This window comes from Carassius gibelio, chromosome A20 (assembly GCF_023724105.1).
Source record: "Carassius gibelio isolate Cgi1373 ecotype wild population from Czech Republic chromosome A20, carGib1.2-hapl.c, whole genome shotgun sequence".
NCBI classification, from domain to species: Eukaryota; Metazoa; Chordata; class Actinopteri; order Cypriniformes; family Cyprinidae; genus Carassius; species Carassius gibelio.
In genome coordinates, this window is record NC_068390.1 from 16,606,703 (window position 1) to 16,750,881 (window position 144,179).

General features: G+C 37.0%; 8 protein-coding genes and 2 long non-coding RNA genes across 13 annotated transcripts in view; 3 read left to right on the forward strand and 7 right to left on the reverse strand.

The window, feature by feature from the left end:
* Nucleotides 1-24,553: 24,553 nt before the first annotated feature.
* Nucleotides 24,554-26,126, forward strand: LOC127938913 (uncharacterized). Its single transcript, XR_008148840.1, has 4 exons — nucleotides 24,554-25,451; nucleotides 25,538-25,634; nucleotides 25,768-25,832; nucleotides 25,926-26,126. It is a non-coding gene; the product is annotated as an uncharacterized LOC127938913 (long non-coding RNA).
* Nucleotides 26,127-28,958: 2,832 nt separating this feature from the next.
* Nucleotides 28,959-32,330, reverse strand: LOC127938142 (uncharacterized). 4 transcript variants are annotated; one of them, XR_008148634.1, is made up of 4 exons: nucleotides 32,107-32,330; nucleotides 30,470-30,691; nucleotides 30,261-30,344; nucleotides 28,959-29,613 (listed from the first exon to the last, which is right to left on the reverse strand). It is a non-coding gene; the product is annotated as an uncharacterized LOC127938142 (long non-coding RNA). The 4 variants fall into 4 exon arrangements; XR_008148635.1 differs by having other exon boundaries at nucleotides 32,097-32,330; XR_008148636.1 differs by having other exon boundaries at nucleotides 30,470-30,566; nucleotides 32,107-32,322.
* Nucleotides 32,331-39,800: 7,470 nt separating this feature from the next.
* On the reverse strand, nucleotides 39,801-44,002 carry LOC127938073 (vertnin). Its single transcript, XM_052534467.1, has 2 exons — nucleotides 43,828-44,002; nucleotides 39,801-42,790 (listed from the first exon to the last, which is right to left on the reverse strand). Exon 2 carries the CDS (start codon nucleotides 42,786-42,788, stop codon nucleotides 40,743-40,745), a length of 2,046 nt encoding a protein of 681 aa, XP_052390427.1. The 5' UTR covers nucleotides 42,789-42,790; nucleotides 43,828-44,002; the 3' UTR covers nucleotides 39,801-40,742.
* A 2,972-nt stretch (nucleotides 44,003-46,974) lies between these two features.
* Nucleotides 46,975-48,937, reverse strand: LOC127938719 (uncharacterized). Its single transcript, XM_052535540.1, has 6 exons — nucleotides 48,821-48,937; nucleotides 48,374-48,697; nucleotides 48,117-48,161; nucleotides 47,643-47,738; nucleotides 47,454-47,524; nucleotides 46,975-47,356 (listed from the first exon to the last, which is right to left on the reverse strand). The coding sequence occupies exons 1-6, from the start codon at nucleotides 48,879-48,881 to the stop codon at nucleotides 47,237-47,239; spliced, it is 717 nt and encodes a 238-aa protein (XP_052391500.1). The 5' UTR covers nucleotides 48,882-48,937; the 3' UTR covers nucleotides 46,975-47,236.
* Nucleotides 48,938-50,630: 1,693 nt separating this feature from the next.
* Nucleotides 50,631-52,783, forward strand: LOC127938095 (uncharacterized). The gene has a single exon (XM_052534504.1). The coding sequence runs from the start codon at nucleotides 50,991-50,993 to the stop codon at nucleotides 51,723-51,725; it is 735 nt and encodes a 244-aa protein (XP_052390464.1). The 5' UTR covers nucleotides 50,631-50,990; the 3' UTR covers nucleotides 51,726-52,783.
* An 8,490-nt stretch (nucleotides 52,784-61,273) lies between these two features.
* LOC127938947 (zinc finger and BTB domain-containing protein 1) lies at nucleotides 61,274-68,092 on the reverse strand. Its single transcript, XM_052535877.1, has 2 exons — nucleotides 67,842-68,092; nucleotides 61,274-65,382 (listed from the first exon to the last, which is right to left on the reverse strand). The coding sequence occupies exon 2, from the start codon at nucleotides 65,376-65,378 to the stop codon at nucleotides 63,351-63,353; it is 2,028 nt and encodes a 675-aa protein (XP_052391837.1). The 5' UTR covers nucleotides 65,379-65,382; nucleotides 67,842-68,092; the 3' UTR covers nucleotides 61,274-63,350.
* An 840-nt stretch (nucleotides 68,093-68,932) lies between these two features.
* Nucleotides 68,933-73,833, forward strand: LOC127938150 (zinc finger and BTB domain-containing protein 25-like). Its single transcript, XM_052534577.1, has 3 exons — nucleotides 68,933-69,338; nucleotides 70,390-70,568; nucleotides 70,765-73,833. Exons 2-3 carry the CDS (start codon nucleotides 70,396-70,398, stop codon nucleotides 71,888-71,890), a joined length of 1,299 nt encoding a protein of 432 aa, XP_052390537.1. The 5' UTR covers nucleotides 68,933-69,338; nucleotides 70,390-70,395; the 3' UTR covers nucleotides 71,891-73,833.
* A 69-nt stretch (nucleotides 73,834-73,902) lies between these two features.
* Nucleotides 73,903-77,129, reverse strand: LOC127938149 (uncharacterized). Its single transcript, XM_052534576.1, has 2 exons — nucleotides 77,038-77,129; nucleotides 73,903-76,451 (listed from the first exon to the last, which is right to left on the reverse strand). Exon 2 carries the CDS (start codon nucleotides 76,335-76,337, stop codon nucleotides 74,892-74,894), a length of 1,446 nt encoding a protein of 481 aa, XP_052390536.1. The 5' UTR covers nucleotides 76,338-76,451; nucleotides 77,038-77,129; the 3' UTR covers nucleotides 73,903-74,891.
* A 1,241-nt stretch (nucleotides 77,130-78,370) lies between these two features.
* Nucleotides 78,371-93,412, reverse strand: LOC127938889 (C-1-tetrahydrofolate synthase, cytoplasmic). Its single transcript, XM_052535795.1, has 27 exons — nucleotides 93,127-93,412; nucleotides 92,919-93,028; nucleotides 91,975-92,059; nucleotides 90,868-90,927; nucleotides 90,735-90,788; nucleotides 90,454-90,590; nucleotides 88,498-88,598; nucleotides 87,282-87,418; nucleotides 86,936-87,047; nucleotides 86,714-86,841; nucleotides 86,117-86,214; nucleotides 85,815-85,988; nucleotides 85,471-85,607; nucleotides 84,854-84,900; nucleotides 84,661-84,768; nucleotides 84,514-84,588; nucleotides 84,331-84,417; nucleotides 84,103-84,237; nucleotides 83,962-84,030; nucleotides 83,698-83,809; nucleotides 82,888-83,027; nucleotides 82,721-82,762; nucleotides 82,451-82,551; nucleotides 82,007-82,184; nucleotides 81,456-81,563; nucleotides 80,543-80,695; nucleotides 78,371-79,556 (listed from the first exon to the last, which is right to left on the reverse strand). The coding sequence occupies exons 2-27, from the start codon at nucleotides 93,017-93,019 to the stop codon at nucleotides 79,485-79,487; spliced, it is 2,751 nt and encodes a 916-aa protein (XP_052391755.1). The 5' UTR covers nucleotides 93,020-93,028; nucleotides 93,127-93,412; the 3' UTR covers nucleotides 78,371-79,484.
* A 38,991-nt stretch (nucleotides 93,413-132,403) lies between these two features.
* LOC127938794 (kinesin-like protein KIF26A) overlaps nucleotides 132,404-144,179 on the reverse strand; it is a 21,432-nt gene continuing 9,656 nt past the window's right edge. Inside the window, exons 7-12 of the mRNA XM_052535665.1 lie at nucleotides 142,939-143,098; nucleotides 142,222-142,384; nucleotides 138,289-141,328; nucleotides 137,474-137,664; nucleotides 136,032-136,182; nucleotides 132,404-133,947 (exon numbers count right to left, since the gene is read on the reverse strand). Of these exons, the coding sequence (XP_052391625.1) occupies nucleotides 133,766-133,947; nucleotides 136,032-136,182; nucleotides 137,474-137,664; nucleotides 138,289-141,328; nucleotides 142,222-142,384; nucleotides 142,939-143,098 (3,887 nt within the window). The 3' untranslated portion in view covers nucleotides 132,404-133,765. The remainder of the gene's footprint in view (nucleotides 133,948-136,031; nucleotides 136,183-137,473; nucleotides 137,665-138,288; nucleotides 141,329-142,221; nucleotides 142,385-142,938; nucleotides 143,099-144,179) is intronic.

Consider the following 144,179-nt stretch of genomic DNA (forward strand, 5'->3'; position numbering starts at 1 on the left):
GTTATTTTAGTATCCCTCATCAACATACTGAGCAAACTCAGAAATGTCTGCTTCAAGTAAAACAAAATGAAAGAGAGACAGAGTAAAGTGTTTACAAAGAATGTCAGTGTTTTCTTTGTATTGTCATACTTTGAGTTCTCATTCATGAACAGAATGTGCTTGTGAGACGGTGACAATGTAAATACTGCAAAGAAAATACGCAGGAGTATAAAATAAATAATTTGACGCAAAAATGACCATGTATCTATAATGCAAAGGTTGGATCAGTTTACGCCTTTTGGGAAAATATGAGACATGTGGTCCTGATACGGTGTGAATCTCTCTTGTCAGGAACAAAACGCTAGTGAGACTTAACAGATGGATGAGTCATATTCAAGCATAGCAGAGGTGTGTATAGAGGTGTGAGTATGAAGCTTCATGCACCCCCCCCCCCCTCAATAATATATATATTTGTTGCATTTGCACTTTGATTAGTTAAATAAGTATTAATCACTAAAATCAGTTGTAATAATTGTATAACCAGAAAGCCATTCTTACACAAAAGCTATATGTTTTTTTTCTGAATCACTTGTGGTTTTGCAGGCAACTGTTGGATGAATTGATGATTAAATAAATCACTGGCCTCAAGGGTTGTATCATCTACAGAACACATGCAGGGATGCATTTCAGTATTTGATTACAAATGCAATCAGCCAAACAGGAAGTGTTATGAGAAATGGGATTTCTTTAAAGCATTCATAATAAGATGTTGCTGGAGCGAAACTATTTTTGCAGACATTCTTCAATACACTTTTCATTTTTCATATATTACATTTAATATGTTGGAAGTGAAAGCAATGGTTCACAAAATCAGTGTTACTGATCTACCTCATTAGTTCTCAAATCTGGCACTGCAGCCCTAACAAAACTACACCAGATGTCTTTTGTATCCTATTCACACCTGATATTAACATCTATCTGGAATAGAGCCTGGCACAACTCGGCTTACATGCACTCTGTTCTCTTCTACCTGAAACATCACATGCATCTTCTGAGGTGTAACTGAGGCAATATGTGGAAATATACTTTTTTTTACTTTATGATTTATATTGTTTTGTAGGTGGTAGGAGTGCTTTCATTGCCTGAGGTGAAAATTGCAGCAGTTATAAGATGCAGCTCCTTTATGTCCAGAGATGCCATTTGGAGAGCATGAGCACCTGTGGAGGTAGTCGGACTCTGCAGACACTTTATTGATTGATTGATTTATATAGTTTAAAGCTAAAAATAGGGCTGTTAGCAAATTGCACTTAAAATAATTGCCCACAATGTCTGCATTATTAATTTCTAAGTAAAAAAAATGTGTGTAATATGTGTAAAGGTAAAATGTATGAATCTGCCCTCTTTTCTTTAAGAGGAATCAATAAAATGTGCAACCTGTAGTAAAAATGTCATTTGTCCATCCTGACCAGCACTGATAAAACTAACATGTTACACAAGGCCAAGTCGATCAGAATTTGACTATATGCAAACAAGACTGGACAACTTAGGTATTACTACCACATTAAAAAAATACTGCTTTTTTTCCAGTGCTATTCAATTTTCAGACTTTACAGAAAAACCACCATCCATCTTCGGTTTGCCTTCACAAGACACCAAAAAAATCAGCTACAGGTCAGTTGCATTGCAAGGTAGCCTAATCATTAATGAGTGAATTCTGTTGCAATAATCACAATACTTGACCTATAAATATAAACTGTATTGTTTCTTGATTTTTGTTTGCCATATAATGAGGAACACAAGTTTGCGAACAGCCCCTTGTCGCTACAGCAGAGATTAGGCTTGTTCGAGATGCATCGGCGCTACGCAGACCGATCTGCATATGACATCGAAATACAACAAGAGCAATTGGAGAGCAGACTCTTTATTCTTTTGAATTGTTCTCACGGTACTTTGATGTCATATGCCAATTGGTCTGCACAGCACCGCATGTGCATCAGACAGACCTATTGCTTTGACTACAGTGATCGCTGGATGCCTTTATCCTTATTAGGTTTTTCTTGGCATGTAATACATTACGATGAGTCCCTCCAATGATTAAATGGTGGTGTATTCAAGCAGGTGTAGTTGTGTTGGTCTATTTTGATAACAGACACATTTTAGGCTAAGCCCAATTTTCTGTGGGCCTACCCACATTATGATTCCTGGCTATGCTAGTGGTAATAAGCCCTCCAGGGTTGAGACTGAGATCCTGGTCTATGAATGATCAATGGTGCGTTCCATCATGCCTTTGGACTTGAGGAAACAATTTAGAAACAATTAAGCCTTTTTACTGCCAGACTGTTACTTTTCTGCAGAGATAAGCATGCCATCTAACATCTGTCTAATCGTGTTCATATCTAAGTATCAATTTACCCATTTTGCTGATTCGAACTCACTACAACAGGTGGATGCATGACAGGAATAGCTTATTGTGCCAGGAGAATATTGGGCGGAGGTAAAAGGCAGATGGGTTTCAAAGCAGATACGCCTCTCGAACGGCATTTTCAGAGACACCTTCAGGGCTCCTCCCAGCAATCTCGCAAAGCGGCTGAAGTTGATGAGAAAATCTGAAACATGAGCAGTGTGGGTACAGGAGAGCATCTCTTCCACTCCTACTCAGGTCAATCTGCAACACAGTAGTTCATTTCTGCTCTATATAAAACTATGCAAATCACTGTGCATATTTCCCTAAAGCACCGGTTTCAGTGTAATACCTCTTCTGATTATGTGCATATATTGGGATTGTTTCACTGCTTTGCACCAACATTTGTTTTTCAACTTCTATGGTGGGATAATAACTGCAAGTTTGGTTTTGTGCTTAAAGTGGGAAGTGGGACTGCACACATGCTATTCAGCCTGGCTTTGTGAATGGCAAGTCCTCATGAAATTATAATCAGAGATGGAGTTTGGAAATCAATGAGTGTAATTTTCATGGATGAAACATTAACCGCTCAGTTTAAACAAATGCCGGTCCTATGGGAATGTCAGACCCAGGGCCCTATTTTAAAGATATAAGCGCATGGGCTAAAGTGCATGACGCAAGTGCACTCAGGTTTGTCCAAACCTACTTTTGCTAGTTTAATGGCGCACCAGGCACATGGTCCTAAAGGGTTGTACCCATTCTCTTAATGAGTCATGGGTGTGTTTTGGGCATAATGTGCAATAAACCAATCAAAGTCTCATCTCCCATTCCATTTAAAGGCCAGTTGCGCTAATGCAATGGTAGATTCGCTATTCGCAAAGACTGAATGCTTCTCCAGAGAAGGAAGGTTCTGCTTGTTGGTGAGGTTAAAGCACACAAGCAAACCATCTACAGGGCATAATAATATTCTTTTACATTGTAATCCTTTCTTTTTTAATATTTGGCATGTTTACGGCTGCTGCGCATTCTTGTGTGTGAAATAAGCAGAGTGTAAGCACCTTGTTTACCCACCTGTAGGCACATATTACTAACGCGTTCTTTAATTAACAGATATATACATTTTATATATATATAGCCATTTAGTTACAGACCAGGTTACAGTTAGTCAGTGGTGCAGTCTATTTAATTTGCCTCAAAATAGCAATGTGCCAACAATGCACCTTAACACACCTCTTTTTTTAGACCAGCTCACCAATGTGCACACAAATGGGTGCAAATGCATTTGCTATTTAAACAATATGGTGCAGGTACTCAAAATGTTAACTGTCAAGCTAAAACTAGCAAAAAACACATTGCGCCGGGAGTATGATAGTGCCACCAAAGTCACACAGGTGAGTGAATCCTCTGGGAGTGAGATGTCTGCCACTCACAGTTCTGCTTGGATAGTTGTTGTAAGTGTATGTACTTCCATAGACAGCCCTTATAACCTTATAAAATGATGAGAGTGGTCCCTCAGGCACTCAAAGGTTATGGAACCAGTCAGCTGACATGCAATGCTTTTTAAAAGTGTGAAAACACTGCTAAGTTTTAAACAATATCGGCATAAAACTTTATACAAATTTTTCAGTATAATGCATTAAAATAACTTGCAATTATGACTGAATGGTTAGCTGTTAGCTGGTCTCCCAGCCTGAAAAGTGACCAAAATCTCTCTAAAACCAACCAGCAGACCAGCCAAGACCAGCTTAGGATAGTAAAAAAAAATAAAATAAATTGTTTTAAAATTATGTTTTGTACTTTGTGTAGCCCCTCGTCATTGTAAAAGCAGGAGGAAGCAGCATGTATGTTGATATTGTCCAAAAGTACACTTGCCAACATTGTCGACAAACAGAGGGCACTGTATCATGAAAAGCTGAAGAAGAAAAAAAAAGAAACTTGGCAACTTCATTTATTGGTAGAACAGAAATTATTTTTAAAAACGTTATAATTACCCTTTACATTATTTAGAATGTCACTGCAATGTACTGTAACAGTTATTTTGAAGATTCATAATTGCATCTTGATTTGATTGTTTAAAAGACAACAACCTAGAAAATTAAAGTAAATATTAAATTAAAGCTCCTACATTGTTGTGTTTCTTTAAATCCGGATAAGGATGAGTGTGGTAGACAAATAAGACTTAAGGATACTTAAGCAACATTTTTTTCATCTCTTCCTGGGGTGAATGGCTCTGAAGAACTGTCCTTGTCTCATTGTTTACACCGAAAAATGCAAAATAAATAAATAAATAAATAATAAAACAGCACAGAGACACCAGAAGCTTTTGTTCTCACACCTTTTTTTCTTCAGCCTTTTCTTCACTCTGGAATGCACATTTTCTGAGAGAGACAGCAATGAAAGACAGATTTATATCTCCTAAATCCTCAACTGCAGCCCTGCTATATCTATGAGGATTCTGGATTGACTTTAAATTGTATGAAAAGGGAAGAGCAAAACTGGAAGAAACAGAAAGTTACACCACACATCTCTTGGTACACAAGAACACTTATAATGTGACTAGAATGCAAAATGGCACCTTTTGGAAAATGAAATACTGGCTTTTTTAGTGCGTTGAGTTGAGCAGGGGAAAATATTTCCTTGTCAATTAGGCAGAAATTAGCCTGAAGCAAAACACATTTGACATCAATAATGGCATTATAGAATTATGTATTTTGAACAAAAAATAGCAACCAATCAATAATTATCTGCCCATACACACCCTTCTTAATTTATACCCCAAATTAGCAAATCTCATGACTCAAACTCTAAACAATGAGTCATCTGGCTCATATGGATCAGCAAAGATTGAACTGCAATACACACAAAACCGCTCAGATCACAGCTCACCCTCAATAACACAATCTTTCCTGTTTTTATAGTTGGATTTGCCTTTCAAATGTGTATAGCACTTGTGTAAATGCATAATCTGTCAAATCGACTCATCAGCGGCATATGTAGAATAAATAAAAGATGAGTGAGATGAAATCTAAAAAAGTACAGTCAATATCTTACTCAAGAAATGTCAGGCATTACAACAGTATAAAATCTCTGCATTGATGAAGCATCTGCCACACTCTGGTAATATCCACATCTTCCAACGGAGGTCAAGTCAAAGCAAATGTATGAGTATTTCCGCAAGCTATGCCACAGTGTAAGCACCAAAGACAAACAAGATTTCTCATTCACAAGAGCGCACTTAGAATGCTGATTACTGAGAAAATGCCTAAAACAGAGCTAATGTATAGTCCTTTCTTCAAAACATTGTTTCTGGAAAATATTGCCTCTGTTTTGCCAGGGTGCAAAATTAATTATATTCTTTTCCCCACAAGCTATAGCGTTTTTAGATAGAAAGATAAGACATAAATGAAAAAAAAAAATCATTAATATCAATAATACTTCAATCAACTCTAGTAGCTCACAGAGCTCACTTTCCTCTCAGTCCTCAACCTAATAGCTTTCTCCAGACCAAAAATCGTGTCGACTGGTCATTAAAAAGAGCACCCTTACCTATGTCCTTTCTAGTGGCACAATTGCGAGGTAGCTTCCTAGACACTCTAATGAGGCTGTGCTTCTCTTCTACTTTCTCATGTAATGATATATCTATCTTTGGCCCTTTCTATCCGTCAATTTCATTATTTTTGTAACAACACCAATGTTCCCTCAAACACCGATTGCAAGGGCAATGTTTTTGGCTTTAAAGAGTAGTCCATATAAATATTTCTGTCATCATTTACTGACTTGCATGTCTTTTCAAACCTGCATGGCTTCGGAAATGTATGTTTTTGTTCATAAAATGAGCAAATGGGGTCAAATGTTGTTTTGGGACTCCATTGACACATTCTTCATGTCTTCTTTTGTGTTCCACACAGGATAGAAGAGTGTGTAAATGATGACAGGTTGTAATTTGGGGAACTGTGCTCTAAACCTTTTTTTTCTTCTTTGTTATGCTTTTACAGATTGGGTCTATGTTTATATTCTGAAAAACAATATAAATGTGAAACAGTGTGAATGTAGGGGATGACTGGCACATTTAAGAGGTAATAGACCTATGAGCTGACAGGATTAGTAATTAAATCTGGCACATTCCTTGATTAAACAGGTGACGAGAGCACCTCCCCATAATCCAGCAAAGTAATTAACCTTCGGAGAAGTGTCTGAACCAAACAACTGGTATTATTTCCAGGCCAGAGAAAAAGATAGAGTAGCTGAGCTGTGACATTTTGCCACCAAAACTGACTTTAATAACAAAGGTCCGAGAAGGACAGATCCTGGTTTGTCATCCACCTCTCAGATGTTTGTGGAGTATTTGAGTTTACAGTAGACAGTCAATTACCACCATGACAGCAAATTCCAATGGTGTGGCGAGCTTTCTGAAAGCTTTCTTGTTACCTCTGTAGAGGAGCCAGCTTTATGGCATGTCCACTAGCAACAAACCAATCTCACCCGTAACTTCTCTCTCAAAAAGTTCAAAATAGAAAACTGGATAAGAACGATGAAAGAATGCAGACTAGAATCAAAGTCAGACGATTTGGTGACAACAGAGGGACAGGTCTATGATTGCGGTGTATTGATCAGATGGAAGCTGTTTTTGTAGTCATGAATGACCACTTAGGTCTCATCACTGAGGTCTCACCTCTTATTTGGCACTGTTTTTTTAATCATTCCTACCCTCACTGAATATGGTTTTCTAAAGACTAAATGACTCAAGTGGGGATCGATCCAAAGAGGCCCTGTGAGGCATTCACAGGCTGAGCATTTCTTAATTATTCAGGACCAGCCAGCTGTCAGGGTGTTTCAAGAAAAACACTTCCCATGAAGTCAGAAGGTGATGTTGTGACAACAAGAGTTGCAACAGAAGCAAGACTGACATTGAAATGAGTTTCATAGAAATTTCTTGTGTTTGCAGGTCAATGCGGTCTGTTAATTTTGTTTGAACAATAGTTTCATCAGTTCTCTATCAGGTATTTTTTTAATCAGCATATTTGTGATGTTTTCCTTAAATTGATTGTTGTTACAATTATTAACTTTATGAAGGACAATATTTCCTAACCTGATTAAATGTACGTGTCACCATTTACAACAAATTCTTAAATTTGATCAATACTGCAAATACTTTTCACTGCAAAGGAAACAAAAGAAGCTGCATCGAAAGTGCCATTTAAATGCATTTACTCAAAATGGCAAATGCATAAATAATGTTATTAGAATAATGTTTTACTTTTTTGACATACACATTTGAAATGATGGAAAAATACAGCGATACTTTTAAAGGTGCTGTAGGGAACTTTTGTAAAAAAATATTTTTAACATATTTGTTAAACCTGTCATTATGTCCTGACAGTAGAATATGAGACAGATCATCTGTGAAAAAATCAAGCTCCTCTGGCTCCTCCCAGTGGTCCTATTGCCATTTGCAGAAAGTCATGCGCTCCCGGTAAAAAACAACCAATCAGAGCTGCGGTCCGTAACTTTGTTTGTGTTCACAATGTAGAAAAATGAACATAATAAGCGAGTACACCATGAATCCATTTTCCAAACCATTTTTTTAGCTTCTCCTGAATCACTAGGGTACACCTATAATAAGTGTTTATATTCAGACTATTTTAGATTGCTTCGGGGGTACCGCGGCGGAGTAACCCAGTACCTTTGTGATTCTTCATAGACATAAACAGAGAGAAGTAGCTCCGGCTACAATGTTCTTCCGCAAGACGTAAGCAGTTCTGTTTATTAACCGCTAGAGCGTCAAAAGTTCCCTACTGCAGCTTTAAATATGAAATAAACCACCAGTAGGTCTTAAAGGGGGGGTGAAATGCTATTTCATGCATACTGAGTTTTTTACACTGTTAAAGAGTTGGATTCCCATGCTAAACATGGACAAAGTTTCATAAATTAAGTTGTACATTTGAAGGAGTATTTTTGTTCCAAAAAAACCTCTTCCAGTTTGTCACAAGTTTCGGAAAGTTTTTTTCGAGTATGGCTCTGTGTGACGTTAGATGGAGCGGAATTTCCTTATATGGGTCCTAAGTGCGCGCTCTTCTGCCGGAAGAGTGCGCGCTCCCGTATAGCAGCGCACTGAGAGGCTGAGCACAGCCTAATCAGAACAAGGGCGTCGCGAAAAGTCACAAAAGAAGTGTGTTTTTGGTTGCCAGGGCAAGACAACCCTGCACAGATTACCAAAAGAGAAACAGCATTAAGGGACCAGTGGATGGAGTTTATTTTTACAGAGCATCAACGGAGTTGTGCAAGTGTTTTTGTTTGTTTGTTTGTTCGGTCCTGCATTTCGATTGCACATCGTTTATTTCTTAAGGATAATGCAGTCCCAACGGAAAAGGGTCACGATCGTGTGTTGGAACCACATGCGGTGAGTAAAACTGCTTCAAATACCTCTGTGTTGTTAACTTAGCTATCAGTGTGTAAGCACATCAAGTAAACAACATGCGATGTTGTCATCAAACTGCACTTTCCACATGTACAGCTTAAAAAAAAAAAAAAAAAAGACGACATAAAGTGGAACTTAGTCATTTTCCAAAACCGCTAAGCAAATATATACAGTTTCAGTACATACCACATAGCATACCGCCTTTGCTGATGCTGCTCCTGTTCAATTTCAGCCTCTGGATCTGTGTCACAGCTTCCACATGCTCTCAACTCAAAAGCCTACTGGCGCTCGTGATTCTTTAGCTCCACCCACACGTCACGCCTCTAGGCGCTCATGTTTTTCCGGGAAAAATCGGTACAGACTATCTTTCTCTTATAAATATAATAAAACTAAAGACTTTTTGGAGTTATGAAGGATGCAGTACTACTCTATAGGTACTCAAGATTAACAGGATATTGAGTGAAAACGAGCATTTCACCCCCCCTTTAATAAGTGAATCACTGATTCAACCGATTCATTCAAATGACTGATTCATTCAATAAATTAAGCAATTTAATGTCTGTCAATGACTCGATCAAAAATGCTTAATTATTAAGTAATGAAAAGACTGTTGTGTGTTGCTCATAGATGCGTGACTGTTCTTCTGTGGCTTTGCTTATAACTAATTTCATTAGAGAAAGGGAGAAAAAACGATCAATAATGTATTTAAGTCAGTTAATATTTCGTTTATTGAACTAAAGTTGTATAAAATCAATATCACACCGTGCTGAAAGTCAGGAAAACATTACTCTTGGTCGTGTGATGTTGCAGATATTATATAGAATTTTTTTGTTTTATAGTTGGCTTATGTTTGTTTCTTTTTGTGTCCTGTTGTGCTTATAGTTTTGATTTCTCCGTTAGTCAGACAGGCTGCATGAGCTACAACTGACGCGACCTTGATACTGTCAATACATTATCCGTTATTAGTCACTGTTTACACTGAAAGTAATGAAATCAGAATTATTCTAGCCAAAGTTTCGGTGCTGCCTTAGTTATTGTTGGTTATTAAAATTTAATTAGGTTACTTGTCCAGTCAGGCAGAGGTAAAAGGTTAAATTCTCTTTCACATGCCCCTTTACAAAATCGACTTGTCCCGGACAAACAGACAAGCGTTAATGTCGAGCCCTGAACTATACTGCGTTCTTTGAAGATGAAGAAAGCCAGTGAAGAAAAGTAATATTGTATGAGTAATTATCGCATTGGTTTTATTTCTGACCACTGCTGTATGACAAGAGTATAATGCAAAACAACTTTAAACGTTAACTAAATCAACCTTCTCACTAGGCAGAACAATACATTAAGCCTTCCTCAACTTTGATTCTTTGTGCCATGAGGAATAGGGTTGTAATTGTTTCTTCTCTTATCACTGTCTTGCTTTCATGGATAACTCCAAACTAATTAATCAGGCCATGAGAATGATGGAAACGGTCACTGTACACTCCTCCCTTGTCTTTTTTTCTGAACGTCCCTTACAGTGCTGACAAAGGCCTTTTGAAAAACACTGTGCAGATGTTTATGAGCAGATAAATTCTAGGGGAAAAAATGTGAAATTTTCCACAACCTCAAATACAAAGATTTTGCCTCGCACTGATTTTGTTTTTATATTATCTCATCCAGACCCCAAGCTGGGGCATATTCAAGTACATTTTCAAAGTGTTTGAATTTCTTATTAAAAAAATGTAAATACATGAATAAATAAATGTGGCTAATTTCGCACATCAAATGCGCATTAGATGTTTTATATGTAAATTCCAAGCACTATGAATCTAATTTCTCACATTATGCAGTGCAAATGCAGGAAAATAAAAAATAATGATGTTTTCTCTCTAAATTAAATCACCTTAAGAGGTTTGCTCTCCTCAGATAATTGCTGTTAAGACATGTTTGATCCAAGTGATTCAGATGTTAAAGGGTTAGTTCACCCAAATATTGACTCACCCTCACGTCGTTCCAAACCCGTAAGACCTCTGTTCATCTTCTGAACACATTTTAAGATATTTTAGATTTAGTCCAAGAGCTTCCTGTCCCTCCATTGAAAGTGTATGCATGGTATACTGCCCATGTCCAGAAAGGTAATAAAAACATCTTCAAAGTAGTCTATGTGACATCAGAGGGTCAGTTAGAATTTGTTGAAGCATCAAAAATACATTTTGGTCTAAAAATAACAAAAATAACAACTTTATTTAGCATTGTCTTCTCTTCCTTGTGAATTGATCAAACTTTCAAACTCAAGATGAGTTACAGTTTTGAATCGGTCTGAAATGCCGTCCAGTGTAATTTACAGCATTAAAAGATAGAGAATATATTTTAGATGTTGAATATATTATAATAGAATTATATGTTATCAAATCAAATCACAAGCTGTCGAATCAATTCAGGAAATCTCTATTAGTACTCAAAATGCATCCAGGCTTTTGGGCATAATATTGCATGTCTTTAACGAATAAACCTAATATGTAAGTCCATTACACAACTATAACATGACAAATTTACAAATTCAAATGTTACTGTCAACGTTAACGCAAATGTTATTTTGAATGAAACATCTTAACATACTATATAAACCAAATAAAACAGAGAATTCTTCATAAAATAAGATTTGAAATACCATCTCAATTTTAAACTGAGAAAACTAAAAGCATTAGTTCTCAAGAATTATAGAAGACATTCTGACTTCTCTGATCTGAGTTTATGGTGCTCTCTTAAATGTGGCCTCCTGCTTGCTGTCAAACTCTTAAGTAGATCTATGTGGGCTAACATCAACAATTTAAAAATCCCAGAAAAAAGTTGTCATTATCACAGCATAAATCTCTCAGTTGATGCACTCACAGCAGGTTTTGAGGCATAATGACTGCTGCTTGATTTAAAGGCACTGCATGCTGCCACTGTAAAGTGGCTTAACTGCTGGCTGCTTTTATGGCCCCAGTGCTTTATTTTAGCAGGACGTTAAGGTAGCAAGGAAGGCACACAGGTCTAAAGCAATAACTTCAAGTTTATAGCAGTATACCATAACCACATAACCCACCAAAAACTAGGAGAGGTCTTCCACAAATCCACTGAGGAAAGATAGGTCCGTTTTTGTATCCTCTATGTTATTGAGTTCTCCTATTCGTTTTACAAAGCGGGGATGCTGACTAAAATAGAACAGCGAATCATTATATAAATGATACTTAGGGAAATGAAGAGGAAAATCATGAGAATAGACGTAACATTCATATACAACTAGGACAAATAAGATGTTCATCTGCAAATCAATCTCTGCTAACTCTCTGAGAGAGCATCTGTGAGAACAAACCCATTTGTTATGTGTTCTGAAATAACCAGAAGGTAAGTTGTAACCTGTAACAGACTGTATGTGATGGCAGCCTTATCTAATCAGGCAGAACTAATCAGGAAGGCTCGTCTTGCTTAATCTTTGAACTGCCTCTCGACTGCTTCTGGTTCAGTGGTCTTAGAAGCTTCTATTTCCCAAAACAATAAAAGCCCAATGGAATAGGCAATGCCAACAAACACATGTCAGCATGAGAATAATTTCAAACTCCTTATTTATATAGGCATAGAATTGGCGATGTATCCTCAATTTAACCCTGTCTTCAGGATACAGCCTTTGCGTTTCGATGAGAAACATAAAAAAAACCTAAATTTTGAGATCACGCTTCCACTATGAAATCTACAGGCAAATTATCCCAGGGGTCTCATTAGTTTGGTTTTATTGAGAGCTGAAAATCTGGAAAGGTCTGTGCTTTGTTATCATCTGTGTCAGTTATCATTGAGTCTCACGGAAATTGAGGTCAGAGCCTGTGAGACCAAAGGAAATGTTTTTTATTAGAGTGCTTAAGCATGCTTGCAATTGCAAAAGTCCTAACAGTTTACAATGGCAAATCCTTACATCCCAAAATATGACTAAGCATGTGTGCATTTAGATGCTCTCTATAAAACATTTCCTTCTCAATTTAGTCCCTTTTGTTCATCTGTGATTCCTCTGGCCAAACCGTGGGGGCAATTAGTGCTAGGCTAACATTAAAACGTAAATATCACGGCAATAAATTATGATTAACCGCATGGCTGTCACATTCTCAGTGGACACGCTGCGATCTCAGAGTGGTGCTGGAGGTACACACTCATCCCCCAGGGGCTTCAGTCAGCAGTTCAGAGGGCTCAAAAGCTCTGAACAGCATTCATCCAACATCAGCCAACCACTTCTTTCTTCCGACACTAAGTGATCTAAGTTTATTGTTTGTGAAAAGGACTGTAAAGTTGTACCCTGGCAGTAGGGCACCAGGAGCATGCCATATTTTTGATCATTTTTTTTTTTACAGCGTTCTGCTGAACTAACTTGATCAACTGCATATGTTAGGCCTGGTTAATTATTTTAATTATTATTTTCATAATGAACCAAATCAGAAGGTTCCCTGTATCAGTGTATCTGCTGAATATGTTGTTACTGCCATGTCCACAAAATAATAAAAATAAATCTTTGTGTTGGACGCAAAACAAACATACAACTTGACAAATGTAATACAAATTATGAATAAATGACTCTTACGGGTAAATTATTTTCAGTGATTCAACAACATACAGTGCCACCAGTGTAGCCTGATTCTTCAAAAATGAACAAGCCAACCAAACATACTGTATGAAGAAGCATCCAGCAAATGTCTTCAATGGATATTTGGTTTCAGACTAGTCACACCTAATAGAATCCATCTTCTTGTCTGTTTTTTCTACTCATTAGAAACAAAAGACCCAGCAGTAGCTAAAGCAACAAGCTACCCCTTTTATTCAAAGGTGTATTGACACTCTCCCAGACTAGCAGGTCTGCCTGATGGCTACCCACAACCACAGACATGTAGTCCAGACTGCCTTCCTCCCAACAGAAATTACTCCCGCTTAAACGCGTCATTCATCCTAAAGAATCAGATCCTGTGTCGCCTGCCAGTGCTGCTAGCCATTGAAGCTCAACTGCAAAGCTCCAAATGAAGATGTGAAAAGTCAATCTATGTTCCAGCAGGAAGTAATTTTCTCTTCACGCCTCTCTATTGATCTCAGCATGGCTGATTCAGAGACCGCCTGCTTTCTGGGCACAGGAAGTAGAGAGAAATGTCCTCACTGGGAAGACAAGAATAACAATTGAAAAGAGACATTTTTTTTGTCTCACCTTCATTGCATATTTAAAATTCCATAGAGGAAAAACAAGCCATGATAGACACCAGATTGTGAAGAATCCGCTGTATTTTTGCACTTCCCCTGACTGAGACACCACCTCATTGGGCATCATACTACAACATAAATGGCTTCTTGTTTCAGAGAATATCCTTGGTTGCTCTCTCTAAGGCAGGTACAAAAGTTGTTACACAAAGCATAATGCATGAGTTTACACATCCTTATGGGAAGTCATTTCACTGCTACACTAGTAGTTTCTGACTTTATTCTGTGCCGAATTCTCAAACATAATGTAGGGGAAAAAGCAAGGCAGGAGAATTAAATAGTTTTTCAAGTTTCAAAAATAGCTACTACTTTCTTACCTTAGAAGACTGGAAGCACACCAACTGTCATCACATATCAGTGTGTAGCAGTAAATCTTCAGCTCACTGCCCAGGGGAAACTGCACCTTACCTTGGTGACAGATGTGCTGCTGAATAACTTTGGTAAAATGAGGAGTAAACAACCAATGGGCTCATCAAATATTAGAGACAGATTATGCTGCAGGGAAATTCATTTTTCAAGAGATCTTGTTGATCCAGCCATGAGGGGTCAGTCTACATGCTTGAGATTAAAATCTAGAATCTAGAATTTAGTTATTATCACACAAACAGGGCTAGGCGAATTGGCTTTCGTTTATCATTGGGACAGCCACCCTGGAACAACGCAGGGTAAAGTGCTTTGCTCAAAGGCACAGGGTTGATGGTAATTAATGCAGCAATCTTCCAGTTACCAGCCTTGAGCCTTAAGGATGAAGTAGTGTGTCATTTCTGAGCCACTTGTTTAACCAAACAGAATTTCAAAATAATGTATTTTCAAACAGGTTCTCTAAACATTCGTTTTTAAACATTAAAGATTAACTTAATCTTAATAATGACAAAAGTATTATGAAAGGCTCTCTATTGTCAACAATATTATTCAAAGGCCCCATGAGGTTTGTGTGTGTGTGATTTACTAGATAACAATATAATAATACAATATAATAATAGACAATATTTTTTTTTTCACAATTTCTACCCGATAAAATCAAAAGTAAATATTTTTAAAGATCTTGGCATTATATATATATACTAATATACATGATTTATTTTAGGTCTAGATATCATGCTTTTAGACAAAAACATTATCACAATATAACAAAGTTAGGTGACATCATCCATTCAGTCTATCAAGAGAGTTAAAGAAAAATAGTTATTGGATGAGTTAAATTAAAAACCATCCTGATTTTTAGTTGTTCAGGCTTATTTTAAAGCTTGTTTTGTCATTGTCATCATTGGACGTTTGCTGGGGCATAGAATAAAAAGAGGACTTATTCTGAAAAACATATTCTTAGCTCAAGCAAACAGCTTCAATCAAGTACTGTACTGGAGTACACAGATATTTGACAGACACTGTAGTACTCTGCCATCCCACTCACTCTCTATAAGAATAAATGTGTTGAAGAGGGCATATGTGTACATGATGCATTAAATTATACAAAATGCCCCCCATCGAGCCAGGCAAAGTTAAGATTTGTATATCACCACCTGAGGGTCGAATGCACTGATGGAGGTGAGGAAAGGGGTTGTTTTGTCACCTGGGGAACTGCGAGATAGACTGGACTCATTTGCAGCTACTCTTCAGTGACCACTGTCGACTGCATGCCAAGTGGAGCTGTGCACCGGAGGTGTCGATGTTAGCTCCCATATGGTGACAGGCCTCTCTCTACTCCTTTCTCTCTGTCGTGCCTCACATATTCAGAAACTTTCCAAACCTGCGCTAAAGGAGCAAGTGTCAAACAATGAAGCATGACCAACTGTGAAATTGGAACAGCTCATATTGATCTGAGAGATGAGAGTGACCCAAAATTGTGCAAGGCTCGGTGCTGACACTTAGTCTTTCAATCTGCTTTTTTAAAGACGGGAGAGGATCTGGAAAGGTCCTCAAGCCAGGAATCAAACTCGGGACACCCAAAGTGCAACATCACTGCATGCTGCCTATGAAGCTATTGCCACCAAACCTGCACTTTTACGTTTAAATATTCAGTGCTTACAAATACACCTGTACAGTGCTTGTTGATATTTAAACTTGACTTTTTCCAAAGTGTAACCACCTCACTGTAAGAGCTTAAGGAACTCAACCCACAAAAATCTCTGTTACTACTGATGGAAAAGAAAACTTTTGGCAATGATAGCAGAGAGGAGTAACAACGTGAATCATTATGAAAATGTAATTTAATTAAAACGAAAATGTAACCAATATATTTGACAGGCACAAAAAAAAAAAAGGAATGCATGGCCGTGGACTGAAATTATCTACATCTGTATTCGGTGTAAATGTTGTAATACATTTAAATTTTGTATGTATCTGATTGATCTCATAAAAATCATCTTAATCAGAAATAATATAAAACATATTAATATAATATAAAAAAAATATTCAAAAAGGAAATCAGCAATAAAGGCTCATCTTGATATCACTGTGACCCTTTCGCTGCACTCAGTATTTTTTAAGATACAGTTCTATATCCTCCCACATCCCCTGCTTCCTCAGGCTAGCAGCACATAGATAGGAAAGGTTGTAGAAGTTTATTAAAAAGCCGTAAACCCAGGGTGACTGCACTGTGAACCCTAGAGATCAAACATGGCAAATTGAAAGGTGATAAACTCCAGCAGAGCCCCTCTACAATAAGCAGCAATGGAAAAAAGAGGGTCAGCAGTTATGATGGTGCCTGAAGAGGAATTATTTCAAAGTCTGGGTGGGTATTTATAGAGGCATGCGCATGAGATGCAACAGTTCACCTTATGTCTGCCACTGAAAATGGATTCTGTTAGACCCAGATTCCAGTGGCCCGTTGACTGTCGGTTTTACAATCAGCGGAATGAGAACTGAAATAAGAAACTCTGATATAATGGGTGATAATTCATTTCAATTCAAATTAAACAGCCTCAGTGGAATCAGTCAGTACTAAAATGATGGGTATAAATAAAGCCCCAGAATGGAATTCAACAGAGAACCTATGACGATAACTTGAGAACATAGGTGGAGGGAGTCAATGGGGACTGAGGTGAGACCCTTGAGCAAGGCACCGCAGCACATGGCTGCCCACTGCTCCAGGTGTGTGTTCACAGTGTGTGTGTGTGTGTGTGTGTGTGTGTGTGTGTGTGTGTGTGTGTGTGTGTGCGCACGCGCATGTGCACTTGGATGGGTTAAATGCAGAGCACAGCACACATTCCTAGTATGGGCCACCATACATGGCCACACGTCAGTTCACTTTTTCTTCAATTTCTTTCTAACAATACATGGCATCACTTTGGTATCCAATTTTACCCTTCAACTGAAAAAAAAAAAAGTTACACGACTTCAAGAAGGCTGTTTAATTCCCTTGACAGAAAGTACAAGCACACTGAGTGCCAATTAGTCTAGCATCAAACTGATTCAACATGCAGCTGTACACTATGAAAGATAACAGGTGGAAAGGAAAGTGACAAGGTAATAATTCACCAAGGACATGGGGCAAACCTGTATTTACCGTATGCTCACTGCAAAATCTAATCAGAGTTTTTCCTAGTTCACCACACTGCATATTACACTGCATGCTAAAGGCACAGTATGAGAGTGTCAAATGCATAGTGTGAGGCTAATGAACAATTGAGACTTAAATTACTCCTTCTATAACTGAAGAAAAAAAAAAAAGTTTCACATTTGCTGGGTCTTAATGTGACTGTGGCCTTAATCATTACCATAGCTACCAGCTAAAAATATATATTTAATAGTCATTTCAAATCACCATTGGTGATTCCCAGTCATGTGTAGAGCTGAAATTTAGTAGCATGTCACACCTAAGCCCACACAACATATTATAGCATCAAGAATTAAAAGCTTCAAGATTAACCAAATGAGAGTTTAACATGGTGTTCTTAAGGGATTATGGCATTTGAACCAATTTTTGTTTTTATTTTATTCACTCCCTCCAGCCTCTCTCTTCAGATTCACCATCGAAGAACATCCTATCCATCAGTCTCAGTGTACAAAAATTACACTAATACATAATTTATTTAAACATGGGATTGTCCTTGTATACATAACTTTTGGCTCTCAGGTCATTGAAGATGTGCCAACATTGAGAAATACCTGCCAGCAAAACACTGACCCTTTTCTTAGTGCTTACCAGGTTTGCTCTCCTTGGAGCAAAGGACTGATCCGAAAACATTCAGAGTTAATTATAAATCAACCAGCAGACAATGACAGGGATACTGACAAAAAGCACCCACTATAGAGCGCAGTCAGAAATGTTGCTCAAAACATACAACAACTCTACAGAAATTTACCCTGTTCAGAACCAAGAAAATTAGCAGAAGGGGTCATATGATGTGATTTCAAGTTTTCCTTTCTCTTTGGAGTGTTACAAGCTGTTTGTGAATATATAGATCCATAGAGTTACTAAAGTCTCAAACCCAAAGAGATATTCTTTTTTAAATGTTAAGGCTTGACCACGCCTTCCTAAAACACCTGGTTTAAACACGCCCCAAGTCTACGTCACTGTGTGGGAAGATTTACATCACGCCGCCCAAATGTTCATCCAAAAGATGGAAATGTAACGTCTCTGTTACGTATGGTAACCCTAGTTCCCTGAAGGTGACCGACGCAAAATGGGATATCGCTTCGATAGACCAATCTACTTTGAGTGTAAACTAAATGAGCCAATGCACATTGTCATGCAATTATTGCATCCAGCTGCAACTGATCACTGCGTGAGTATAAGAAGGCAGCAGGTGCAATGCATACCAGGTTTTCGCTGAGGACTAACGAGAGTTACCGTACGTAACCGAGATGTTCCATTTCAATCGGTAACTCTTGACGCCACGTCGTTGACCGACACAAAATGGGATACCTACCTAAGCGCCATGGGTGCTGCCCCTTCCAGTGCCCTGTGCGAGCTGCCTGCGCCCCCATTAGGTGTAGGCCAGGGCTCGGAACAAGTAGTTCCACTGACCATTGTCAAAGCACTACCTCACTGGGTGAGATTGGATAACACTGGGAAAATGTACCCGTTCTGCTTGGAAAAAGGGACGCTTCCCGAAGAAATCAGTGGTTTAGTTGTATTTACAACACTGTTCCAGAACAGTTCAACCAAAATATAATTTGTGCAGCACATTTTACAGAGGACTGTTTACTGAACCTGGGTGATTAGCCAACAGAGCTGGCTGTTCTGACTTACAGCCTGTAAGTACTGCAGCCACTGAGGATTCAAATACGAGTTTTGAGCAGTGTAGAGTAGAGCTTGTTGTTTGTAGTATATTACAATTACAACTGCAGACATGGTTTTATGTTTACATGGTGCAGCGCAACGTGTAAAAAGACAGTAAAAATCATTATAATCAGTTATTATGCCCCCACTGGATGCAACAAATGCCTCGTTTTTATTGTTTTTGTTTCGTTGTACTGGGATATAGCATTACAATTAGGGATGGGCATTTTGGGAAATTTCTCATTTCAATCATCGATAGGTTTCACAAACGATTAATCGATTAATCGGGGGTGGGGCTTAATAAGGGGGGCGGGGCATGGCCATAATGTATATAATGAAAAAATCTAAAGATTGTTATGAAAATGAAAAAATGAAAAAATAAAAATCTCACATGAAAATGTGTCTATGAAAACATGAACACATGATTAGGACAGGTTAGATTATGATTATGATCAAGCAATGTTATTAATAAAGGAGCAAGAAATATCTGCCTCAGGGGAAGAGTGTACCAATAAACGGAAGCTAATTCTATCTATGACACATCCTATAAATCAGATAACTGAGATACATATCAAACGTAACATAACAACTTGTATCAGCACAATAGGATGCTAAGTTATGCGTTAGACAGAGAGAGAGAGAGAGAGAGAGAGAGAGAAAGCGCGCGTGCTCCCTTTGATGCGTTTTCATGACAGCGCACTGAAAGATGGGCAAGGACAGATTTTACTATAGATTCCTATAAAGTTCTCATTATAAATGTATGGCAGATTTTTTTTTTTTTTGCTACTTTATTCAAGTGCATTTTTTTTTTAACAAAACATTGTCTTCCAGTATAACTTTAGCAGCATATTTTGATCCAGCGGTGAAACGTAGTTTTTAAAAGATAAGAAAAAGGTTCACCAAGTTTAACCAACTATTATAAGGTATAAAACAGAGGCCAAATAGCCTAGATATTTTAACTATATGGCTAAAGCTCAAAACTGAAATAATAATATTATTTAAAAAATGGATATTATATTTACCACGACCGGTGAAACATTCAAATGTCTATTCAGGTCTACGCGCTCAGATGAGAGCCGGGTGCGCAACCTGTCCACATTTAGTGGAATAAATTCGCTCCGCTCGAACAGATTTTGCAGGAACTGCCAGGTACTGGACAAGTAAACCTGCTCTGTCCCTGAAACTAATGCAGCAAATCTTTCACCACCATTTCAGCGAATAGCTTTGTTGTCTTCTCGGTTCTGCCTGCGTTGCATTTAGGTCTTCGGGCAAGTGATTCAATGCTTGTCTGAGTTGCCGCTCTTTTATCGCCAGATATTTTATGTACACATTTTAGATGATAGCGCATTGTATTTGTTGTAGATTTGTGTGACATCTTAGCGCTGCACAGCTTACCCTGAACTGTATTTTCATCGTTCTTCTCAAAGGGAAACCAGCCATCACTATGTGACTTTGAGGCCATTATTATCTGTCTTCTTACGTCTTTTGAGGCATCAAGTGGGAAGCTAACCAATCAAAGATCAGGGCGCCGCCCAACGTGCTGCCATAACCAATGAAAAAAAAAAAAGTAAAATAATTTCGATCATCGTTTACTTGATCGATCATCGCTGTCGAGTACTTGATTACTTGATCACTGTTGCCCATCCCTAATTACAATATGGTAAGGGGCGTAAAATTTCTGTCACACGCTTGAGGTATTCAGCCAATCACAATGCACTGGATAGCTCACCAATCAGAGCACATCTCACTTTTCATAACGTTGAGCTTTGTAAAAATCGACCTCACATATCTCACATACCTTTAAAATAAATAAAACAATATTGACCATTCAAAGCTGAATTAAAGGGCTAAAAATACCTTAGGTAGACAATGACACTTTAAAAAGCAGAAAGATGACTGAATTCTCAAATCACCACCATAGAGAAGGTGACCTTCACAAGCTTCTCTTGTTGAGACTATACATTGCAGTATAATACTAGTAATAAAAGAAAAGCTGCACAGTGATTATAATTATAGGCTACAGAAAACTCTTGAGAGATCAAAAAAAAAAAAAAAAAAACTTACTGATGTTAACAAAACAAAAACTTCACATCAGCCAGTTAGATAATGTTACAGAGCTGCAAAGTTTAAAACATTTAGGGCTTCTAGCAGAATTCACAACCAAATATCACAAAAACAAAAACAAAAAAAAGTTTCAGTATATACGACATAAAAATGCATGTACTATCAAAAAAAACAAAAACAAAGGTATAGTGCTGGTCCAATTGTATTTATAATAACTATGCATTTGCATTGCAGGTTTACTTTATGCGCTAATGTTCTCTTGCTAATATTGCTTAAACAAAACCATAATTGGCCTTTGTCCCTCTCTTTCACCTCCTCTAAGGCAGACAAAAGTCGACATGGCTTCTGTCTGAGGATTTTTGCCTCCTAATCACAGGGAAAAGAAGCCATTAGGGAGGTACAGCGGTGAGCAGGATTCCACAATGGAAGTCATTTGGTCATTATCAGGGATGAGGTTAAATGAGAGAGTTGGGATTACTAATGAGGTTGTGTTATTACAGAAGAGTCACGAGGCATTAGCATGCAATGGATGGTACTGATGTCTCTTTCTTTCTTTCCATCACAGGTTTATCCTGCCAAGACCATTCATGTAGCCCCAAAGCAATCTCAGAGGGGTGCCATCATATTTCTCTGATGGAAACATCCTTTCCATGCCATAAAACATTATATTTGTGATATTTACCACTCTGCACAGAAGGCAAACAATTATTGCAATGGTAAATGAATGGTAAATTCATCTGCAGTGCTGTGTTAGATTATATCACCATAAGTGCCTCTGAATGGCATGAATGACATCTGAGTACAAACTGACTTTCAAATGAGTTAATTAGACACCTCAGTCATGAAAAATAATGAGCGCAGAAATTAGACAAATTTGTGCAAAAAGTTTGTCTGTCAGGGTTTTCTCACATATTGTGAGGAATACAACAAATTATTCAAAATGAGCAGGAGCAAAGCACAATGTTTTATCTAGCAAAAGTGTGGTACAATTAGTCAGAGCTCACTGATCACCCAAGACAAATGAATCCATTGTATTACACACTGTTAACACAATCTCCAGTCCTTCTGTTTGAATGCAAAGACAAAATATGAGTCCAACTGATCTTAAGTCTTGATAAATGGACCTATGACCATGTCAGGATGTAGTGTTACCAATAATCTATAAACTGAAACGTCTGAAGACTCATCTTTTTCGCCTGCACTTAACCTACTAACACCAGTACTTTTCATTTTCTTGTCTTTGTTCATTGAATTAAAAAAAAAAAAAAAAAAAAAAAATCCTGGCTATGCGTTCTATACTAGACAAACTGAGACTTGTCATGGCACTTGTATACTGTTGTTGTTCTCCTGTTGACCTGACTGCTTCTATTGTTCTCATTTGTAAGTCGCTTTGGATAAAAGCGTCTGCTCAACCCGTTCTCATCAGTCTGCGTATAAATAACACGACTTTACACTTTCTATTTGCGTGTAATGCATACGCCAAATGCCATTTTTGCGTGCATATGATACGCCAATCCTTCCCATTAATTTCGGTGGAGAGCAGATGCGTCCAAATAACACGCATCATCTTCAGCGGCAGTGACGTCACTAGCGAGGCTCGTTCAGTTCACCTGATGCGCGTACACCTTCAAACAGGTAAGCAAGGGTAAATATATTTTTTTTATTCTTCTTTTTGTAATGATATCACGTGGTTAAGCGTATTGTTTTAATTATTTCAGTATTTCTGCATCACGTTAGACAGGGCCGTGTTTTTAAAGGGCAGTTTATGCTTCAATTATGGGTCAGTGGGCTGCTCAGCTAGCCTACCATTGTCATTAGCCTAAGCTAACCTGTACTGTTTATAGACCTGTTGCAGTTTAAAATAAATTTATGATGTGACATATGGGTCTTCAGCTTTTAGACATGACTAATACAAGCACAACAAAGCACCCAACCCAATATCGCGTGATAATCGTGATCGTGTAAAAAGTCCACACATTTAGCATATTTTTACAATACTAGCCTAACTTTTGCTTGACCACGTCATGTGTAGCCAATACACACACAGTAACTACAGCATATTTACCATGCTTCTCCTACTGTAACCGTAGTTTTACTCTGGACTTTGTAACGCACATAACCACGACATTTACTATGGGTTTACCATAGTAACCATAGTTTTACTCTGGTATTTGTAGTTACTAACACACAATAACCACAACATTTACTATGGGTTTACCATAGTAACCATAGTTTTACTCTGGTATTTGTAGTTACTAACACACAATAACCACAACATTTACTATGGGTTTACCATAGTAACCATAGTTTTACTCTGTATTTACTAACACACAATAACCACGACATTTACTATGGGTTTACCATAGTAACCATAGTTTTACTCTGGTATTTGTAGTTACTAACACACAATAACCACTACATTTACTATGGGTTTACCATAGTAACCATAGTTTTACTCTGGTATTTGTATTTACTAACACACAATAACCACGACATTTACTATGGGTTTACCATAGTAACCATAGTTTTACTCTGTATTTACTAACACACAATAACCACTACATTTACTATGGGTTTACCATAGTAACCATAGTTTTACTCTGGTATTTGTATTTACTAACACACAATAACCACAACATTTACTATGGGTTTACCATAGTAACCATAGTTTTACTCTGGTATTTGTATTTACTAACACACAATAACCACTACATTTACTATGGGTTTACCATAGTAACCATAGTTTTACTCTGGTATTTGTATTTACTAACACACAATAACCACAACACTTACCAGGATTTTACCACAGTAACTGTGTTTTTACTCTACACTGTTTGTAAAGCACAGTAACCACTAAGTTTGCCATGCCTTTAATATCTTTTTGTGATGTAATTGTAATTCAGTGTTTTTTCTGTCTTGCAGTTACGTCGGATTACATACTCCACAACAACCTGTAATCCAGCAGATCTTTAAAGAAGCCATCTCTTGTAAAATCTCTCTCTCTCTCTCTCTCTCTCTCTCTCTCTCTCGCTCTGCTAGAATTAACAGGGAACTTCAACTCCACGCTCCCAATGCTGATATTGAAGAAGCTGTCAAGGGGGCTGAACAAGTCCTTCAAAGGATCAACCCTTCGCAGGTAATGTTGAAGACTCTTAGTTATAACTGATTTGCTTTAATGAACGCATTCTTATATTATGTGTTAATCAAATATTTTGGTCACAGATCATTTTAACACACTGTCTCAACATGTTTATATTTCAGGAAGGCCTGTCATGAGATTTGAATTTGACCATCTTGTGCATTTATGAAGAAGACCAAAAGCTGCAAAGGCAAACACTTCCAATGGTACGTCAGATACATTTTTCTCAGCATTTGATGTTTCTTAAATTTTGGTTCACTTAGCCCATCAGGAAGAACACTCAACAAAGAGCATGTTGTAGTAGTAATAATTCATCCAATAATCATATTATATTGCACAAGCGTACTTGTACAAAATTCTACAACTTTTACTCCTACTGCTGTTATTGGCCATTACCACAGCTCCCATCAGATTGTGCCCATTGTAAGAGTGTTTATATCATGAAGTTTAAATGAAGTCCATTGTATTCTTTATTAATCTTTACAAATTGGTGCCGCCTCTTCCTGTTTCAACAGTACATGATATCTGTCCACACCTCATAGTCTGCCTTTCTTTCTATGGTGATGTTACTGAACACATCTGTCTTAGAAGCAAGAGAATGGAAATCCTAGTTTAACTTTTCAAGTGCTACAAATCAGATCTTCAATGAATTTGGGCAATCAGATCACTTAAAGTTGTTCACACAAAGACCAATAACTATAATGAGAAGTATTTTAGCATCCACACCAACAGACAATACTGTTCTCTTAAATCTCTTAAATGTTCCCCTCATTCTGTTAAATTTATACACAAAATTCTGCCTTTCTCTGCCTTTTTCACTTCATCTTCATGCTGTACTCCCTCACTCACACATTCTTTTATGCTCTGTTGTAAGGCAGAAACTGAGAGTTTGCATGATGGCATTTTCTCAGACGTTGAATCTGATGTGTACAGATGAACTCAGGAGCCTACTAGAGTTGCCAAGGAACTTGTGCTTGAAGTATATAATGATATCTGCTTTATTTATATTTTTAAACAACAATAATGATTAAACATGGGGTCAATAAATATTTTCTTGTTTTACAGCTGAAGACCAGAAACGCAAAGAAAATCAGTCAAACCAGTCCTAAAGAAATGAGGAATGAACATGGACTTCTTGTGCCCAAAAAGAAAAGACAGAAAGGTGAAAAGTTTCACATTTCAATTTGTATGTCTGAATCCAATGCAGTTATGTGTGGTACAACATTGATGTTGATCTCTCAAAAGACTTTTCAAGTCCGCAGTTATAGTTTTTCACATATACATCTTTTTTATAGCTCCTAAAATGAGCAAATAAGCTGTGCATCATCTCTGTGATTTGGGAAGGAAATGACTGAATATGGTGAGTACTGACACCTGCAACTGTATTCACCAACACTATTACTCTAGAATGGTTATTGCTGACTTATTGTTTTGTCTGTTTGTTTGAATTAAGATGAAGCCAATTGATGAAGATATCAATTGAATGGCCACCGAGTGCATCACTGCTACCTGAACCCATCAGTTATCTGCTGTGAAGACTGCATTCACAAACCGCTCTACTGCGACAGCTCAGATGTTACGGCCTGTAAAAGTAAACATCACAGCTAAACAACGAGAGCTAGTTTTGGTGGGATTCTTTTGGCCAATATCCCCAACAAGAATCAATGTTAAGTCCAGTGCAACAATTATAAATAAAAATACTATATATTGTTTATTGATTTACCATAACCTACATGTTTTGGCCCTCCAGGACATCTAGACCAGGTGGAGTGTGAGGAGGACCGTCAGAGACTCCAGCCAGCCGAGCCATGGATTGCTCTCACTGTTACCATCAGGCATGCATTATCACAGAACCTACACCAGCAGACAGTGAGACAAGTTCCTTTCACAGGCAATCAGACTGAACTGAACTTATACCAGTAAAACCATACACACCCCACCAACCTCATATGCCCTGCACTCTTATCAGTTATGCTGACTGGACTCAATATTATTATGCACCCTGACATTCTGTTTGCACTAATTCATACCGTGCTTTACTGCAGAGATGTATGTGTACTGTGATTATTATTGTTTTCAATTCATGCTCTTTGTATAGCATAATTTTTAACATATATTGTTCTCTACCTGAATTGAGTCCCTTATATATGTGTGTTGCATATATATATATATTCAGAATTTGTATTTCATATATATTCATGAATTAATTCATTTGTCATCCATACTGTCATGCTGCAGTCTGCACCCAAGACTTTCATCACCTGTATACTTGTGTTCATTGTATTGTGACAATAAAGATATTTGATTTAAATTAGTTACATGTCTTTTGTTCATCAGTTGTGCTGTAGGGTGCTGCATAACAACTGCAAAAAAAAATGTATGACATGGAAGATTATGATATGTCCAGGACATGGACAAGCAAGAAGAGGAAGAAAAGCAGGAGAGCTCTAAAAACTTGATGTGATTCTTTGGGGCTCAAGACATTTCACCATGCATGCATTTGCATGGTTTCATCTGATTAGAAAAACATGGTTTTAACATAACCCATTTTTAATATTGTTAAAAATTGTATATCATTTGTCTTAATACACTACTTTAGTTGTCTTTATGTTGTATCCTCCAGTAAAGTACTGCACATGGTGTTGGATAATAAAGTAGGGTGAATATTCTATATTAAGAATGGTGTTTGGTAAATACACCATTTAATTTTGTAAACAATAGATAAATGTGTTTTAATTAAGAAATGAACATTTGGTTACATTAATGACATTCAGTTAGATGAAGGGCAGGCTGAAAGCTGCATTAGAAGATACTGCATGGACTATAATGCTGCAGGAATTTCATGTACAACTGAAGGTGATGGACAAGGGAAAGATCAACATGAATCCAGTACTGTATAATAAGCAAGATGAGCATGCACATTACTGATGTTTAGTACCCGAGGAGGACAAATATGAGGAGTATTTTACACAGAGACACAAATTAGCTCTTAATATTATGATTCTTTGCATTGCATGAATTGTATGGCTTTGCACTATAAACTACACACTCTCTGTACCTTGTCTTACTGAATGACACATTGACACTGTGAAAGTACAATGAAGTGTCACAGTATGTATTGGTTGTTTAAATTGGTGTCTTTGTTTACTTTCAATACTGTATCCTTGCACCTGATATAATTCAATATTTGGAGCCTATTCCAAATAGGCACTGATGTATATTTTTATGGTTCTATTCTTATTCTAAGATAAACATGACTTACAACTTACATATTGGCAATTTTTTGAAAAGAAAAACTTAAAAATTATGACTCAGCACAGTCTGTTGTCCATGATGAGAAAAGGTATGTGTATGTTTTACTGCCCTTCCATCTTCAAGGGCCCAGTAGAGTCCCCTAGAAGAGCAAAAAAATGTAAATTTCAAATGGCTGTAAATCAAAGTCTGATTATAGTGTCAAAGAAAAAATTGGCAGGACAACTACTTATGCTATGCTAATTAAATAATGTTGGACAGAGTTTTCAATCATATATGGAAAGGTGGTATAAAGGTGTTTAAAAAAGTGCACTTAGTAAAATATCGAATTTCAGCCTGCGTCTTAAATATGTCATTAATGTTTACACAATGAACATGTTTAGATTACCCTTTGTTAAACAAGATTGCATTTTCCCATTTTTTTAATTATTAAACATTTTAAACTACATTACCCATAAGCCTCTGCCATTCTATCGTTTGAACGCGAGTAATATTAGCGCTGGTATTTGGAGTTTATTGGAGTTGTGCTTAGGGTTAGGGTTACGATTTCGGTAAAGAGGTAATTTCTCACGACATAGCAACACTGCATTGTTAACTGAAGGTGTTACTGACGTAATAATTACAGTCAAACGGACTTTGCAACATTAAGCGGTTTATAATTTGGGTTAAAAGATAGTCCAATCACAGCGAGTTCTGCGAGAGCCAAGGGAACGTCAAAGCCAATGGCAACCCAGTTGAGCAGAGGCGTCACACTAACTTATATGGTCATTTATGCCGGGAGCTTCCGGGTTCCTGTAGTGAATGGACAGAAGCTGCAGTTACCCTGATGCAGCATGAAATACGTTGATTAAAGGTGTTTTTTTTGTTTTGTGTTTTAACGAAGGTATAATGATTCCCATTGTATTGATTAGGCTACATTGTTTACACTAATATTAGTGTACAGTACTTAAACTCAAAAGTTTGCATATACTGTGTGAAAAATAAATGTCAAAATGTTTCATTTGCTTAAAAAAACACCTCTGAAGATTATTTAAACACAATATTTTTCTACTACTCAATTTTCCTTCTTTAATATTTACAATGTATTTATAATGTATTAAAGGTAAACCATTTATCACATCTACGTTTCATGGAAATGGACCCTAAAAACTTGCCATTCTTAGATCCACCAGTTGAACTATAGGAATAGAAAACAAACAAACAAACATCATGACATCAATCACTCATTGTCTAGTCATTTTACAGTGTTTATTGATATGTCAAACTTTTCGCAGATAAACATAGTGCCCAGAACAGTCTCTCTCCAGTTTATTCCACTATGAAAAAAAAAGAAAAGTTGATAAAAAAAAAATGCATAGAGGTAACTAAGTGAAAACAAACAAACAAAATTGCAACAGAAACTCCCTTCAAAAAACATAAGTTTAATATTCAAAAATAAAAAGGGAATTTGTTTACAGAAATCCTGACAAAAGATGCCAAAGAATAATCAAGGCTACAGTTGAAAATATATTGTTTTCTTCCCTTTATCAACCAAATAGGCAAAAATGATTAAGAACAATGCTCCAATATTTTACAATTATCACCTTTATAAACATATATCCTGTAATCATTGTTTGCTTCTATTGTGAATAAATGCAAAACAAATAAATGGTTAATAATAATAATTATTATTATGTGTATATATATATATATACAGGAGTGCTTATAGTAGAGATTGGAGTGATGAATGTAGAGGAAAAATGAATACAAGCAGAAATGCTAAGACTGGAGGTTGGCAGTAAAGGACTGAGAGCAGATGTGTCACACAAGAGAGGAAGATCTGGAAGCTTTTGAATGGGCTGATATTGTGAAGAGCTGATGAAGAATGATTAAGTAATCTGTGAGAAATCCTGCAAGAAGAAACAAAGATAATTTATCACATTATGAACAACAAAAACACTGACAACAACAAATGGCAGAATACAACATACTGTAACTGCAGTGTGCATAGCAGTAATTGTACAGTATTGTCTGTTGGTGTGGATGCTAAAATACTTCTCATTATAGTTATTGGTCTTTGTGTGAACAACTTTAAGTGATCTGATTGCCCAAATTCTTTGAAGATCTGATTTGTAGCACTTGAAAAGTTAAACTAGGATTTCCATTCTCTTGCTTCTAAGACAGATGTGTTCAGTAACATCACCATAGAAAGAAAGGCAGACTATGAGGTGTGGACAGATATCATGTACTGTTGAAACAGGAAGAGGCGGCACCAATTTGTAAAGATTAATAAAGAATACAATGGACTTCATTTAAACTTCATGATATAAACACTCTTACAATGGGCACAATCTGATGGGAGCTGTGGTAATGGCCAATAACAGCAGTAGGAGTAAAAGTTGTAGAATTTTGTACAAGTACGCTTGTGCAATATAATATGATTATTGGATGAATTATTACTACTACAACATGCTCTTTGTTGAGTGTTCTTCCTGATGGGCTAAGTGAACCAAAATTTAAGAAACATCAAATGCTGAGAAAAATGTATCTGACGTACCATTGGAAGTGTTTGCCTTTGCAGCTTTTGGTCTTCTTCATAAATGCACAAGATGGTCAAATTCAAATCTCATGACAGGCCTTCCTGAAATATAAACATGTTGAGACAGTGTGTTAAAATGATCTGTGACCAAAATATTTGATTAACACATAATATAAGAATGCGTTCATTAAAGCAAATCAGTTATAACTAAGAGTCTTCAACATTACCTGTGAAGGGTTGATCCTTTGAAGGACTTGTTCAGCCCCCTTGACAGCTTCTTCAATATCAGCATTGGGAGCGTGGAGTTGAAGTTCCCTGTTAATTCTAGCAGAGCGAGAGAGAGAGAGAGAGAGAGAGAGAGAGAGAGAGAGAGAGAGATTTTACAAGAGATGGCTTCTTTAAAGATCTGCTGGATTACAGGTTGTTGTGGAGTATGTAATCCGACGTAACTGCAAGACAGAAAAAACACTGAATTACAATTACATCACAAAAAGATATTAAAGGCATGGCAAACTTAGTGGTTACTGTGCTTTACAAACAGTGTAGAGTAAAAACACAGTTACTGTGGTAAAATCCTGGTAAGTGTTGTGGTTATTGTGTGTTAGTAAATACAAATACCAGAGTAAAACTATGGTTACTATGGTAAACCCATAGTAAATGTAGTGGTTATTGTGTGTTAGTAAATACAAATACCAGAGTAAAACTATGGTTACTATGGTAAACCCATAGTAAATGTCGTGGTTATTGTGTGTTAGTAAATACAGAGTAAAACTATGGTTACTATGGTAAACCCATAGTAAATGTTGTGGTTATTGTGTGTTAGTAAATACAGAGTAAAACTATGGTTACTATGGTAAACCCATAGTAAATGTTGTGGTTATTGTGTGTTAGTAAATACAAATACCAGAGTAAAACTATGGTTACTATGGTAAACCCATAGTAAATGTTGTGGTTATTGTGTGTTAGTAACTACAAATACCAGAGTAAAACTATGGTTACTATGGTAAACCCATAGTAAATGTCGTGGTTATTGTGTGTTAGTAAATACAGAGTAAAACTATGGTTACTATGGTAAACCCATAGTAAATGTTGTGGTTATTGTGTGTTAGTAAATACAAATACCAGAGTAAAACTATGGTTACTATGGTAAACCCATAGTAAATGTTGTGGTTATTGTGTGTTAGTAACTACAAATACCAGAGTAAAACTATGGTTACTATGGTAAACCCATAGTAAATGTTGTGGTTATTGTGTGTTAGTAAATACAGAGTAAAACTATGGTTACTATGGTAAACCCATAGTAAATGTTGTGGTTATTGTGTGTTAGTAAATACAGAGTAAAACTATGGTTACTATGGTAAACCCATAGTAAATGTCGTGGTTATGTGCGTTACAAAGTCCAGAGTAAAACTACGGTTACAGTAGGAGAAGCATGGTAAATATGCTGTAGTTACTGTGTGTGTATTGGCTACACATGACGTGGTCAAGCAAAAGTTAGGCTAGTATTGTAAAAATATGCTAAATGTGTGGACTTTTTACACGATCACGATTATCACGCGATATTGGGTTGGGTGCTTTGTTGTGCTTGTATTAGTCATGTCTAAAAGCTGAAGACCCATATGTCACATCATAAATTTATTTTAAACTGCAACAGGTCTATAAACAGTACAGGTTAGCTTAGGCTAATGACAATGGTAGGCTAGCTGAGCAGCCCACTGACCCATAATTGAAGCATAAACTGCCCTTTAAAAACACGGCCCTGTCTAATGGATGCAGAAATACTGAAATAATTAAAACAATACGCTTAACCACGTGATATCATTACAAAAAGAAGAATAAAAAAAATATATTTACCCTTGCTTACCTGTTTGAAGGTGTACGCGCATCAGGTGAACTGAACGAGCCTCGCTAGTGACGTCACTGCCGCTGAAGATGATGCGTGTTATTTGGACGCATCTGCTCTCCACCGAAATTAATGGGAAGGATTGGCGTATCATATGCACGCAAAAATGGCATTTGGCGTATGCATTACACGCAAATAGAAAGTGTAAAGTCGTGTTATTTATACGCAGACTGATGAGAACGGGTTGGTCTGCTAAATGATTAAATGTAAATGTAATGTAAATGATATCAATGGTTCATAATCTGTCCATACCCTTCTCAATTTCACCAGTTTTTTTTACTCCCAGTTCCTATTTTGACTCTGCATTTTGTGAAGCTTCCAACTATAACATTTATTTTTTTAAGGTATTCAGTATGTTTTATTGATTATTGATTAGTTGGTCCTTAATGATCTCAGTGGTGCCAGTGGTTGTATAAACAAGGCCCAAGTTGAAGCTGGATTTGCACATCTTTTGCTATTAAAACATGGAGCCGTCCTTGTGATAAAAGACCCCATTCATGTAAGTACAATTTCATCAGATTTCTGTATTTTTTTTTTGGAAATGCACACAAGTGAATGTATGTTAATGGAAACAACACAAAACATCAGTGTTATAGCTCCGACTATGGCACTCCTCCAGGAGCTCGGCTTTTTCCGGAAAGAATCGGAAAGCTGTATTTTTCTATTACAAATATGATAAAACTTAAGACTTTTTGGATATATGAAGGATGCAGTACTACTCTATAAATGGGTTTAGGTGAAACTGTATGTTATGTACCCTTTAAGCACTCAACTAATTCACAACAAAGCCACTGCAAGGCTAGTTTCATGTAGCCAGATCTTCAGGTTGAAGAAGGTCTGGAATTCATGGCAGCTTTCATCAGCCACGGCCCACCTATGAGGCAGTTTGACATGTCCAACAACCAATCACACTTCGTTTCTAGGGCTGGGTATCGATTCAGATTTTCAAGATCGATTCGATTTCGATTCACAAGCTCTCAAATCGATTCGATTCGATTTCGATTCGATTTCGATTTCGATTCTCGATTCGATTTTCGATTCGATTTTCTGTTAGAGCTGTAATCGGGTCTTAAAAGTTAAGCCCAACATGTCCTGAGCCCGACAGATTTCGGCCCGAACCCGACACGTACATTTTGATTGACAGCTTTGTAAAAGCCCGAACCCATTTACAACCCGACATTATTCAAATGTACGCAGCACACAGCTCTTTTGCCTTTTGTCAGGAATGAATCATTTATACATGGTTTAACATAATTTATACATGACTAACGTAATAGGCCACTTGGAAGTTTGAACAAAGAAATAAAATAAGTCCTCTGTAATATCGTAATATCTAAGCACTCTATAAATAGCCCGGTATAGGCTCGTTTAGCATATAAATAGGCCAACGCACCAATAAAAACAAGTCTTTCTTAAAAAAATGTATTAAGATAAATTCTAAATTAAGATGGGTATTTGGCAATAACGAAATGAATTAAGATAAAGGTTCTGCCGGATTTGCTTCGCCATAGCAGCTGATATAATAAAATAATAATGCCAACATTAGCTTATATAGCCTACTCTGTCTACATTATGCATTTAAGAACTCAAATAATATTTAGTTATTATTTGAAAAACATTTACTCACCAAGATTAGGCAAGGCCTACCTGTTTTTGTGGAGGAAAATGATTGAATCCACTGTAGATGTCTTCAGCGCGCTCCTGCGCTCACTGATGGTGCGTCATTATTCACTCATTATTCTCATTATAAACAAGGTCAAAACTTTTACAAACCTCAGACTTTGCTTTAGTTGCTGGTGCTACCAAAACGTCAGTAATCGTCAGAAGCAAGCCTCCGTTTCAACTAGACTCAGCATACATTTTCGCATCTTTCTCGCGCACATTACATGACTGCTCATTTACCGCACAAGCCCGAGCCCGGCCCAATTGGTTCGATTGGCAATAGGCTTCTTCATAGTGCCTGAACATGTGCAAATGGGCTATTGAAGAGTACTGACCACGCGCACCTGTCCGCGCGGTTGTCTGCTCAGAGCCTCGGTACACACACTCCGATGGCGATGTTTACATCATGCCTGCATAGCGGTCTTTAGCGGACTCGCGGACGCAGAAAGTATAAGAGGCTTTAAGATGCAGTCTATAAGACGCGAACGGGAGCATGACCTGACTCGCAACATTGCAGAAAATGTGCGTTCACAAATGTAGCCTGTGTTGATCCAAATATGGAAAGCACTTTCGAATTTAATAATATGAGGTTCTCTCCAGAGATGTTTTTGCCACATTTCTTTCAATTAAGGATGATTGCTGCGTAGTATATGGTGTTTCCATTTGCTTTATCTTCTTCAAGTGAGTTGCAAAAGTTTTGTGTGTGTGTGTGTTCAGCAAATGGTGGGCGCAATTGAATTCGTGACGGGCCGCGGGTTGAGAACCACTGCTTTAAACTGAATGAATGAATGACAGGTTCGTTGGTAACATCGCACAAGGCACATAAGAGGGTGACATCTAGTGGAGAAGATTTGTAATTAGATTAACGCTAATCTTACGTTCAATGTCTATGGAAATAAATATGGAAAAAAAATCGATTCATGGCCTTTGAGAATCGATTTTGAATCGACCACATTTTAAAAAACGATTAATCGAAAAATCTATTTTTTTTTACCCAGCCCTATTCGTTTCATTCATCATCACTTTTTGAAGCGTGGAAAATTCGCCACACTAATAAACCAGTGTGTAAAACTCTCTGACATATTTTAAAGATTCTATGCTGTGAACTTTAAATATTTCACATACTTTTGAAAATCCAGTGTTAAGTTGTTCCTGATGAGTGCTTGTCATCACAGTTAACAATTTCCACAGAAATTTAAAGAAAACTAGATATTAAAGTTTGTGGTCAAACTTTAAGTTGGCTTGAAAAAGCCTAGCCAGAAAGTTTGAATCTAACGTGTAACTAGCATCTTCCCAGCATGTCATTAGCATGATTAGCAAGTGACTAGCATGTCTGTAGCATGTTGTTAGCATGATTAGCAAGTGAATCAACCAGGAGCGTGCCTGACGCGGCGCTGGCACGCTGCTGCTGCTGTAGGGAGACCGCCGACAGAACAGGCTCTTGTCTTCATGACAACAATATCAATTTTTTTTTTACACACTTACTCCTACGCCTACTGATAAAGGACACCGTCAACAGTATTGACGTCAAAATAGACTATGTTTGACAGGTGCGATATTTGTTAATCGATAATTATTTATTTATTTTTTAAATTACATTTATTTCTGAATTTATGTCAACCTATAGACTTTAAAATTTCAAAATGTCATGAATTAATATGTATTTGTGTACAAAAAGACATATAAACATATTTTACTATTATATTTTGCCTGGAAACGCTTCCAACACTTGCACGTGTCACGTAAAAAATAGGCGTCGGTTCTATTTCTAGCATGCACACGTTTTCAGCGCGTCTCACGCAGGCAGTCTGCAAGCTCTAACCTGTTAACATGGGAGCCAAATTAAAAACGCCACGCAGCTGAGACGCTTGCGCCACGACTCCAGTGTGTCGCCGGCCTTATGCGTGTGTGTGCGCCGCGCTCGTTCTTGTTGTGTGTGACTGACAGACAGCCTCCGCGGCGCGCATGAGAGATCTCGCAGAAATGTTTGGTAACATAAAATGTGCACGATAACATTATAAAGCAAATCTCTTCGCCATCGTCACTCTTTATTATTAAGTGGGAGTTTTCAATTTTAATACCGGGTTTCGGCACCCATCCCTAGTCTTAAGGTCTGACCTGAGTTTGGTGGTTCTAGCTTAAAAGCTCTAGGAGGAGATACATTTTACAATTTAGTATCAGAAGAAGAAGAAGAAGAAGTAGTTGTTTAAATAGTATTTCAGTAAGTTGGCTTTTTCAAGCCAACTTAATAATTACCTTACTCACTTCTTGAGGAAAGCGTCTTCAGCAGTATCTTCCCATTTGCCCTAATTTTTGCACTCAGTAGACGGCACACCAAAACGGCACAGGTGATGTCCAAGTAAAGGTCCCACTAATGTCTCTAAAACAAAGAAAATGTAAGAAAAATATTCATAATGTTCAATGATTATTTCTCTAAATATGAAGGGATTACGCCTAGTTGAAGCAAATACTTTTATGAGCTGTAGTTACCTTTTTTAAATTCAACAAAGATAAGATAGAAACTAGTCAATGCCATAATGACTACATTTAACTATTTAATGGTTTAAGTTTGGATTCAGTTTATGAATTGACTAACCTCTTTTCATTTTCCTTTTTGATTTTCTAAAAACTATATATGACATTATTTTATTAACATTAATTTGTTTTAAAAAATAAACTACATGGGGAATCTCAGCAAGCCATTGCATAAAGGATGGCCCAGCAGCCCTAAAAAAAAAGATGCTCCTAAAGACAGCCCGCCACTGCCATCTAGTGCATTTATATCCAAATACTTTTTCATGACCTGAAACAACTTCTATAAAAAAATAAAATAAAAAAAAATAAAAAAAATACAAACACACATCTCACAGGTGCATTCTTGGTTTATTTACTTGATTTTTGGAGCCACCCGAGACACTGCGTGTGGACACAAGCTCTGCTTCCATGCACAGTAAAGCCCCTTTCACACTGCACGTCGGACCCGCAATATTCCCGTAGCATTGCCTGGTCGCCTTCTGTGTGAAAGCAACCACGTCCCGGAATTGATTACCGAATCGAACCCGGGTCGGGGACATAGTAACATTGCGGTAATCGATCCGGAACGAGCGCTGTGTGAACAAAAGCCAGATCTAATTCGGTATCGAAGTGATGACGCGCGTTATCGCGCGACTTTTTTACCGGCTGTTTTGAAGGAAGATCAACATTCGCGACGAAAACATATGTGCAAACTGTAATGAAGCAGAGATCAGTTAGTTCCTCACTTTCCGCGCTGACGCAGAGACCGTTTGCTTGCTTCAGTTAAAGTATATCGTGCCTAGCGTGGTCGACTCGTACATTTCACGTCACGCGCTGATGTCACGTGTCCTTACGGGATCTTCAAGGGTTGTGTGTGAAAGCACGCACATATACCGGGTCATCACTGGCAGTGTGAAAGTGCCAAATCTAGCGACCAGGGAACAATTACAGTAGAGTTGTGACGTTCGCGAACGAACCGATTCTTTTGAACGGCTCATAAACATGAACGATGGGAGCCGAGTCGCGACTGGAGAGGAGCCGTTCTTTCTATCGTTCTTTTTTCCTATGCGTGTTCATACAAATGAGCTCCGCCAGGAGACAGAACAGTTATAGGGGGAGGGGCGCACCCAGCGCAGGCCAACCCTTTATAGCGTGATGATATTAGTTATTAGTTGTGCATGCATTTACATTGCATTTTGTGTTCATTTAAAACTTATTTTAAAATCATTAAAAATGTTCTTTTGTGATACTGTACTTGTATAGAAATGTTTCACTAAAAGCTTTTTTCCACAGACATTCATTGCAGCCCACTTTGTTATTGTTCATTGACTTGAAGGGGCTGATGTCCTATTTGCAAAGTTTACAGTAGTAATAGTATGTAGTATGTAGACATTTCCATTTTATTTATTCTAATTTTATCTACTTAAAAAAAAAATTTGTTTTCTATCAAAATGTTCTTGTGTGATAACAATGTTCTTGTGTGGAAGTGTTTGTAGTAAAAGCTGTTTTGCACAGAAATTCATTGCAGCCGGCTTTGTTTTTTATGTTTATTTGTGAGTAGGTATTGTATGAATAACATAAGTCGACGTAGTTTTACACACACACACACACACACACACACACACACACACACACACACACACACACACACACACACACACACTTTGTACTAAAGGTAAATCAAAATAATGATGTCACTGTCTAAGCAGAGGGATTTGTGCAACCCTATGGAATATAGTCGACACATGAGAAATGAGGTAATAATCAATATTTCAGAATAATTCAAACTCAGATATTGGTGTGTGATATCTGAGCTTTAATTATTTGACTACAAATCTCACCTCATAATACCTCCCAGTGATTATTTCCAGGATAAACTGAGATGCTCCCAAGCTGGCTTCTTAAAACTGACTAAATATTTAAAAAGAGCCAAAAGAGCCATTCTTTTGAACGGCTCTTTGAAAGGAACGGATCGCGAAGATCCGGATCCCCTCAAAGAGCCATAAATCCCATCACTAAATTACAGGAACACTTTACCCCTGTATTTGCCGGAATGGCAGTGTGAAAGGGGCTTAAGTGGATCTTGGAATTTCCGGGAAAAGCTGTCTCAACTGGCTGAGGGGAATCAGCTTTTAGAAAGAGGGTGAGTCCAAGATTTAAAAGGTTTTGCTCTCTTTTTACCCTCTCTCGATTTTCTAGATTCTGTCCCCTTTGGGGATTCTCATAAATATATGAGTCCATCCATTAAAAAGGTGCAAACTAAAACCAACATACTTCTGTAGCATTCTGGCATCCATAAAAAAAACTCCTTTATAATGTTGCTCATCCCTCCTGCCAATTATTTTCATGCTTTTGTGAGGTAAACACTTATTGAAGCTGTGGTGAAATCGGGGTCTAAGAAGTGCTCCACAAATAAGACAGACATCACAGTGTTAAGTATAGCAGCAAGCTCTCAGAATACCTTATTTGCCACTTTTAGAACAAATTACACCCTGAGGAAAAAATAATAATAAAAAACAAGAACTTAAACTTAAGCTAACTTGAAGGGTACATAACAAACACAGTTTCACCTAATCTCATGTTAATCTTGAGTACCTTTAGAGTAGTACTGCATCCTTCATATATCCAAAAAGTCTTAAGTTTTATCATTTTGTAAAAGAAAAATACAACTTTTCGATTCTTTTCCGGAAAAAGCCGAACTGCGGAGTGCCATAGTCAGAGCTATAACCCTGATGTTTTGTGTTGTTTCCATTAACATATATTCACTTATGTGCTGATTTCCCCAAAAATAAATACAGAAATCTGATGTAATTGTACTTACATGAATGGGGTCTTTTATCACAGGGACGGCTCCATGTTTTAATAGCAAAAGATGTGCAAATCCATCGTCGACTTGGGCCTTGTTTATAAAACATTCGTCACTCAAATGACCAGAACACACAAACGCCGGGTTCTTGGGGTTAGAACACGGTAAACTTTCCCTCACATCCAAAAACGCACTTATTTTGAGGCATTCTCTAACAAATCCTACGCAGATTTCGAAGCGTGTTGATGTGCGCGGTCTAGCTCTCCTCTGGCCAACGTGTGCGCGGGCGCGCTTTTCCGACAGAAATGCTCATATAAGGAGTTCCGCTCTATGTTCCGCTCTTGTCTACGTCATTAGATCCTTGATCGAAAAAAAAAAACATGAAAAAAAAAACCAGCCGAAACTTGTACCAACCCGGAAGTAAGATTTTCGGCACATAAATTCTCAGTCATTCTTCTAAATTATTTTTTACAACTTTGGCCATGTTTAGCATGAGAATCCATCTCTTTAACGCTGTGAACAACTCTGAATACACGAAACACCATTGTACCCCACCTTTAAACGACAATAAAGTTTCTTCCCAAATGCTACTGATCTGCCTCAACTGAAATTTAACACATTTATTCTTTTAAAGTTCCATTTATTGCAGAAACACTCACCAACAGAGTGAAAATTGGGTATATAACAGTGAACAGGTTTTATTGCACATAGCAACTGGTCTCATACATTAGATGCTCAACATAATGAAATTAACAAAATTAGTTTTGTGCTTAACAAATTCATCCAGGGAGCACATTGTGAACTCATGTTTAATCGAGAGTTACATAACACTATAATGGTGAAGCAGGAGAAGTCAGTAAAGTAGTTAAACCTTAGAAAACACTAACAGAATCAAGTGAGATTGCCCTTCAGCGGCAGCAAAAAAAAGGAGGAAAGAAACCAAGAAACATGTTCAAAAAGAATGTGCAAAACAGCAACAATTCTGTAACATTCAAACGTGAGGAATCCATTTTAAATTGGCCACATAAAGATTTCCCAAGCAGAGATAACATTAAATTGTCAGTATAAAAATATATATGTAGAAAAAAAAAGAAATAGAAAAGAAAGAACACTCCAGGGTACGAATTAAAATACTATACATTTTTTTTTGTTCAAGAAAAATCATCAGCTGTAATTTCACAGTTTAAACTGAACAAAAACTATATAGAAATAAAAAAAGTCTCAAAAACAATTTAAAGAAAATAAAAAAAGAAATAAAATGACCCTAATCAGAACTTTGAACTAATTTAAATTGTAAATATAAGGGGGTTGGTGGTCAGAAAAGAGGCATTTGAGATCCTGAAAATGTCTTTGAACTGCCTTTTGCCTGGAGGCCATCAGCACTTACTGTAGGTGGACACAAAGACTGTCTGACTTCACACACACGCAAATGTCCTTGAGCTAGAACCAAGTGGTCAAATAAAGGAATGGGACAAATAATTAAGATGCATGAACTGCAATTATGTGGGTGACTCAAAAAATACACAGTCAAACTCAAAAGAACAATGCATTGTGAACTATAAAAAACTGGACTTATTTACAGGACTTCACAGCTGTGAGGGATAGAACACAACATTCAGCCATGAATTAATGGCACCCCGTGATGCAGAGCCCTCTTCCACATGTAGTATGTGGAACGAGGAGTAAGAGGAAAGTAAGACCGGAATTCTCTGAATGTGGGGAAGGACTTTTCTTCAAAGCGTTGTTGCAAGAACAGCTTTGCTTTGGCCTTGAAATTGGCCAGTGCCACGACATCCATCACAAACATCTGTTCATTCCTAGACTGGTCAGGCAGGGAGTATTCAGGCAGTGTGAATTCAGAGGGACAAACTTTCTGTCCATTCAGGCAAACCATGTTCCCATCAAAAGAAAATGTTCTTTGAGTATTTATATTTTCAAATACACCTGTTGAGACAGCCAAGCTCTGGGATCTCTGCGTCTCAGACATCATGACTGGCTTCTTGGTTTTCCTGTTCAAAGAATCTCTCCAGAGCCAGTAGAAAGAGGAGGAAACCGAAGGGAACTTGAGCTTGAATTTGATGAAGGACATCTTTGACCTCTGGATCAGCATTTTGGCTTCTTCTCTTAATGTTTTCCTCTGGTGGTACACCAGCCTCAGGCTTCTTTGCTTGTGTCTGGAGATCTTCACTCTGGGTGACAGTTTTTGTCTGTCAAACTTAGCAGGGGACACGTGACCTCTGGGACTCTGTGTTTTATCAGCATCTGAGCTTTCCTCGCTGCTACCCGAGAGCTCTTTGAAAGGCGTAAACAGCATGGCTTCCCTCCTCCAATTGTAGTATGTGGATCTGGAGATGCCTGGAAACCTTCTTTTGAAAATTCTGTAGGGGAACGCCATGTTTGCAACGATGCAGTTCTGCAAGCTCTTTTTCGCCTCCTGCATCAAAGCCACATTTTGTGCACGTTCTCCTTCCAGTTTCTCACATTTGAAGGCCGACACGCTAGCAAAGGTCCCTTGGCTGGGCTCCTTCTTGACTTCAGGTGAGGACCAGTATTCCTGTTCAGTGATGTCTGCAGGACTCAGCTCCCCCATGGAGCCACCTGAGACACTGCAAATGGACACAAGCTCTTGCTTCCACGCATAATAAGTGGATCTTGGAATTTCCGGGAAAAGCTGTTTGAACTGGCTGAGGGGAATAAGCTTCCCTTGCTTGTAGGATGTCAGGAAAAAGTGTTTGGCCTCATACCTGGCCACCGATTTGTTGTGATACTCGATGCTTTGCCTCTTCCAGCGGTAAAAGGTACTTTTGGTGATGTTGAACTTGTCTTTAAGGTTGGGGTAAGACAGCTGGGAGTCCTGATTCAGAAGATCCATGGACTTCACCGAGGACATTCGCTGCTCACTGTTGGGACTCCCGATTTTGAGGTCGCTCGCATGAATTAAGGCCACAAAGTTGTGGGGTTTAAAAACAGAGCCTGCCTCCAAGTCACCCGACCACATGATGTGAAGGGTCAAGGACCCACCATCTTTCGACCACGTCCTCGGGCGAATGACCCGATTGAAATAGGGCCGAATTTTTAAATTGTACATGGGATAAACCGAATAAATGTTGCACTGCAAGACGGATGCCAGCGCATACACGTGCCACATGTTCGCAAATGAGCCGGGGAAACAGGAGGCCTTGACATCGGCATCAAAGATGGCTTCCAGCACTTGAATCGGCAGATTGAGCATGTCCTGAGACTCCTCGGTGCAGAGCGAAAACCTAACCGCTTGCAGCATGACCTTTGAGTCAATCATACCACACAGGTAGTATCTCTTCCAAAGCAGCATCTCCACCACAGTTCTGACCTGCAGCTCCAGACTCAGGCTCGTAGAGCCCACCAGAAGCATGCTAGCTGCATCAAACAGCAGGTTTCCTTCTCCTTTGCAGACCAGAGGAAGTAAACCCGTCGGTGCATCTGCTGGGTACAGTCTGTGAGCCACTGCGTCAATGCCCAGCCATAAAGAGATCTCAGGACAGAGTGCTGTAGGAAGATGCAAAGGGGCCAGGACCTGCTCCACCTCCACAGCAACTTTAGTTAAAGCATCAAGACCCATGCACTCTGTGGCCTCCTGCAGCTCACCCAAGACCGAGAGCACCAGCTCTGTCCTCTGAATCATGCCTTCACAAAAAGAAGAAACAACAGGATTAGCATTAGTAATAAATATTTACAGCGGTTGCCAAAATGCATACATTTTGTTTTACTGACAGATGTTAAATATCTTAAAACTTTTGTATGAAATGAATTCATTCAAAAGTGTTAATAGTGATAACAATGCTGATTAATGTAATATAGCAATGGCCCTTTGTAAAGAGATGGGTGTGATTGGCATAACATACAACAATTTAACCAGTAACCCATTTTTATGGGAAAAAAAGACAAAAGATAGTCCAAAAGAATCACACATGCATTTTACAGAGTTGACGATTATAGAATAAATTGTAAGACTTTCTTAATTTCATGATAACATTATCAGTAAAAAATAGCATTCTAAAAAAGCATTATTGGTTTATCAATATCTATCAGTCACTTAGTTTATCACACTTGGTTTTACCCCTTTCCCACAAATGTCTGGTTAAAGGAATATGCATTGTTATAAATAAAATAAATAGTTACAATATGTGCAGCCATACATTAGGTCTGACTGCACATTTTGCGGTATCTTTTTTGTAGATTTGCACACATGCAGTCTACTCTAGACTTCCACTGACTTTTATGGAACCTTTTTAGAAATGGACATTATTGGGCAGCTATGAACTTTACTCTTTGAATAACATGTATTAAACAGAAACAAATAAACCGCACATCATCACACAGAGAGGTCAGTTACAAAATGCTTTTCACAAATGAGACTGACAGTGACGTCCAAACGCACCAGAGTCTCCGTTACACGCGAAAACACAATCCATCATACGAACACTTACCTGCACTTTCGTTTGCGGTTATACATGAACATGTTTGTTAATTTACTTTGAAACAGCAAAGTAATCTAGGTTATATGTCATTTAATAACATAAGAGAAAATACACCTAAAAAAATACACTTAAGAACACAAAACTTTCCTCATATTAGAACTGAATTATTCAGAATAAAAACAAACAGTACCGTGCAAAGTGCACTATATTCAAACGAATAAAATGAAAGCGCAAATACCTCACCTTGTTTTTCGCGTTTCCCTCCCTTAAGAAATCAGCTTCGTAAAGTAGTCAAACTTACACCTATTCACAACTCCAGGTTTAATCCATTGTGTAAGGTGGACAACGTGCTCATCATAGGTGAGACAACGAGCGCAATCTGAACCCCAGCAGTGGAAATGTCACATGATAAGGAAGGGACCTCCCTCCAGGAAATTGTCAATCACTGAGTTGTGTTGAACCCCTGTACGCACGCACTCACGCACGCACGCACTCACGCACTCACTCACTCACTCACTCACTCACTCACTCACTCACACACATACATTACATACAAACACACACCTATAGGCTATCAGTGGAAACTGTTTTAGTGAGGACTTATTATAGACACAATGGGTTTTAAGATAATAATACTATACCCTACCCTTACATCTAAGCATCCCCCAAATCAGTTAATAGTAGTAAAAAAAAATAAATAAATAAAAAACATTGAGTTTATAGTTTGGCCTTAAATGTTAGCAATAATATATATATATAAAAAAAGGAAAATATCTTAAATAGACAATAAAGTTTAAATAAGGTCTATAGCTTCCTTGGTAATTAAAGTTAAGCTTCATTGCACTTTTGGAGTTAGCCAATTATCATTGAGGAATGCTGGAAATTTCCATTTCCATAGCTCAAAGTGAACACCCTCAGACAATGGCTTTGAAGTGTTTTCTTTCCATGCCGAAGCCTGGGGTCTGGTTTCAGTCAGATGTAGGTGGATTTTTTCTGTATACCTGGGGATGTTTAGTGTAGTGCTCTCTTTTATTGGATAAGCAAGGCCTTATTTTCCATTATAACCCACCAGAGCACAACTTTTATCATTCTCTATAGGTTCAGTAAATTCAGCAGGTATGCTATTTACTTAAACTTTTACCTATTCGTTCATAGTGCTGTATGTGTGTTCATCTCACTAAAAACCACACAGGCCACACAAGGTTAAGCTCACTCTTTTGTTTAATGGAGTTGTGCTAGAGCAGACAGTGTGTGCAAATGGCAGAGAGAAACACAGATCTGGTAAGGTGCTTATTTGCCTCTTGTTTCCTCAGGGTATCACTTTTAACACCTCTGCCTGTGCACCTTTTGCAAGCTTTTCACAGAACCTTTTGTTTCTACTGCTTCAGCCACACACCACCTCCACACCACCCCTCACCTGCCTGAACTACATCTCTCTTCCTGAATTTACTCTCTCCAGTTCAGTTTTGTGCCAGGCATAAAACAATGCTGAAATATTCGCTTGCTTTTATTAATGCTTATGCCCAAAAATGCATTATTATTATTAACTGTCTAAAATGCACAGTCCAAAGGTTGCAACTCAAACAAACTTGTACTCTAAAAGTCAGCCAACATGTACATAGTATGGTTTAAAAAAATAGTTTTTTCTTTCTTAAAATAACAATTTTGGTGTGTTAAGAATATTGTATTAATCTGAAGAAGCTTCTTTCATTAAAAAATAACCTTTTGTTCAGTGAAAAGGTTCCATGGATGTTAAAAAGTTTTTTTGTGGAACCATCAATGCCAATAAAAATAACCTTATTTCTAGAGTGTATATAGTAAAAAAAAGAAAAAAGAAGAAGTATTAAATAAGTGTGATAACAGACGTTCTTGCTAAAATGTGGAGCTTATTTGTTGATGAGCTGTTGTGGGCTAAAACACCCCAAGTGTTCTCTTTCCATCCTGTGCTTAAAATGCAAATGGGGCAGCATTGGGTCGACTCCAGAAGTCTGCCACATGCTGAGATTGTATGTGTGTGCTTGGGTATGGGCCGTGCTTGTGTTGGAGGTTTGAGGGGGTCGTCAAAGATCTGTGGGACACAGATGAGGAGAGTCTTGCAACCTTTTGTTCTTGAGCTTGGCAGTGTGGACTCAGTCACAGTCAAGAGCAGGCACTTGACACCTATTGGACAATCTCAACATGGGTTCTGCTAGCCAGAGTTTGCTTTTAAAGGCACTTCACCCCATTAACCACCAAATACAAACTAAAGGAAACACATTTAAGGTGCCTCTTTTCCTTATTAACTAACAATCTTCGCTTTGGTTAATGAACATGTTATTTATTTATTCATTCATTCTTTCATTCCATTTCATTTCATTTTATTTCCAAAATCGTGACAAAATGTCTAAGTCTATGTCTAATGTCAAATTTTTTTTTTTTTTTTACAAAAATATTTGTTTAAAGGAGCTATTTGATATATTGCATGCTGAACATAAAATGTCAATTGTTTCCCATCACCTACAATTTTTACATGGATGATTACATATGTTGCTCTGGTGTCTTTAACACATACACATAATGTCTTCATGGAGATCATTATTTCCTGTAATGGGGGTTTGTTATCACATAGAAATTACAAATAAAATGAAAATGGTTTTAAGCCATGAGACTAAAATACACGTTTATAATTAAACAGTTAACATTTTATTAAAGTTTTGTGTGTGTGTGTGTGTGGTTTCCTTTCTTGTGATTTCACAGAATTGGTGTTCAACTTCACATTAAATATGACAGTAAAGCCCACTTACTAAATAAGGAGTACAACTAGGCTAGCTCAGGAATGAGAATTTATGTGCTTGAGGAATTGGGTAAGCGGCGCACAGCAGTCCTTATATAGCAACTTGCATGAAAAACAGCCAAAATTCACATTTAAGGCATGAAGATAGAATGTGAAAGATCATTTGAACCACAGACCTAATTTTAAACACACACACACACACACACACACAAAACTGTGTGTTTGTGTTTAAAACCTAAAACTTCACAAGGAATGTAAAACGATTGAACAGCTCTTTTGGGAAGTTCTGTATGACAAACTGCTGATGTATGACATTTCATGGTTGTGGTTACAAGAGTGTAATTTTTAGTAAATGACTTGTGGTTGATGACCCATAGTTGCATACTTGTCTCTTCAGATTTGACCCCACTCATGGTGATTTGCATCTTTAGTAGCATTTAATTTCCCCCCACCAATAACCCTTACTACATTTACAATCATTAATGTGATGCGTTTCATTCTCCTGTTTCATATATTTCACAAATACCGATCACAAAAACCAGTTTGCATTAAATTTGTGTGATTTTGATGTTTGCAATTGTAATGTTATTTTACAGAAGTTAAGACTGAGGCAAAAATTGTTTATCTTAATTTAATGAAGAAGTAAAGCTAAAAGAAGAAACAAATGGAAAAATGGTTGTGACAAAAGAGAGAGCGACAGAATGGGAAGTTCAACAAACTTGTGACTTGTGAGTATCCAGTGACCAAATACAGACAAAGACCTCATGGGAATCATAATCTGTGATAAAGTGTTGCACACATGACTCATGCAGTCGAGGAAATCAACTTATTTTATGCTGTACAAGTGAGGAATTATTTAGTGTAACATGTTTACAGCGATTAGCGGAGTTTTATGACAGCATATTCAGTTTTTTGGTCATTGTCCACTACTTTGTCTGTGTCCACTTTCCTTGGTTTCATTACATTGAGGTTTAACTCAACGTAGTGCACATCTTCACCCTGTTCAAGTGATAAGAACAGAATTCAGTAAATTGAGTAAAGCAACACACCGGTAAATCGAGATGTACATGCTATATCCAATTGACATTTTACTCACATTCTTGTGTTCATGTTCAGTTATTTTGGTTTCAAATTCCAATACGTTTTGATTTTTAAATAATGTCCACACTAAAAGAGAAAGAAAAAAGAAAGAAAGAAAGTGCACATTTTCAGGGTTGAAGATTGGGTAAGTTAAAAGATACAGCACAGTTGTAAAGAATGAGACTGTAAGGTAACCGTGACTCACCTTGTCCTCTCCTGTGATATCTGTGCCAAATGATGAGTGCTGTCACCGACAAAGCACCGACGATGAGCACTGACGCAATTATTATCATTAACAGGTCTTTAAAAGAAGAAGAAGATGAAAAAACAACAGCATTATAGCATTATGTAGATATAATGTCTTTGTGTTTCTATACACTATAATGTATTAAGTTGTATTATGAGGTTATGTATGGTATGCTGTTTGACAAGAAACCAAGAAAGAAGATAATGTAATTAGAATTCAAAGGCTTATTTATATGTTTTTAGGTTTTTCTACCAGCACACCATACTGCATTTTGCTAAATGTGTTTAATCCATCTCTTTTAGCCCTTTCTACTGATGTTGAACTACTAATTTACACAGAACAACTGCCAACAAGGGATACAAATATAAGATTGCTGTTGAACACTGCAGTGACAATAAGATTTATGGAAGTATTTGGTGGATGATATATCACCTTCTCTGTCATCACTGCTGTCATTATTGTTCAAGGAATGGACAGCTGAAAAAACAAGGAAAACAACTGGTAGAAATCTATTGTTAATGTTAATGTTAAATTCTATTAATATAAAATGCTAATACACATATAAATATTGTATACATAGTAAAATCAAGATTTAAATTAATTTAAAACTTTACACATATTGTTTTCTAAAAGTGAAGGACACTGATAAATCATGCCATAAAGTTTGATGAATTTGAGAATTAGCTTACTTTCATTAATAGTCAAGCAAATTCTTGCATCCTCTCCCATTTTGCTTCCATGCACACCTGAATACTGACGGCAGGTGTAACATCCATGATCTGCAGCTTTGAGTTCACTGATGTGTAGAGAGCAGTTAGACATCAGATGCACTCTGCCTTCTCTCTGTGACCTGTCCGGATTGTGTTTACCAAGGGTGACCAACTCAATGGCAGGATTATCATTAGACAACCATGTAACATTGCTGCAGTTTGTCTGTGTCAACAGATTAAGGCACAGCAAACTCACATGCCCTCCAAGGAAGGCTATCTTTTCTTCTTCAATTATATGAGCACCTTAATATAAACACAAACATAACCTTAACTATAAAACCTAATTAAAAAAATATATATTGAATATGAAAAATATTATATTCATTATGAAAACTATCCATACTGACTGGCATTTTTCTGTATTACCTGTATTAAAATCAACAAAGTTGAACAGCAATCCAAGACATGTGCCCAAGAGTAAATTCATTTTCTTATTCTCTTTTAGTAAGAGGTTTCGCTCTCAGTTCTCATACTTATATATATACACATTGTCTTTTGACATCACTTCCTCAGACTGTGCAATCTTTTTGTCACTATAGTGAACCCATGATTTTTTATTTATTTTTTCCAAGGATAAGACCCTTACGTCAGATTAATTTATTTTGGACAAAGATGTTAAATGGCAAATTTACTTAAATTATAAATTGTTTTAATTACCAAAAAGAAGAGAAAAAAAAATCCTAAATGGCTATTGTTTATAATAATGATTAACATAATCATAATGATTTCTTTGTACATGAGATTGTCTGTTTTCTTTAAGTCTATAATTATATTTGTTTTTAGATTTAATAAACCTAGATATATTTAGATTTCAAACCTATGTTTGTATAAATTGAATAGTTCTGGCATTTTTATTTTGATAAGTAACTGGTGTATAAAACGTAAATGGATAGAGAACCACACTCACATGCCAACTCGAGATTAAGCAAGAAGCTTTTATTTGATCAGTGATTGTGAGTGCCATTTGCTTACATTAATACCCCATTAAGTTTTATTCCCAATTAGGTTGCATGTTCAGCACCCACAGCCAAGTCCACATTTCAGAAGTTTAAGTCCTGAATACTTAAACCACTAACCAACAAAAATCTGTTCCTGTCCTGCAATGCCAATAGTCAGGTCATCTAAGGTCAACATCTGTCCTCAGAGTTTGTCCCTGGTTAATAAAAAAAAATAAAATAAAATAAATAAATAAAAACCTATCTGTGTGAAAAACATATTGAGACGTGTTAAACAGACAGAGAGTAAAAATGAGAAGTATACAGAATTAGACACAACACTTCCTCATTTACAAATATCCTAAAATGTATCCATTTAAATTATTTCAAGTTTGTATTACAATAACCATTGACAATAGTGTGCCTTTTAATATGACAAATTGTTACTGGAGTAAAATATTATGGCATTAAATTATACACACACTGATACTGATTTAACCTCTATCCTGGTGAATGAATGCACACAATAACTTGAGATTGGCCATTATTTCAGTCATAGTGCAGTGTAGCTGTTTGTCCACCTGGTGGCATCCATGCACTTGGTGACTAACGTGTTAAAATAAGGCACAAAGGTACAAAAGCATTATTTATAAAACAGGCAAAAATTGTATAAATCTTTTCACACAATGCAGTACATTTGGCAAACATATGACGGTACCAATAGGCATATAATATTTTGTTATTATAGGCTATCTGACAATGTTAATATCTATTTAATAGAGATGGAAACTTGTTTCTGAGATTTGGACAAATTGCATTTTAATTGAAAAAAAAAAAAAAAACAAATAAATAAATAAGCTGCTACGTAGAGAAAACTATTAAGCAAATTGAGACCCGGGACAAAGGACTTAAATCAGTCAAAATGCCTGTTTATTTGTGCATAATTGTCCAATGATTTATAAAGTTTACTATAAATAATAAAAAAAGGGTGGTTGACAGTATAGCATCGAAAACATTCGAAATAATTCCCCCACTTAGCCTATTATAGCCTACAATATGAGCTTTTGTGACCAAATGTGATAAAAGATTTTCCGTTTAAATATAAGCATGTTCATGTCAATGTTAATCGTCAACTACCTAAAAACAGTCATGGGGATTCTGACTGGATGACGTTTAGCTGGGGAGCGACTTGTTAGTGCGCACTGTAGTGAGACCCGCCTCTCTTCGCTTTCGCTCTATAGCACACGGTCCCCTCACTGTGTAACACTGAGACTGTCTGTATGTCTGTTCGCATGTCATTCATCATCACATCTCAGCACTGGTTTTGCTGTCGACGGAGTGAGATCTATAGTCATCTATTGCTGTCAGGAAGAGTCTCTGCATGGGATAACGTCCACATGCTACTGTCATGCTGGAAGCAGATCGCTCTTGTGGACTTGCAAGATCGGAGGAATGATAAATGAATGGAAAAATAACCAGCGACGTGGATAATCGACAAAAGCTGAGTATTAACCCGTCAGCAGTTCTCTTGAATAATCTGTCAATATCAAGCGTTCAAGACGGACGGCGCTCAGAAGCACAGAGGGAGAAACCGCGCGAACATGAGGGAACGGGACTTTATGCCAAACATGGAACGGGGCAAACCGGCCACATACACGGGCGACAAAAAAGCTAAAATGGCTGCTAAAACCAATAAAAAGTGGGTGAGACTGGCTACTGTATTCGCATATGTCTTGTCGGTGTCTTTGGCTGCTATTATACTGGCAATTTATTACAGTTTGGTCTGGAAACCGACGTCTTCATCTGTGTCTGGACGGCCAGATGTATTGGTGACGGCTGCAACTATTCCCATAAACACGAATAACATCACAACAAGTGACTTACCAACCACAGTCAAAATGAATAATACACCAGCGGTCAGCCTGAGATCAACACAGACCCCCACATATGCCCACTCCACTTCTTCACAGAGACACGGGGGTGATACCAATGGCAATGGAGGCCTTCTCAATATCCCCACAACAAAGAATACTGACCAAACAGGAACAATTGACTCTTTGCACATTCACGACCAACTAGGACGTTTCAGTACAGCAGAAATTAGCCACGTGTCAGAAACTGTCTACGCCAGTTCTGGGGATGGTGCCACTGAGAACTGGCCAAACATGGGGGATTCAGCCTCTTCTATAACTGACCAAGAATCTTGGACGAGCTACAGTGCAAGACCTGACGTCTCCTCTTTGACAGAACATGGTCTGGAATTAACAGAGGGCTCGTCTCCATTGCAAGAGGAGTTAGTTACCAAGGACACAGAGAATGCAGCAAGTGGAGTGTGACACTAGATTATTTGTGTGGCACGTAATTATATGATGTTGAGAAATAACTACTGCAAATGTGAGAGAAGTCATCAAACAGTTTGTTAATTTTGTTGCTATTTCAAGGACAGAAACTGTGTTGACCTACCTGCTTTGAAAAACTAATTTAAAGGTTGATGTTACATTAAAGAGTGCAATAGCTGGGTTCTGAAAGTAAAACTCCCATTCATTTTCATATATATATGCTTTAAATCAAGTGTAATTCACTTAATAGCTGGTTAGTTTAGTTCATGGATTAAAACGAATGATGAATGAATGGGAGAATTACTTCCAGAACCAAGGCTGCTGAAAAAGTGCAGGCACTGTGACAATCTATAATTCAGTTGTGGATAATCACAGTCACGCTCATATTCAGAATAACAAAACAATTATGAGATATAGCTTTTATACTCATGCATTTAATATCTATTACATTTAAGACAAAAAATGGACAGTTAGTCTGTATATATATCGTTCCGATTAAAATAGTTCCGAAAGAAGTCAAAGCATTAAAGCTTTGTATTTTTAATCAAACAGGAAAGAGATTACTCTACTCTACATTCACTCCAGTTTTTCCAAACATAGACAAGCAGTGTGATACAAGACGTTAAACATAACAGTGCGGTTAGACTAAATATGATGTCCTGGAACTCTTGGCAAATCAAGGACAAGAACTAACTGTTATCGTTTTGCAAATGAAGAAAAGGACTGTGGTTAAGCGATACAACGTCCTTTGGAGCAACAGGAAAATGAGCCATTCACATCTCCAACGATGGGCAAACATCCTCCAGTAGCGTTTGTTTCATTGTGCAGTAATTGTGAGCAAGTGAAACACTGTTTAAAGCTACTTAAATAAACTTTGCCTATAGAGTTCAGGAATGCAATATCTGTCTGAATGCAGAATAGATGACAAGTAGAAGAAATACACTGTGCAAACTCACCCATGTTGACATTTTAAAGTGTCTTTTAAAAATCACTGTGTGTTGAGAAATCTATATAATAACTGAAATATGATGTATGAAATAAACTAATATTTTTCATTCGGTGCAATGATTATTAAACCAGATATGTTTACAGCTTATGAGCTATAAAGTGATTACTTATATTATAAAGAAAGGTGTCCTGCTTAAACACCACATAGCATTTATATATCAGCTACGTTATTTAAATGCAAATAAGTTTTGCATTTAAATAATATAAAGTGGAGTGGTTATGATTGTTTAAAAATGGCACATATTCGGGAATTAAACTCTTCCTGTATAATAATAATAATTATTACTATTATTACACTAAGCCATCCTTTCACTTCCATTAATATTGTTTTTTTTATGATTCTGAATAATAAAGGCATAAAAAAAATGTTGGTCCATGTTTATATCCATATTTTTATATTTTATATGGACAATAAGCATAACCATTATTTTTGCCACAAAGTAATCTGTTTATGAACATCATCTTCCCAAAATAGTTTCTAGTCAGTTTGTTCTCTTTTTTTTCTTAATTGTATTATTAGCGTATAATTATGTAACATTGGTCAGACTCTCTGAGAAATGTCAGACTCATAAATTATGTTTTAAACCATACTTTTCAAAGCACTTTAAGATAACAGCAGGACAGTGACACTAACCTAAAACGGACCAGATGCTTATTCCCATGGATCACCAATCTCTGAAAACGCAAGAAATGCAGGTCAAACCCTGCAGATGAGTTTAGATCATTTATGCAGTATACGTGCCAAACAGTATGAATTAGTTTATAGTAAGATGTCATAGTGTAAATGGGGAATTCGTGTTTTAGGGAGCATTAGGGAGATGACACATTAAATCAGTAGAGTGTTGTCTAAGGGGAATCGTTTGCTTAATTAACACAGACATTTACATCCCTTTCAAATCTATATTTGGCCTCATTAACCAAACTAGTCCAATAAAACAAATATCTAGCAACAATAACAATTTTGAATTCCTGCTGGACAAGCCATACCATTGATACTGGAAATTGTATGACTCGGTGGTTTTTAAGTGACCTGAAGTATCCCTCAGTCTAAGTGTCTCTCTCACAGTGAGAAGCCTCCAGGCATCAGTTGTCCATGGGGACTTCTTCATCACATTAAGCATCAGCATTCCATTCAACCAAACAAACAGCACTGTCCCTCAGGAGAGTCCCATTAGCTTCAGATGAGCGAACAATGTTTACGGCATAGGAAAAATACAGTTTTTCAACCTCTTCAAGCCCCATTTAAAATACAAGGAGCAAGTTATGGGAAACATAATTTCAAATGTTTATAGTGGTTGCGTAGTGAAGGAATGTGGAGTGGAAAAGGGGAAGAAACATGAATTGGAGGATATTTTCAATAATGTAGGTGAACAAATGGTTCGAATTGATTTCAAATTGCATAGGTAAGAAATACAATTAAGTCAATAGGAACTGAAATTGTTTGGTTACAAAGATTCTTTAAAATGTCTTCCTTAAAGTTCTGCAGGTGAAAGTAAGTCATACAGGTTTGGAATGACATGTCCGTGAGTAAATAAGGAGAGAAGGTACATTCCTGGGTGGACTATGCCTTTAAGGTTGCCATATTTACAAGGGCACAGACATACAGTATATAGCCATACAGATATAATGTACAGAAGATCCATTACAAAGTTGACATACACCACCACCATTCAAAAGTTTGTAGTCAGTAAAATGTTTTTGAACTTTGAAATTTATACTTTTATTCAAAAAGAAATTGCTTGATCAAAGGTAACAGTATAAGACATTTTTAACATTACTAAAGATTTATATTTCAAATAAAATGCTCTTATTTTAAACCTTCTGTAGAACAATTTGACACTGAAGTAATGGCTGCTGAAAATTCAGCTGTGCCATATAGGAATAAATTACATTTTAAAATGTATTCAACAGAAAACAGCTATTTTTAAATTGTAATAATATATCAGTTTTTACTAAAATAAATTATCAAATAAAAGCAACCTTGCTGAGCATATGAGACTTTCAAGAACATTGCAAAAATAATAAAAAAAAATCTTTTGAACGGTAGTGTAATTGTTCAGATATATATACTCTATTAGTCTATAAGACAGTATTAGTCATTGTAATCCGTAATTATGTCCCCATTGGATGCAACAAATGCCAAAACAATAATGTACAGTATGTGGAAAATAATGTTTTTTGAACCTTAAACCACAAACACAGTTCATTACACCAAGTACACAAAATAATGTTATTTTATGCAACAACATGTGACCACTTTAATAATTTGAATACTACAAATGAAAAAGATTATGAGAAAAGGTAGCAGGGGATCCATTTTGGGGTTGACTTCAACTCTGTACATACTTTGTTTTATAGAAAGAAATATATCCAACGTAACACTAAAAGGGTTTCAAACATTTAGGCCTAGTTTCACAGTGAGGGCTTAAAAGGTTAGTTTACCCAAAAGATGAAAATTAGGCCATAAATTACTAAACCTCGCCATCCTAGGTGTATATGACTTTCTTCTTTCAGACAAATCCAGTCAGAGTTGTGTTAAAAATGGTCTTTGATCTTTCAAGCTGTTTAATGCCATTAAAAACTTGTCTAACACGGCACCAGGGGTTGAACAAAGGCCTCCTGTAATGAATCGATGCGTTTTTGTAAGAAAAATATAAAAATTTTAAATTTTTAATAATTATTTTAATGTAGCTTACGCCAACGGTTGCACACTGAAAGAGTTCCGGGCTGATGACATATGACGGAACTGTGGCCCTTCTTAGGCTTGACTTGGGGACTGGAGCCCTCCTTAGGCTGGACGTGGGAACTGGAGCCCTCTTTGTGCTGGGCGCAGGGACCGGAGCCCTCCTTGGGCTGGGCGCGAGAACACGAGCCCTCTCTGGGCTGGTCTGTAAAACACGGGCTGGAGTCGAAACTGGAGCGGACTCAGGGGCTGGGGCCCAAAGTCTTTTCCTCCACATTCTCCACAACAATTTTTCATCCAGGTTATTCACAAAGGGGAGGATATGGGATTTAGTGATGCACAGATTTAATCTTATCAAATACTTTTAAGAGACACCTTTGATTAATACCTACACTCATCATGCAAGACGAAATAAATTACCAATTTGATTGTTTTTCTTCTGTCAAAGATGGATGCAGCGTATGACTGTACTGTTTGATGTATGCATGACATGCACACAAGCTCAAAAATAAATCCCTAAATTTATTCCTCTGATGTCAGAGAAGGATCGTGAATATGTCATTAAACACACTGACAGCAATCAACATGTGTTGTTTTTAACTCATAACAGCTAATTTCATAATTTACATATTTTTTTTGCAGCATCTGAGGTTCTTGGCTTATAATCTCAGTCATATTTTTGGCCAGCATGCATATGCAAGTGACTTTGTCATAAACAGATGGCATGGGTCAGTTGCCATTTTGAAATATTTCAAAGAAGAATCGCAAAAGGCTCTAAAAGCTGTATATCACATAGCACTTGGTTATCTGTGAACATACACACCCACAAAGTGGGTCAACAGAAAAGTGACAATTTAAGCATGATGTTTGTTCATGCAAAGCAATATATATATTGTATTTTAGCTGAAGGTTGGTGAGTCCATGAATTTAGCTACATAAGTCAAGTCACAGCTCTTCATTCTCAGATTCTTCACACATTATTGTCAACTGTTTCTGATGTGAGAGGACAGATGGTGGGAGTAACAGATAAGGAGAAAGTGGAAAAAGCCAAATCCAACATGTGAATTTATACTGGGGTTTTCTAGCATCATATGCAAATTACAAAATAATAATTATAATAATAACTATTATTATTATTACTACCCAGAATTATTATAATGAATATGTAATACAATAATAATTCAGATAGTTATATATCAATATATAATGATTCAGATAATAATAATAAAGTTAAATAATATATATAATAAAATTGAAAAAAGAGAGGAGAAGACATGACCTGGATGCGTAGCCACACAACACACTAGAGTGTGGGTGGATTGGAATTATGAATCAGGAAGAAAATTAAAGATTGCATAAGGTCAGTCTAGAGACCAGATTAATTTTGAACAGACAGCAGGGGAACTCAGAGTTCTAAACTAAATTGCTCTGGAAAAAAAGGAATCTGTTAAATGTCAAAAAAAAAAAATATATATTTTACAAAATACTAGAATTGTCCAGAGGTTTATCTGAGCTTGCAGGATACATTACTCATGAAAGGTTAATATTTTAAGGGTGACAGCCAAAGTCTGTGCTTAATGGCATGTAATGACAGAACTACAAAAGGACCAGGTTGCAGTGGGAAGTGCTGTAAAGCGCACCTTCAAGAGAACCGTGCCTGTAAACATATGACTGGAGTGGGTGGATGATGTGTTATGGAAAGACTCTCCATTACTGAAGTTGGCACGACCAGCTCCCATGAGGACCAGACACCCACAGTCGTGACAAACAGACCTGCCTTAAAAGGAAATCATGTAAACCAGATCAAATCAGAGGGGCACAGAAGGGTCTGTGATTCAAGGCAGAACTCTGCTGATTTTGAACATATAATTATAGCCATAATGGAGAAGAAATTCATTTAGCAGGGTGTAACGGAAACAGGCTTTGGCACAGATGTCACGGATAAGGCCATTTTTGAGAAAAACAGGCCTAAAATATAGCTTAAGTCATTTTTGGATGTAATGTTAAGACCTAAGAAATAACTTCTAAAAGTTTTCTAAAGAAATTCTTCTTTTGTTATTCTTATAAGGGTAGAATATACTTAATGCAAGTATGTGAATACAAACCAATGATCATTTGGATGATTCTGCCATTAAAAAGTACTTACTAAGTAAACATTAAACAGTAAACATTTTCTCGGTTCAGTAATAAGAACTGTTGCTCTCACCATGATTCTCACCTCTACGCTCCAGCGCCCCTTGTGACAATGCAGAGAAAGCAGCGCGCATTTTACATTTAGAGCAGTTTCATAGTCAACGCATCTGTACGCATACGCGTCCCCGAGACTACGCATCGTTACGCTTTTGCCGCCATTATGCGTCGGTGCGTAGCCAAATGTGTATGCAATACTATGCGTTGTCGGTGGGGGCGACATTGCAAGTATTGTACATTAATTTTAGTATATTGTGTTTACAGAAGAAGAAGGTTTGAATACAATGGCAGGCGAAGAGGAAAAAATATCCGAACTTATACCTATTGATCCACATTTATCTCTGCATTGCCTTTGTTGCTGCCGATGTAAAATCAGCAACATAATGCCATTGTGATCTGAATATCACGCGACCCGACTCTACTAATATCACCCCGACTCTACTACCCCCTGTTGCGTGAGCGGTGTATTGCATACACGAATCGCCCGTGACGCTTGCGTCCACTGTTTAGACTATGAAAGGGAGCGCGTCGCTTGCGTTGCTTGCTCGCGTTTCTCACGTTGACTATGTAAGGGCCCTTAGTGTGGATTATGTTTTTGTATTAAAGGGTTAGTTCACCCATGAATGAAGATTTGTCTATCTTTTTCCATAGACTGTATAAAAACATGGACGTAGTGTCCGTGACATCACCCGTAGACTCCTGAAAAGCGTTTTTGAAGCTCAAAGTGTGCAGAGTGAGCCATCTTGGCAGCGCGTCACCGCACGACTCTCATGGAAAATCGAAAATGGGCAAAAAGGCCAGAGCTGGTTGCTGAAGCCACACCCATCTCACAGTCATCATTAGGGGCAAAATTAGCCATATAGACCAAATATTTTTTGAACCAGGCTGTAAACGTTTTTTTATGCTGTGAAGTTGGGCATTTCAACATAGGGTTAAATCCCTCTTGCAGCCAGCCTCCAGTGGCCAGTCGATGAATTGCAGTTTTAGTCACTTCCTTGTTAGCTTCACGAGAGAGAGCGGGAGATTGCCGCTCGTCTTCTACTCACCCTCGAAACATCCTTGGTGCATGTGACTTTCTTCTTTCAGAATAATCCAGTCGGAGTTATATTAAAATATGTTCTTGCTCTTCCAAGCCTTTCAATGGGGGTAGGTGTTTGTTGTCAACAGTTCAGAAGACGTTGAATAAAGTGTGTGCATCTGTAATAAAACGTCCCTCACACAGCTCCGGGGGGTGAATAAAGGCCCCGTGTAGCAAATCCATGCATTTTTGTAAGATAAATATCCAGATTTCAAACAAAATAAACATTGTTTTCCTTTACTAAAGTAAATAAACTTTGTTTCCATTGCTCCTATATTTCCCAGAGGTGCATGCGACGCATATGTCTTCCTTCTTCCACCTGAACATTTAGCCTCCCACAGTTAGCATACATTTGAAATCTGCATATTTATCTTACAAAAACGTCTTCTGAACTATTGACAAAAAAAAAAAAAACCTGCTTACCCCCATTGAAAGGATTGGAATTGCAAGAACAATTTTTTATATAACTGCAAATGGATTATTATAAAAGAAAAAAGTCACATACACCTATGGACGAATTAACATTTTTGGGTGAACTAACCCTTTAAGCAGTAAAATATTACATCTAAATTCTTGTCTGATGATCAAGAGATTACCGTATACCAACCTAAGAATAAATGTCCCCAATAATTTATTTCTGTACTCACGTCATCTGTGTTTTTCTAACAAATGTTTAGAATCAGGGTTGCAAAAGGTTCGCGATTCAGTTTGATTTATTTGAACGGTTCACTCACACAACTCGTTTTTGTGGGGATTTCGGGATACTTTATGACAGAAAACTAAGAGAGTGCCGAATGAGGTGTATATTTATCTACAATCCATTGTAGGAAACAAAACTGCCAAATGTCTTCTAGCAGCTCTTTACTGTATACTTCACTTTACTGTAGACTCGAAACGATGGGCTGGAATTAACTCACAATATACAATGTAATCGGAGAACACATAAACCATCTATTACTTATTCAGTAGAAGAGTGCATTTTGACAGCCAAGCCTACACATTAAGCTTCTCAAATGCATTCATGAGGTCAGTTCATAATGTGTTAACGGATGTTACAAACATACTGTAACCATAAGCACAAAACAGCGCCACCAAGTGGATAATCAAAGAGTAACACGAAAGCGCATAAACAAGATCAGGCAGGCAGTGGTGTGCTTTGCGCTTCCAACAAACAAGCAAGAAGAAATACATGCACACGGACAAAAGATAGTAGATTGATTTTCCAATTGCCAAAAATATCTATTAATGAACAATTATAAGGTAGGTAGGCCTGTAAGAGGAAGAGTACCGTCAATAAACCCAACAAAGTTTAGTACATTTTACATTAAATGAGCAAATCAATAAATTTGCAATATTTAAAGAAAGATTTGTTTAATTAAAAGCATTCCTTGGTTCTAATGAAGGGTCGTTTTATTAAACCGCTTCTGATGTCTTAGTCAGGTAGACTATTTACCCAATAAGAACGAAAAGTTCCTTCCATGCTAAAGTAATTTGTTTGGACAAATACAGAGTTTGTATGCGTCACAGTAAGCGCCACAAGAGGTTTCCAGGCATCTAGAGATGGTTTCCAAAACCACAAGCTCACTGGCTGCAAAGGCAGTCGAGCTGTTGGAACATGTAGGCATTAAAAGGATTTAACCAGACATAAACTAATTTGAGAGCCTGAGATAGGGGCTGTATAGGCATTTTAAGAAAATAATTTTAGCAAAATACAGGCCATGTATGGGAGGGATGATTCTGTGCTGATATTTAAAGTTCAGCATAGATGTGGCCTAACAGCATTTGTGCGGATTTCCTCTGTATAAATCCCTAAAACAATCTTAATATGATTCTCAGAGAGTGGTACATAAAAAGCTCCCCTAGAACTTTGGGTGAAATAATATGAGAAATGTCACCATCTAGAGGTTAGTGATGGCACTATCCTCCAAACAAACAAACAAACAAACACTGTTATTGTTAGGTCAATGTGTTTTGATTCTGTTTTCCTACAGGCCTATACAGATCGCTTCTTGTTCCAACTTTGCAGCTCAATTTCAGACAGCTTCTAGAGGGCATGATGATTATTATCAGTGCAGCTACTGAACATAATAATATATTTAACTGCCTGCCACTGCATTTCACATGATAACACAGGCTGAAGAAATTGTCAAAGCAATGCATTGTCATACACAATGAAGAAGCATGATGCTCAGTTTATCAAATTAATATTGCTTGCTAACTTTACATAATTAGTAAATAATACAGTAAATAATTAGAAAACTAATTATTTAAATTAACTTTTTTTATTATTATTGTTATTATTAGTAGCAAGCTACTGTGTTTGATATGGTTGGATAAATATAGGGATAAAATATCCCGGATGGGTTTGTAATGATCATTTGCATGGCAAATATTACGCTGCCATTACCCAACAACCAGAAGGTTGTAATAATTCAGCAGGCAGCCTGTAGTCTGACTACAGAAAATACTTCATATGATAAATTAAAATTGTCAGATTAAACAGTAAACACACCTTATAAGTCATGGTTTGCATTCACGTTCATGAATTATCCACGAATTTTGTTTCAAATGCATCACACAAATCACTAATTTTTGAAACTTTTATTTTTTCTTAAATCCAAAAATGTATAAAACACTGAAGGATTTTTAAAAAAAATGTGATCAAAACACAATATTTGCATATATTCCTTGCAACATTTCTACCAAACACACACACACAAAAAATATTTTCACTAGGTTTAGATCACAACACAACCCAAATACATTGTTGAACAGCCAGTGTAAATGTCAAAGCTGTTTGTCTGTAAACTAAAATGACGTGCTTGCTTTGGTCCGTAATCATAATTATTTTTATTGAAAACTGATCACAAATGTAACTACCGATGAAGAATGCAAGTAAGCCGCATAAACCTCACCGTAACACAGTCTTGATATACTTTTTATACAATCTATACATTAAGTCGTTAAGCTGTGTGAGCCTGAATAGGTCAGTTTACTTGAATGGGACAACTTATTTCAGAAAAAAGCGTAGAGCACCAACTGTCTTTTTAGCCAGATTGCCTGCTCTTAATCCAATCATTAACTGTGTTCAGATTAATCTGTATTATCTCATGGCCATGTTGATGGTTCATGGATCACAGCTCCAAAAATCTAGTCTTTAGCCTGTATGAACATCACATGATTAAACATGAAAAACACAAAACCGTAAGAAAAAAAGACTCCGACTTGGCTATTTCACAAGATACAGATCGACAAAGCAATTGTTTATTAATCCAAACGTTATAAATTACCCTACACCCTTGTGCAAGCATTATATGGCATTTCCACATTCGCATCAAGCCACAATAATTCTATAAGGTGTGAAATATCTGAAATGTTAAGACCTCTTATAAACCCATTTAAGCTTTAAAAAAGATGGACCCTAAACAAAAGCATATAGTTTGATTTGCTCCGAACAAAAACTGCATAGGCTGATAAGAATTGTATACCATGTAATCCTTGTTAGAAACAGATCGTGTACAAACTGAAAAAATGTATAAATCCGTTTATATAACATGAATATCTTTGGGATATTGAAATAACTACACAATAAATGTTGTTTCACTCCATGAAACTGTTCACAACAAGCACACTAAATTAGGGCTGAATTTACAACAGTTTGCATAGATTTCTGGGTTTTGTATGAGTTACGATTTAGCAATTACAGCTAGCTGAAAGACATCAACAAGAGTGTTTTTCTCTTTTTTTATTACAGTATTTTTAGTGTTCTGGTGCAAGGAGGGAAAAGTGCCCGCATTCTATTAGCAATCTATTCTCCTTTATTATCTCAGTGCTTAAGAAGAATAGTTTGTCTAAAAATGTCATTTTCCCATGCTCATATCATTCCAAACCTGACTTTCTTTCTTTTGAGGAACAGAAGAAAATATATTTTAAACAATGCTTTAACATCCCCCCAAAACAACACTGGACCACACTAACTTTCATCGTATGGAGAAAAGAAGTTTATAAAAAGCAGATATTTTTCAAAATATCTTTTTTTGTGTTCAACAGAAGAAAGTCAGTCATAAAGTTTCGGAACAACATAAGGGAGATTGAATGATGCTGGAATTTTAATTTGGATGATCAATCCCTTTAAGGGCATTTGATCATGGAGGATTATGACAGGTAACGTCACCAGAGCTGCTGGAACTAATGACAAAATGGAAGCTGTATGTGCTTGTGTTCACTAAAAAAGCACCACCAATAACATAAACAAATGACCCCTTTGACAAAAGTTCTCTTAACTACCAATGATAAACTTGTGTACCATCATTAAAGCTTTGTGAACAGACATTAATTATTGAATGTAAAACTATTAGCCTTGGGCCAGTTTCATAACTACAGACCTATATAGCATTTTAAACTGAAACACCACTGATAGTGTGATTTAGTCAATATCTAGACTTAACCAGTGTCTGGATATCCATCTCGAAGCATCAGAAAATGAAGACAAATGCTTAAAGCACTATATCCCACCAAAAACATCTAGCATCACATCCAGAATTTGCATACACATGGAAAGTGCAGTTGTAAAGGTTACAATTGGTGTCTAAGTGCATAGATTTGGTCTCACATTTACAGTATGGCTTATTTGAAAGAGTCAAGGGTTGCAGAGAGAGAACTCTCATTGTCTCTTGGTGTGCTTGGAGTTGTAGTGGCTCCGCATGTCTTTGCGGAGACGGAACTTTTCTCCGCAAACGCCACAGATGTACAAATGCACATCCATGTGCTTCTCCAGATGTTCGCCGCTGGGGAAAATCTGGAAACACACCTGGCAGATAGTCTCTCCGGCAGACAGATGAGAGATCATGTGTCGCACGTGATCGTGTTTGAGAAATGTACCCTGCTCACACACGGGGCAGACGTACCGCGCCATTCCCTTGTGCATGTCAGTGTGCAAGCGCAGCTGCCGCTCGCGCAGAAACTGTTTCCCACAGGTCTGACAGGTGAACTGCTTTTCCTTGGTGTGCACAGTGTAGTGCTCCCGTAGGTGACACCTTTGGTAAAAGCCTTTGCCGCAGATCGCGCAGAAATGCTTGCGCCGATGGTCTGGATCACCACTGTCTTCCAATAGAACGGGCCGGAATGGCTCCTGCTCCGGACAAGTCAAAGTGTGCTCCACTGCAAGACTTTCACTTTCAAATATCAGCCCACAGAGTGGACAGCGGAAGCCCAGGTCAGCGCCTTCCAGCAAGCTTTCCTCCATAGCCTCAGCATCTTCAAGTACAAGCGAATCCTCACCTGGGGAGTCCATCTCGGCCCCTTGGGGTTCACCACATCGCTCTGCGTGCTCTTGCAGCTGCCTGCCTTTAATGAGCACTTGGCCGCACCTTCCACAGGCACAGATATGTCCCATGTGGCTGGATATGTAATGAGCAGACTGATCCTCCTCCGTCAACAGGGCTCCACATAACTCACATGGAATGCACGCGCCATCTTGCTTTTCTTCTTTGATCCGCTGCACCTTTGGATCAGAGATTAATAACCCTGTGCTTTGGCCCTCCAAAGCATCCATGGCAGATACTCTTGGCTCTTCCTCGCTGTCAAACTTCAGCTGGTCTGCAAGATTGTCTTTGTTCACTCTGGTACGAACTTTGCAGCTCCCTACATTATGGTTGCCTACCTTTACAACTTTTATAGTTTCCAAATCGGTCTCAGAATCGTTGTCTCGCTCCACTTTAATGGTTATATTCCTGGAGAAGGTAGCTTTATTGTCCATGCCCGTGGCAACAGACCGGATCACCTTCTCTGTGTCCGGCTTATGGTCTGGCCAGTCCTCTTCAACGGTTCTGTGCTCATCCGTACCCTCTGAGGTTGAGCTCTCATCTTTTCCAGCATCGCCGTAAACCTCTTTGCTAACCTTGGGTGTCTGGAAAGCTTTACGATTGGTGCATGTGAGGATGTGTTCAATGAGGAGCTTTTCACAGCTAAACACAAAACCGCAATCGTCGCAAGTGTACGTACGGCCAAATCGAGGGCGTTCTTTCATGGCAGAGCTTCGGCCTGATGTTCTCTTCCTTAAGTCACATGGCTGGTCTACTACGGTCTCGGAGTGTGGCGGAGGGTGTGGTATGACCACATCTTCAGCAGGCCTGACAGTTGAGATGTTAATGGTCTGACGAGCAGTTGTGGTTGAGGCTTTGGGTGCGCATTCATTCTCAGAAGGGCTTGGTCGCTGCTGTTCAAACATTCGAACGCCGAACATCATCTTGCTTCCCATCACGCTGGATGAGGACGAGGAGCTGGTTGATGAAGAGGACGATGCAGAGGACGAGGGTGTCAGATTGGATGTTCGGATGTCTCTGAGGTCCTCAAGCGAGTCAGGGATGTAGTACATTTGTAGGTAGACCATAGATGATTTCAGCTCTTCAAATTCATAGTGATCCATGACGATTCGGCCAAGGTACATGAGCTGCAGGATGAGATCGAAACATTCTGCGGTGATCTGCATGTTGCTGAGATCAAAAAGTGCAGTCCCCTGCTGATCCCGGATGAACATCATTCTGAAGTAAGAGCTGCAGGCTGCCAGCACGGCCTTGTGGGCCCTGAAATAAATGTCCCCTATAGCAATGCAGCAGTCACAGAGGAAACCCCACTCCCTTTGGTTGTTGAGCTGCTGCAGGACATGCTCACTGTGGCTTGGCCTTGCCATTACCCTGTAAGGAATCATAAAGAAAAACGTAATACATCAGCAAGACACACCTTTGAGGAATCTTTTTTTTCCCCTCTTACAGGCGCCCTTTGGCCATGACTATATCATGATAATATCATGACTATTATGTATTGATTTGTAAAATTAAGAGTTGGTCTAACTGTGGAATGGAATGGCATGCAAAGATCTCAAAATTAGGGATGTAATGATTCACTCAACTCACGATCCAACTCACAATTTTGATTTCACAATTCACGATTTTCTCACAATATTCTTTTTTAACAATGACAATCACAAAAAAAAAATAATAATAATTTTGTGAAATTAAAATATAATGAAACTAAATTGAAATTTTAAAACAAACACCAAATCAAATAAGTAAGTTACACAAAATAAAAGAAATCTCTTAATATAAAATATTGTGTTTGTGTCGCGTTCCGAGCTGATAAGCGTTCCGCGCTGAGCAGCGCAAATGAGTAACGCAATTTAGTTTTGCTTTCGTTTGCCATTTGATGTTTCTCATATGCAACAGAAATGGCAGCACTTACGAGTTGAACAACATGGTGGTCATGCCATTGCGACTATTCACAAAAATTACTCGCTCCGAGTACATTTCCATGCAGAATGAGTAGTTTTCAATCTAAGTTATACTGTATGATTTTTAAACTTGAAGCAAAAACAAAATGGTCTGTCTTTGGTTTTGTGAAACTATACTACATAAAACATATCTGAATAATACAAGCTGAACGAGATGTAGATTCACCCTCTGACAGCAGGTGGCGCTGCAGTGAACAGCAATGATACAGTGTTTCCTGGGTTACCACTGTAAACAAAGCAGAGCTTATGAACACTACTTTAATATGCATTGTTCAGAGGCAAGATGAAAAGAAAATATAACCGTAACCTTTCTAAAGATAGTTAGTTCCTCTCAGAGACACACTTATATAAACTCCTTCTCCAACTGTATCGTTTGGCATCTCAACTGATTTGAATGGTCACATATTTGAATCGATTTTTAAAAAGGCTCGCAGCTAATCTCTACATCCCTACTCAAGATAATTTTTTTTACAATTTGACTATTTTTAAAAACACAACATTTCAGGACGGGAAACCCAAAAGCAGCCAAAGATGTGTGAATGCATTTAAAGCACAATAAAAACAATATAGTAATATTGTGGAATATTATTGCAATTTAAAAAGCTACATTTTCAGCAGCCATTACTCTATTTTTTATTTTATTTTATTTATTTATTTTTGCCGATTTGGGGGTTCAATAAATGTTTCTTATTATTATAACAGATACATACAGTTGTGCTGCTTATTATATATATATATATATATATATATATATATATATATATATATATATATATATATATATATATATATATTTTTTTTTTTTTTTTTTTTTTTTTTTTTTTTTGTGGAAACCATGATACTTTTTTAGGTTATTTGATGAATACACAGTTCAAAAGAAAATAATTGATTTGAAATCTATTGTAACATTATACATTTCTTTACTGTTACATTTGATCAATTTAATTTTGCTGAATAAAATACATTTCTTTTTCTTTTCTTTTTTTGAATCTTATTGACTGCAAACTTTTGAATGGTAGTTTATGGAAGAAAAATCTAGATAAAATAGACAAAAATAAAATAAAATACGATATGTCATGTCAGTACTGGATGTAACACAAGCCTAAGTAATAGCCTTTTGCCAGTTAGCCAACAAATATAAGTGGAAGATAAGACAATATTTTAATATATTATTAATGATAGTTTTAAATATTTTAGATGTGATTATATTCCTTGCTTTATTATTAATTTTACAAATAAAAAAAAATTAAATAGGTTGCACTGATTTCTAACCATCTGAGCAACTCAGCAGGTTTAATTCCTCAAGGTCATACTTCGTCAATAAACTCAATTGACTGGGATATAATAATTAAAGGAGTCTAGCGAAATCTTAAGTTTATTTGCAAAAAAAATTATCATTCAGAATAAAATAATAAATATCAGACAGCAGAAGATATAAATTGTGTTCATATAATCAATTAGCTTAATAAGAGTTGGTTTAAATAGTACTTGTTTCCGTCGTTCAGCTCCATTATAAGGCCAAACAGAGAGGTTTACATCCCGCCCTCGCGTTCTCATTGGCCTATTTTAGAGACAGAATCATGCGGGCGTTGTAGCTGTCAATCATACCGCACTTAAAAGTAAAATCAAACTACTTGGACAACATACAATAGATCTGACCATACGATTATCCTCAGGGACAACATTAAGTTTTTAAAGGATCTGTTACTTAAGAGACAGCAGAACAGAATATATCTAACCAATGTCGAAGGGAGAGCTCTCACGCAAGCATGCAGTGCCACCCCCGCGCAGCTTCCCGCACATACGCTATGAGCTTCACATTACTGCAGCTCGTGTTTACACGCAAAACACACTGAAAATACTCACCGGCGGTAATGGGCGCTAACTTGTAGCGAACGACAGAATTCAAGTTAAAACACAGAGCGAAGAAGTTCCACCTCTCTTGCCTACGTCCACACAAAAACTTAGGACGAGAATAGCTAATCTCGAGGGCGAAGCCCCTTCTGTGTAGCGCGGATGAAAGAACTTCCGCACAGCCGCTCTGCGAGCTCTATCACCGCACTGAGATCCGGCCCCGCTCACGCAAATCCAGCACGCCCCAGCACGCGCAGCACAGTGAAAATGCAACCAAACCATGTATGAAAATATGCTCTTCAAGACGAGCCCTTGCAGTAACATTCGTGCTGAAAACGAAATAGAATAATGTTACAATGCAGACGAATAGCTCATTTTCCACAATAACTACTTTCAAATCATTTTTTTATGTGTAGGCCTATAGATTATATATATATATATATATATATATATATATATATATATATATATATATATATATATATATATATATATAAATCTTTCCTCTGTATTGCTGGCATTACCATCATGCCAAGCATTTTAGAGATCTGAATTTCTGCAACAACAAAAAAGGTTGTTGAGAATTGTAATTTCTTGTTTAAACATCAGAAATGTCACTATTTTTTTTACATTATCACAGCTTTTATAAGTCATAAACATGTTTTAGTTTAAAATGTACATTTTTACATAATTGCAATTCTCAATTAGCTATACAAATATAATAAAATATTATAATATTATAATATAATTATTAAAATAATTATACTTTTTTATATACATTCAAAGTCAGTTGACTGCTTGCTAACTTGTGTCCAAGAATTTATATATATATATATATATATATATATATATATATATATATATATATATATATATATATATATATATATATATATATATATATATATATATATATGTAAAAGGTCATTAGCCTACCATCACATGTTATACCACCTGCAACACTAATCGTAAATTAACACCATAACTGACACTTTAAACCAAAATCCACCTGGTTAGATCTTTATTGCATATATGATAAATGTTGGGAAACAGATACGTTTATTTTTATAATTATTATTTAAATTATTATTCAAATTGGTAAAGTTGTTCCTACATAAGTGTTTTACAATAAAACAAATTCACGAGCGCCTCTGAAGGTCTGTCAGACCATTTAGCAAAACTGGCTCTGCTCTCTCGTCTAGATGCACGTTGTCATACTTCATGCATTTCGGTTCAGTGACTTTTCCCACACTAGATAACTGCTATAGTCTATTTATATACATGCGCCTTAGTCTTCCTTCGACATAGAAGAACGAAAACGCAACGAACGTGCATGTAAGTACGAGCAAAGCGTTTGCATCGCATGTTTCCACTATGAGTGTGTCTGGACCAGCTAATGTACAGTACGGTCACGTGACGGATAACAAGCTAAGCCGTAAATCGCTTTTAGGAAGAACCGCGAGTCCATAAGAGAATTTTCCTGCTGCAACACACACGAAATTATAGTTGGTAAGAACACATTTTTTTGGGACCGTGTTAATGCATTATGTCTGTGCGTTGGTGCATGCATGTTTTGTTGGCCAAGGTGCATGAAAACGTACACCGTTTCTTCGACAACACTTGATCGGTGTAGACCAGACGTGTGAAAATTACGATTCTGTCGTGGACAAATCTGGGATTCTGTACATGCAGATCACACAAGCATGAATTACATAGGCTACACGCTCTTTTGTGTGTTATCCATCCATTTGTGACATTTCCCTATGCGACGAACAATTGCTGTTTGTAAATGTCCTTTTGTGTAATAATTTTAAGAAATCGCTCTCAGTTATTGTGATCATGTCGACACACAATGATTTTAAAATGTTACACTGTAAACATTACAGACAAGCCAGTCGTTGAGGTCTCTCCGTTCATATTATGGAAATAATAATAATAATACGATGACATTCTGCTGTAGATTAAGTTATACATTACGAAAAACGTACAATGTAGTTATTAATGGATTTTCTGAATAATATGTTTTATAGGGAATGTAAGAATGCCATTTACCAAAGCATTGTCATAGTAGGTTTCACTGAGAAAAAAAAAGGGAAATCCTATCCAGATGTAAACAGCTGGGTAGTCTCAAAAACGTTTAAAATATGATGTCTATTTTGATCGATAGAGGCCGCCAGTTACTCATACAACTAAGGCTCTTCAGAGACTCATTGGTTGATTCTGGTACTTGCTAGATCATCATGTTAAGAGACATTTGGGACAAAAAAAATTGTCTGGAAAGACAAAAAGGAGAAATCTAGTTTAAAAGTATATGCCTTGGTATTCATAGTGGTTTCATGCATTTATTATTATTATTTTTTGTGCAATTTATTTAAAAAAAAAAGTCAAATCTACAATATCAATATCAGTAAGTTTTTCATAGAGCTGCTGTATTTCACCTGAACAAAACATGATATAGGTAAATGCTAGTATTATTAATACCTGCTTATAACATACAGCAGAGTAAGCTAGTCAATTTAAGCATAAGAATTTATTTGTTTTGTCTTTGATTTTGTTAAAGGTTGAGATGGACGTGTCTGGCCACAGTCTGTTCCTTCTGCAGCAGTTGAACGTCCAAAGGGAGTTTGGCTTTCTGTGTGACTGCACTGTTGCCATTGGTAACGTATACTTCAAGGCTCATCGTGCAGTCCTTGCTGCCTTCTCAAACTACTTCAAAATGATCTTCATCCACCAGTCCAGGTTAGTGAATGTTTCTTGAAGACTGAAGGGTCACTGGTTCTGATTATCAAGTAAGCATGGGGAGGAAGTCAAGATAGATTTTATAAATATTAAAGGTTTAATAATAATAATACAGACCAAATGTTTGTTATTAACCATACTTTAAAGGATTAATTCATAGCTGATTTTATTTTTGATGACTTTCTGGCTTTTTCAGTGAGTGCATTAAGATCCAGCCCACAGATATTCAACCAGATGTCTTCAGCTACCTTTTACACATCATGTACACAGGCATGGGTCCCAAACAACCCGTAGACCAGGGCAGACTTCAAGAAGGTATCAAGTTCCTCCATGCATACCAGCTCTGCCACAAAACAGGTGAGGGTGGCCCTGATGCATCCTCTGAACCCCTCCGTATGTCCAACCTGTATGGCATCCAGATCTCTTCACAGTTGGCCAGTAAAGAGAACTCGGGCCTGAAGGCTGGTGGTTCACGGGACCCTGAGGATGGCCGCTCCAGCACTAGGGCTGATCGCACACATGGCCGTTTAGCTCTCGCTGTAGGGCTGGAGGGCATTACATCTGAACGACAGCCTCAAAGCTTCCGCGCCGCATCCTCAGTGGCCTCGGGGGATGACTCTGACATTTCGGCACGGATAAAACAGGAAAGAGCAGAGGAGGAAGAACAAGAAGGTGACAAAGAGCCTTGCTCTCTCTCCCCAGCTCAGGTGAGCCCCTGTCAAGCAGGTCTATTTAAAGATGGCCCTCTAGCGCTTTTATGCCCTCGGTGCGGTGAACGCTGTCTGTCACCTGAAGGCCTACAAGAGCACCTATTTACCCACGCAGCCTGTGCCCTCGAGCCTAGTGGTCTAATGGAAGGCCCTTCAGAGGACAAAACCAGGGAGCACAAGTCCCTAGAGGAGAGGCCTCCTCACAATGAGCGCATAGACTCTGGCAGTCTGGAGGAGGCCTTACGGCAGAGTCAGGCCCTGGCAGATGAGCTTGCCGTGGAACTCAGACAAGGTAGTGGGACTGGATGGAGCGGCAGCCCGTTGGCAGCCTTCACACGAAAACGAAAGATGGCCTGTGCCGTCTGCAACCTTCGCTTCTCGCAGAAGAGCCAGCTGCAGGAGCACATGTTCGCACATGTGGGCAAGCCACTGCGATACCATCGCTACAGCCGCTTCTGCGGGCAGCTGCTCCATGGCTGTGAGGGCCAGCCAGATATTACCACAACCACAGGAGAGGAGGCAGCCAAGGACACTCAGGATAACGGCAGCTCCTGCTACTCACTGGACTCTGAGGTCTCTCAGGAGAGTGTGGACGCAGTGACTGTAGAATGATGTAGTGTTTGACATATATTCATGCAAACACACAATGACTGTTAAAGGAATATCTGGATTTAGTACAAGTTAAGCTCAGTCAACAACATTTGTTGATTACAACAAAAATTAATTTCCACCTGTCCCTCCTTTTCTTTTTCTTTAAAAAAAGAGCAAAAATATGTTACAGTGAGGAATTTACAGTAGGAGTGAATGGGCATAATCCATACATGTAAAAAAAACTCACTGGTTTAATAAGACATAAACAAAATATGTTAACATGATTTTAATTTGGGGAAAAAATATCTTACCTTTTCTGTGTAAAGTTGTATCTAATTTTACAAATTCCATGACATAAAACATAAAGCCTATGGTGTGGAACTTCAGTTTTTACACATAAGCTGGAGTATGCATACAGTGCTTGTGAGTGTGACATACATAATTTTTAACAGAATAATGTATATGTTTTTTAAAGAATCATGTTTCTGCTTTTAATTCCTCCAGAATTGGTCCCCATTCTATTACATTCCAGTATCGCGGTTTTTGCTTTTTAAAATTGTCAAAATTGCTTTGTGTTAACATTATTCTTTAAATTATGTTGATTGAGCTGAACTTCTATTAAACCCCAAATTTTCCTTTAACAAATTTAGTTTTCTGCCTCAGCACTTCTGTCCTGTCACAAAAGTCCTTGTCAATGTTAAAAAATGAGAATTTTGGGTTGCACTTTATTTTACAGTCTGGTACTAACTTGTATTTATAGTGTACGTACAGTGTATTTATCTACGAAAGTTCTGGTAACACAAGGTACAGTAACTACATGGGGTAGGGTTAGGTTTAGGGGTAGGTTCAGGGTTAGTACCTAGTTATTACATAGTTATTGTAATTACTGTAATAAGTACATAGTATGTACATGAGGAACAGGACTGTAAAATAAAGTACTACCTAATTTTGTTTAAAACTTAGTGTTGATGATTGTAGTGTTGTTGTATAATGATGTTGCTGACTCTTGGGTGACTGAACACTTTTGGATCAATTATATATTAAAAATAAGGATAAGATTGACAAGCATGTGCGTGTGAAACTCAAATAGCACTTTTAAGTGCCACATTTGACCACAATCAAAATATTTATTTTCAGAGGCCTGCCTAAGATAATAATATGATTATTTTTGACCTAATGAGTGAAACTGAGCATATATTCTAAAAAATTTCTTCCCTAAATGGAATTTACTATCCAAAACTGGTTCAGTGCCTTAGAATATTTTTGCCAAACATTTCTGTAAAGAAAAACACTATTGCTCAGCCAGTTGAACCAAATCCAGCAGTCTTTCATTTTTCAAGTTAACAGTGAACAGTGCCTATTTGTGCAAAGTTGTCCAAGACGTCTACACAATCAGAATAATCTATCAAATGAATGTGTGCAACTGGTGCTTTTCTAAAAGCTTTTTGATATGTTGAAAGACTTTCACAAACACAAGAGTATAATACAAGTTTGCTAACAGTCTTACTACATAAATTGAGACATAACTAGAGAGATGGGACAATGCCACTGTAAATGTCTAATATACCACTTCCTGACAAACAAAGCAATGGCACATTCAGTCATGTTTCAAAAGCAGACAGGTCATTTTCAAAAGCTGAGACATGACAAAATGTTTTATTTAGAATGATCGATCAATTTCAAGACATCACTGATGGTATACATGGTTTCTTTGTGCTGTATTCGAACTGTCAAAGCACCACTTTTTGCAGTTATATCCGTTGAATAATTGAGGCTGGTGTACTGTGATGAGTATATTAAATCAGCAAAACTTGCATTCGTGTTATTTGTGTGATGTGTGTAGTGTATTTAAATAGTCCCTTTCGATTTCATTCATTATCATCACTCCGTGCCACTGTGTGATAATGTGTTTGGGTATTTTTTTTAATAAATGGCACATTGAATAAACTGTGTTTTATAATGCATCTGCTTTGTTCACTTGTCATTGGTTTCATTGGCACTGATTAGGGATTGTGTACCCCAAATTAAAATTCTGTCATCATTTACTCACCCTCACATCATTCCAAACCTGTTGTATGATTTTATACAGCTTAGAAAGCAAACATGATATTTTGAACAATGTTTAATGTTTCTGGTCTATACAATGAAAGTCAGTGGGGTTCATTGTTGTTTTGGTCCCGACTGACTTTCATTGTATGGACAGTAACATTCTTCAGATGATGCTCTTTTGTGGTTTGCCGAAAGAATAAATTCATACAGGTTTGCAATAACATTGGGGTGAATAAATTATGACACAATTTACGTTTTGGCTAAACTATCCTGTAACTGACTATCTTGTAGTAACATCTTATTGCCACAAGAGAGTAGCATGTAGTCACAAAAGTAAACATTATCTCTCCTGCCAACTCTGAGTAATCATCTTTAAGCGTTTCTCCCAAGCTTGTTATGTACAGTATACAGTCTATAGTCTACAGTCTACATAACATCTAACAATTTCACTGTAGGCTTCAGTCAGGACCTCATTTAAATATGAAAAGAACATCCAATGTGCACACCTGGGTTCTCAGACCACTTATTTTCATAAAAACGTTGCCCTTAATGTTGACGGAATGGAAAGGAGTTTTACACAACAAATCATTAGCATGTGGCTCAGTGCCTTCTCAGAGTCATGTGTGGGATATTCATTGCTATAGAAACTAGACTGCAATAACATGGGAAATAATATCGCAGTATAAAAAATAAGAACAATAGAAGGTAACATTAATGACAATATGAGGTTAATCATGCAAGTACAAATTTAAAGCATTAAAATTACATAAAATTACAAACTTTTCCACAATCTGACACCAGTTATTACAATTATCATAACAAACATTCCCAATGTTTAAACAGCCTGAAATGTCACCTGACATTTAATCATGTGAAAATCATCTTCTCTTTTTTTCAGGTTATACACAGCTTTATTTATAGCATCTGACAGAAACATGAAACCATTTGCCGAATAAAGAATATGAATGTGTGTTTACGCATGGTCCAAACTTATCTGATTATGCTGCTGCTCGATTGTGAGTTGCTCCACAGCACCACGAATGGCTGCTTGCACCATAGAAACTGCCGTCTGAATCAGTAAGGGCTCATTACACCGGCTGTGGTCCAGTTCAGGAGACACATTTACTTCAGAAGGATGTAGTGTGTTGTTTATTCTTAAATGTTGCCAGGACCCATTCATGGTAAGACCATCAAAATATGGTGCCTCATTCATGTTCTCTTCCTCCGATGAGCATGCATGCTCTATAGTAATCACTGGCCTGCATTTGACACAAGTTTTACTAGGCTTCTCAATTAAGACTAGCAGTTCACCAACTGATGATGTGCCTGCAAACTCAGAGTCGAAATTACGGCCACTGCAACACAATGGAGGAACCTCAGAATCCAAAACACTAGATTTTAACACCTGCTTTTCATCCTCATTAAAACTAACATCTTGGTCAGGACGTGTTTCCTTCACATCCGAGTGGCCAGCATCGATGTTTCTGTTAACGCTTACTTCTGCACTGAATGAAAATGTCTCTGGAACGCTTTTACCTTTTATGTTTTGTTCTTTCTTTCGGTTCTCTTCTTTTGTGACACTGGAAATGTCCAAAGCAGCCGCAGGTGATTGATTCAGTTGATCGGCTACTTCTGTGTGTGACGCACTGGAAGCATTACACTCAAACTGATCAATAGGAGATGCTTTCTTTCTTCTTGGAAAGATTTGGTAGATCTTTTTAAATGTCAAACCTTTTGGTGCCGTTATCTCGTGAAAAACCATGCTATTGTCTTGCTCTCTGCATCCCCTTCCTACATGTAGATTTACTTTGGATGTGGTAGATATCTTAGAAATGGGCCACACTGAGAAGAAGGCCCTAGTTTTACTTTTCCCATTAGGAACTTCCTTGTTTGCACTCAGTTTATTCTCATCCATGGAGTTACACTTATTGTGTTTAGCTTTGTTTCTGTTCTTCTTTGTTTTTTGAGGATTCAAAGTCTCGTTTTCAGTTCTATCTGATTCCTTCATCTTTCCACATCTTAGGAGTGAGGAAAACGTCCTTTTAATGGATGATTTTGAAGTGCTTCTGGTTATTTTTGTTTTACTTTCCATATTTTCATCTTTGCTTTCACTCTGCTCCAATGTTACAAGAATTCCTGAGGTATCTTCTGGAGCAGCTGATCGGGATTCCTTCTCCTCTGAGGGTTTTTGAGGGCTGTGGTGGGTAACAAGTGAGGACTGATTTCCATCATTACCTTGATAATTATTCTCTGCTGTGCCATCACAACTTTTAGCATGTCTTTGCCTTCTCTGAGATCTACCTTCCAGTTTCTCCATTGATTTTGACTTCCCCAGCAAAAGTCTCGGGGGACCCGTCAGTTTTCTTTTCAAACCCACCTTCTCCTGACTACTGGATAATTCTGTCTCTTGTGTGGACATGGTTAATCAAAAAAGAACCAAAGTCAATAATAGTCCACACTGGCAATACTGGATCAATTACACAAGTGGGTGTTTTCTCCGTTTACATACTGACAGCTTAAAGATGTGGCGATGCTGCAAACCAACACAAAACATTGTCTTGGTGAAGTTAAAGGTTTTCTGTATTCCACTTGTTGGTTGAAACATATGTATTACTTGATTTGTCTTCAATGATGAGCTTTTTGATATATTATTAATCTGAAATGTTAATCTTTGAGTATATTTTGATCATGCTCATAGATGACACATGAGCTGTGCAATGTTTACAGCACAAACAACATGAATACATACTGGGTGTGACACCGGTGAAAAGTCTCTAAACATCCTTTATATGAAGAATTCAGTAGGCGTTTTGCTAACAGGTGCTAACAGTAAAAGTAAACTAAAAATACGATTATTACAAATAACTTTATTTCCCAACACTTTTTTAAAATGATAGGCTACAGGAATAAATATAGCTATCTCAGTATAAGTAAAAACTCGAAGACTATTCGGATAACACCATATTTTTGTTTGTGACGTTTGTAAATCTGTGACGAATGTAAACGGTCATTACTTTATCTTAATCTTAATGATGATAACATATAACTCATAACAAGTTAACTTTGATATAAAAAGTGCTACAACAACGTACGAATTAATGATAAGTTAAAACACCTACCTGTAAAGTGGAGGGCACGACGTAAACTATTTTCACGGATGAGATTCAAAGAGCGTTTATGAATCCCCTCACGGATCTGCGCGCTCGGAGACTTGAGCCAACACACAGCGTGTTACGCGCCTTTTTGTTTCCATGACGACCAGCAGATTGATGGTTAATGTGAGCCAGAGCCGTGAGCGTGCACAGCATCCATCCAATCAACACAGAGGAGCCTTTGCTAATGTGAACATATTATTGATATCCATCATTGCGACCATACACACTCGCCATGTACAATTTACTAACAAAGTTATATTTTCTATGGATTTTTTTCCTAACAAAATTCAAATGAAAATTCAAATGCATTGAAGATCAAACAATAAATCAGACTCTCAAAACAACTGCTCAAATGAGAAACCAATTGCTCAAATGCAATTTCATTTCCTCATTCGTAGAAACATGAACTGTATCAAAAATCAAATAAATTTGTATTTGATGGGCTACTGTATATATTTTTTCATTATCAACCCAGTATAAACCTGTCATAATTAAATCTATAATTCAGTTCTGAAATCATAAATCAAATGCGTTTACACTTTGTCTAGATGATATATATTTTTTTTTAATAAAAATAAAATATTTTAGTGATGGACATCAACAGAGAGAGATACACTCTAAAGAATATGTTTTTTAACATCCATGGAATCTTTCCATTCCACACAAGGTTCTTTGTAGCGGATATAAAATGTCCACTACAATGGTTAAAATGTTCTTCACACCAAGAAAATATTATTATTATTATTGCATCACTGCAAAAACTTACAAAATCTGGGAAAATCAAATCTGGCTTTAAATGAAATGTCCGTAATGAGCAGATGGCACACAGAAATGAATTCTCATTTGGAGGCTTGCTTGATGTTTGCAAAAGACATATGTGCAAATATGACCTGTTATACCCAGAGTCTAATTTATAGTAGATATATATACTGACATAGAGTCAGTAGCAGACATTTCCTTATGGACCTTTTAGTCGGACAGCCTTTTTATCATTCAGGCATGTTTTAAATTTGTTCAGAAGAGGGATTGCCTCTTTCATTCAGGGTATATATAACAAGTCTTGACATCTCATGTATGTAATATAATTTCAAGCTCAAAAGCAGGTCTGAGGAAAATATGCCCTTGAAAACCTCACCAGAAAATAAAAAATGTACTCAACAAAGCTACCACAAAAGTGTATTAAGGGCTGGCAGTGTTTACTCGGGTTTCACTTGAATAGGCTGCCTCATACTGATAAACCTGGTGGCAATGTCCCGAACTAACCCCTGAATCAAACAGGCCAGATGCACACTCAGTATCCCACTTGGCAAATATGTCTTTATTTTCATGGTGACAGACCCATTCAACATTCATTTTCCAACGCAAAATGTGCTAAAATATGATAACACCTTTTATTTTAGGATTTTCTGTAAGTGTAACAATGGTGTTTAACATGTTTATATGAATGTAATAACATTTTAAACCAAATTAAAAAACAAGATGGCAATAATTTGTTAAAATAGGACCCCAAAATGTTGAGTTTCATTTTTGATTAGCTCGTATTCAATATCAGCACAGCAATTTATGTAGCATTTTTAATGGTATACACACGTTTTTTTTCTCCATAGAAAAAAAAAGGTGACTAGTCACACAGCATCGGATAACTGTAAGAGACACATTGGCAGTGATCAATGACTAATGGACGGCAACTATGGCTGTTGGGTAACACATATTGAAGAAGAGGCTAAAAATAAACTGGACTAGCAAGCTGGACAAATATACAATTATCTATTTATAGACAACAATCAGGACGGCAGCTTAGTATCTATAGCAACTAGAAACTTCATTAAAACCTAAGCCAAGATTTTATTTGAGTCAGATAAGATAGCATATAGAGTAAACATATAGACATTACACAAGCTCATAGAATCAATGTGTCATTATCTATGAACTCAAATGTGGCTTTCAATAATACTGGCAACTTAGCATAAACAAGCCGATAAGAAAAATACTGACAGACAGTTGGTTTTAAAGCACAGTCATGGCTAAAAATATCTTATGGATCAAGAAGCACAGCATAATAGCTGTGAGATCTGGAGTGAATTCCTAAAATCCATCATTCATCAAATTTACATACTTAAAACATACAGTTAAAAAGACACTGATAATTGGTTTTCACTGTACATAAGATATTTTATAGCAAATAAAAAAGCAGCTGTATAGTACTTGTAGTAAAACATGAAAATATTCTACATTTTATCATATGGTGCTAAAATTTGGATGCCAATGATTTGACTGAAGAAACTTTGTGTTGGTTTTAAAAACCATTTAGCCATGTTAAAAGAAAACTGTTTCTTTCCAATTATTAAAAGTTTGATTGACCATTAAGCAAACCACTTTCAGCTTGCGCATCTTTGCAAGTAACCATTGAGCTACTTGCTGTCACTGTAAAGGTTGTTGCCATGGAAACAGGGCCACATGGGATCATCCATTTCTGTATTTGTCTGTTGGAGAGTTTGAAGAAATTAGTCAATCTGGTGTTATCACAAAGGAGTTATTTTGCTGTCTTAATAATATAGCCCATTACAAATCAATCAAAAGCTAACAAAAAAAATAAACGCAAAAATAATTTTAATACAACAGCCTGACAAGCTAAACAAAACCATACTGAGCCAAGTTAACTGCATATGGAAATAATGCAGTTTAACAAACTGACTTACATTTGTAATCTGTAATGAACATAAATGTTGTATAAGGTCACTTGGACCACCAGTGGATTTTGTTGAACAGCTCATGTTCAGCTCAGGCATGCAGCCTAGCAACGTGTCTGGATAAAAATATCCTCAACATGTGTGACCAAATATTCTCTCTTTCTTTTTTGCACTGTAGACTCAACCGATGAGCGACTGACTGAAGAGTACAGAAATGAGTCGATGACTTCATCTGACTAGAGGACATACACCTCAGTGTTCATGTAATCTCATCATTTTATCTTCCATTAGTGTGGCCAGCCAATAATCATAAACTCTTAATGAAATCAATAATCACTTTTGTATTATGTTTTTTCCTTCCTCAGGTTTGGGGAGACAGTGTAATTGCATTGGAGTCAGTAAAATATTTTTGAAAGAAGTCGCTTACGCTCACCAAATCTGCTTTTACCGGATCAGAATATTGTGAAATATGATTACAATTTAAATTGTCTGTTTGCTATTTTAATCCATTCTAAAATGCAGTTTATTCCAGTGATGGCACAGCTGATTTTTCAGCATCATTACTCCAGTCTTCAGTGTCAGTGTTATTATAAATGTCTAAAATTGTTGTGCTGCTTCATATTTTCTCAGGATTAGAGTTCAAAAGTTTAAAATTGATTTTTTTTTTGCAACAGTATTGTCTTTAAAGCATGATTCCTCGCTAAAGCCATGCTGACCCCAAATTTAGAACTGTAGTATATCTAGCTCTAATATTATAGATACAGGAGTATAAAGCTCACCGATTCAGTCAGACAGCAGAGGAAACCTGCTCCAACATGGGCCTTGATATCAGTTATGGGCAGCATGAAGTTGGTGGGCACTCCCTTCAGCGTGGGGTCATTACTCAAGGACAGGTGTGTCTTAGCTATGCAAACCGGCAGATTCCCAAAGCCCTTTAAGAGAGGAAAAACAAAGATGATAAAAGAAATAGGGATGTAACGATGTAACCAGTTGAAAATTAAAACAAATATGCTTAATGCTACATGTATGTAGCATCTTTGTTTGGATCATGATTAAAATACAGTTGTTGCCTCTAATTTTAAATGGAAAGAGCACAGGTTTGTTTATATGAAGATATTTAATTTATTTATATTATTTATTTGATTTGGTGTTTATTTTAATTATTAATTATATTTTTCTAACATATTTGAATTTCACAAAGAATTATGAAGCATTTTGTCTAAGCAATAATAAAAGGACACTTTTTTATTAATCATGTGTCTTAGATCTCATTTTGTTAAAAAAATCGTGAGAAAATTGTATTGTGAAATCAATATTGTGAATCGTATCACATTTTGAGGTGAGTGAATCATTAAATCCCTTAAAAGAAGTGGAATAAGAGAGAATGTTACACTCCACCTGAGGCAGAGCGGCATACATATAATGTTAAACAGTCATTTTTCTTCAAAATTGCACAACTCAAATCATCAACAATATGAAATACAATATTTTTTAGTCCTCTTTGTAACTTCCTCAGCTGTCCACTAATAAGTCCAACCCAAATCAATTAACATTCAGTATTAGTATATAAACTGTATTTGATAAAGAATGTCTCCTTAATAAAGTACATTTTGTAAATAAGCAAATATCTGAGCTTTATGTAAATAGCTATTTCTTAGCCTGCTGCATTATATAAATTAAAAGGAAGCTTACCTGTTTTGTATAAAGTGCAAGCTTTTCTTTTGATTTTGGAGAGAGATCAATGTCTTTTGCACCATACATCTTTTGTGCCACAGTCCTTAACTTATCGGCAGCTGGAATCTGAAAACAGCCATTTATCTGTGTTTAATAATGTATTAGTATGAGTAATGGACTTTGGCTTCGTACAGAAGCCAAAGTCCATTGGCTTCATTGGCTTCATACTTTCATACAGACTTCCTTGAATGCTTGTTATATTTAGGCCTCGCCAATTAAAAATATTTCAAGCATTTAAAGTCACTGGCTGGTAATGAAACAGCTCTATATATAAGGTGTTAATTGATCTCAGAATATGTGTGGGAAAGAACAGCACAAAGGCACTGGGTAATGAAGTGAAAGTAAAACTGCTCCACTGTGTACTTGTATAAGGAATTTAATGATCCCGCAAGCAAATATACTTTCACTTCCTCTACTACATAATAATTCAGCACAGTACATAATAAAAAGTACAGTACATTTAATATCAGTTTCAGTGGGATTTAAACCTACACTATGCCATTTCTCACCTGTGTGTCGTAGAGGAAACTGAACTGTCCAGGTAGTTTTGCAGCTCTCTGAACAGCTTGTGCCAGAGCCAGCGCTCCAGCGCCCCCCTCAGACCAGTTAGAGCACTGCACCGCATCAAAGGCTCCAGCCTGCCTCGCCTGGCCACACACCAGCTCCAGCTCACGGTCAGTATCACCGCTATGCCAAATACAATCAGACCCCGTATTCATTCAGAGTGCCAGTACTGTGTGTGGTTCGGATTGGCTTGTACAGTTAGTGTACAAATGATACGATATAAATATTACATTATAATTAGACATAAAGAATAAAACGGTATACATATTGAAAATAATCCTTGTGACCCTGCAGAGGGTATGGAAAATGGATGGCTGGATATGTATAATAATGTTTAAATAGTAACAAATAGACAGACAGTTCTTTTTCTTTGCTGTTTGATATCATACCTGAATTTGTTGACAGCTACGATCACTGGTAAACCAAATGCTTGTGCATTTTCAACCTGTCTCTTCAGGTGACAGCAGCCTCCCTCCAACTGCTTGAGGTTCTGCATTACAGAAAACACATCAAGTGAAATACACTAAATCCATCCCTCACTTTCATAATGTCATTCAAATGTTCCATCATTTTCATTCAGTAATATGGCTTAACCCTGACAAATATGAAGATTCAGAATAGTACATAAAACTATTGCACAAATTGAAATAGTGTACTACCTCCTGTGAATACTCTTTTGGAAGGGGCAAACCTGCTTGGACCTATAAACAAGAATATATAGAAAGTATAAAGTCATTGTGAGATATTGCCTCTTTCAGAACAAGCACAACTAATGTGTTATAGGCTCAAGTGAACGCATAATGAAAAGATGTCTATAAATTCTCACAGGTGGGGCGCCACCATGCATCTTCAATGTACGAACAGTGGCCACTATCACTACCACATCTGGCCGCAGGCCTGAGTAGCGACACTTAATGTTGAAGAACTTCTCCAAGCCAATGTCAGCCCCGTGACCAGACTCAGTGACTGCAGAGACAAGAAAGAGCTTTACATTAGCCAAGGTTTGAATGTGGAAGTTTTTGTTGTTTATATAACACTAACCTAGACCATGTGATTTATACTCATTATCATTGTACACTACTGTTCAAAAGTTTAGGATTGGTAAGTCTCTTACACCCACCAAGATTGCACACAAAGGCTTTTAAAAAATACAGTAAAAACAGCAGTATTATAAAATAATACAATTCAAATCTGTATTTAAAAACTTTTTCTATCTGAATACAATTTAAAATGCAATTTTTCCGGTGATGGCAAAACTGAATATTCAGCAGCCATTACTCCAGTCTTCAGTCACATGATCCTACAGAAATTATTGCAATATGCTGGATATGGTTGTGCTGCTTTATATTTTAGCAGAAACTGATTTTTCAGGCTATTTTGTTTAACAGAAAGTTCAAATAAAACAGCATTTTTTGGAAACATTATAAAAGTCCTTTACTATCAGTTTTGGTCAATTTGATATGTCATTGCTGGAAAAAATAAATAAATACTAACCCTAAACTTTTGAATGGTAGTGAATTGGTGCAGAATTTTTACCAAAAAGAATGTACAGTATTTTGGCAGTAAAAAAGATTAGAAAACTTGTTAATGATTTAATTAATATAATATATGCAGATGAACCGGATTGCTTTTTCACCTACAAATCCTTCGGATCCGACAATTTTTAAAGCCAGTTTGTCTGCCAGAACGGAAGGACTGCCTTGGGCAATATCAGCCAATGGGCTGGTGTGAAGAAACGCCGGTGTACCCTAGAGAGTAAGACTGAGATGTGCTGAGACAGAATCTGACATTGTTTAAATAAATAAGGATTCTGTGTGCAGTGATTCTAAAATATTTCTACTGAAAAAATTACATTGACAATTTTAGTGGTCATGTAACATTTTGCGCGATTAAATCTTACCTCCACAGTCTGCATCAAGACAGGTTTCAGGGCATCTTTCAAGAGCATGGCCAGTGGACCACTGACATCCTGTGAGGAGAAGATTGTGTAGATTAGATCACACACATATACAGACATAATCAAGCACGTGAAAACACATACTAAATCCTCTGTGGTGACAGGGTCTCCAGATTTGTTTGTAGCCACTACTATCTTGGCCAGCCTCTGCTGCATCTCCTCTTCACTGCTGCTGAGTGACAGTACAGCCATGATTTCGTTTTCTAAAGAGCTGGAATCCTGAACACCACAGACAACAATTGAAATCAACAAATCACCCCGAAATACATGATAAGAAAAAAGTCAAAATTAAATGATTATATTGATACATACTGTTGCAGTGTCTGGGTCAATGTCCAGTTTGACAAAACGTCTTATCTCAGTCCTGGTCAAGGGGTCGGATTTCTCAATGCCCAGTTTCTACAGGTCATGAAGGACACCATGACCATGTCATCATACTACTGCAATGGTTTTGAAATGAATATCTTACTATAGACTGTGTTTTCTATGACTTACCGTCAGTCGATTAAGCTGGGCTTGAGAAACGGACCTTTGCCCCTCTCTGAGAGGAACCAATAAGTCAAATAAAGCCTGCAAGATATAAACGTGTGAGATCATACCAAATGCAAACTGTACAAACACACATATCAAACACAATCTGACCTTCTCAGAGAGCTTGGACTCATAGTGAGCATGTGCTTTAATAGTGTCCATCACAACCCTACTGGCAGCAGAGATGAGCGCATTCTGGCCTAAAGACTGAAGGCTGACCTGGGATCAATGTTTTGGAAGATATTCAGGTTCCATTTGATGAAATATATGCTTTCAAATCTCTGCTACAAGGTCTCAAACATACCTCCTCCAATGGGATAATCTGAGAGTATCCACCTCCAACAGCAATCCCTGTGAACAAAATGAAACCATGACCTCAAGAGAAAAAACAATACAATTTGCTCCACTTTTTGAGTCTAAAATAAAATGGGTAATTGCTAGTTTTGTGGAAAACGTTTAAAATAAGAAACATGAAACATTGTCAGATATAAAGCTGCACTGCAAGAACTAAAGTCACATTTATGAGAAATTCACAAATGTTTGAAACGTTCCGCAAACATTTCACAAAATCGAAACTGGCTTTCACACTGATAAATGAGATTGTAAATAAGCAAATGACTTTATAGCATAATTACGATTTAGTGTCTCATAAATTAGATTTTTAAAATCTTTTAATCACAATTTCAACAGTTGTTTTTTTATACCATAATTTTGTCTTTGTGTGACTATCAACTTTTATCATCATTGTAACTTTTTGTCACAGATATGAGATCTCATAATTTCAGACTTTTATTGACTTTCAACTTTGCAAGTCATAATTATGAATTTTATGTTGTTGTTTTGACTTTTTGTTATCTCATACTTATGACTTAGTAGTAGTAGAATGGGGGGGGGGGGGGGGGGGGTCGGGTTGTCACTTACCCCTAGCACCAAAAAAGGATCCTGGGGAAGGCTCTTGCACACAGGCAAAAGTGTTGATATTCAGGTGAGCCCCTAAAGCCTGAGCCAGTCCGAGAGTGGTGGTCCGCTTTCCCTCACCCAATGGAGTAGAAGTAATTCTGGTCACAGTAACACAAAATGAATGACTTTGAAAGCATTATGTTTGTTTGACGAATCGCTCGACGACAGAGCTTTAGCTGGGTGTGAATGCAGTGTGTTAACCAGGCTTAATAAAGTGTTGTAAGGTTCCATTTGGTGCTTGTGGAAAGTTACTACACTATAAGTTAATGCTAATGCACATAATTATATTTCAGGATGTATCCTACCCAGTGACAACCACATATTTCCCATCAGGCTCTTTCTCCATGCGTTTCAGAGCATCCAGTCGTATCTTAGCCCTGCTCCTTCCATATGGCTCCACTTCCTCAGAAAACAAGCCCACCTCTCTTGCAAGCTGACCAATTGTTTTGCTTTGGCATGAATAGGAGATTTCAGCATCACTGAGAAAATGAAATATGCATCAGCACGAATGGGTCAGCAAGAGTCACTAAAGTGCAATGATGCACTTTTCAGTATATTCTTAAATTAAACAATCTTTATATAAGCATGCTGCAAGCCACAACTGTACCTCGGCTGAGGCTCTAGGGGATTCTTCTTTGTGTACTTTATGTTCCATTTTCCTGGAGTGTATTTCTGCAGAAACCGCTTTGCACTTTCCACTGTATTCTGGTCAAAACCCAAATGAGAAAGCATAAATATTTGTAAAAAAAACAAGCCTTTTCATATTGTACAGTATTGTTATAAGTCCTTTCATCTTTGCTGAATAAAAGTATTCTTTCAAAATGTACTGTACTGACTCCAAACCTTTGAAATGTAGTGAATAAATTTAGGGTGTATATATTATAGTATATATAAATAGTGTTTTGATGCATAAATTCAATCGTAGCATTTAAAATAATTGTTAATAGTCTTATCTTGTAATTTAAATATACAAAACAAAAAAGCTTTTCAATATCTAATGTAAAATGAAAATAATTATCAGCTTATTTGTATTGGCCAAATTTTATATCAGTACAGCAACAACTGAAACAGTTCTAAAAATTTTATTTGCGACATTAACATCTTTCAGTTCTTTACTGAAAGCTTGTTCAAAGGAATGTAAATGCAAAGCAGCTTACAGCATTCATTTGTCAGTAAGAGTTGTCATTTGCTCTTGATATGATACCTTCATCAGCATGGCTACAGTCATGGGCCCGACTCCACCAGGCACTGGGGTGATGTATCCAGCTCGCTCTGTTGCTGAAGGGTAGTGCACATCCCCCACCACCCGTTTCCCACTGGCTTTGCTGCTGTCTGTGAGTCAAAGGTAAACATGTGAGCTGAAACCAGCAGCTATTTGATCATCCATGACTGTTTCAAACATATAGATAGAGTCAAGCACACAGACCTGGTATATGATTGATACCACAGTCTATGACCACCGCCCCCTCCTTCACCCACTCTCCTTTCACCATCTCAGCTCTGCCAGCACCCACAACCAAGATGTCTGCTCTGCCCACCTAAAGAAAACAAGAAACTGAAAGTTACTCCAACATTCACCTACTCCTTTTGTTAAACCAAACTGCATGCCAGGTCAAGGTCTGTACTAAATATCGATAAAGCAAACATTAAATTCATTTTTCACTTTTTTAAGAACAGAGTCTTTGTTGTAAAATCTAGCTTGAGAATTGCTCATATTCAAAACGGGCAACAGGGATTTAAAACAGAGCCTGAGAGAAGCAGACGAAAGCAACCTGTTCAGCAAGGTCAAGAGTCTTTGAGTGACAGGTGGTCACTGTGGCATGATTCCATAAGAGCAGATCGTGCATTGGAGCTCCGACGATCTTACTGCGGCCGATCACGACAGCATTCTTCCCCATCACACTCAAACCTGCACACATGAATCACACTTGCTCTGTTCCAAAACCCAGTGAGCATTTTAACATGCACTATTGACAAAAATCTTGTTCTAAAGGTCTCATTTTAATTTTGCTGCCTTGTTTGAGCCAAAATGTAAAGCAGTATCTGATCCAGCCTTTGTGGAGAAGGCAGAATGCATTGCAACAAGCTCAGCTTTAAAAATACAAGACTGTTGACGCGGTGACAGAAATTTAAGTTGTACATTACAACTGTTCATATATACATATACTCGAGATGCACAATGCACAATGACACCCCTGACCAAAAGTTATTTTTAATTATTTTTTTTTTTTTTATTAATTCTTTTATTTAACAAGGATGCATTAAATGGACAGTAAAGATGTTTATCATGGTCTTAATTATCAATTTTGAAGGATCATGTGACTGTAATGGCTGCTAAAAAAAAATATGTTTGCCACCAAAGGAATAAATTACATTTAAATATATTTTTAAAACAAAAAGATGTTACTGTAAATTGTAATATTTCACAATATGACTGTGTTTTATTGTAGTTTTTGATCAAATAAATGCAGCCTTAATGAGCATAGAAAACTTTAAAAACATATTCCAATATTTTAGCAACTTCAAACTTTGAAATATTAGTGAATTTCCATTAAAAGCAAAATACCAATAAAAACATTCAATATATAAAAATATTTAATTATAATAAATGTTACATAATTAAAATGAAGTATTGTAAGCTTATTAGAGATGAAGCCCATGCAGTCAGTAGACAGCAAGGAAGCTCACTGGGTATTAAATCAGAGCTCTTTTCTTTATCTTTGTGCGATGTGCCCTTTTCTGACGCACATACGTTTGTTTCTAAAAAAAGATCCTTCTTTTCTTTCCTTAGGGTGACGTCTCATTCACCACCCAGTCATCAGTCTGCACCACTCCATCTGTGTGTGTGTGTGTATAGATATTGCACCTATCCAATCACACTGCACACTGATGATGCTGTAGTATGAAGGCCCCCTAGATAATCACGCTATGATTCTAACAGATGAGAGCTAGAGCTCATGGGTAGCACTTTACAAGATTTCTACCCACCGGTCTGACTGATGAGCTCCATACAGCCATTAGGAGTGCATGGAATGAAACAGTCGCCCAGATCTCCACGAGACAGTTTTCCTGCATTTATACTGGTCAGGCTGAGAGAAAGAGAGAAAGACACATTAAATAATATACAGTTACAATGTTTTGTGGAGATAAAAAAAAAAAAAGCTATGCATTTAGGGAGTTTTTCGGAAACGTATGCATATTATCAGATCTATATATAGAAAAACTGTAATAACTAAAGAGTATTTTTTTTAAACCAGGATAATAAAATAAAATAAAATAAAATAAAATAAATAAATAAATATATATATATATATATATATATATATATATATATATATATATAATAATTATTTAATAATTATTTACCGTGTGATCTTAGTTAAAGGGTTAGTTCACCCATAAATTTAAATTAGCCCGTGTTTTACTCACCCTCGAAGCATCCTAGGTGTATATGACTTGCTTCTTTCAGACGAATCCAGTCGGAGTTATATAAAATATTGTCTTGGCTATTCCAAGCTCTGTAATTGCAGTTAGCTGGTTTTGCAGTCGAACAGTTCACAAGTCATCAAATAAAGCACACGATTCATAATAAAACCTGCTTCACATGGCTCTGGGGGGTGAATAAAGGCCTCCTGTAGTGAATCCATGCATGCAATCCTATTTCACACGTAATAAACATTTTTCTCTAACTTCTGTTATCTGTCGTATGCGGAAGCCGTTCCGACTGATGATGTAGGATGAATCCACAGCACGCGCACCTCTGAGATATGCTAGTTTCGTGACTAGGATAGCAGAGAAAGAAAAGTTTCATTACTTTAGCAAAGGAAAACCAGTCTCACATATATTTTATTTAGTTTATATCAAAATCCTCCGACATTCTTCTTTACAAATCCTTGGTTTGTACTTCTAATTCATGACCGGTGTTTTGTTCTGTTCTCTCTCCGATTTCATCACTAATCACACAACGACGTCTTACGTCTTACATCATCCACCGGAATGCCTTCCACATATGAGCAATACCAGAAGTGAGAGAAAAGTGTTTATTACATTTGAAATATGGATATTTTTCTAACAAAAACACATGGATTCATTACAGGAGGCCTTTATTCATCCTGTGAGGCACATGTGAGGCGCATTTTATTATGGATGCATGCACTTGATTTATTTTACTTTATTTTAAATATAACTCCGACTAGATTCATCTGAAAGAAGAAAGTCATATACACACAGGATGCTTCGAGGGTGAGTAAAACATTGGCTTCATTTTTGGGTGAACTAACCCTTTAAAGAATCAAATTGATAGTATTGATTTGAGATTGTGTTACTGATTTTGAAATATATTACTCTAAATATATTACAATCCTGACAAACAGTTTTGGAGATTTCAGTCTTTCTGCATCACATTTCCTATTAGAATTTTCCTATAAAAATGATAACCAGCAGTTTCCAGTCCTTAAACCTCAATATAACCTTCGGGTTACAAGTCTGACTCTCTAACCATTAGGCCATCATATAGTACAAATCATCTATGCAAGAGCCTGCAGGTTGATATTGCTTATTTGTGCAGATTTTAGTCTCAGTTGCTCCTAAAACTATTTTTACTTAGATAACTCATCTGAAATCAGTAAAAAAGGCAAATTTTCACACACATCAACAAAAAAGGCCTTTGGCCTTCTGACTCTGAGTGGAAAAAACAGATAAGAGAGCCACATAGAGTGATAAGACCTGGAAACCAGAGCTTCTGTAGCAGGGGCCTAATGGATAAAACAATAAGAAAAAGAAATGTGTAAAATGCAACAACTTGACTTTGTGAAGAAAATGCCTGCAGTCTGCACTACCTGTCTATTTCAATAAGTTTAGTAACAATAAATCCACTGTCAGGCTCGTTTTCTCCGTATTGTTCCTCAAACATACATTTCAAGCAAATAACAGAATTCCACCCACCCGTCAACATCTTTCTCTGGGGCCACAGCATTAGTTACTTTCTCTGTGTTCATCGGGTTGATAGAGTCAAGCGGTAGCTGTACGATGAGCCCATGGACCGCAGGATTCTCATTCACTGCAACTATCCTTTGCAGGACCTTAAGAAAATCAGTGGGATCAGCCTTCAGAATCAAATCCTGAATTATACGCAATGCCTCATGGACATATGAAGGGAGAAAGGACAAAAAAACGAGACGAGGTGAATCACACTGTTGTTATTGCTTGGGGCATGTTTCTCTTACTTCATCCTCTGTGGCTGTCTCGGGAAGCCTAATGTGGTTCGCATTGATTCCAATCTACGCAAGAGAGGGAGACAGTGTCAGTGACAGGTTTATGATAAACATGATTTCTGCTTATTAAATCAGCTCACTGAACCTCAGCTGCTGCCTTGAGCTTCATGCTGATGTAGAGGTTTGAGTCATCTCTGTCCCCAACCTACCACAAAACACAGGGTACATGAGAGTGTGCAAAGACAATAAGAAAAACATTTCATTGATCTAATTTGTAGAAATGATATATTTGTTAGTCTAATACTTTTAGACACTTTATGTCCTATAAAAGCAGAATCAGCAGACAACTCACTGAGATGTACAGTATAATTTAAACCAGTATTACAAAATAATAGCATATTACCTAAATATCTAATACTGCAATATTTCAGATACATTTTTTTCTTAAAGTGTAAATGTGTGTGTATATATATATTTGTGTAAATGTAAGTATGCTTTATATATATATATATATATATATATATATATATATATATATATATATATATATATATATATATATATATATATATAAAAATATATATATATATTTTTTTAATAAAAAAAAAATATATATATATATATATATATATATATATATATATATATATATATATATATATATGAAATTTTATGAATGCATAAAAATTATACAAATAATTATAATAATTATAATATTGCATTTTGATATTGAAATTTAAATGTGTTTTTTATTTAAAGTCTTTAATCTGGTTATTTAAATGTAATGGTCAACAGTGTTTTGATCAAAACAGATCAAAAATATTTAAAAGATTTAAAGAGATTTAAAAGAAGAAGAAAAACTTAAAGAGATTTAAAAGAACAACAAAACAACACAGTTCAAGCAGTGAGAATATTATGAAACAAGATGCGAGTCACACACCATGTCAATGTTATCTTATCGTGGTGACCTTAAACTAACACACCTTTCTTTCATGTTGCAGACTTTTGCATTTATCAACACATGACCATGAAGCAGTAGGGAGATTATATATTTTACCACAACACCCACAACCATGAGAGAAAAGAAAATGGCATATTACCAAATGACCATCTGGAGTAGAGCGAAAGGAGAAAGAAAAATAAAGAAGAAAGATGAGTCAGATTGTCAAGAGAGATAAAGAATTATACAGCTAGCTATCACCACAAGGTTTATTATACGGGCCAATATAATGAGCGAGAGGTCCAGACCGACCTGCAGCACAACCAAGCCAGGCCTGAATCCTGGGAACTGGTCCTTCATCGCTGCTACCTCCTTCTTCAGTCGATCCTTCACCAGTCTGGACATAAAGAGAAGAATGCCATCTAACTTAAGTGTCTTACAAAGGGGGTATTTTCAATTACTGCTTGATCTCAAAAGTACTACATTAAGTTGCAATCTTAAAGCTGAACATCTCTCATAAGATGTATTAAGTACAATTAAAACATAATATACATTGCTATTAGAGATCATTAGAGATGTAAAGTATGTAAATAATTATATTAACTAATTGTTATATATTTTAATACGAAAGTTTTGAGTTAGTACGATTTTAAATGCTTTAGAAGTCCTTACGCTTACCAAGGCTATACATTTTATTAAAAATACAGTAAAAACTGAAATATTATATATTATTACAATTTCAATAAAACATTTTTTTCTTATCTTAATATAAGCTATCTATTCCAAAGGTGAATTTTCATCAGCCATCACTAGTCATCAGTGTCACATGATCCTAATATGCTGATTTGAAACATTTCTTATTACTTTCAATGTTGAAAACAGTGGTGCTGCTAAACATTTTTGGTAGAAACCGTGACAACTTTTTTTTCAGGATATTCATTTTGCAATAATGTAAAAGTCTTTAGTGTCATGTTTGATCAATTTCATGCATCCTTGCTGAATGGAATATTTTTTTTAAAAACATTTTTTTACTGACTCAAAACTTTTCAAAGGCAGTATCTACTTAATAACACAATATAATATAATTTAATATATTTTTATAGTACAGGTGGAACACACTAAAAATGTAAGACTCAATTTTACACAATTTGTAACATCTCTATATCTAAAGAAGGGGGTCCCTAGCCTAAAAAAAAGAGTCCCCGATGCACCCGATTCCTACGTCTGCAGGGGCCCTCAAATACACTCAAACTCACTTTGCAGTCTTGTTTCCAGATACAATGGTTGCCATGGTACGCTGGCTGTCTCGGTATCTCAAAGCTCCTCGCCGGAGCACAGAGGCAGTGACGGCAAACATCTCCAGCTACTGAGCACAACACAATGGCAAAGTTAGTAAGAAAACATAACAGAGAGAAAAAAGCACCTGAAAATAGAGCTGCTTCAGTATTCTGCATATATCAACACCTGTCCAGCGTGAAAACAAAGCCTGCACAGCCACTCCTCCCTTTCTGTTTTCTGCAAGCGTCTCCTCTGCTGTCACAGGAAACTCTGCAGTGTGCAGCTCCCAAACCAGAGTGTTATCACTGGATCCAGCTGCAGCATTCCAGATTATTCCAATACGAGTGTGCAAGCAAGCTGATAAAGGAGCCCTGTCAAGGCTGCAAAGCTTAGACCAACTCAAGCAATCACATGGTTTGCGTAAAAAGCGTGCACAGGGCCAAAGAGGTTAAAATACAACTGCTGGGCTGTGGAGGAAGTGGGTTGTTCCATAGCGAAGAGCCAGGCAGCCAATCAGGGACACTCTGAGCTGGGACAGGAACATTCTTGGAACTCTGAGCTCTGTCTCCTCCTCTTCTTTCTGCCTGTGAAAAAACTCAAGCATGTGACCTCCAAAACAGAGTACCTCCTTCTCCCGCCTCTGTAAGCGGTCCAGAAGCCTTCAAAACAGCTGTCAATCAAACAACCTCTGGGAAGAGTCTGGTGCATTTTTGTTCATGTGCTGCCTGCAAACAAACGCATATAAGCATTTGTTTGTTTTAAGGCATTTGTGCCATGATGCTAAAAATGATATAGACAATGTTTTAAAACTCAAAGTTTGCATGCAGTGTTATAGATTTCATGGATAGTCTTTATAATGCATTTCTGGCACAACCACAGAAAAACAAACTGACTTAAAACATATGCATATGATAATACATATCTCACACATGTATTCAGAGTTGAGAAAATATAGACAACAAAAAACACCAAGAATATCATGACACGTATCTCCACCAGCTTTCAAAAAAAAAAAAAAAAAAAAAAAAAAAGTTGTTGTTAACTTTAGCTCCCTCTAGTGAGAAACTGTTAAATAATAACTTTGAGAATTCCATCTGTGGACTCATTTATTTATTAGTCTTAGCCTGCAGTATTCAGTAGGTAGTTGGCAATTTCGTCTTTGTAACACTTCTCACACGATGCCTTCAAACTAAACAAATCAGACTAAACTTAACAGAGTGTAAATATACAAAGACATTTTTACTTATTTAGATATTAGCTGGATTTTAGCTTCTGGGCCAAATCCTTACCGATGCCGATCCATTATTGTCTTATTAGTTCTCAGAGTTGATCACAATTTGTAAGCTTCTGCTTGTCCACTCGCCTTTTGAGGACTGACCACAGATTCTTTGTGGGATTGAGATCTGGGGAGATGCCTGGCATGGACCCAAAATTTTTAAATAATGATCTTCAAGCCACTTTATGAGTTTCTTCCATCATTTTATATCAATCAGTCTGGTCTTACGATCTATTTAGTATGATAGTGATTTTACCTGACTAGTGCTCATTCACACTTCACATGGGCTGCTGATATGATTAGTCAATTAATGTGAGCTGCTCATTTTGTGCAATGATCAAAAAACTGTGAAATTATTATTATATGTAATTTTTTTGGACAATGAAGCATTTGGCAATTATTTACAATGCATGTGATCACTGTACACAATAATATAGAAATAATGTAAATGAACACCACCACTGCTTAAGCAGCAAACTTTGCAAAACCCAAAATTTATTTCACTGCCAAAACTTTTGGCAATAACACTCCCAGCAGCTAAAAGCTAAGATTTCTATGACCACCAGGAGGCAATATCGTGTTAAGTTTCAATGTACAGTAAGTGGTAGGTTATCTGCTCTAGAACATTTAGTGGATTATTAAATAAATAAACCCAGACAATAACACGTTTAAAATAATAATAATAATAATAATAATAATAATAATAATAATAATAATAATAATAATAATAATAATAATAATAATTCTGTTTTCTTAACCGAATGCTGAATGAAACTCCTGGACTGATGATCACACTGGGGTGCACACAGACATCATTAATAATTAATTACAATCACACAGTTAATCCATAGCCAGAGGTGTAAAAAAGCTCTAATGCCTTTGCATTGGCTACCAGTTAGTATCAGTTTCAAAACCCAGTTCAATGTTTTCATTGATTTTGTACTTCGTATTTGTCTTCAAATCCTTCTGAAAAGGCTGCTCAAATCCCTCGAGACCCACACAAGATCTCTAAAAGTGTTAGGTTATAAGTTCATAAAAGCAAGACAAAATAAAATAGTTTTGCAGCTTCACCATAGAGTGTACAGCTTCCATAAAACACATGTTTTTGAACACATTACATTTTTCACTGCAACAATTCTTGTTGCCGTTTCTGTTATTTCTAGTAAATTAATTGCCATCGTGGGATTAAATTGTGAAATCTGTTAAAATAGAAAACAATTTTAAAACTGTATTATTTCACAATATTATTTTTCTACTGTATTCTTAAAGAATCATTTGCAGCCTTGGCTTGCATAAAACTCTTCTAAAACATTTAAAATCCTTAATCTTAAATGGTATGCCATGATGTTATTATGCACAAACATTATTTTAATCATTTTATTATTCTTTAATATTGTTTTTTTTCTTTAAAAAAGAAAGAAAGAAAGAAAGAAAGAAATGTGACTCCACCTGACCTTATGCTTACAATTAAGAGCTGAAATGGCATTTTTCTCAACATATAATTATACATCTTCAGTTGTTCAAAATGACGTGGCAGAGAAAGCCCTGATTCCTGATGCAATCACATGAATTCATTCTGAAGGCACTGCATGTGATCTTGATTCACAAAGGGGCTTCCTCCACCCATGTGATGAAGGATACTCTCAGTTTAGTGACGATCCTCTACCACCTCTTCCTCTAGAGCCTGAATGTTTTCTCGCACACAAACCTTTGCTGACAAGCTCAAACTTGCATATGGCATAAGGCTAACAGTACTAAAAACTGTGTGGGCGTATATACGGGCGGCTGACTTGTTGAGCAGATTGGCCTGTATGAAAAAGATGTCCTTATCAGGGTGGAAGCATTCTCCAGAGAAACATGAGCTAGCCAAAACCCAGACAAAGAGAGAAAGTTGAAGAGACTGGTACATGTTTTACATATATACAGTAGTTAATGTGATTTCAGTGCTTGGAGACACACAGACTTGGACATAATATCTGCAAAGTGCAAAGCTGGTCCAATTATCTGAGTTCTTTTGGCCTTTTGTAACATTTTCTTTCTTTTTTTTTCCTTTTAAAGTAATGGACTGGAAATCTCAGAGCACTTTATTTGCACTCTGCTCTTACATTTTAATTCACTAAGGACAGAATATTTCACCACTCAGATTGCTAATTTCAGAACCTGGGGTGTGAAAGCAAATTTACTTTGTGCTTGCTTCTGGGGAGGTGAAAATCACATTCATTCCTGAACAAGCTTGCTCGGTCACCTCTGTCACACTTATTTCATACTGAAGTCTTTATCCTCATAAAACAGAGCAAGCAAGACATAGAGCAATAAATCAGCTGTGGTGATCACCAGTGGAAATTAAGAGATGAGACATGGAGATTTAAAGTCATAGCTGTGCTTTTTTCTCCTTGGATGGCAGCCTGGACACACTTGTCTCAATTTGCATGTAAAGGTAAGATAGCACGTCCCTAAATGGGTCACTGAACTGGGACAGTGTGGAATATTTACAGGGTAAAAAAAACTGCAATCGAGATCAACCTAAATGCAGATTCACATAAATCAGATTTATATGCTTATGAGAAAGTTAAAGGAATAGTTTAACGAAATTACAATTTGATGAATTACAGTACAAGATTAGTTTGTTTCTTTATCAGAAAAAAATTATGAATATTTGAAATTTAGCATCATGTCAACTCCTTACCAATGAATCTTCTATAGTGAATGGGTGCCATCAGAATTAGAGTTCTAGCAGCTGATTAAAGGATCAAAATAATTAACAACATGACTTATTTCAAGTCGTGGCCCAAAGGTTGCGGGTTCAAGTTTCTGTACCGCAGAGATTTTAGGTGGGTGGAGTGAATGTACAGTGCTCTCTCCACCTTCAATACCACGACTGAGGTGCCCTTGAGCAAAGCAACCAAACCCCCAACTACTTTATAGATGCAGCAGCAAAAATGGCTGCCCACTGCTGTGCGGTGTGTGTTCACAGTGTGTGTGTGCTCACTGCTCTGCAAGCATTCAGAGTATATCCAGCAGATGGCGATAAATATATTATGTTAGTGTGCTGTGGAAAGTCCAGCAAGCTTCATTAAAAAAGAAAACATTGAGCGCCACAGGTTTCCATCAACAGGCTTTAATGTGACAGTACAAACCGAAATATTGCACTTTATAATTCAGAAAATGGTACAATCAAAGATTCGCTCAAAACCATCAAAAGCTGAGCCTCAGCCCCCATATTATGGAGCCAAAAGAGTCTCAATAAAGATAAATGCACACACTATATTCACATATGCACACATAGGATTCATACATGCACACACATAATTCATAAATACACACACAGGATACACAAATGCGCACAAAATTCACAAATGCACACACAAAATTTAAAAAGCACAGAAGATTCACAAATGCATACAAAATTCAGAAATGCAAACAAATACAAGAGATGCACACACAATTCAGAAATGCAAACAACATTTACAACATAGAGTGACTAATATGATAGAAATCAACGGGTAATCGTGAACTGGTAACGCATTACTGAATCACATTATAGAATCATGTTTATTAGATATAAAGACATGATTCATTTTCTTTCAAAATATAAAAAGTAGAGGCTGAATGGGCACTGACAAAGCCTGAAAGAAGCCACTGCACTTTAAAACCTTAAAGGTTTTCTAGCTGTATTTAATGAGAGCTTCAGTTTGTGAGGAGTGGGATACAATCCCTGAATACATTTAGGACACTTATGTACCTCTCTGTACATTTTTCTACCATTTTTTGGTGGTGGAAGGGGTGATGCACTATTTCCTTTCTTCTTTGATTACATATTCTACTTGATAAACCCTTGATACAGAGGAGCTTTTGAAACCCATTGCAAAAGATGGTCATAGGGTGGTCCTTTACCCTTAGCACAGAATTAATTCATTGACAATCTGAGAAAAAAGAAACGAAAAACAATACGGCTTAGTTAGTGAAGTGAGATGAATATATTGATGTTTGATTACCCTCAGTACAGAGTCCTCTTCCTCATGGTTTGTATTTTTATTTATTTTGTTATTAAAAAAAAAAAAAAAAAAAACGGCACTCACCATATCATGCATCAGCTCTGTGTAGTCAAGCAAAAGAGCATCAGATATGGAGGTCAGATATAAGTCAGGGCTATCCAGAAGGCAATAAATTAGAGAAGCAGAAAAAGAGAGACAACTGTAAACACAAAATGAATTTTCTGATATTTTTATATATATAGTACAGACCAAAATTTTGGACACACCTTCTCATTCAAAGAGTATTCTTTATTTTCATGACTATGAAAATTGTAGATTCACACTGAAAGCATCAAAACTATGAATTAACAAATGTGGAATTATATATGGAATTATATAAATAAAAAAAGTGTGAAACAACTGAAAATATGTCATATTGTAGGTTCTTCAAAGTAGCCACCTTTTGCTTTGATTACTGCGTTGCACACTCTTGGCGTTCTCTTGATGAGCTTCAAGAGGTAGTCACCTGAAATGGTCTTCCAACAGTCTTGAAGGAGTTCCCCGAGAGATGCTTAGCACTTGTTGGCCCTTTTGCCTTCCGTCTGCATATATATACCCCTTACTACTGTAGTGTTTGTGTCTGAGGAAAATCCATTTACTTATCTGGCTATTTCACTATGCTTTAAGCATTATCTGATAATATTCGACAAGTAGAAGCTTCTTCAATAATACTTGTGTAAATCTGGAAGAGGACTTACATTTACTCACCAAAACACCTTATATCTGCCTCATATAAGAGTTTTTTTTTTTTTTTTTTTTTTTTTTTTTAGATTATCAAATTAGGATTTACTTGAATTAGAGGTGCTGTGACTTTATCAGATAATATGGCTTTGAGTGAAGCTTTACATTTCAGTAAAAGCATGATAGCAGGACTAGATGTATTACCTCTGACTTTCTCAGAGGGGGAAGAAATGCCTATTTTTTTTAGTTACCCCGCTACTGAATAAACGTTATTTTTGCCCATTACTGAAACAAAATTACACATCATGTAACCAAATATCTTCCCATGGAAACTTGGCTACTAAAATGGTTGAATCTTCTAACAAATGCATGAAGTTCTCACACACCTACTCCACTGCGATTATTAGGGATCCCCTTGTTAATGGACAGGTACTTTACTTTACCCCGGTATCCTCATCTGTAGTGGTTTCGAGGCGATTGACTAAAAATAGATGTAACTCATTATGATTCCACCATCAAATTCTCAATTCATTATGCAGGAATCAGTCAATGGTACCTCAATTTTGGACACCTAAATTCTATGAATATACCCATATACAAAAAATGGATGAATGTTTTCTACACTAGCTTATTCCAATGCTGTTTTTTTATTCTGGGAGCAGGTTCATTTTAAGATTCTCTCTTAAAATAATGAACATATCGTGCAGCTCTATGAATTTCTGAGTTATTGGCTAACTTTGAAATGTGTCAAATATCAAGAGAGGCAGCATTAAGTTCAAAGATGTTATCTATAGAGACTCAGAGAGACAATGTGAGCTCCATGCCCTAGTAATGGCTTTCCCTTTGAGCCTATGTACTGCAAAATTCAGGAACAGAGAAAATTGAAAATAAATTATATTCATAAGAATGAACACAAAAAGAAGACAGAAACATTAGTGTAGGCTATCCTGAAGCACTGGCAAGTCTGTTCTCATTTAATTGGATATGAATAGTTAATATCATTTTGGTGAAGGTGGGCTTGGGAGCAAAATAGTGAAAGGATTTCATCAATATTGCATGGCAGGACCCAAGAGGTTAAAGGAATTGAAAGAAACACCAGTGAACTGTGGAACAAGTGATTGAGCCCTTCACAACCTCAATATGAAAGGGATGACACAGAACATAAAGAGGGACAGTACACTCTCTCTCACACACACACACACACACACACACACACACACACACAATTAATACAACTGAAAGACAGAAAAGTGTATTTATCTTTTTAACTGGTAAATACTCTTTTTAAAAGTGTGAACAAGGCACAATAAAGCATGCTTTTAGCTGTTATGTGCAAGATATACTCATTAATAAAATAATAAGTTCAAAGGTGAATATGAGTTTTGCCTGACAAAATATGATTTAGCCTTAGACTGTTGCCAAAAGCTTAATTGTGCATGTAATTATCAACATCTTACACGACTGGAAAACTTGATTCTGATTGGTCAATAGATCATCTGCGGACACCTTCACTTTATACAAACACTGTTGCCTTCGAATGAAAATGACCTCAGGTATTCAGTATTAATTCAAATTCAGTATTAATATCGGTGTAATATCAATTTAGTGTTCGTCTCGTTTGCTACACAGATTGTTTTGTATTTAGACTATTTTTTCTTAACAGAAGGTGTAAACAATATACAGAAAAAAAATAATTCTAACTTATATCAGCATTTCATGTACATGCATTTATTTATTTACTTGGCAACTAAATGTGCCATATTTCATAATAATTATGAACAAAATTGTTGATAGCTCTACAGCAGCTCTACAGAACATAGTGTCATTAATCAGCTCAATTCAGTTTAAGAGTTATTCTCATCCGAAAGTGTCAGTGCTGTCAAATTGATAATATTGCAGAATTAAGTGTCTTTCAGACCCCAACTAATCAAACAAAAGGAACCCAGACTCCAGATGACAGAAACTGGACAAATAAACCTTGTGAAGACCAAGGCTCAGTTTTTGAACAAACACACTATTGATTCCACACTGGAACACATTCACATCAGATTTGGAGAAACATTTTCCATCCAGCTAAATTATCACAAAATAAACCTCCATTTACTGTTTGAATTAATTCAGTTTGGGCTATAACTAAATATATGGAAATATTGTTTATATGTATGAATGAGCTCCGATATATTTCCAGACTTTCACACTTAACACATTTAATAGCATTGTTCACAAAGTGTTTTATTAGGAACATTAAGTAATTTCAGCATGAGGGGCAAGATTATTACTTTTATGTGAATTCACAAAATAAGTCAAAGTGGTTGTTTGTGAAGGGTCCCCTGAAGGGAGTTATTACCAGTTCCTGTTCTGTTTGCAGATAGCACTGCTTGAGACTGCAGGTAACAACAGCCGATGAAAACCTTGATCATCAGATTTCTGAACCTAATGAAGAATTCATGAATGTACCCAATGGAACCGGACTGAAGTCAAGTGTAAGAACACACAATACTCCTGCCATCTGAGGCTGAGCAGTTCATATTCTCATTCTTCTTTGACCCCACTGAATAATGCAGGTTATATTATCTCAACATCTTCAGACCCAACAGTGTTTCTTTGCTGTGATATCCTTGTTCTCTTTTTGATCTCTTCCCCTTTCTCACTTCACCCCTTGGATAAAGATTTTTTTAAAGAAATTCTAGCACCATCTCCATAATTCCTCCATTTGTGGGAGAACTATGGCTATTTGGTAGAAATGAGCTTTAAAGGTGCCAGTACTCAGAGGGCAGCTCACAGGTTTACTGTGATTCTGTAATGGACTCTGTCACATGTGCTATGATGTAGACACATCCACAAAGGTTTTCAGAGTTTCATGTTCACATACCCCTCTGTCTTCAAATTCAATACCTTGCCATTCTCCGACTAAGACACCTCAATATTCTGCTGTTATTTTCAGTTTAGTTCACAACTAAAATAACAGTTTTCAGTTCTTATAGCTCCTGGGAAGACTGCTGGAGTCTGATATTGGTTTTTATTTCAGTGCCATAGCTAGAGAAAAATGCAGCTAATCTATACAACTTTATAGACTATAGGAAAAAGTTTCCATGATAGAGAAAAGGGAAACTTTTAAAAGCAAACTTAAAAAAAAAAAAAAACATGTGCCAAGTTCTTAGAAATGTATGATTTGTTTTCAGGTTGATTTCATAAGGATAACATTTAAAATAAAACATATAGAATTTAAATAAAATAAAATAAATATCAATTAAATAAATATCAGTTTCCACTAAAAAAAAAACTGTTTTCAACATAGATAATGATAAGAAATGTTTCTTGAGCACTAAATTAGTATATTCAAATCAATGTTTTCTAAAGTATCATGTGCCACTTAAGACTGAAGTTATGGCTGCTAAAAATTCAGTTTGGCCATCACATGGAAATATTACATTTTGAAATATATATTAACATGGAAAACAGTTTACAAATATCAATAATTATTCATTCAGAAATGGCATTATAAAACATCATGTTATTGACCAATGTACTTCTTGAACATATGTGGGAATTTAAATGTAAATAAAATGCACAAACACTACTTGTTTCAATCACTTCAACCACACAGTAAGTGATGAGTAGTGGTCAGAGGTCTGACACTGATGCTTGTAAAGGCCCTTAGGGTTAAGCAGTTCGTGTCCACATTAACCCTTTGCTGATCCTGTCCTTTGCCTGTGATTAAGTTCATACACTCAAAAAATCCATGTGTAATAATTACTGAGATGATATTGCTAAATACTGAAAATGTGGGATACTTTTCATCTGTAACAAACCTATTAATATTTGAATGTTTTAAAACGTGCTCACAGAACTATGAATAGAAGATGCATCTCCACACCCACTGGCGGTCAAATATTGGCTTGTAAATTACAGCAAAAGAGACCACGTGCGAGGCACAAAGAAATTAACCAGACATGATTAGGTTGACACAGACTGTTTGAATGGTCTATATCTTCAAGCTCATTCAGTAACATGTATTTTCAACAAATATCCAAATATCATTACTCAAAAGCTCATTCACACCATTCAATGGACTTATATCGTTCATACAGCGTGCCTTTTTCATTTATTTCCATCTTTCTTGGATTCAGCTCATTTCACTGGGCATTTCAAAGCATGTGCAATATAACAAAGGACACATAATCAATGAAATAATGTGTTGGACATGGCATAGTGCACATCAATAGCTGTATGTAATAATGTACCGCTCTTGGATTAAGTAAAACAACATGGCTGTACGAAAGAAATTCTGCGAATGGACAGATCCAGCGAGGCATTTTATGATCCTCATCACTTTCTGCAAAATGAAGCAAACTACACAAATTCAAGTCATTTTCCTGAAAAAAAAAATGCTGTGTCTAATTGTTGTCTGACTAAAAGGCAGAAAATCTGAATGTGAAAGTCTTACCGCCTGAGGCAGCTTCACACAGTTCACAGCACGCAAGTTCTCTCTCTGTTACTCTGTCAAGGCTGATAAACATTGAAAAAATGAGGCAGTGTTGGCACTTTTATGCCCATCCTCACTTTCATGCGAAGTGTGTGTGGTCTTTGATGTTTGCAGGTACTTATGGCAGCTATATTTAGAGCTGCATATATAGACCGCAGACATCCAGAGCAGTTAATCTAAAGACAGATGTGAGAAAAAAATCTCACCAAGCGTGTGTGTTTTGATGAGAGTTGACTGTTGTTGTGTTATGATGGTGTTGTGCAGACATTGGCTTATTGTCCTGTAGAGTCAAGTTGGTCACATCACTCGTGGATTGACAGAGTCTATCCAGGAAAACACAGAGTAATTTGTCTGCAAACACATGTATCTGACAACTTGGCTTATAAAACATAGCTCTAATGCGATTTTAAAAGTTTTAATGATATAAAATATATTATTATAGAATTTGTACTAAATATTTTAAGTTAAATAAAAAAAAGTTAAAAGGTTTAAGGGACTTAAAGGGTATAAGAATATATGTGTTATGGAATACACTTTAGCCTAAATACATTATTAATACAAGCATATTAATAACAAACATAATAATAAAACTAAGACTAAGCTATATTACAGCTGAAGTATATTGCTAATATTGAAATTTCACTCAAATAACTCCCAATTAAAAATGAATAAAAAGCTAAGTGACAGGGTCTTAGAAGGTATAAGTATATTATGTTTATGTTATATTAAGATAATTGTAAAATAATTAATAAAAATATTATGAATAAGAAATCAAACATACTTTATTACTATTGATTTAATGATTTAATACATCAACGTAAAACTAAAATATATTAAAGCTAGGTTAAATTGCTAATATTAACATGATTTTTAATCAAATGTTTAATGCCTTAAAACTTAAGAAGGGTTTACCCAGGACACTTTGACAATTTCCTTTCTCCCTTTTGTTAGGAGAGGTGAGAGGTTTACATCCTGGCCTGTGTGTGTCCAATCAAATTTGGGCTAAACACATCTTTTATTATTCCATGCATACTCTTACATTAAAGACCAACTGCAGATTTTCTCCATCAGATGATGCTAATGTCTCTCAGTAAGTGTTCTGTCAGTGATTTAGAGAAGCTGTTTGACATGTTTGAATATCCCAAAACAGTCAAGACTAATGAGCTCATGCGATGAGCACAATTACCAGTGTCAGAGCTCAGAAGCACACTGAACTGACTGACACAACAGGCTTTAAGCTCATACTGAGATGAGCCCTGCCCTTCGGGCACAGGCGAGACATTAAAGGAAGTTGGAGGAGGGTCACCCTGTTTACAGCAGCAGAGGGAACAGCTGAACCTCTGAATTTATGATCAAGATTAATGAGAATAGCAGTTAGGTAGCATCTCCTACCAAAAACCTGTCGTGCCTGCTGATGAACGTGATGGTCTAAACTGCTCATCATGATCTTGTCTGGTTATTAGCTGGTCCAAGCTGGTTATTTGTTTGTATAACATGTTAGACAAGAAATAAACCAATTATTAGCTGATGGTAATACCAATTTAAGGTGGCCAAGCTGTTTTTTTTTTTTTAGAACATTGTGGTTAGGTTACCAGTCTAAACTAATAATTTGCTGGCCACCAAGTGAGCTGCCAGTTAGCTGGTTTGTTGATAGTCTAAGATGATCTACCAGCTAATAACCAACTTGGACCATTTTATGACCACCATAGACCATCTAAAGACCACTTTTGACCAGCTACAATGCTGCTCCAAAACAATGTTACCAATCACCATTTTTGCCTGGATTTTCCAGTGCTTACACCACTAATGCTAATGAATGTCTTAGGATGTATGCTCAGTCTAAGAAACCTCAGGAGAGCTGCTTATTCCCTTCTATTCAATTCAATGTCAGCTTTCATCATGTGTTCCCTCGTAGGCTGGTATATGGCTAAAAATCGCAAGCTGTTCTCATTATTCAGCAACCCCACCACCATACTGACAATCAAGACGCCCATAAACAGCTGTCCATGCATATATACATGCACAACTGTGGGATAGGTGCAACTAGGACTGGTTCCCCATTTGCACCAAAGCCAAAGATTTGTTATTATACCCCTGGGCAATCAGCATTGCAAATGATTGGTAGAGTGTGAACAGTGGATGTGTGGCAGGGCCACAATGGGCCAATGTGTTATCTCTGCCATTGATTCACGTGTTCAGAATGCAAAACAGGTGGTAATCATGGGCACCACAACAGCATCATTAAAGACAGTGGAAATGTTTGGTGAGGGGTTGGGGTTATTCAGATTTACGGTGGCTGTGTTCTGACAATGTGTTACTAATGTGCAAAGCTATAATGGGTATCTCTTTTGACTTGTAGAGGAGAAAGATACAGAGGCACTCATAACTTTATCAATACCCCATCCCCGTTCATCTTTGTGCACTGTCATATTTGTTTGAGACTTATTTTTAACATGTACAGAGACGAGCGGGTCAGAGAAGGAAAGGCTATTGTAGTCACACAACTGAAGGCTGATTGTAATCCACGGTTGATCTGACTTGATTTTAATCAGAACTGTTAAAATTTGTGAAGACTGAAAGGCTCCAAATTTGGGCAGAATATATTTTCATCTAAGTAACTACATAAAAAAAAATAGCAAACAAGAGGACAATATGGAAAAATAATTCTGATTACTTCAAAGCCTGCATTATTTTCAGATTATCAACAATTTACTTAATTTTCAGAAAAAAAATATATAGGAATTTATTCGAAATACAAAGTGAAAATTAACTGTAAGTGACCTGTACAGTATATGAAGACGAATTCTACGTAGCCTGTAGTGTTTAAGAAATCCTGAAGCAATGAGCAATTATGACGTTTTAAAGCAGCCTTCTAGTAAAGAGATGTGTTATAGAGATCACAGACCATTACATAAGCATTGGCTTTCTTCACAAAACCATGAGCTCTGCTTCCTGCTTACACTCATTCACAATGATAATGCATGGAGTTGACAGGAGTCTTTCAAGTACTTGTTGCTTGTATAAAACATTATGAATAGTTGTGTTCAGCTATTCAGTGTACTTGAATTTTTGCAATAAATCATCATGTTTTGTATACAATTACATAAAAAAATCATAAACCTAGTTTTTGTAATTTGTAATTAATTCCATAACACTTAGCTACTTTCTATTCACATAACCAGTCAGCCAGTCGCTTCACATTTGCTGGTGCTATTTATCAATGATTGGGTGAAGGAAAGCGATTAGTGAGATTGATCAACCATATGGTGTTTCTTACTATGTTGAGCTGACATTCTGTTTACTGTTTCCCATTGATCAGCTCTGAAAATGCAGCGCAGAAGTCTGCGAGTGTGTGTCCATGAGCTGAAAGCCAGTAGCATATACAGTAGATGAGAAAATGGGCTTATGAAGGATTTTGAGGGGCAGATGAAAAAATAAATTCTTTACACAAAAAAATGTCTCACAGTCAGTGAGGCTGTTTGCTCTCAATTATTTTCAACCATCCAGTGGGACATGCCAAGTATTTATAACCCCCCCCCCCCAAATAATATGCAATTAATTGTAAAAAAAAAAAAAAAAAAAAACTTTTTGGTAATTGAAAGCTGAAATAAAATATGAAAAACTTAAACTAAATGAAAATTTGACTTGAAATAATTTTTTACAATTACTAACTGGATATAAAAAATAAAACCAAGCTAAAAAAACCAAACAGCAAAGCAGTAAAATATGCAATAGGAAATATTGCCTCTCACACCAGGAAATTTTTTTCTTAATTGCTTTTTACAAACACATTAAAGTGAAAGTGTGTAATTTCTAGTGTCATCAAATGCAAAATAATCGTTTTCCAGCAGGTAAAGAATATCAAGATGGTGTAGAGTACAACAGTTTCAGCAATGATTGATAATTCACTAAAATAAGAAGACATAACAAATGCAAATAAACAAAACTACATATAATAACAAAAATAAAGCTTTTTATCACTAATAAAATAATAAAAAATAGTGGATATATTTGGCTCTGAAATTAGTATTTTAAAGATGTTATGTTGTTATACTATATTTGGCTCTAATGATACTTTGTTCAAAAATAAATATGGGTTGTCACTATAATCTCCCAGTTTTGGACGCATGTCCGCTGCTGCGGGACACAACAAAGGGGAAGCAGTGATTGGCAAAGAAACGGTTGAGATAGTGGCAAACCGCCTGGTGTTCTGTCTCTCTGGCTTTGTATGATGTGTGATTAAATCCCTCTTTGTCTCTTCATAGCCTCTCACTCACTCTCTCACACACACTTATACACATAGCCCCGTTCCATAGCAACACAAAATTGAATTAGATCTCTTGGACCCAATCTGAAAATGATTAAAGCTATCTCTGGGAGGCCGGAAATAACATTTTATTCTAACGCACCTGGCACAAGCGCATAATCTCTCTCTTGAATCACAGAGTGAAGACCTAACAGTTTCTCCCTCATAGGCTTTCAATATGCATTGTTTTAATCTATTACAGGTTAATTTATTGTTTACAGTCTTTTCTTGATTTTTATTTTTTTTTTAAGTGTCAGTCAATGTAAAATATAGTGCTCTCTGGAATATTTCATTCTGATTGGCCATTAAAGGTCTGATTTTACATCAATATTATATCAGTATTTATTGAACACGAATTTATGATGATGACTAGCTGACCAAACAAATAAATACATGGAAATTTTACCTGTAAAGCTAAGAAAATTGAAGTTCATTACAATGTAGAAAACAAATGGCAGAGTAGCAAGACATAACTGCAGCAATATCCTCAGTGGCCATTTTCACCACGAGAGAAAGTAAATCTGCCGTGTTATCTGATACATGAAAAGTAGCACATTCCTATAATTATAACTATGAACTTTTAATAATCAATCTAATTCTATCAAACTCCACAAATCAACTATAACAATAACACTGAAATCAATTTCTGAATATTTTCCATGCAGCTGATCAACAATAAAAACAACAACAGCTGATCAAAGAGCTTGAGCGATATCTGTAGCTTAACATTAAAAATACATATACAGTATCATTAACAGAAAGAGAATGAAAACTGCAGAGATGAAAAATGCTTTTTCCTCACAGCGCACCTCTAGTGCCTAATTTAGCAATCATATCAGCTTTGAGGATATACCTAATGTGACCATACACAAATATCAGGGATACTGGAGCTACTACCAGACTCAATTATCTTTTGAAGCGATACAGCCACTCCAGAGACTCCAGCCTAGTTTTGAGCCTTTTAGCAAACTGTCAATATCAATATGACGCCCCTGTTTGTTTCCACTGCAGTATTCCATGAATAAAAATCATGCATAATCTTTTTTCTGGCACTTTTCCCCTCTTTGAATAGCTGAAGCTACAGCATGTATGCCCCCTTCCTGTAGTGCTTATCTTTTCAAGCCTCCCTCATGTTTTAAATTGTATGCAGGAGTGAGATGGCCCCTCTCATCCTAGTGTGTGTCTCATCCCAGAAGGGTATCAGGCATCCATATCATTAAACCACGTGCGAGACTACTTTTACATTGTACATTCTTACAATGCATCTCTGGTGAATTAACTGCAGAATGATGTAAATCAAGGGTACAAAATTTGTCTTTTTCTGTCCTCAATGACATTGCTGAAGTGTAAAGGGTTTTCTGAGGCAGTGGCTATACATTTATGAGGTCACTCAGGGAGCAAGCGGGCTAGATCCGGTACAATATAGCAATTTTCTGTCCTCATAGTTTCAGGTCCTCCATTTCCTTCACTCTCAGTTCAAATTAACTCTTAATCTACTTTTCATTTTATGTGGCTGCTGTATGCTGACCAGTGGCTATGCTGTGTCTGACATGAATTCAGCCACTTACCCATAATGCTCTATTTCTGTCGCAATTGCTGCTTTTCATGCAAGATGCCCTCTAACTGATATACTCTAAGCTCAGTGTTCTATTAGACCGCCATATCATTCATGCACCTAATATAAAAAGTCACCTATCACCTAATATAAAAAGTGCTGATGACATTAGAGCTATTTTGCTATTGAGGTGGATATTTGCTGCATTAACAGTCTAAATCTCTTCTGATAGCATTTTAATTAGTTGCTATGTTTCAACTCGTTAAGCTCTGAAGATAAATGCTGACTCCTATTTTGCATCATTTAAGTCAGCATTGCAGTATGAATGGTGCAGATCGTTTTACATCCTTTGTTTTGGTTTAACTTGAATGTTTATGCTTTTATATGATGTAATGATGAAGCTGATGCCACAGATAATCCTAGAGTAATCTGGTTGATATTGATTTAGCAAGCCCTTGATAAAAATACAATCAAGTGGGCGACAGAGTGTGTTCTGCTTGGACATGTGATGGATGTGTTTCTGCCTTAATGACAGATCTCCAGCAGAAATATAAGGTTGATACTTTTTCATTATTTTAATGCATTAATATTATTGATGTGAGTTGGTCTCCCATGGCATGTTTTGCTTTAAGATGTAGGTTAGGGGTGCCACTCACTTTGTTGCTTTAACTTTAATGGAGTAGGGACATTTCAAAATAGGTTTCAAAGTCATGCCATGAATATAACAAATATAAACACTGTGCACACACTTGACTCACTAAATTTAAACTAAATGTGATGGGTACTGCTCATTACGTATACCAATGCTGCTAATAAAAAAATAGTACAGCACCAGGAGCACTTGATTTATGAAAAGTCAGCTCCATATCTGTTCTCTCAAAATTGCTTATATAATCTGTAAAGATATAAGTGCTAAGTCATTTAGCACACAAACACACAGAGTTTTTCTCTCTATATAGTAAGGGATTGTTTTCCTATAAAGTATATTACAATACAGTTAAAATTTCACTAATATTTTTTTTTACAGCGTAGTCTATAAAACAAAATATTGTGCATTTCATTCTTAAATGTTATACAGAAAGCTTCTTCTTCTGGATTAATGGTTATGAGTAAATGAAAGATAATATAATTACAGTATGTGCACGTGTTTGTGCTTGTCCATGAGCGTGAAAACCGTATGGTGTATTTTTGCTGGACTATTCCCTTACATCTATGGTTACATGTGGAAATAGGCCCCCTGGTTCCCACTGAGGCAGGTGAGTAATGTTTTAACATTGGCAATGGACCAATCACCTTTATTGCAGTTGTATGGTGCTTTGCATTTGTGGGCACTTACAGCTTGCAACATGAATAATGCAAACTGGTTATCATTTTAGTAAAACGTTGTGTGGGAGCACTTTAGATGATTCATGTACTGAGAGAATGTGCAGTCATGAAACAAGATTAGACTGCATGATGAATACTTGAGAAATTACAAAGAAAAGGGACTGAAATTATTGATCTTTTAGGTTGCAACCTAATATCTTCAACATAAATATGCAGAGTTAGAATCTTATCACAAACTAGAGATGCTTTAAGCTTTGCATTTGTTTAATTAAAACAACCAAGACTTGAATGTTGGCAGGGGAGAGTTGTTCACAAAGTTTATTAGTAATTGTTGGTGCTTGCTTTGATATGTGCATCACTATGTAAAATACGACTGCATTTAAGTGTTTACTAATCCAAGGCAACAGACAGCAACAATGACTTTTACAGAACTATAATTTTTTGCACTGGGATTTTTAAAAAATCCTCAAAGCATATGGCCCCACTTCCACGTAATGAAATCATTAGACAACATTTTTATTAATTTACTAGAGCCATTAGAGGGGACTGCATAATACCACATAGAAGAAGTTATATTGGACAGTCTACATTTCCCTATAGAGCAGTACATGCTTGTAATATTATACTGTACCTATAGAACTAAGAAATATTGCATCTTTTGCTTCTTTTTCTGAATCGATAAATGGGTGGTTACTGGATAATCAAACATGTCTTTGTAATTTTAATTAGTGATTTCTTGCACGATTCTGTTTTTTATATGTAAAGTTTTTTTATTTATTTTTATGTTCATGAATATGTTTGTTTTTTTATCAACCTGCCAGGTACTGCAGATGAAAATTAGCCTGTGTGGCTAAGTCTTGCATATTTCCGTGATGGACCTGAGTGCTCATGTTAATTAATATACATTGTCCCTTTTAAAATAAAATAAATACATAAATAAATAAAATTGTGATCCTTGAATCAAACCCAGCAGCTCTGAAATCACTCACTACATTATAAACTCTGATTTAAAGCAAAAATAAATTACAATAACAGTACAAGACTTTTAAGATGCACTGAAAATTGCATCTGAAACCCAGTGAGTGTTGCAAATGAAGCAGTCAGATAAAACAAGTACAATATAAAACTACTGATGAATAGACACATAATTCCCTCAGCATGACATGAGGGTCTCCCATCAGCAGTACACTCTTAAAAAAGGAGTCCTACATCTACAAGCCTCTTTCTGTAGGTGTCTGCACTTTGACAGCCCTTAGATAAATGTTAGTAATCATCTAAATAATTGTCAAAAGATTCTGTCTGCATTTAGTCATGTTGCGTCTGAACTGTTGTTATTAACCGTTAAGCTTGGAAGCAGATGGAATATATTTGCCATTACTGTGATTCAGGCTGAAATTGAAATCCTTAAATACAACAACCAAGCGTGATATGAAAGCATACAACCTATCCAACAGGAACGAATTATCAATATTACTTTTCTGTGCTTTCCAACATTGCTAAAAAAAATGTCATGTCTGTGCAAAAAACAAAACAAAAAAACTGACTACCACAAGATTGAGTGAAATTGGAGAGGGAATTGACACAGTGTTAGAGAGATGAAAAGCATTCAAATTAAAACTCTATCTATTTACAGTCTTTAATGCTTTAAGAATAACTGGACCTCAATCAATCCTTAAATTTAACAAACAAAAACAAGTTACATTGTCTTTCTCTTTCTGTATTGACTAAGTCTTCATTTATTTCATACTGTGCATGTGAAAATCTTTAACGGAGACATCTCATTAAATAAAGAACAAAAAAACTTCAGATAAAAAGCAAAGCAAGCCAGCACATCGATCAATGACAATGATTAGAGTGGTTGGAGCTCCATCCTGCTGATCTAAGCACCATCCACACCAGGACCATCGATCTCCACTGAGCTGCAGACTTGGCCATAACTCTTCTATCTTAACTACCTGCTGTTCTGCCCTTGCTCAACAAATACTCTAGGAGGCCACAAAGTCGAGTCCCAAATTCCAAATCAAAAAGTCCCATGCATCTTTAACTGGATGTATTCTTCATGAATAACTGAAATGGACATTTTATTAAAAAGGACAGCAACTTTTCCTAAGTCTATGAACATTAGCTGATGGATACCGGACATAACAGTCTCCACAGGCACATTACACTATTATAGGACATGTTCTAACTAGTTTATGTAAATTAACAGTAAAATGCTAAACAGTGAAATCAATCATTTTAATTGCTACAAGTAAATTTAGGAATCAAAGCTTTACAGTCTGAAGAAGGAATATTCATTTAAGATTACATTTAAGAGTCTTAATATTAACTTTGCAGTAATCTAAAGATAGAAGAGTGCGGGCTGAGAGCATGGTATAACATCTGGCAGAACAACATACTTCGCTTTTCTGAAATTAGAGACTTTTTATTTCATGACAAGTTAGGAAAATAACGATAGAACACAGAAGTGTCAACAGCTTCATGCACGTCTTTTAAAATAAAAGTCTTGCATCAGAAAGGCATTTAGAATTACGTTTTTTGTTGTTGATGTCATTTCTTTGCTAGTGAACTCCGCAACCCACTCAGAATGGTCTCGCGAGTCGGGAAGTTGAGAAACACTGCACTAGATGATTTCGACCAGACTACGAGACCACACACTTGATGATTAAGCTTGTTTGAGATGCTCCTACCTTCACCTGAAATGTAGGCGAGAGTAGACAGTGAGGGGATGATTGAAATAAGATCTGTCTGACTCTGGTTGGAAATGGAGCAAAAGTGTTTATTTCAGTAGTACAATAGTTTTGAGTTGTCCTCCAATGACCTTGACCTTTCAGCTCCTGGGTTTGGTATTTCATGATTTCATGAACTCACTTGCATCATATGTAAGCTTGTGAGCTCTGGGGCCTATAAAGACACTGTTCACAGCCTGCCAGTCTGTTTTATGCTAAATGTCACACTCTAGTTAAAAAAGCATCTATATGCCCAGCAGGAGAACTTTGTGAATAACGGCCTTTACTGCATATGCAGATTCCATGACCTGGTTTGCTTTTCTCTCATATAAACAAGCGTTAATAATTTTATTGGAATGAAGTAGCACATTACTGGTCAAGTGTAATATATTGTTATATTATATTATAATGTTATATTCACCATTCAGATTATTTATTTTAGCCATTTATGGTTTGGCTTTTGCTGCATCTGTAAATGTTAAAACCCTCCCAGAAATGTCACGATACAGCTTATTCTCCCTGTTATAGCTTTAATAGTTTAGATTTTACTAGCTGTAACTTTCAGTGGCTGGGTTTCAGTGGCAGAAAGAGATTTCAATGCCTCTTCCTGGCTGGTAATCGGTGATGTGTCTAGATTTTCTTGACTGGAGCGATCTATGACAAGCAGGATAAACAGCAAAATGTGATACCCTGATAATAATAATTATAAACAAACAAAACAAAAAAAACCTTTTATTAATGCAGTGCAATTATAAAAAGACTGAATATTTGTGGTTAACACAACAGATTTATATGAAGCCAGTTTCCATCTCATAGTAAAAATAATAAAACTGAGAATTTTATTGATCATCACATTGCAAGATATAAGGTAAAGTTGCAATTGTGAGTTGCCATTATTTCCTTCCATATTTTTGTGATATTCTCATATCAATGAAATATTAATGTTTGTCTTTTAGAACTAATCAATCAATCCATTCCAATTAGTGAAAACTGCTTTTCTAATTACCTATTACAGTACACTACATTTACTAAGGGAGACGATCGCACTCAGGAGAAGATCCATTAAGGAATGAAAAGTTAAAAATGATAAGTTATAAGCATTTCAGAGGTTCTTATCTATATGATAAATTTCTCTAATTGAAAAACAAATACATTGAGCTCAATTGATAAATAACACTGCCAGTCGCTTTCAGGGAGGAGTGATATTTCCTGCTGAATGAGTTATTTCTGCATGTCTGTGGTAATGGAGGTTGGAAGAAAAACAAGAGCCTTGGTTCTGTCATGTAGTGAAGAGGTTGTGTGGGCTTGAATTGTGTGAGACTGATATTATGAACATCAGGATGCAGCAAAGCTGATTGGAGCTTTCTCACGAGACATCACTGGGTCAAAGAGATTATTAGTGTATATTTTCTAAGAAGAATGGCAGAAAAAAAATATTAAATGCGATTTTGATCTTTTTCAGTGGAGTACTTGCAGGATGTGAGTGCACTTGAGGAAGAACTTGAACAGGACAGAAATGAAAATCTTCAGAAGCAAGCTGTTCATAAGCAAGAATATGTATCTGTGTCTTCATTTTGTCAGTGTGTCTGGAGGTCTGTCATTCTGTGGAAAAAATCCTCAACCCCAGGGGAATCTCCAGTCCAGCATTGCCAAGGTACCTTTAAATGACCACTGTGGAAGCCCTGATCATGTGCAACAATGTCATTCTTTTTTCTTTTTTTAATTCAAATATTTTGCAGTTTACTATCATTATGAAGCATTTCAAATGGTCAGGATTCAGTCATTTAAATTCATAAATACAAGAGCCAAAGTATATTTCATCCCTTCAGTTAACAGTTAATAATTTAACTAATCACGGCTGTAGTCTATTATTCCATTTGATTCATTTGTGCAACAAATGCAAATAATGTAAGCATCAATAAGTAATTTTCTGTTCTCCATACATTTTACAAATAACCCCAATTTAAATTTCTTTACATTGGCTCCCTGTCAAATTTAGAATTCATTTTAAAATTCTTGTGATGTTTAGAGCATTGCATGGTCAAGCCTCTGAATATATAAAAGAGATGTTGCAACCCTATAACCTCAGAATCTGGAATCCTCAAATCAGATCCTGTTAGTTGTTGTTCCACGTTTCAGACTGAAGACAAAAGGAGACCGTGCCTTTGAAGTAGTTGCTCCCAAGATGAGGTATGATCTTCCTTTGAAACTGAGATCTGTGGACATTTTTAAAAAGCAGCTGAAAACTCACTTTTTCAAACTTGCTTTTGCCTAATGACTTTTTTATTTGTTTATTATTATTTTTTTTACAGTTTTGATGTAAAACACTTTGTGACATTTGCTCTTGAAAGTTGCTATAGAAATAAACATTACTTACACACATCTCAGCTCACATCACTTAGCCCTTGGATGTGACACTCACTAACACATCTGGATGTTTCTAGCAGCAGGTCTCGCTGTGGGCTGTGGTTTGGGATCCTAATATGATTCATCTCTCACATCTTCTTCCTTAACTTACATCTCTGAACTCAAACAACCTCTATACTTGTTTCTTAATTTTCAATGCTACATTTGTTCTTCTCATGCAGCTTTCTCAGGTTTAATTAGACATGTTCACAGATGTCCTTATCCCATATCCCTTCCTTTCTCCATCCACTTTTTTTTCAATCTCAACTGTCCTTAGGACCAGTACTCATGGTAGAACTAACACAGACAGCAGATCACTGATCCTGAACTTTCCACCATCAAGGTAGAATATTCAGCTTCAGCTGTGTAGCTGAATCCCTTTCCATCTTCAAAGAAACACCTGAAGACACAAGGAATCTGCATTTACTTGGAAACCTTTAAGGGATAGTTCACTCTAAAATGAACGTAATTTACTAATTCACTAGTAAGTTGTTCTAAGACTAGACTTCCACAGAACATAAAAGGAAATTTTTTAAAGAATGTATTAGTTGCTCTTTTCCATCCAATTACAATAACGGATACTGGAGTTCTTCCAAGCTTCAAAAAGTTCACAAAAGTACATCCACAGAGTATAATACATGACTTCACTGTGTGCTGTATGAGAGCATATTTGCTAATTCTTATGTTATGGCATTTCCTAATTTCTAAGAATACAATATAATTTCAAGCCTGTTTATCTTCGGAACACAAATTAATATATTTCTGATGAAATCCGAGAGCTTTCCGACCCTGCATAGACAGCAACACAATTACCATGTTCAGGGCCAAGAAAGTTAATAAGGACATTGTTAAGATAGTCCATCTGACATCATTGATGTAACTATTATTACGAAGCTATGAGAATACTTTTTGTTCACAAAGTAAACAAAAATAACAACTTTATTCAACAATTTCTTCCCTTCCTTGTCAGTGTTTGACATGTGTTCACAAAAGTACATGCATGTGACGATGCTGCTGATGCAGGAGCCATCGTTCTGAAGTTCTGTAGTACCCAGATAAAAGGGACCTTGTTTGCAAGCAAAGCAATGCACATGCAACCCCAGGAGTCCTATCAAATAAATCCAGTATTCACCTCAGCTCAAATACAGCTGCATATGACAGGTTTACACAGCAACTGAATGTCAAAATGCCCTAAATATACTTCTTCGAACACACCGTGATCATAAATGCAATTTAATATGTCTCCTGAAAGTGATACTGCCTGCCATTTAAAGTTTTGCCATAAAACTACAGATGCTACAAACGAAACACAACATTGTATAGCCTTAAGTGAATTTACAGCATGCACATGCACCCTACCGTGCTGCACCAGGAGTTTACAGCAATCAATCTAGATTACTGACACTGTTAAGCACAAACAGTGTGGCTGCTGGTATAGCAAATCTGTAGACTGTAATGTCTAATGGAAATGGTTAAAAACCTCTCTCTACTGCAGGGTAAACATAGTTTAAGATATCTCACTTTTTTCTTATATAGGTATATATGGTAATTCAAATTGTAAATTGCGAAAGCTGAGTCAATGTGTGAGTTTACAGTCCTTAAGCTAACCTAAGACAGATTTTTTTATATTCAAAAGCTGACTGCATACATGCTTTTAAACTTTTAAAATGAGCACAACTGCTAATTACTGCCTCCTAGTAACTTCCTCTGTCTCACAGCTTCTAGATACTAATTAAGCCAGTAATATTTTCTCCACATAAATTATTCCAACGAGATTGGATTTTTCCGAGAAACTCTTGTGATGCATTACAATTTATTACATCAAGGAATAAAGCAGGATGGCATTTCAATTTTATGTGACAGATGCATGTGGTTTTAAAATCTAGAAGTTAACTTTATGACTGTTAACAGAAAGTACACAATAATCCCTTTCAAATATTTTTTCAGCAATCATTCACTTCTCAAATCATGTTTGCTATGACTTCCTGACTAAATCCTTGTATTCATATTTTATTCTGTCTTTCAAGGAGTGTGATTGTTTACTGCCTTTGTGTGCTAAAAAGATAAATGACCCCCAAAGGCATAAATAAATGCCGGCTGAATACCAGACAATAAATGAAAACAAGTTCCCGTTAGGTCCATTTGCAGGTTTTTAAACAGCATTTGTTATTGTTCCTAGAGGCAGACCTCTCTGACATCCATACAAATGAGAAACTTTGTAGTTATGTTTTGATGCTAATGCCTTGATTTATTTTGAAAATTAGTTGGATTTGGTTTGAACATTTTTATCCAAAAAAATGGACAGACTCGGCAGACCCAAACGTACTGCGAGGGTCTGTTGGGAACGTTTGGCCGAGCCCCCTGTCAGAGAGATCTTCAACTCCCACCTCCGGCAGAGCTTCAACCGGATCCCGAGGGAGTCTGGAGATATTGAGTCCGAGTGGACCATGTTCTCCACCTCCATTGTCGCTGCGGCTGCTCGGAGCTGTGGCCGTAAGGTCTCCAGTGCCCGTCGAGGCGACAATCCCCGAACCCGGTCGTGGACACCGGAAGCAAGGGATTCCGTCAAGCTGAAGAAGTCCTATCGGGCCTGGATGGCTTGTGGAACTCCGGAGGCAGCTGACAGGTACCGGCAGGCTAAGCGGACTGCAGCCCGGGTAGTCGTGGAGGCAAAAAATCGGGCCTGGGAGGAGTTCGATGAGGCCATGGAGAAAAACTATCGGTTGGCCTCGAAGAGATTCTGGCAACCCGTTTGACGCCTCAGAAGGGGGAAGCAGTGCCCTACCAACACTGTTTACAGTGAAGATGGGCACCTGTTGACCTCAACTGGGGATATCGTCAGGCGGTGGAAGGAATACTTCGAGGATCTCCTCAATCCCACCGACTTGTGTTGCGTTGAGGAAACAGTGGCTGGGGACTCGGAGGAGGACTCGTCCATCACCCAGGCTGAAGTCATTGAGGTAGTTAACAAGCTCCTCGGTGTCAAGGCACCGGGGGTGGATGAGATCCGCCCCGAGTACCTCAAGTCTCTGGATGTTGTGGGAATGTCTTGTCTGACACGCCTCTGCAAGATCGCATGGCGGTTGGGGACAGTACTTCTGGACTGGCAGACTGGGGTGGTGGTCCCTTTTTTCAAGAAGGGGGACCGGAGAGTGTGTTGAAATCTATAAGGGGAATCACACTTCTCAGCCTCCCCGGGAAAGTCTATGCAAGGGTACTGGAGAGGAGAATTCGGCCGATAGTGGAACCTCAGATTCAGGAGGAACAGTGTGGTTTTCGTCCCGGTCGTGGAACAATGGACCAGCTCTATTCCCTTTCCAGGGTGCTGGAGGGTTCATGGGAGTTTGCCCAACCAGTCCACATGTGTTTTGTGGATTTGGAGAAGGCATTCGACCATGTTCCTCGCGACATCCTGTGGAGGGTGCTCTGGGAGTATGGGGTCGGCGGCCCCTTGCTTAGGGCTGTTCGATCCCTGTATGATCGGAGCAAGAGCTTGGTTCGCATTGCCGGCAGTAAGGCAGACCTGTTCCCAGTGCATGCTGGACTCCGGCAGGGCTGCCCTTTGTCACCGGTTCTGTTCATAATTTTTCTGGACAGAATTTCTAGGTGCAGCCAAGGGCCGGAGAGTGTCCGGTTTGGGGACCATACGATTTCGTCGCTGCTTTTTGCGGATGATGTTGTCGTGTTGGCCTCCTCAGACCAGGACCTTCAGCATGCACTGGGACAGTTTGCTGCAGAGTGTGAAGCGGCTGGAATGAGAATCAGCACCTCCAAGTCCGAGGCCATGGTTCTCAGTCGGAAAAAGGTGGATTTCCCACTTCAGGTTGGTGGAGAATTCCTGCCTCAAGTGGAGGAGTTCAGGTATCTTGGGGTCTTGTTCACGAGTGAGGGAAGGATGGAACGTGAGATTGACAGACGGATCGGGGCAGCTTCTGCAGTAATGCGGTCGCTGTACCGGTCTGTCATGGTGAAGCAGGAGCTGAGCTGTAAGGCAAAGCTCTCGATTTACCGGTCAATCTACGTTCCTACTCTCACCTACGGTCATGAGCTGTGGGTCATGATGAAAGGACAAGATCCCGGATACAGGCGGCCGAAATGAGCTTTCTCCGTCGGGTGGCTGGGCGCTACCTTAGAGATAGGGTGAGAAGCTCGGTTACTGGGGGGGAGCTCAAGAGTCGAGCCTTTGCTCCTCCACATCGAGAGGAGCCAGCTGAGGTGGCTCGGGCATCTATTTCGGATGCCTCCTGGACGCCTTCCCAGGGAGGTGTTCCAGGCACATCTCACCGGGAGGAGGCCCCGGTGAAGACCTAGGACACGCTGGAGGGACTATGTCTCCCGGCTGGCCTGGGAATGCCTCGGGGTCCCCCCGGAAGAGCTGGAAGAAGTGGCTAGGGAGAGGGAAGTCTGGCTGTCTCTGCTTAGACTGTTGCCCCCGCGACCCGGCCACGGATAAGCGGAAGATGATGGATGGATGGATGGATTTTTATCCAATTCTTTTTGTAATTCTCCCTGATGGCAACACTACATTGTGTTTTTATGAGAACTAAGACCAGACAAAAATATTCAAACTGATTCTGAGGTCAAACACAGACACACAAACACAGTATAGTCAAACTTTACATTGTCACAGGAGAGAAGATATTTAGCCTGTATAATCAGTAATTTAACATTTATGAACTAGAAATGATAGGGTCTTTTAGGAATTACTTTAATGCAATATGATACAATTCAGAGAACAGTTAAATTCACATCAGTGCATTCCAAGCAAGACTATTGCGATGGACAGGGGCTCACCCTGTTAAAAGTGAAGTGTGTAAACAGAAATACGTAGAATTGAGCACAGGTTTTTATTACATAAAATTGTCATTATTTTTGTAATTACACTTGGTGCCTCTAGTGGGGCAGAAATTACATACCTCGTCTTTAAGACAAATAATTTGTAAGAACAACTATGAGACTAGAAACTGTGTATTTAACACTAGATTTGAATGGTGTTGAATTAATGAAGTGATTGCGTCATCATTTTTACATTTTATTTCATGAGGCCATACAAAGTATTATTTGTATAAATATGCACCGGATGAAAGGTAAGATATAGAATAAAAGAAAAGTATTTCATAGATGAAAATTATGTTAATTAACCACACTGAAAATAATTAAAATGATCCTGATGAAAATCTGAAAATATCTTCCTTCACTTGAACTCGGAAACCATAACATGTTAAACAATTTTAAACTCTTTCTGTAAACAGTCTCACTTCATAGTGATGTATTCAGTTTACTGTCAGTGGAGACAGAGGAAACACAGTCGGATGAGGCAATGCAATTAGCTTACAGCTCCAGCCAGCAGCAATCAGCAGACTAACCTCATTAATGTCTATGAAATACATGATCTTTTTCACTGAGAGGTGAATTAATTACACTAAATTAACCTTGCCGGGAATATGAGACATATTCAGTATTAAAATACACAGAATATTACATTTCAATGTAAATGAATGAGATCCTTTGGACTGAAAGCGAGAAATCCTTTACCTGTCATGTGTAGTGTCAATGTTTAGAAAAAAAAAAAGAAAAAAAAAACGTGAACAAAATAATTAAACATGCTAGTTCCTGGACAGATGCTGATTATCTCATAACACCATTATACTGAATTAGTCAGTGGTAAATCATATTTTCAATGACTGGCTTTGAAGAGTCTTTCATGAGAATAGATACTGGCATTCCTGTTTAACCCAAGGGGGCAGATTTTTTCAAACACAACTTACAAGTGTATTTGTCCAGTATTGGGGGTATAAGACAACTGCTGCGGTTGTAAATGTGACGTTGTGACCACTCAAAAGCAAATGCTCTCACACCAACCCAGGAGCTAAAATACAGACTCCTACATTATGCTAGCATGTATACATTTCATATCACCAGTAAAGGATCCTCTTGAAACAAAGCAATTTCTTTCCATGCTCATAACTCAAGTTTTGAAAATAATGTTTTGTTTTTTTTCTCTCTGCAAATCAAGTTATTCTGACTCTGGCTGCCCTGTATGTAGTATATGTAATAGATGCCAATGTAATATAGTGGCCTCAAGTGTATTTGTACAATTAAGTGACAGAAAAATTTCTGAATGTTATTGCTTAAGTTTCTGAATTTCTGAATGGTACAGCATTGTGTTATCAGTGCAAAATGTCATTCTCAAATAACACACATACTGTTAAAAACAAAACCCAATATTTATATCCTGAATACACTGTAAGTCACTTTGAACAAAAGCATCTGCTAAATGCGTAGATGAAAATGCATTAGAATCAATAGATTAAACCAATAGCAGTTTTTAACTAAAAGTCTTTCCTAAAACGTTTACAATTACTAATAAGATGTTCTCAAAGTAATTTTGAATGGATGTATGAAGTCAGTTCATACTTCTCCAAGAAGAAATGTTAATCGATTTAAATATGAGAATGTTTCACTGATACTGGCAACAAAAAGGTGTCAATTTTCAACAATATTTTGTTTTATAGTTTGAAACTTTGTAATCCAAGTAAACTTCTTTTTGCCCTTTTGTCTTTTTTATTTTCGTTGTACCCCCTTTTTTTTTTTTTTTTGAAAATGCTTATTACTGCAATTATAAATCAAACCTTTAACCTCCAATGGTTGGTATCTTACTGTTGATAGTTTACTGGAAATGACTCCCATAATCTGCACAAATTGAAATGAGTGGGATATAATGCAATTCAATTCATGATTTTTTTTTTTTATGGTTTCAATGTCCAAATACTTTTGGGAGCCACTTTATGGGGCCATTGTATGTCAGAAGCTTATTCATTCCATAAAGTTAAACCCCAGGCTCTCATTGTTTTTAATACTGAGAGAATTTCACTGTTACATAAATTATTTCTTCAAGCAGTTTGCTCATCCTACAGTTGGGCAGCACAAGCAAGCCTCACAAAAGCTGTCTTGGCAATTGACAGGCCTCCCCTCTGTGAGAACATGCTGTCTGGGAGACATGGAGAGCAGCCAGGATTGATCGAAGCATAAGGAGGGGGCTGAATCTTTCAGTGTATATGAAAACTCTCAGTTTTTCTCTCTTCTCTTTTTTCATCGGCACCATCCACCTCGCAATGGATAATTGAGGTGCAGTGGGATGAAGACAGGGGAATCTATTTCAGCACAACATCAGGCAAAAAGGACGGCTGGATGGATGGCCAGCCGTGTCCTGAATGCAAAAGCCTCATGGCTCAGTGGAATGTGACGGGTAATAGTTGCCTTATCTTCTCAGTCACAGCTTGTTTGTGCCTGTTTTAGTGTCTTCTGAGGCAATACAGACTCAAAACAAATGAAACTGGAGCTGTTTGGGTCACACTAGTAGGACAGAATCAGAATCAATGCAGGTGCAGCAGCATTTCTACATTGTTCAGGGTTCAGTTGCTGGGACTGACGATAAGAAGATTTTAATCAATGGTTCTCAGGCTAGATGTCAAAAAGATTGGTAACATGGAACTGTACTAAACTTTCTTGCACAAAACCATTTGGCAAGTAAGGTCAAATATCTCTAACAGCTTCACTGCAAGATACACTCACTGACTAAGCCATTTACAGTGGATAATGATAACTTAAGAGGATGCCCAAATCAATACGTTGTCGGCTGTGAAGGGGACTGAGTGACACTACACCTATCAGAAGCCACAGGCTTAAAACTGTCATTTCTGATCATATATTTACTTGCCCTCATGTCATTTTTGGGTCCTGCTCCTTCAAAGTCAGCAACGATGTACAGTTTCTAATAAAAAAAAAAACAGCCTCTTGTAATTCAGAGCAGCACTCCGAACAGCCAAACCTTATCGATTTTCTTTCTGTAGAAGAAGGCAGTACCAAGACTGCTGTCAGCCTAGTTATTTTGCTCATATAACAGTTATTCTGTTTTTTTTAAAGCTGTGTGATGTAACAGAAACTCACACATATATTGCAATATAAAGACAAGTAAAGATAAATTGTGCAATGTCTTTCCTTTTAACTTTACTAAAATTGTGCATAAACGTGCAATGATCTAAAGCAGTTGTTCTTAACCAGGGGACCGAGACTGACCAGGGACCTCAGCAAACTTTAAAAAGGGTCCCAAAATTACTTGAAATTATTTCAGTTAAAATTAAATCAATGTATACAATAATTAATGTATTGTATCCATCCAAACGAATCCAAATTAAATATACTAAATACAACAACAACAAAAATTCAAGTTGTGAAGTGACCACATTTATTTTTTTTCATCAATAACTACTCAAACATCTCAAATAATTGTGGTTTATCAACTGACCTATATTGACACTTCCGGTTTCTGTTCATAAAAAGTTCAAAACAAACAAGAAATACAATATGAATTGCCTGGGAAAAGGTACTTCAAATTGTAGGTCACTGTAATCTACTGTCCTGAAGGTTTTGAAACTATAGGTAGCCAATCCTTTCTGTAGTGCACAAAGTGGTAAAGAAAAGCAGCTCAGTGATAAACTCCAATTAGTAAAAGAAGTCATGTAATTGCCAAGGAGGCCAGCAACATTAGGAAGGAAAAAACACATGCCACTGCACACATTGCTGTCAGTCCTTTTCTACATTTTAGCCTTCATTTCCATCCTCTATGTCTTATAAATATAACATGCTTTAAAGGCCTTTGAACAGAAACAAAGCCGCCTTTCTGGAAACAGAAACACTTTATTAACATCTCAACAGATCCCCTGCAGCGAAAGTACATTTGAACTTTGGGATTGAAGAGACATTAGATGGTTTCCCATCTCTTTTCTGTTCATGGGCGGGTTTAGTAGGCTGTTAAGCTCAAGACCCCTGGATGGTGACAGGCCCTTATATAGACTCCTTAGATCCATGGTTCTGTTATCTGAGGCAGAAGTCTGTCTACACAATTGACCCCAGGCACAAAAATTGGCCATTGATTTCACAAATATGTTACTGCTACTGCATTGTTACTGAAAAACTAAGACAGCATTTTCCTCATTATAAAAATTAAGAAATTAATAATAATAATAATAATAATAATAATAATAATAATACAAATAATCTATATTCTATAAAGAGAAGGTTAAGACACTTTACAAAACATGACATCTTAACAAAATAAATAAAGCTTAACTGTATAACACTATATAACAAACACAGTAAAAAAAAAAAAAAAAAATTCCAATTAATTAGTCAATATGAGCCAGTGAAACATATATATGTATGTATGTATGTGACTGGAAAAGAATGAAAGACAACTGAATAAAAGAGGATATGTTATACAAGAAAGATGAAAAGCTAGAAATGGAAAACTAGATGAACTTTTAACAATCTAAACATTCAGATTTGACCTTGTTCTCTTTCAGCTGGAGCAACATTTTCCACCTTGAGGATCCCAAGAGCCATTTGAGGGAATTTCTTCCTCTGTCTGTCCAAGCATGTTTATTTCTCGAGGACCCCAGTGGGCTTTAATGTGAGAGCAGCTTTTACATTCCAATACGAAAGACATTATCATTGTAAATGGGCTGGAACAAGAAATAGCTCTAATGCGAGAATCATCCATGGATTTGCAACTGCAAACTCAAAAGCCATTTTTCAGCAAAGAATGAAGTAAACCAATGCATGCACACATATACTATTTAATAAAGTTTATCTTTGACAGAAAGAGGAGATTTCAGTATTTCCATTCTGGTAGTTTTATTTTTACTGGTGGTCCAGTCTTAAATTCATGTAAAAATAACCATGATAGACCAATTATTTTCAATAATAATAAGCATCTAATCAGACCTTGGTTTTAAGAAAAGGATGATTAAAAAAAAACAATGCAGTTACAATCCAATTAATGCCACACATTAAGACCAAATCATGAAGGCAATCAGTGGACATCCGTGTAAGTAAAATCAAATTAACTGGGCACAAATTAATTCAAACTCAAATCAAATAATAATTACAGGCAAGTTTATTTAAAGCAATATTCCCAATAACACAAATCAGCAATGAACATTGTTCACTTTACATCGACAAGGTGCCTTATTGTGTTTAAAAAAAAAAATTTCACATGCTTTTTAATGACCCAAGCTTTTTAATCAAACTGGTGCAATGTACAATGCTTATCAGAGTACTGTGTTTTACGACTGTGATTAACACACACTCCTGACACATTAATGGCATGAGCTAGAATGAAACACCATTCATATTAATGGAAAAACATAATTGTGAAAGGAAAGGGTGAGGAGATTAAACAGAAGCTCTAGTAAGTAAGGGCACAAGTATACCACAAGACAGGCCTCCAAAGTACACACAAAGGTCAGAGGTCAACTGGCAAGGGAATTGGTTGTAGATTAGAAAAACTGACAGGTGATAAGAATAAGTGCCCTCAGGCTGGGTCTGCTAGTGGGCTGCTGTGGTTCATTATGCATATGTCTTACAGATGCACAGGTATGCTCAAAGCTTGTGCACATGAGAGCGTTCACATTGTGTCTTGATTCTAACAGATGTTAGTAAGGTGAAAAGTAGCTCTGATGCATAAATAGAGTGCTGTTTCTTATTTACTGTACTTTAATACCATTTAATTACTTAAATAATAGGCAAAGAAATCTTAGAAATATTTACTACTATAATGTATTCCACAATAATAGTTAAATAAATCTGAGGAATTCAATTTATATTTGTATTTACTGTTTTTGTCTCGGTAATCTTTAGTAGAATCTCAACTTTTGCTCTCGCTCTGGAAGGGCATTCCTTGTCTGATGACGTTAATACACTAATATATGTATTAATAAAAAATGTACATTAATAATAGTGTTACTGGGTATGGGTAGTGATAGGTGTAGTAAGGGCTTTATTGTCCCAATAAGGCAGCATCCATTTAATAATATAAATATGATAATTTATACTCCACATTCTTTTTCATCTTTGTGTAACTGCCAAAAAGAAAACAATATTGTTGTTCAGTTAAAGACAACTCAGTGTTGATTCAGTTCTGTTCAATATGTAAAGTTAATTATTATGAAATGACTTAAATTGGGAAATACAGCATTGTTTACTAGTGTGAACCATTATTAAAAAGTCTTTGTTAAAGAATGGTTAGCACATTTATTTGTAAGATAACAGCCTACACAGCTGTGCTGAGTTAAGGGTGTTTATGTCATTTGTCATTTGCTCACTGTACCATACTACTCTGAAACATTTTGTTGCTTATTGTTTCGCACACTATTCTTAAAAACAGTTGTAAGAAGTATACACTGTATACTGGGCAGCAGAAGGCAGTAAACAGTATGCCATTTTGAAAACAGCTTAAGACTTTTTTAAAAACAACTTATGGCATGGGCAAACAAGTGCTTGCACAACCGCGGCTGACTTTATTTTCCACTCTAGTCAAGGCTGAGGTGTGCAATAGACTGTATAAAATCTGCGCCAATATTGTAATAAGTGTAAGTGTTGTTTGTGTGATCTGACATAATCGAGTATACCACAAAAAAACACCCAGAAAGTCTATTCAAAAGCATTTAGAATGCCAATAAAATTCAAGATAAGATGCAAAATGCCCCTGTATGTCTTTTATATTTATATAATTGAATATAGTAAATCTATATAACACTGAGAGTGCAGTCTTTCCTCCAGATTTCAGCATGATGGCAAATGTAATATTGATTTTATGCAAGTTAGGCTACTTACACCAAAAACAGTCATCTAAAATGTATTTTGCCAATTAGTTCTTAATTGATAGGTAAAAATGTATAGCCTGAATGCACTGTAAATCGGTTTGGATTAAAGCTAAATGTATGAATTAACACTTTTAATTTTACATTTTTTAAATTTTTGATTTAAATTTACATTTTTTATTGAGTTCCAAACAGCACTGTTTTGCACAACACACAGGATGGTGTTTCCTTATTGAATTAATCAGTTTTTTTAATGAATGATTCAGTGACTTGCTCATTAACAATGACTTGCTGCCACCTACTGGTTGCAGCTTTAATTTCACATTTCAGGTATCTTTTCATGTTTAAAGTACCCCTATTATATCATTTTTAATGTTTTACGAGTCTGAGTTTATGAGTTTACATGCATGCAAGGTCAAAAAACATATATGTTTTCTCAAAAAATAGATTAAATTTTACCTCATTTCTAAATGATTCATAAACTCTTGATTGGTCTACCGTGTACAGTGCGTGTTGGAAATTAAACGCCAATTGCCATGATAGAATAACATCCCAGGAGATTTTCCAATTCATAGAAAAGATGGTATGGTTATAGCTTACCAACTTGAGTCGGAGTCTGATGATGAAATTGAACTGGCTGACTGATATGAGACTGATTCATAGGTATGACTGGAGCAGGATATTTCCCAGTGGTAAGTATCAAGTGTTGACAAGTTTGTGGTAATTATGAGATGTGATCAAAAAAGTTTACTCTCACAGCGTAGGATACAGCATCTTCTCGACATGATGTTAACCACAGAGAAATTTTACTGTGTTTGTGGGCAGGTTGGTGACCTACAACGTGAGTGGACAATATGCAGATGTGTTACTTTTTGACGTAGAACAGTAACAGAATAATATTCAAATTCCTAACAACTCGTTTCGGCAATTGTGAGCCGACTTCTTTTTTTTTTTGACAGACATTAACTTCATCTATCCTCGGCTTCACAACTTTGCAGATAGTTTATGTTTACATACAGCTACATGATACACTGCATGAAAGGTAATAGTCGTAAAGGCATAATAGGGGCACTTTAAAATCTTTTAGAATATAAATATTCAACGTTTTATGTTTAAAAAAAAAACATTACTTATGCATTTTCTGCAAAAAAAAAAAAAAAAATCAGCTGTCATTGCTACTGTATTTTTCAAATAAATGCTGCTATTGTGAAGCAGAAAAGACTTATTCCAAAAACATTTTTAAAACCGTACTGTATATGTTGAACTGACAACATAAACATCACCCCAAAAAGATGAAAAGAAGAAGCCAGTAAGGGCCTGTAAGATAAAAAAAAAAAGACAATTTGTCTTAAAACATTTCTTGCATAAATCCCTGTTTTAACTCAGAAAAACAGACTTACTATACTGAGTAAAACCCATTTTACTCAGTATAGCTGGCAGAACGAAATGTCTGCTCTTTCACAAGTGATGTACTGTACATGTACAAAAAGAAGGAATATAGCCGAGCCCGGTCTACACAGCAACTAAAAAAGAAGGCTATATTCTCAAATGGAAGCCACAGCAACCGTTGCCATGCATTTGATGGGCACATGCTGCCTCTGACAGGATTAATACAATATGCGTGACAGACTGCTCCTCCCAACAAGGAGCAATTAACCCCATTACTATTAACCCTTACATTTCAATGTGCCAGTAAAAGAAAGATACATCACCTTTTCACCACTATGTGCCAATCACACTGTATTCACCAATACATACTCACAGTTTGGACCTGTCACTCCAGGAAATAAGCCTTGTTCATAGCAAATGACTTCCCATTGCTTGGTTCACTGCTTCAGCTCCCCAATCAAGGCATCACAGCAACCTCAATTATCATAGAAGGCAGTGTGTTGAGAACAAGCTTTCCTGCTAACCAAAATGCATGTACAGTACTGTACCCTTTCCGTGCATGGGCAGAAAATATAAGAAATATAAAATGCAAACCAAACATCAAAACAAAACTCAAAAGCCAAAAACAAAACAAAACCAAAAGCACAAAAGGCAAAAAAACACAAAACACGGTATAGCAAAGCAAAGCACAAATCAATGTCTATTTACAGAGTGGAAACAGTAGAGTGGAAGTAGTCAGAATAAACTATGGGTTTGTTAATAGGATATTAGGCGGTTGTTGTTGTTTTCATTGTTTAATTCAGTGGTTCCCAAAACTGGTCCTGGAGAACCCCCAACACTGCACAATTTTGGTGTCTCTCTAATAAGCTGAGGAGTTAAATCAGGTGTGTCTGAATAGGGAGACATCTAAAATGTGCAGTGTTGGGGGTTCTCCAGGACCAGGATTGGGAACCACTGGTTTAATGCATTAAAACCATATGTTTCGCATATATACACACTGATATTTGGCTAATGCTTCAGTCTGCAGAAAACACGATTGGTGTGGTTATATACCGCAGTTCATTTTATAAGATTATTCATGCACTCTGTCATGAATCTTTTCCTATTTATGGAAGTTTTCAATATAAATGCAAGCAGAAGCATTGTGTCAGAGGATGGAATTGAAATACCACGGACTCTACCTCCATTTTGTGCATTTCTGTTGTACATATTCACAGGGTGATGGAGAGCTCAATCACATTCAGAGCCTGGGGGTTGGACTGTCTGCTTTTGTACCTGTCCTCCCCCATCCATGTACATAATGAACAAAGGAAGGCAGATATAGAAAGAGACACATCAAAGGTTCTCACTGTAGGAGACCAACAATTGATGGATGTGTAGAACTTTAGGCATGATCGTATCCTCTAAGCTTTTTTGTGGGAACAGATTTGGTGTGCTTCTAGTCACTAAATTTGACAGGATCACTTGGCAGCTCTCAGTGACATGTTATGGGATAAACAAATAAATGTCTTCAGAGAGACTGATTAAAACATCTCTGTCCATTTGATTAGACTGACGAGAACAGGAGAGCAGGTGGAATAACCTGCCAGTTGAATCACTCATAAAGGGATTTTGCCCTGTTGGCCTTTACAGCTCTCAGGTCTCATCTGTGTCTACAGACCTACAATGCCAAAGAGCCTAAATGAATCACTAAACTAGAATACCATCATTTGAAAAATTAAAAATGAGTTGAAAACCTATGAAGATCAATACATGGTATGATTAAATTCTCAATTTTATTTTTTTTTTAGCTCCAGCCATCTGTGTTAGAGCATCTTTTCATCTGCCCTATTGTGACCAGTGAAATTTTAACAAGTCCACAGGGAACGATTACTTTAAAGGGGTCATATGATGCAATTTCATGTTTTCCTTTCTCTTTGGAGTGTTAAAAGCTGTTTGTGCATAGATCAAACCCAAAGAGATATTTTTTTAATAAAATGTGACGTGACATTCAGCCAAGTATGGTGACCCATACTCAGAATTCATGCTCTGCATTTAACCCATCCAAAGTGCACACACACACAGCAGTGAACAAACACCCGGAGCAGTGGGCAGCCATTTATGCTGAAACTACTTTGCTTGGCCTTCCAAAAGAGGACACAAACAGAAATAAGTGGTTTAGTTGTATTTACAACACTGTTCCAGAACAGTTTAACCCAAATATTTGAGTGCATTTTATGGAGGGCTGTTTCCTGGGAAAGTAGCCTACAATGCCAGCTATGCACAAAGGGTGTTTCTATAAAGTGGGGCAATTCCAACTTTTCAAGGAGAGTCTGGTGTTTCTGACTCACAGCCTGTAAGTATGTTTTCATATTTAAAGAATTTGCCACTGACGATTCAAATGCGAGATTTGAGCAGTGTAGAGTAGAGCTTGTTGTTTGTCCTTTCTCAGATCACAAATGTAAACATGGTTTTATGTTTACGTGGCGTGATATGCAACAAAATGCTTAAAAAGACATAATAAGTATTTATGTCCCCACTAGATGCAACAAATGCCTCGTTTGTATTGGGTGTTGTTGTGTTTTTCTCATCGCACCGGGACACGCCATCACACTATGGTAAGGGGTGTAACATTTCAGTCACATGCTTGAGGTATTCGGCCAATCAAAATGCACTGGATAGTTTGCCAATCAGAGCACACCATGATTTTCAGAATGATGAGCTTTGTAAAAATTGCTGCGTTTCAGAAAGATAATAATATAACCCCTTTCATTAGTCTCTTCTCCAGCACATGTGAAATGTGATCTTGTTCATCTGGTTGTTAACTAGTATTATTTGGGCATATAACATTACACACTACTATTTGAAAGTTAGGGCTCAGTAAAACTTTCTAAAGTTTTTGAAAGAAGTCTCTTATACTCAACAAGGCTGCATTTATTTGGTCAAACATACAGTAAAATAATTTATATGAAATATTGCATTTTAAAAATACATTCCTATTTGAACATATTTAAATGTGACGGCAAAGCTGAATTCAGCAGCCATTACTCCAGTCTTCAGTGTCACATGATCCTTCAAACATTATTCTAATATACTTACTTGGTGTTCAAGAAATATTACTTAAAATTAAGAAATTAGTTTTTACAGTCACTTTTTCGTGTCCTTTCTGATTAAAAGTATTCATTTTTAAAAATCTTACTGCTTTTGAATGACATTGTAGTTCTTTTATTTTCCTAACAAATGTTGATGATCATAAACTCCAAGAGTGTAAATTGATGTAATACTGATTTACCTGGTAGAATGCAAGATATAGTGAAATGCAAGTATATATATATATATATATATATATATATATATATATATATATATATATACACCTTATTTTTTTGAAGTGTTATCATTTGTTGGAAACCGGAATTATGGAATTAATTCAGTTTTGCAAATTATTTTGCACATACATACTTGTGTACAAATTTTGGGGTATTTGTACTAAGGCTTTCACTTTATAACACAAGAAACCTGAATGTGCTTTTAAAAAGAAAATACTTATTAAATACTACTACTAATAAAGAAATAAATACATAGGTATGTAGAAAAATTAAATATACACACAAAGAATTACAGAGAGGAAACATTTTTTTATTCATAATGTTATGGTAATGAAAACTTAGTGTATACATGGTTTTTAAAAAAGGATTAAAAAAACTGTACAGTACAAAGCAGGAAAACTGGTAAAATGTCATAGAAATTAAAAGTCTGAATGCTTGACAAATCTGTTAAAGTATTAGTAGAAATCACAGACTAACATACAAAACAAAAAGGAAATATATATATATATATATATATATATATATATATATAATTAACTCAAAAATGTCATGCAGCAACTTGGAGAAAAAAAAAAGGCCTGATCTTTTTTTCTCTCTCTCTCTTTTAAATTATTATTTAACAACAAAAACAAAGGAAAGAATTTTAAGAAAATATCCACATATTCCATTTCAAACCTTTGCAAATCCATATAATCTATTTTTTGTTTTGTTTGTTTCTTTATGAGAAACAGCAGTTACGCTTCTCTCCAGAGACACACAAATCATCAAACATCAGAGGCTGAAGATAAAAATCACAAGACACAGTGAGAAGGTCCTGTGCTGTGAATTTGTCAGATGATAGCCTTTTGTAAATCTGAACATTTTCAACAAAGAAAGGCATAATCGTTTGAAGTTCAGGTAGATAAAGTGGATTTGTTTACCACGTTAAAAGATACCAGCTAAATGCTGGATGTTGCATGATCAGAGAAGAACAGACACATGCATACATTACAGTATGACGCATACCACACACACTGAAATTTGTAAATACAAACTCACTTCGGTTTGATGTCCTGAGAAGTGTTTGAGACCAGCTCTAATTTCTGACTTGCCACCAGCTGCTCCAATCAGTTAAAGTAGGCTACTAGCTCTGGATCAGGGGAAATGACATGTCATCAGAGAGCCAATCATTAACCCCAAAGTATACTTTGCCAAAGTGAAGTATAACAGGGGTTTTATGCAGAATGACTGTAAATAAAATAAAAAAACAAGCAAGTTTTTGTATGATAATTATAGTATGGGGAATTTTTTTACTTTTTTGTGTTTAATATTTAAAACAATATTTTTAATCACTTTAGCTCTTATAAATAGACTACACTGCATTGCAATGCAAAATACTTTGTTTTTCAAAGTGTACTTGGGAAAGCTGGTCTCAATATTAGCACCAATCATCAAACAAAGATAGTTCTTGGGATTTTTGGGGGTTTAAGGCACTTCCTGGTAAAGCTTAATCAAAATCGCAGGAAACGTTCTTAGTCTTATTCCATTCGGTCTCTGTTTCTCAGCATTTAATGGAGTTTCTAACCATACTTATTCAGTACCTTCATTTGTGTTGTTCCAAGAAGGACAGTCTCAACCCCAGAAAAAAGGGGTCTTGCTGTAACTCACAGTCCTGTTTTGTTCTCTTTTAGACCTCCATCTCCTGTTGTCCACTCTGTCCTGGGATCGCGGGCACTGCGATATCAAAGCAGGTCTCCATCATCACACGAGACTTGCATAGGTTGACACAAAACTCCAGGTCTCCTGTGGCCTGGGCCAGAGCCTCCAGGTAATCCTGCGACTCCTGGTCCAGATCTGGGTCCACATCAACTAATGGGAAAAAAAAGGGTGAAAAATACAAACAAAATTATTATTTAAAAACATAAACTTACAGTTTAATAATATGAGATGTCAATTTACCATTTAACATTCAATTCTTGAAATGACTGATTTACTGACTGACTGACTGATTGAGCATGGTAAGCCAATTTAACAGGCACATTTAGTAAAAAAATTTTTATTTAAATAAATTAATAAAAAGTAGGCCTATGTTCAATGAAATTGTCACGTGTTTGTTCTTGTTTTCCTTATTTGGTCCTTCCTGTTCCTGTCCTCGTTATGCGAATTTGGTTCCAGCTGTGTTTCATTAATTAGTTTATTTGTTCCCAAGTGTGTCGTATTGTGTTTAAATAGTGTTCCCTGTTTTGAGTTCTCGGTCTGCTGTTAAATGCTGTAAAAGTCTGAATGTGTCAAATGTTATATGTCTTAGATGTCTTTTAGTTCCTGTATATGCCTGTTGATGATTAAGTGTTTTATCTTGAAGTATTCTCTTGCATCTCCTCACTCCTTCCTGAGTGAAACGTGACAGATATGGACATAAAATATACTGTATTATATAGAGTTCATCGTCTGCTACAATGATGTTTCAAATTATCTTTATCTGGGGGGTTTTCTCAATAAATAATTTGCATTTGTAAACTTGATTTTAATACAGTAACTCATTTGAATACAGCTCTCATTACAGCGTGTATGAATATAAAAATCTAACACTCTCTAAAATACACACATTGAATCCACATTATTGTACTACATAATGTATGTAATATACAAAATGTAGATGTGAGATGCAGCCCTGCTGACACACCTAAATTGACAGTTTTATCACTCAGAAAATAAACAAAAATCTCTGCATGTGATGGTTTTCTGGTGTGGGAGATTGGCTTGCAGAAACACTATCTTCAATTTACTAGGCTCTGAAGAGGGGCTGATTTATACAGCATGACAACACCAATCACAGCTTTACTCAAGACAGCAGTCACATACAGTATGAATGGTAAACATCACCTGGCCGGCGGGCAGGTAATGATTGCAGAAGAGAAAAATGATACCTTATTGATTCAAGAACACACGGAGACACAAGTTTTCTCCATAGACCTGCCATTTTCTCTACATTATTCCTTTACATCCTGTGATTTCCTCCCACATACTGTTTGCAGTAAGTGTATTTTCTAGCAAAGTGGGAGACAGATATTTTGCAATATCAAGGCTGTTGCATTGGTTGTTTGTAATAGTTGTAATTCTAACCGAAGCTGGGGACAGATAAAACAGAGATACAGAATCAACAGAGCTTTCTTTGCTGCTGGCAATGTTCTTTTTCATTCTCAGTAGAGTAAATAATACAAATCACATAATTAAGCTTCATTATCTTTAAATAATTTTCTTGCCCTGTTTGATACTGAAGGTATTTGTTTTTGTATGAGAAAATCCTGAAGTACATTAATAAACCATTTGCTGACTCATTGTTAACATTAAGGTTAAACAACATAAAGTCTGTGTTCAGAGTTTGTTCTTACAGCTTAAATGTTGAAGGCAGGAACAGTAAAACAGGATCACAATTACAAAAACCTCAACAATTTGTTTCACAGTTGACATCTATGGAGAATATTCTGGAAAATCAATGTCATCCACTATTGTCTCAGGCACCAATTTAAAGTAGCCAATGCTCAAGACATTTCTGTGAATGCACCAATACCTCACCATTTCTTCTGGCACTACGTTCAAACACTTAAATTAAAGTTATCAAATTAAAGCCCTTAGTCTACATCACACTACAGGGATTGTATATTGTACCAATATACCAATATAAAGATATTTTATTATATTATGTTGACAGTCCTAATTATTAAACAATAAGTGGATGGAAAAAGGAAACTGTGAGCTTAATATGAAGTAAATATTCTTCAGATAATGTTTTATAGCTTTGATTTTAGTGCAGTTACAACAGCATTTTAGCGTATTCTATAGTCATGCATAGATGTGACTTCATGCATAAAAATATGTTTGCCATAATACTCATTAGAATGAAAAAAGTTTGAAAACCCTGACATAAAACAATAATACAATTGGGAACTTACATTCTCCTATCCATTTAATGGGGTCCAGCATGAGACAAGTCTTGGCATCCTCCAACTCTTTTTTCAGCTTCTCATGCTTGGCTCTTATCTCCCTGATCTGCTGCTGCCTCTTCTCCAACATCCTAAGGCGTGCGCTGAAGTACTGCAAACCCTGCAAGTGTGGGACAGCAGTGTCAGTTGCATAAAGTCAACCACAAATCGTTGTACCTATTCCAATCACCTGCTCACAATGTCTGGCTCTCCTCAGGGTTGACTTAAAATGCAGTGGCTTAAGCCGAATTGATTCAATACTCCCTACCCTATACAGAGGATTTAGGTCCTCAGCCCTTTGGTCAGATTAATTAGGGCCAAGCTGGAAATAAAATTAGGATCCAGGTTAAACACTCAAATCCTATCGTTTGCTTCAGGGATTAAAAGGAAAGATCATGTTCAAGGGGAATCTGTTACTGAATGATTGAATTACAGTATAGATTACCCTATTCCTATCATGTTTATTCTGTCACTAAAAGGTACCCATTAGAAAGTACATGAAAATTCAAAATAACAATATAAATTTTTCTTATATTCAAATATAGCAGGTTTTAAACTATAGATGAAGAAAGACTTATACTGTTATGCTATGCCCACTGCAAATAAGATTTCATTTCATAAAACATACATAAACTTAGCAGTTATACAACCCCCTACTGACACATATACATATACATAGCGATTCACATAAAACAAGGGACTGAACAGCCTAATTCTTTATAAGCAAATTCCAGACTCTAACATGCGAGCTGAGATCACTGTTTCTTAATTGAAAATAAATCAGAGCATTCGACTGAGTTAATGTCTTTTACTCTCGTCTTCTCCACACAATTGCCTGTGTGATCAGGGTTAGAAACTTACAGAGAAACGGTTTAATGACCCATGGACATTGTGTGGAGTGGGCCATAAAGACTGATCAGGCGGGCTGCAGATTGTGGAGCCACACCTCATTCATCACGGGCACCCCTGACCCCTCCCTGATGCTCTCTCTCCTTCTATCTCTCTCTTACCATCTCTTCCTCTCTCTGGAAAGACCTTTGCTAATCTTTTTTTCACTTCTTTCTGTCTTACAACACCAGTCAACACCCCGTCTAACTAAAGTTATCAGTCCAATCTAGAATCAATTAGCCAACATCAGTAATCGTCACAGAGATAAGCTTCATTCCTGACAACTGCACTTTCTCAGATTTGAGAGAATCATCAGAATCTCAAGATATCTGATGCTTTTTAGCTTAGCATAAATTAAATATTGATTTTATTCCATCATACTGGGACTGAGCCAACTGCTGAATACTAAAGTTACACAAAACAACTTGAACAGAGTAATTTACTTCACTCTAAACTTGAGCTATTTACTTCATAATTAGCATACAAACTGCATAGAACACACTTGTCAAAAATAGTCTTCTTACCTCTGCCAACCTTTCTTTGCGTCTCTGAAGGCGCTCCACATCATCAATCTCGTACACTTTGATCTCAAAGGGTTCCTTCATAGTACCCCCCAGTGGAGGTAGATCGACCCACTGGGCTGCTGCACCAACCTTCATGCCCAGAGAAGAGGTGTCTGGCAGAGGAGCAGGAATCAGACGGCGTCGCTGCAGGCCTAGAGGAGTTACACAGATAATGCTCTTCATGTGGGCCAAAGATGAACAGCAGAGTTTGTAGGCATGCTTTTAAATATGCATGAGTCTTGCAAGCGGTTAAAGGGTTTAAAGCAAAAATGATTTTGGGGTAAATGCAGATTACAGAATAGGGTGAATGCATATTAAACACCAGATATGCCTAATAACCTTGGGTTCATAAATTTAAATGGACTAAATAGACTGACTGGCTAAATGGAATGCTTTACTAATATTTATTGCCCTGGCGGAACCTTAGGTAAAAGCCATGACACACGGAGCAACATGAGTGGTCTTTATGTCAGACTGTAAAAAATTTTTGTCCCATATGTCCCCACTGACTGCTTTAAGGGGCAGTCATACTGGACAACTGTGATGTAAAATCTGGCTAAGACATTCTGCCAAAACGTGTGCAACCCTTTTGAGGATGGAAATATCAAGCAATATTTGTGGTCCTCGTTAATTGAAATATACATCACAACATAATTTACAACAACCTTCACTGTACTAACTATTTTTCATTCTAACTTTTGAAGGCCATCAAATAAATAAATCTTGAACTGGACACCAGTAAATAAAGCCTTGATTGGTTTCACAGTAAAACTCACCATTGGATCTCTTTTTGGGAGATTTTGAGGCCTTTGTTCGAGTAGACCTGGACACTCCACTCTCACTCATGGAATCATGGGCAGAAGATGCACTGCCTGTAGTTTCACTGTCCCTGATCATGCTCTCATAGCCACTGCTGCCTCCACTGTGATAAAAAAGTGCAGTGTGCCCCATGGCAGGGGGCAGTTCACCACTAAGTACACTGCTGTTGTCACTACCATGGCCACTACTGTAGCGCTGAGGATGGCGAGGGGGCGTGATTTTGCTGTAAGGAGAGGGCAAAGGAGCAGCCAGTTGGGTCTCGCTGGACATTCTGCCATCATTGTTGCCATCTGCTTGGTCAGTGCCCCTGAGGTGTTTCTTGGAGCTTCCACCTGCTAACTCACTGACCCGACTGTTGGCTACACGAACCACTTGCTTTGTGCCCATAATAGTGCCCCTTCCTTGTTTAGCATTGGAGCCTATGACAGAGCGAGTTGGGGGTTTTCCAGTTGGAGGTAGACTGGTATTCTGAGCAGCTGACACAGCAAGGAACTTGGTGGAGGTGCTAAAAGACTTTGAACCAGTGCTCGACAAGGCCTTTCCTTTGTTTCCATTCCCAACAATGGATCTAGGAGATATAATGGCTTTTATCTGTCCAAGCTTACAAATTCCACTAGAAGACGGAGGGGAAGTAGGGGTTGGTGTTGATATTGAACAGGGCATCCCAAGTTTTGGCACCATTTTAGCAGATTTGTCAGTGCTACTGAGACTGACATTACTGTTTTCCTTTGAGGGTACTGGTTTGGAACCCACTGAGGTTAAACTGCCACACCTTTCAAGGGACATAAGACTACCAAAATGCCTTCCATTTTCTCCTTTAGCATTATGAGATCTGAGACTAGAAGCAGTCTTCAGACTGGATGACTTAAAGCTAAAGCATTCCCCTCTTACTCGCACATCAATGTCCTCCTCGGAAACTGATGCTTTGGAGGAAGACAATTTTGTTCCATCATTACCTACAGACTTTAAGGCACTTGGAGACAACAAAATGTGTGTCCTCTGGTCGAGGTTTGACTTTTGGATAGGTGGAGCAGGGGGTGACATGCTTCCAGATTTAGGAAATATACTACCTTTCTGTCCATAAGCTCTCTTTCCTAAAGATGAGAAATTTAGGCTACCATTCGTTTGTGAGGAATCATTACCCCATTTCATCTCATTTGAACTACGGGGCACTGAGACCATGCCGAGAGTGGTGGCTCCCCTCTTCAGCTGAGGCATCTTGCTCAGGTCCCCTTTCTTAATGCTTAACTTTTCACAACCATCCACAACCCTTTGAGATGTGGATGACACATGCATTTTAGGAGGGCGAGGTACACTGTTGCTATTCCCGCCTGTCTTTCTAGACGGAATCCAACTTGTGCCATTTTTTGGTGGTTTGTTAACAGACTTAAACTCAGAATTCCTGGCCGAGTGCAGCCCACTACTAGTGTGGGTCCATTGTTCATCTATTCTGCTACTTTGATGTTGTAGCTCATGGCTGTAGCTACTGCTAGAAGATGCAGTTTGGGTGCTTTTTCGAGGGAGGGAGAATGAGATTTGGGCAGACTGTGAGGTCATGAGTCTATTGGATCTTATCGTCTTTGGACCACCGAGGGATGCTTTGGTACTGTCATGAGATAGAGGGCACTTAGATATGGACAATTTGTCAATTGTTGCAGAATCATAGTCTAGTTCTGAAAAGCAAATTCCACTGTCACCCAGTGGACTATTTGTTCTTTGCTGGGTGAAAGACTCTGTCTGTAAACCACCAGGTAAATCCATCATAGAGCTGCTGAATCGTCCCTTGCGCACTCCCTTTGATAAAAGGCTCCCTTTAGTCTTATCACAACTTTGGGTACAAATATTTGTCTTGCAAGACCAGGACTGGATTGAAGAATGTGCAGTTGTATGTCCAGCTGTAAATTCCTCCTGTGACTTAGTAGTAGCACCTTGGTTCAGCTGGGACCTGCTCATCTGGCATGTGTATGCATCAAACTCATCATTGATGCTGCTGATAATGCTAACAGACCGTGAGTGAGATGCCAGGGGCTGCAAAGAACACTCTGTATTGAAGCTAATGATGCTGGATGGTCTCCCACTGTCTGGAACCAGACCAGAAGGCAGCTCTTCGACCACCATAAACACCAGCTCATCCTCTCCATTGAGCTCCACAGGCTGCTGCAGTGTAACTGTAGTCCTTAAAACATCCCTGTCAAGGCACCTGTTCCTCAGAGCAGCACATAGGTGGCTCACCTCTACAGGATTTCTACTGAGGTGATGGGATCTGTCAGTAATTGGGGATTCATGGAGTTCTCCCTGCCTTAGGGCTTGTTGACTCATACCTACTGGAGGTGCCCGTATGGTTAAACTGGACTCAGAATTCAAAACTGAGGTTTTTGAGATGCTCTGCAAGGATGAAGAGGCATTGGGCTTTTGTATAGGTACTCTACTAAAGACTTTCTCTCTGACAAAAGGCTCTGAATCTTGCCTTAAAGTTGTGTTAATTTCAGATGTGGCCCCATGTTGCAGGTGTGCAGACTTCTGAAGAGAGGACTTTGCGGTCCTGGATGATACAGAAGCCCCTTCTGTCACACTTTCAACTCCACTTTTGAAGGCTGTCAGTTGGCCTTTTCCTTCAATGGTGAAAACAGATGTGCTCTCACTGCCATCAATACATTCAAGCCGTTCTTGTAACTCTGCAAAGGTGTTACATTTGAGGTGGTCCCCATCAGACTTAGGTCCCTCTTTTACATGCCTCTTGTTCAGGGAGGGAATGATAGGAACAAATGCTGGTGGGCCTTCATTGTCACTGAGTTCACGATCAGAAATAGGGGTCCCACCAGGCCCTACATAGATCACTGTATCACATGAGTGCTCACTGCTGGAGGAGTAATCTGGGTCACCGGATAACATTGCAGGGTGGTCTGGGTCAAGAGCCACAGTCCGAGGGTAGATAGGTCTCGGTCTGATGTGTCCCTCTTCACAGGAGCTCTCTCCTCCAGAGGAACTTGATGCATACTGAACAAAATAACATACCAAACTGATATCAATATATTTTGGCAGAAAGCTCTTTCTCAGAACACAATAAATTCAGAGAGGCATCCCTTCACAAAATAGTATGTCAGTGTCAACAAAGGTGAAAAGTGCTCACCAAAGGAGAAGTTAAAATAGTTGTGAATACTATGCATAATTTAGACAAGTAAAAGTTGTAGACTTTTTTAGGTCTACAAAATATGAACATATTCTGTCAAAAGAAGTTTAATTATGGTGAAAATTGCCTCTGTTATGGGATAGATTAAATGCTGTTCTCCCTCTGGAACAAATACATTGATTACATTTGTTGACTACTTGACATTGAAATTATCACTATAACATTTGTTTCTCTGACAAAGCATGAATCGTTATTTAAATTTGGAATGATTCTGCTGGAAAAAAAAAGTCTAAATGTAATTTAGGAAAATGAGTCATGACCTATTGCAGAATGTATACAGACAAGAAGAAAATGAAAAAAATGAAAAAATACTCTGTTGTCACTGTATCATACTAAAATAAAAATAAATATAAAAAAAAAATTATATATATATATATATATATATATATATATATATATATATATATATTTAAATGACTAAGAAAATATTAATGTTAATTTTTAATTAACAATTAAAATATAGTTATTATAGTTAAAGTAATATATTACAGTTATATAGCATTTTCACAATGACTATTGGTCCAAAAAATCTTTTTTTAATTACCAGTTTTTACTTTTAGAAACGTTTAGTGCCATAATTACTGCATTATATAGATACCTTGGTACCAGAAGCAATTCTTCATAACATGTTTTTAAAATAACCATGAATACATAAGCATACATAATTCATATAACAAATACATCTGTTTGAATCACAAACCTTGAATTTCTTCTTTCTCATGCGGTGAATACGGGAAGCAAGCTGCACAGTGGTGAGAGATATGGCATAACTGGCTGGCGACTCAGAGATGTGGGCGATCATGGTGGTTCTACAGTTGATGTTGCCCAGTGATTCCCTCAGCAGCATGGTAAGCTTGCTGTCTCTGAATTATACATCAAAAAAAATTCTCGTTAGCCAAAAAGGAAGCTAGGCTTTACAACATTCTTCACTCTAAGATCATTGAGAGGTTGTCTTAAAATAGAGGATTATGAATCATACTTGAATAAAAGAAACGGCAAAAAATTATGCTCACTCTCTAGAGACCTGATTTGAAGTGTTTTTATTTTATTTGGTTGTGGAGGATGTTATTTTCTGAAGCAACGTTCAAAATATTTTTTTTTTCTCTGCTCATGTCACTGTATTTACTATCCCACATTCCGGTGATTATTTCTTAATTTTCTTTTAGCATAACTCTCTTTCTCCCTGACCCACATTCCTATCACTACATCCCACCTCAAGTCCAATTCACCCTGGCTGCATTCTCTCCCTGGAAAGCTGGCTAATTAGCTTCACTGTTTTGATGAAGGTGAGAATGAAACCCTGGCGGATTTAGATCAGGAGGACACACTACCAGGAGGACACACTACCACCATTAACATGGATCTATCATCTCCTGCTATTGGTTTATATTGATTCATTGAATCACAAAAGACATACCTGTATGGCACATGCTTGGCTCCATTGGCCAAGGCTAGGATGACATTTCCAAGAGCAGCCATTGACAGACATTGGCCTCTCCCTCCATCTCGTGTTTGACTCCGATCAGACTCACAACTGCCCAAGTCCAGAAGATGCAGACGGCTATGACTCCCAGACACTGCAAAGTTAAAACCGAAATTCACTCCCAATGTCCATGACTCTGGGTTTCTCATTTAAATACAGTTTTATTGTTTATGGGGCACATCTTCATTCCAAAACCCTAAACATAATCGAAATATATAAAAAGCAAAGACTTTTGTCCTGTTTTAAAGAGCAGTAGTTTCTACTCCATCAGCAGTACCAAACAATACATTGTTAAGACAGACAGCTAATTTTGCTACTGTGTGTGGACTACTCAAACAGCGATGCTGAAAGCAGACCTGTAAAAAATAAAAATAAAAATATGTCCACCTACAATTGACTTAGTTGTCTCTGGACATTAAGCAGAGGCAGTGTTGCAGGGGACCTTATGAGACAGCAGTTGTACTTAGGATCTTTGCTACGTGGGGATTCAATATCCTTGGCAGTCCATCAAACAGCAAGCAATAAATGTAAGTACAGCTAGTTAGATTACAGTCCCATGTAGATCACTAGAGTAAAATTCATTCAGTATCATTACAAAAGATGCATTTATTTCACACTGAAATGCTGGCCATTAACCTCACGTCGGCAGGATTTACAAAGCCAGCGCTCAGAACCGAAACCCTCTGTGGAGTGGGAATGTAACCGAGCTTCTCATTTCATGCTGGGCGCTATAAACATCTCTGGAGAAGAGACTCCAGCCTCATTACATATTAAAATCTATTCTGGCTAGTGTCAATGGCAAGAACCCTGCTTGCACTGCAGTGAAGGGAGTGCAATACTAATGACCATTCTAATGTTGACATGCTGATTTTACAGAATGGCTACGCCCAGTAATGAATATGTGCTAACCCTTCTTGTTAGTATTTTCACAGAGAAATTATCAGCGGGACTAAACTGAGGTAACTGATACTATCTGTGAACATGGAAAGCATAGTAATGTTAAAGTCAGGTATCGGCTGCCCTCAGTAACAGTCTTCTCAAAATACTAATGATGCATAAAGATATATGATATGATTCTTAGACAGTAATAAGGAGCAGTAACTTAATTTTTGAGGTGAAGGTAATTTGCCCTTGAAATTGAATTATTTTAAACCCTGGATGTTAAGGTATGGCTA

Bases quoted from the DNA above. Each gene is read 5' to 3' on its own strand.
- LOC127938095 (XM_052534504.1), top strand. From the start codon at position 50,991: ATGAGGGAACGGGACTTTATGCCAAACATGGAACGGGGCAAACCGGCC.
- LOC127938073 (XM_052534467.1), bottom strand. From the start codon at position 42,788: ATGATTCAGAGGACAGAGCTGGTGCTCTCGGTCTTGGGTGAGCTGCAG.
- LOC127938149 (XM_052534576.1), bottom strand. From the start codon at position 76,337: ATGTCCACACAAGAGACAGAATTATCCAGTAGTCAGGAGAAGGTGGGT.
- LOC127938947 (XM_052535877.1), bottom strand. From the start codon at position 65,378: ATGGCAAGGCCAAGCCACAGTGAGCATGTCCTGCAGCAGCTCAACAAC.
- LOC127938150 (XM_052534577.1), top strand. From the start codon at position 70,396: ATGGACGTGTCTGGCCACAGTCTGTTCCTTCTGCAGCAGTTGAACGTC. The intron at 70,569-70,764 runs GTTAGTGAATGT...TGGCTTTTTCAG, and splicing joins ATCTTCATCCACCAGTCCAG to TGAGTGCATTAAGATCCAGC.
- LOC127938719 (XM_052535540.1), bottom strand. From the start codon at position 48,881: ATGAATTTACTCTTGGGCACATGTCTTGGATTGCTGTTCAACTTTGTT. The intron at 48,698-48,820 runs GTAATACAGAAA...GTTTATATTAAG, and splicing joins CTTTGTTGATTTTAATACAG to GTGCTCATATAATTGAAGAA. The intron at 47,739-48,116 runs GTGATATATCAT...CTTCTTTTAAAG, and splicing joins CAGCAGTGATGACAGAGAAG to ACCTGTTAATGATAATAATT.
- LOC127938889 (XM_052535795.1), bottom strand. From the start codon at position 93,019: ATGTTTGCCGTCACTGCCTCTGTGCTCCGGCGAGGAGCTTTGAGATAC. The intron at 83,028-83,697 runs GTGAAAAAGCAA...TTGTCTCTGCAG, and splicing joins CGGATCCGAAGGATTTGTAG to TCACTGAGTCTGGTCACGGG. The intron at 82,185-82,450 runs GTATGATATCAA...TATTTGGCATAG, and splicing joins GTAGCTGTCAACAAATTCAG to CGGTGATACTGACCGTGAGC.